The sequence below is a fragment of the Colletotrichum graminicola genome (genome assembly GCF_000149035.1).
Source record: "Colletotrichum graminicola M1.001 genomic scaffold supercont1.6, whole genome shotgun sequence".
NCBI classification, from domain to species: Eukaryota; Fungi; Ascomycota; class Sordariomycetes; order Glomerellales; family Glomerellaceae; genus Colletotrichum; species Colletotrichum graminicola.
This window is the reverse complement of record NW_007361010.1, coordinates 1-113,818: the sequence shown is the minus strand read 5'-3', so window position 1 is coordinate 113,818 and position 113,818 is coordinate 1. Positions and strand designations below refer to the sequence as shown.

Below are 113,818 nucleotides of genomic sequence, written 5' to 3'. Positions count from 1 at the left end.
TATTAGAAGGCTAAAAAGGCATATACTTGTATCACTAGAAGTAGCCTTATATATCAGATTTAATACTCTACTAATAAAGGAGGATTATCCCATTATAAATCCTCCTTTTAATATAAAGAATCTTCCTAGTAAGTAGGTATTTAATATTAAAACTAATAAAAAAATAAGATTATTAGATATAAGACCAAAATAAGTAGTCTATAGTAACTATAAGTAAGGTAAAATAGTCTTTATAAGAGGGGTATACTACTATAGCTACTACTACTACTATATACCTTTTTTTTACTATTATTACCTTATATAGACTAGTATATAAAATATATAACTTTAATACTACTTTTCTTACTACCCTTATACCTAATAGCACTTATATCTATATCTATTAACTTACTAGTTACGCTACTAATAATAATAAAGTGTAGTTACTCTATAAGGCTTTTTATAGCCTTTATAAGGCACTACTATAGTAGTTTATACTTATTAAAGGTAAAATAAAGAAAATTAGCTTCTACCTAGTTAAGGGAGAAATTTACCTCTTTGTTAATAAGGAGCTTAATACCTACGCCTTAATATATATTAATAATAACGTAGTAGCTACTACTAATAAGGAGACTACTAAAAAAGTATATAATATACTTACTAAGGTCTGCCTATTAAAGGACCTTAGTAAGGCTTCTTAGTTTCTTAGCTTCTAGATCTAGCGCTTTACTACTAGTAAGATCTTTATTAACTAATATAAGTATACTAATAGTATACTTTATTACTTTAGATATAGTAATCTTTAACCTATTAAGACTTTATTACTTACTAACTATAAGTTACTTACTATATAGGTAAAGGATAAGTGTTTTAAACCTAACTAATAAACCTATATTAAGTAGACTAGCTGCCTTAACTAGTTAGCTACTAGTATACGCCTAGATATTACTTTTATAGTTAGTAAGCTTTTTTAGGCTAATACTAGCCTATTATCTGCCTATCTAGCTGCTATTAAGTATCTTTTTTACTATCTTAAAGGCACTACCTATTATAGTATCTTATTTAGTAGACTTAACCCCTCTACTAACGTTAGCCTCTATGTAATAGCAGATACTTTTTTTACTAATAATTACCTATTATAGGTTTCTATAGGTAGATATATTATCTACTTTATAGGATTACTAATTACCTAGAAGTTAAAGAAGTAGACCTTTATTACTTTAAGCTTTATAAAGGTAGAGTTTATTAACCTTATACCTACTACTATTACTATAAAGTAGATTTACTACTATACTAAGTAGCTTTTTAGCTAACTAATAGATATACTAACTATCCTTTTTACTAATAGTACTAATATAATAGTTAACGTTATAAATCCCCTTAATAAGGTATATACCTAAAGCATTAACGTCTAATATAAATAGATAATATAAGAGGTCTACACCTAAAAGAATATTACCTTCTAACTTATTAAGGGCACTAAGATAGCTACTAACAGTCTTACTAAGCCACTAGTACTAACTAAATATAAAGACTTTATATAGTTACTAGGTATAGTAAATAGGTTAGATTAAAGAGCTATATAGGCTATTATAGAGGATATATATTATAGAGGATATATATTAGTAGATTAGTATTACGTAGACTTTAGCGTATGGATTAATTGTTGCCAGACTAATAGGATAATTGCTAGCGTATTACTAAAGTTGTTAAATACTTTAAAAACTCCTTAGATTTAGAGGCTTTTAGATTAGGCTGTTATTTTGCCCCTATGTACGATATTCATTAAGTTAGTAGAGCCTGAGGGGGAGTGTTGTGAGGGGGCCCGTGTGCTAGGAGGTCACGTGACCTCCTGGGCCCCTCACCTTCATCCAGCCTCTGCCCATAGCCTTGAGAGGAGGATTTTCCTCCTCACCACACACACCACTACAGATCACCACAATACCATTGCTATTGTGCCTCACTTCGTTGCTCTTATGCTCCTACATATCCTTATATAATTAATTTATAAGACGTTACTAAGCGTAAAAAGGTGTTTAATTCCTAAGTAACTATAGCTAGCCTATTAGGTAATCTCTAGCTAGTAGTAACCTTATTTAAAGGCGTTATAAAAGGGTATTATCTTACTACGTATATAGGTAGTTAGATTACGCTAAGGACTTTATTTAAGGCTGCTTTCCTTATAGGGCTTACTTTATAGTAAAAGATTATAGACTATATATAAGGCAGCTTATAGGTAGTAACGTAGTCTAGTATATTATAAAGTTAACTAATAAGTAAAGATTACTACCTTTAGCTAAAGCGCGCCTAAGGCTACTTAATTAACTATATAACGCCTAATAAGTATAATAATTATAAAGACGTTACTAGTAAATTACTAGTATATAATAAAGAAGTTACTAGACTTTATAGACTAATAGGTATATATTAGAAGTTACTATACCTTTTACTAATTTATAGATAGTTAAAAAGCTACCTATATAAAAAGTAATTTAAAGACGCTAAAAAAGTATATTTATATAGGTATAAAATATTAAAATCTTAGGTAATAGTGCTATAAGTAGTAGCTAAAGGGTATTAAATCCTTAGCTGCTATTAGGTATATACCTATAAGCTTAATAAATATAGTTAATTAACTAAATTTAAAGTTAGACTTATAGTCTATAGTAACTAATAAGTAAAAGATCTATAAGATACCTATATAGCTATATTAGTAGGTATATTATTTAAAATACTTATAGTAATAGCTGCTTACTTTAATCTAGAATTACTTTAATATAATATAGTAAATACGTTTATTTACGCTACTATTAATAAGGTAGTATTTATAAAGATACCTCTAGGCTACTAAATTACTAGCTAGATCTTCTAGTTATTAAAAGCACTTTATAGGCTTTAGTAATTACTACTACTATAGTAAAAGCACCTTAAAGAAGGACTTACTATATAAGGCTTTTACTAAGTGCCTAGTAAGAACTACTATTAGAAGAAAGATTATATTATATTCTTTTTCTATATTAATAACTATATATTAGCCTATTACTATATAGATAAAGCGTAAGTAAGTAATAAGATAGCAGCTTTTTAGTAATAATACTACCTTAAAGGCAGAGGCCTATTATAGTAGTTCCTTAGCCTTAAGGTAACTTATAACTAAAGTAACTATTATCTCTAGCTTTTATAAGTAGTATACTATAATAAAATAATAAAACTACTACTAATAAATAATAAATATAAATATAATAAATTATTACTTATAGTAAAGGCTAAGCTACTACCTAGTAAATATATAGCCTTATTATAAGAGGTTAACTAATATTAAAAAAAGGTAAGGATAATCCTATATGTAGTAGTAATAACTTATCTAGATATTACTTTTATAGCTAGCTAGCTTACCTACTTTAACTATAATCTAAATCTAGATTACTAAAAGGTAGTAAATTATGTACTTAGATATCTTTACTAAACATAGCACTTTTACCTTAAATATAAAGTAACGCTAGGTAGTAAAGATAATATATTAGAGGTTACTTTAGACGCCTTATTTACTAATAACTTACTAGACTATTATAGCTTATAAGTGTATACGCTAAAGCTATTTAAAAGGCTTATTTTCTAGTAAGCTAATAAATAAGATATAGTAATAACGTTAACTACTAAGGCTAAATTACTAGCCTTATTATTTACTATAAAAGAGGCGCTTTTTACTAGTAGATTAATTACTACGCTATGTATTTAACTGTTAATATAAATAGGAACTAAATTATTACTTAATAAGTAGGTAGCTACTAAATAGCTACTAACTATTTACGTTAGCTATAATAATACCTAGACTATTAAGCTTATTACTAAGGAGCTTATCTAACTATAGATAAGGCTATAGTATATAGATATTTATAACTACTAGCTATAATAAGAAGTAGTAGTAGATTAGATTACTATTAAATATAAGAAGTCTACTAAATTAATAGCTAATAAATTAATAAAGGCGCTTAGCGTGCTATAATTTACTATATTTATAGCTTAATTAAATATAAGTAACTAATATATACGCCTTAAAGTAAATTAATAGTAAGAATTAGCTAATAATAAAGTAAAGCTTTACTACTAGATAAAGGAGGAAAACGTATAGGATATTAAAGGATAATTAATAAATAAATAGGCTATATATAGAGGATATTTAGTGTAGGCTCTATAGTAATTAACTACGTTACTAGCGCTAAGGGGGTGTGTTAAATGTAGTAGAATTATATATAAATTAGCTAGTAAATGTATAGTTACCTTATAGCGAATTGTTAGGGAATAGGCGGTGAATTAGCCCTACTTCTAGTAGTAAGTCTACTAATAATATTGCTAGGATTAGCTAGGGATTTCCTAACTAAGAAATAAGGGGTTTTCCCTATTTCTATAGTAATTTACTATAGATATATAACATATAACAGAATTAAGTAACTATTATAATCCCTACTATTTAATAACTACTACTACTAGACCTTTTTACCCTTATATATAACTAAAGGATAAAAAGTATTACTTTTAGTAAATATACACTTAATAATAGATACCTAGGCCTTTAATTTAGGCTGCTTTTTCCTTACTATATATATTATAGCCTTACCTAGCACTAGCCTATTATTACTTTTACCCTTAAGGATACTAGTCTTATCTATATTATATCTATTAGCTAGGTTAATAGCCTAGATATAAAGTATAGTAAGATATTTAAACTAGTCCCTAATAACCTTAGTAGATACCTTATTAACATGCCTTAAATTAATAAATTAACTTCTCTAGACCTTAATAGATAGGTTCCTCTTAATAAAGCTATTTACTTATCTCTTACCTATAAGTTAGGTATCCCCTATAGTATAAAGGATATAATAAGTAAAGTCCTTAAGTTATTAATAGGTTAGTAGCAGCCTAAGTGTAAGGGGGTTGGCCTGGTTACCCTTTATAAGGCTATGTGTGGTGTATTTCAGGCACTTAGTGCCTGAACTAATTAATCTTTTGGCAATGCTAGAATGGTCTATTGACAGGCGTGGCACACCACCTATACCTTTATAATTGTTTAGGCACTAAGTGGGTCTTCTGGCTGTTAACAGGGGCTGGGTTTGAATCCCGCCTGTTGAGACTCTCTTTAGTGTAGGCCTTAAGGGGCTGGAAGGTCATCAATTAGTGGATTGGTTGGCTAGGCATGAATGAGGGGCAGCTTACGTTAGGCTTAGAGGGACTGATGTGCGATAGGCAAGCCTAGCGCCAGCTGGGGGTCCCCCAGCTGTCGCCAGGTGCCAGGCGCCTAGGGCCTTTGGGGTTAACATGACCTTGTGCTCCAGCGCACGGTTACCGGCGCCAGTGCACGTGGGCCTGAAGCGACTTGGGACGCGTCGTATTAGAAGGGGGGCAATTGTAAGGGGGTTAGCCTGGTTACCCTTTATAAGGCCATGTGTGGTGCATTTCAGGCACTTAGTGCCTGAACTGATTGATCTTTTGGCAATGCCAGAATGGTCTATTGACAGGCGTGGCACACCACCCATACCTTTACACTAAGGTTAGCCTAGGTAGTTACCTAAGTAGCTAGGCTAGCCTCCTAGGTAGCTAATAGTTACTAAAGGTCTTTAAAGGTAACTAATTACTATTAGTAACTATTTATATAATACTAAAGTGTTAATTATAGTACACCCTATTACTTAGAGGTAACCTAATAAGATACACTACTTATAATGTTAGTAATTACCCCCTTAACCTTATCTTTAGTATATTAGACTATAAGGTATTAAAGAAGGTATTCTAAAAAAATAAAGTGATTTAATAAAAAATTAAAAATGTTGTAATAGTTTAAATTTAGAGGTTATCTAGAAAGTCAGTGGCTAGGAGGCATTTTTGGGGTAGGCCAAATGCAGGGGGGGGCCATAAGTGGGTGCTTTGACTTAATTGGCGGATGGCTCTGTGATCCTGAGAGCTGCACCAGAGTTTCAGCCCCGAATCTGGCTCGGACGCGAGGTTGATGAAAAAGGACAAGACTGCACTTGCGTTTTGCCATCGTTCTTTTTTGGAGTTCTCGAGCTCTTCATCCAGGCCATCCAGAAGAATGAAGCAGCTTTTGGATTCTGCGACCAAGACAGCGACCATTCTCTGCAGCGCTCGGAGGGACGTGGGGTCCAGTCGCAGAAGCTCAAGAACCTCCTCCGAAATTTCGTCCCCCTCGTTGTCGTAGACGGAAAAGAAAAGCCGGCGCGCTATGTTTCGGTATACATGCGTTGGCGACAGCTCCTCGTTGAAGCTGAAAAAATGAAAGGCTACCGTAGCTTCCGGGCGTAGGCTCTCGAGCCTGTCGACGATCTGGCTGCATATCGTGGACTTGCCCACCCCGGCACCCCCACGAAGCCAAAGGATGTTGGCCTCGGACCCAGCCTCCACCCAGCGGCGGAATTGAGCATCCTCTAACAACCAAGTCCCAGTCTTGGGTATTCGAGTCTGCACATGCTGGTCGTAAGGGCGATCGATGCCGTCGCTCACTTTGCATCCGTCTCTGCCCATAATCCACTCACAAACCCTGCTCCATCTTTCGACTACATCGCTTTGTCAGTATTTACTTTGGACAAGTTCAGGAATAAAACCCATCTTACCGTTATCTTTGGTCGATGCTCTCCGAAGCAGTTCGTCCAATTTGTCTTGCACATCTTGCCTCTCCACCACTGTTTCATTTCTCTCCTTTCTACGTCGTTGCTCCTGGATTACTGGAACGAGGCGTTCAATGATTTTGCTTGTGTCCGTGATATCCGCGATGATCTCATTGATTTTGGTGACACTGATTGAGGTCACCGTCTTGAGCGCTCGCACGAACCCGGGAGTCATGCAATGATCCTCGACCCTGATCCAGAAACGAATGATGCCTTTGTAGGACGCAACCAGGAGATCTCTCATGTGTTCGGACTCAGAGAACAATTGCTCGTACTGCTTTAGAAGCTTCAAGTGGTGCGTAAGAGACTTGAGTTGCCCTTCGAGCTGGTCAAAGACTTGGTAGTATCGTCGGAAGCACTCGACAACCGCCTTGAGGCCGCCCCAGATCAGCGCCGATGGGTAAGGGTCCGCGCTACACAGGATTCCGATGATGCCATCGTAGTCGTTGATTGCATGAAAGATGGGCTTCAGCTTCTGCGCCCGCTGGGAATCAAGCTTCTGCCACTCCTTCAATTTCACGTTAACATCGTCGGGATTGGTCACTTCTCCTTCAAGAATCTTTTGAATAAACTGGGGGGTCTTCTTCTTTGTGTGCTCGGGAATTAACTCATATAAAGCTTCCGAAAAAGCTGAGTCCGTTTGCCATAGCCGTGTCATCTTCTGCCAACGTCGCCCAACAAGGGCTTTTATCGGCGCATGTAGGCGTTACTCGGTGGGGGGCAGAATTGAGAACAAAAACACTCAAATCACGCGTAACTCAGGAGGAAGTGCCGTCAATAGTCATATAATGTTGGGTTACGAAACGAAGCATAGGAAGCCCTAAGGGGCTGCGGCATACCGCTGCTCATGTACTGGAATGTCCATTTACCATTGCTAGTGCGCAGTAACGAATCGTTCATACTGGAAGGATTCTTTTCCCTGTTTTGGAGCCGGTGCCTGCAGCCTGATCTAACCATCGGCCCTGGCTCGACCTCACAGCCTGCCTTGCGTTGCAACGGCTGACCGCCATCATAACACCAATGGTGTGGTTCATCCGCCTTGTGGTTGGACATCAACATTCTGGTTTGCTTGGCGCGCATAATCAATATTACACGTGTGGAATTGGCATGTCACCCCTTGTCCGGTGAGCCAGTTAGACTATGCCGATAGGCGCTTGCAGTTTCAGCTATCCAATGACACCGTATTTTGCGGCGCTATCCATCGCTTGTCGTGCTAGCAGATGCGGCAATATACGACATCCTCTATGGTCAATGAGCAATGCCTGACACTGCTCGACGAGGCAATTACCCGCTGAGCCCTGAGTTTCTGCCTAAAGATAGGGAGCAATTCATCTAGAAGCCCACTTGCATAATGAGATTCACGCCTCAGGCTCCGATGTTTGTAGCCTTTTCCTGGTGTCTCTAGCTTTGACCTCAGCGACCGATTGACTCCCCTTTCTCTTCAGCCATCTTTTCTTTGATTCCAGGCCATTTCCCTACGGACTCATCACGGTACAGACATGGGGGACAACGAGAAGACGGAGGAACTTCCTGGGGGCGATTCCAGTTCCCAGGGCAAAAAGCTTCTTCGCGTTGATCAATTCTTCAGTCGGTAAGAGGAGCTCAATCCGTGTGAACGGGGGCGTCAATGTTTACATCTGTTATTACCGCAGGAAAGACCGCCAATGGCGCTACGTCAAGACTGCCAAGGTTAGAACTGAAGAGTCAAAGTTCAGCAAATACTCAATTGTGGTAAGGCGCATTATCAGTTCCAGGGGGCTGGTTGCGGATGAACGCGTCGATATCAAGAGCCCCAGGCTAGCGGAGCTTCTAAGAGGGCTTCTTGAAGGTCTGGGGGATTTAGAGCTTGCCAAGAGCCCCCCTGAGGTAAGCAATCCCTTTTTCATGTTATGCATACTGGTCCCTGACTTCCTACAGCTTTCCCCTAGACAGCTCTACCACGCTTGGCCAGGTCTGCAGGAGCGTTTATCCGAAGAGATAGACAAGCCTGATCGCGCTGATGATTTCGTCAAGGATCTCACAGCTGCCTTAGAGTTCTTGGATGCCGACTTTGCAAAGACGAGATCGAACATGCAGTCGCTTTTGGAGTTCGGTGACATAACTTACGATCTACTCTGGGCGCTTTTCACACCTCGAGCAGTCGTTTATACCGAATCTAATACCATGAAAGAATCGCAGGCTTATATGTTTTTCAGCGGAGATTACGTAGAAGAACCTACGGGTGAGAAATGGTATCGGATTGAGGGCAAGATGCTTCACCACGATGGTGATTCATTTGGCTGGGGATTTCCGATTTTCAAGATTCCCCACTTCACGGGGACGAAGAAAATCACCGGCCTTGACTCCTTCCCACTGAATTATCATCCCGAAAAACAGAAACTTCAAGAGAAGCTCATAGAACGGGGACGAAAGTATGTCGACATTGTTAGTCAGCCTGTTTGCCTCGAGTACAGTGGCCTTGCTGTCAGACAAGAGACCAATCTTGACGGAAAGGCCATGGAAATCCAGTTTGCTTCAACCGGCCGAATCATGGCGGACCCAGCGACATTCTACAATCAAAGACCCAACGAAAGAATGATAAGCATGCCATGGATTTTTGCGGATTGGCAAATCAGTGGCAAGAGCCTCACAGACGAGGAAGTCATGCTTAGCAACCATCGAGTCCAGGGTTTTGGGTTTACACCCAAGAGTTGGGGTGGGTTCGCGGTGTCCAGAACGCAACAGGTTGTTTGGAATATGAAGGCGTTCGACAAGTTGATCATGAACGAGCAGAAGAAGACAATGATTCGACTGCTCGTTCAAAGCCATAGGACCAACGAGACGGCCTTTGACGACATCGTGATTGGCAAAGGTAAAGGGCTTGTAGGTCTTCTTTCAGGGCCGCCTGGCGTGGGGAAGACCTTGACGGCCGAGGTAGTTGCGGAACTGTCGCGGAGACCGCTATATGTCATCTCAGCAGGTGAGCTTGGGACGTCAGTCGATAAAGTAGATAAGCAGTTGGGAATGGTGCTTGACATCGCACGGCGGTGGGGTTGTGTGCTCTTGATTGATGAGGCCGACGTCTTTCTTTTCAAGAGAGGGGAGGCTCAACTTGAGAGAAATGCTCTCGTCAGTGTGTTCTTACGCAGACTTGAGTATGTTATCAAGAGCCGATGGCGCTACTCTCATTACTAACAGATATTTCAGGTACTTTCAAGGCATTGTCATCCTGACAACGAACCGAAGGAAAGATATTGATAAGGCTTTCAAGAGTCAGTTGACGTCTACCTTAGGAAGATGACTCCCAAAGCTCGTTGATTATCAAGGAACGATGGGTTATCTGTTCAATGCTGACATCTTTTGAACACAGGCCGCATTCATTTTAGGTTCCACTACCCTGCGTTGAGTGAAGAATACCGGCTTAGGATCTGGCAGGAAATGTTGGGCAACGTCACATCGCTCGTTGACAATCTACTGTTCAGCGATGCTGATCTGAGCAGCTTGGCTGAAAGACCGATGAATGGTCGCGAGGTGGGCACCCCCCTCCTGATAAGCCAGCTTTCCAAGTTAATCTCATGTGCTGTTAGATCAAAAATGCCGTGTCTTCGGCCGCATCGATCGTGAGGGCAAATAAGGAGACTTTAACCGCCGAGGTAATCAAGGAAATGTTGCAGTCACTTGTTGGCGACGTCGAGTCAGACGACGAGGATTGAGCGTTACGATGAGAGGGACTGCTTGGGTCGACATTTTGTGCTGCTTTGACATCCTAATACTTGGCCAATTCTTGAGATTTTCCGGGATATCAGTCTTCTGCATCTTTTCCATCTCTATGACTTTAATCATGTTCCCCACATTTATCACAGAAGCTTTGTCTCCTACGTAGCAGCTATGATATTCTCTGCGAGACTCAAACTGTGTCAACAAGATCTGCAGTCATCGGTATCGCTACTAACGCTCTGCGTATCCCGGCAGCTTGGTACAATCTGCTTTGCCAACGCCGACCTACCTAATATCTCCCTGCGCAATTTGTGTGACTTGTGGGAGAAGGGTTATCACGGTCTTGGCAAATGGCGCTCGCCTTGGCGTCTCTGCCGTTGACCATGATCAGAGCTTGGCGGCAATGCCATGGAGATGCCCTTTCTTGGCAATTGAAGGAATTTTCCATGAGCTTGAAGAGTTGCCTCAACCCCTCATGCTTCTTGTCTTTTGATATCGTACAGCATTAGCAGCCTGGCAGCGAGGCTTCACAAGATCAAACATTCAGACATCTTTTGAGCTAGATTCCGGACCCGGAGATATAGATAGTGAGAGGTTCCAGAGTTTCCTTGTAAAAGAATGCAGATTGGTGACCAGCAGGCCATATAATCTCTCGTTACGTCAGAGCAGTACACCTTAGCCGCACCGACATACTCACAAGCAACACTAGAAATCCACTTTAAGCTACACCATTGTCATGATTCCTTCATGGCGCCGCAAACTGCCAGCGAGGAATCAACTCACCCGCGCGTCCCAGCGCCCAGCCCGGTTCACGGCGTCTACACTAAGCCGAGAGCCAGGAAGCCAATTCTAAGACGAACTCTCCCAAAATAAGCAATTGCTCGTGTGCTTATTGTCGTCTTGTGAGGGGAAATTCCGCTGGTGAGCGGGGTACGCAGCAACGAAGCTGCAAGCCAAGAGAACTCCTGCCCACGCATGGCTGTCATCCCCCGCCCCAAAACAGACATTTCACTGGCTACTAGAACGACGCCGATCCCATCACCGTGATACGTTGGCTCTTGATCGCAGAAAGTTGGTCCTCGCTTGAGGGGCTCAACTCCAAGCCCCCGTAAATGTGGAAGATGCGTGCGCGGCATGTATTTCGTCCTTCCAAGTCGAGTTAGTTGAAATGTGAAATGACCGTATGATTGAATAATGAAGCCGACTGCCCCGTGACATCTTCCATTATATATACCGCCATGGTACAATGCCTCTCTGACATATGAGATCATCGGCCACAACGTTGACCCAGATTCATCCAATCTTGGTCCCCTTACTCACGTGGAATCACCCCCCTTTCGCATCCTATGATGTCTACTCTCGTGTTGATCCTCTTGGCATCCACGCCTATAGCCCTTGGCCAAACATTCCAGAGGCTCGGCGCCTGTCCAGACCTCGGCTGCGTCTTCCCACCGGACCAGGCTCACTTCCTGCCAGGCCAGAACTTTGACATCCGCGTCGAAATCCATGCGCCAGTCAACGGCACCGAGGCATTCAACGGCGGCGTTCCAGACCCGAACTTCTCCCTCGCCATCACGAGCAATAGCCGACCGGACAGCCAGCCCGTCACAGATTTCTTCGGGATCAAGGAGGAGCCGGAGCTGGAGACGTGGAAGTTCTCGTGGTACGAGGACCTATTCGCTCAGGACGCGGGAACCCAGTCGGTTGTCAATGTCGCGTCCAAGGCGTATCGCAACCTGGCGCTATACGAACCGGGCAACTATACTGTAGAGCTGAGTTACTACAACGGCACAAAGAAGACGCTGGCGGAGTGGTTCGTGCGACCACTCGCCGAAGAGAAGAAGGCGAAGAATGTGATCCTGTTCATCGGCGACGGGATGACAACCAACATGATCACAGCGGCACGTCTACTGGGTCACAAGAGCGTCAATGGAAAGTACCAGTCGCGGATGCAGATGGACCAGTTTCCCATCTTGGGACACCAAATGGTAGGCCAATTGGCCTGTGTTTCTTGTTGATGTGGTCAAGGAAGCTGACGTGACGAAAGACCCATTCTGTTGACACATTCATCACCGACAGTGCGAACTCGGCCTCGGCGCTGTATTCCGGACACAAGGGCACCTCGGACTCCATGGGGTATGTCAGGAATCTTTTGAGTGGGAAGTCCAATGCTAATTGACCACCAGTGTCTATTCCGATTCGTCGGCTGATGAATTCGACGATCCTAAAGTCGAGACGATCGTGGAAATGGTAGTCCGTGTCTGGGTGAGCTCACACCTCGAATGATCATGATTCTCTGTTACTGACATTTTTAAAGGGATCTGCTTGGGGAGCGGTCACTACAGCTGCTCTTGACGATGCCACGCCCGCTGCATTAACTGGCCACAGTAGATCCAGATCCAACGCTGGTTCACTTATCGACCAAGCTCTCAATGGAATGACAAACTACTCCTGGAGTAGCCATCCTGGACCTGACGTCTACTTTGGTGGAGGCGCTTCGACGTTTCTCCCGGGACCGTCCTCCTACCAGGGTAAGGATTACTACGAAGAGTTCCGTAAGCAGGGCTACTCCGTGAGCTGGAACGCCACGTCCCTTCGCGACGCTCCAACCGACACTCCGGCCCTCGGCGTTTTCTCCACTTCCCATCTGCCCGTTTGGCTCGACCGTAACATCCTCACGGAGAACATTGCCAGGCTCGAGACCCATCCCTCCGGCGACGGTTCCGCGCCCCTTGACTTACCGGGTCTGAAAGAGATGACTCTCAAGGCCGTCGACATCCTTCTCGAGCGCAGCAACGACACCGGCTTCTTCCTCATGTCCGAGGGGGCTTCGATAGACAAGCAGATGCATGCTCTGGACTACGACCGGGCCCTCGGGGACCTGCTTGAGTTTGACGACACGATCCGCGCGACCATTGACAAGCTTAAGAACGCCGGCGAACTCAAGGACACGCTCATCATCGTGACGGCGGACCACGGCCACGGCTTCGACGTCTTCGGCGTCGCCGACACCGAGTACCTCGCCGCACAAGATACGGATCGCAAGAAACGCGACGCCATCGGCATCTACGAGCGCTCCGGCCTCTCGCAGTACACTGTCTCGCGTCCCGACGGCATCGAGTATGGTACCGGCCCGAACTTCCCGCTCAACTGGAGCCCCCGCTACGCCATAGCGCCAGGTTTCGGCGCCAGCCCCGACCGCCGTGAGAACTACCGCCTGCATGAGTCCCCTCGTCGGGTGGTTGTGGACAACGACGAGGACGGCTACGTCGCGAACCCTGAGGACGGAAAGGACGGGTTCTACGTCCCCGGAACGATCCCGACCTCTTCCTCGTCCGGCGTGCATTCGCTGACGGACGTGCCGGTGTTCGCCATGGGTCCATGCCAGGAGACGTTTGCGGGTGTGTACGACAACACGGATGTCTTTTTCAAGATCGCTTCGTGTTTGGGACTAGGTCAATCCTCTGCGACTACTCGGAAAAAGTGATTGTTTTCGCAGGTGTAGATACAATGCGATGAGGAGCTGAGCAGAATGCTACTCTTGCTAGCGTCAAACTAGATCGGCTTCCCTGTGGCGTTTATCCAGAATCACTTTACAGCAATCTATGTTTTCAGTTCCAAATTGCAACCTTTGCGCATCCTTGGCCTTCCAGACTTCTTCCATATCTTCTTGAGCCCGTGTCAGTGACGGTAAGTGACGGTTTTCGTACATCGCCTTGAGTCTCTCGAGGACCAGTCCTCGCTGGCCGGGATCGATCGACTCGCAGCCAGCCGTCCATAAAGGCCACGCATGTGCTGATACGCAGGATGACGTGACGGGGACCTGTAACAGATAGTGGAGGCATCGCCCCGCGTGAAACGGCTTTGGCAGTGACGTGCCATCGCTCCATACTCGACAGAGATAGACCAGGGCCGCATGCCTGTAGGCTTGGATGGTATTCTCGATGGCGGGGTCCCCGTCGGCGACGATGGAGAATCTCTCCAAGCTCTCCCTGATCGCGAGCCCTCTTCTCTGGTGTGCATCACCGCTCTGTCCTTGCATCTTGCTGATGGTACTCACGATCGAGACGAGAGACGTGAGCTTTGCAAGGCTTTGCATCCCTTCGAGTGGTGCCACGTTCGTCATGCTCAGAAGAGGTCTCGACGTCCGCGAGACGGAAGACATGACATCATGAAAGAAGCAGAGGCTGAGAAGGAATTGCGCGCTGGAGCTGGTCCAACCCTTGAGTCCGCCAGAGTGAATGATTACGGCCTTTGCCCCCGCAAGGTGGTCAATTTGGCTATGAGTGTTGAACAGCCGGTCGGAGATCTGAAGCATCAAGATCGTCGCCAGCGACAGTTGCGGGTCCTCGGTCTCAATTGACTCTCGCAATGAAGACACGGCCATGAGCATGTGTCGCGAGGACAGTATATGCAGGCTTTCGTCGTCGCGGAGGACTGCCAAGTGCCCTGCCGCCATTGATGAGATTGAAAATAGGAGGGCGTTGGAGCGGATCATCATGGGCGTGAGGTGTGTGAGGAAGGGGTTCTGCGTCCCAGACGACATCGATATCACACTCGCTAACGAGTCGTTCCAATGATGAATTAGAAACCGGTTCATTGGCGAGAGATCCAATGATAGGTAGGATGGGTTTCTGATGAGATTGTTCTTCCCAAGGTCCAGGGCCGTCGTCGTCATTGTCGTCGTCGAGATCAGTGTCATGGTCACCGTTTCAAGTGATGGTGACGACGTATCCCGTGGATCTGGTTCCTTTCTAGATCTCGAACTTTTCTTCTTCATAATCCTTCCTCCATCTGTTGAAGAATTGGCCGTCTTCCACCTCACTCTCAACCCGTAGCCCTTGCACGTCTTACCTTGACGGACGCAGCGGCCGCAGTAAGGTTTGCCCTCGTCGCATTTATAACCTTCATCTCTACGATGACTATCAGTAACTGGTACAAGTTCATAACCAAGGTCGCCAGATGACTCACCGACATGTGAGACAACCGGTTCGGCTTCTCGTGTACGGCATCTTTGAGTGACGCAGAGATAATGAACTGAGGCAAACGGATGGTTGGTTTCTCAGCGATGTGGGGTAAAAATCCTGTCTGTTTGGGGTTCGGCGCTGTGCTAATTCCGATCTAGCGGTCTTCTTGGCATACAAAAACAGTTCAGTCCCGCCTCTGTTCCAACCAACTCCATCACGACTTGGAGGACATCAGCCCGGGGGCAAATGCAACGTAAGCACAGGATAATGAAGTAAGTTTTAGGTCATAAACCATGGTTCCGGTCTGTGTCGTATGTCTAGGGATGTTCTCTTGTTAGGCAAAATCATGTAACTTTAGGGATAGAATGCACGTCCTATTAGGATTTCACCATCTTAGATAGTTAGCTAAACCTGTTGTGAAAATCCAGTGTTTCCTTCTGGGCTTTTCCTATCATAGCTAAGTGCAGCGACGTTATGGCACACACTCTATCTATAATAAAGACAAATTTATAGGAAGCATTTAGCCACCTAATCCGGGGAAGTCTCATGGCACGTGGATCACCCTAACCCACCCAATGTTGGCTGCTAGGATCCCTGGCAGAGTCGATATCATCTATCATTTACCACTAGTTGCAGGCCTGGATCACGGCCATGATCTTGACCAAAATCTCATGGCGATCTTTACAACTGAATGCACCACGATACAAATCAGGGCCGTCATGATAGTTGGCATGCATGCTTGGTGGCAATCGAAGTACCCTAGACACCGTCTTTTCTCTAATTGGCTCAATGCGCCGTCCACGTCCTTGGTTTTGATGATGTCGATTGCGGTGACAATCCAAAGGGGAATGGAATGTTTGCTCGGAAGCAAAAGAGTGTCTTTGATTTTTTGTGTGGCGTTCTTGGGCATGCATTTTTCAGGCGAGCGTAGGGAGCAGCAAACCTTTTCGCGGCGCAGCGATGTCCCTCGCTGTGTTCAGCAAGGCAAAATGTTTTACTGTGTTTTCCAGCTGTACTTTTTAGGATCTTGGGCATCATGGACCTTGCCAGGGTCAGCCTTGACTACACATCTCGTTATCAGTGATGTAAGTCTTGGGGAAAGCTCCAGAACAGAGGTTTGTGAGCAAACACAAACATTGAAACGTGTAATCATCCAATCAAGAAATCGATCCTTTACACTCTGTCTCTTGGACTACATCAGAACGACATCATCCTACTGTTTTGAACCCTCTAGTCTCGTCAGATTTAACCATGAAAGTTACTGGATGTGGTGGTAGATCCGATGGACCATGGCAAGTTCCCTTGGCATGGGTGGGATATAGGTATGTGAACACTGCACGCAGCTGACGAACGAGTATTTACTTGAACTTCTTCACGACGTTCCAAGTTGACTTTTGATCCATATTGTAATGAGCAATTGCTACTGTTTGCCAATGCATCGGTAGACCAACAACGGCAGCACAACGACCACCCATGTCACGCCCCCCTGACTACCCACATGGCCCTGATCGATCTCACTAAAGCCCAATGACTAATGAGCTATATAGGGTATATTCAAGTCGATGGAAGGCAATATTTGTTACAGTAAGGGGCCGACAGGTGAGCCTGCCTCTGCTACTGCGAAATCTTCGAATGCAGAACGTTGCTAGTGACTCGGGATAAAACCAGAATATCCTGAGTTTAGCGGACAAATATATCCCTAAAAAGTTCCAGTGGTGTGTAAACGCACGATGCATGGTCTGGCCAAACCTGACGATCTTTTGGCTGCCCCTGGCTATATGCTTGCATGACAGGCATTGCGTACTAGTGTCCTGCATTCTGCTAGATCGGTCATGTTTGGAGCAGGTGATATTGAAGTTTACAAGCGGCACAGAGCACCCGAAAAGGGAAAGGATGAACAAGGGAGATGACACATGTAACCTGGGACGGGATTGGTTATCACCTGCCCCGACCCCTGAGCCACCGTTCAAGATTAAGAGCTGGGCACCATCCTGGAAATCAAGCTGATAAATAGAGGAGCCAGCATCGGCGTCTGATGCGCGCAATCCTGGAAGTTTTCAGGTCACCGGCGCACGCAAAACTTCCATGTTTGCTTTCTAGTGTACGATGGAGATGCGTGGCGTGCAGGGGCATCAACGATATCTGCCCTAGACCGTTATTTGCGCGGTGCGGTGGACAAAGGCGTTCGAACAATAAAGACAAAAAGACAACACGGCTCATCTTCGAATCCTCGGCAGCAGAATCTATGGTTCGCGCCGATTCTTCGATTTGTGTTGCACACGCATAGCCGAGGGTGCATCTACCCGCCAACTCAACATGCCCAACCCACCCAAAGGCTCCGAGGCCTGGAAGGCCCAGGACAGAGGCCCTGCCATCATTTCAGTCTGCTGGATCTTCACTGCTCTCAGTAGCATGTTCGTTCTGTCTAGAGTATATGTGAGGTTGCGGTTCGTCGGCAGGCTCTACAGCGACGACTACTTCATCATACTCGGATTGGTGAGTTGCGTGGCTAGTCTCTGATTTCCCGGCGCCTCAGACTAATCACATCCCTCCAGATTTGCGGCTATGTATCAACATCGCTTTCGACTCTGGCTGTTCTCTCTGGTACCGGCAGGCACTTGGACGTGCTCACCCTGGAACAACAGCAGAACAACATGCTCTGGACAACAGCCGCGCAATGTCCGGGCATCATGTCATTCAGCCTGCCCAAGCTGGCAGTCATCAGCTTTCTGACGCGGTTGCTTAACCCGGGCGTCTTCCACAAGTGGTTTCTCTGGTGGATGGGAATATGGTGCCAGCTGACACTGGTGGCCACTGTTGGGCTTCTGATCGGACGTTGTACGCCAGCACGCTCGTTGTGGGACTTTTCAGTAGCAGGCACCTGCTTCAATCCCAGTGTTCTCATCAACTATTCCATCTACGCCGGTAGTAAGTCGCGCAGTGGTGCCAGATATAATCTAGAGACTGACTTGATACGCAGCCTTCTCAGCGTTTGTAGACGTCTACCTTGCTGTATACCCGGCCATTGTACTATTCAAACTCCAAATGCGCCTCAAAAAGAAACTCGCCTTGTCTTGCGCGCTGGGAATTGGGACAGTGTACTATCCTTCTCTCCTATTTCTTACGAAGGCCATGCCTCATTGGCTAATTCTTTTGCAGTTCGGGCGTTGTGGCCATATATAAGACAACTCGGTTGCCATTACTGGCAAGTGCGGACTATTCCTGCAAGTGTTTCTCGAACCTATCCCTTCTGCTTAGCATGGGTACTAATACCGGCGATGCAACAGACGAAACCCCTGATTTGGTAGTTTGGACTGTGTAAGTAACAAGCCCTCGAGAAAGCTAGCCCCACCCCCCGAAAGGCTCAATATCCTGCGTCGATCGAACATGTCTGACCTGGAGGGATATACAGAGTAGAGGGCAGCACCATTATCATTGCAAGTTCGATTCCTGTGCTACATCCGCTCCTCGAAATCATTCTGCGGCGCAACCCTTTCGCTTCAACCAAAGGGGGGACCGGGCGCACAGCCAGGTCCGGGGAAGATTCGCCGTCGTCTTTGAACAAGCCTTGCCCGTCTCCAGGCTGCCATACCTATGAGCTTGGACAACGTAAACCGAAACCGAAACTCAGGGATTATCTTGGCTTCACCATCGCTGAGAACGAGAGCCAGGAGGATATACTCTCTCCGAGCCAGAATTCATACACGCAGACGATCACTTCCAGCAACCGCGAACTCAGTCAAGTGCAGTCGGGGAAAATAATTCGAACAGACTCTGTAATGGTAGTGTACGGTAGCCAATGTTAGGTTTAGTAAAACTTGGCTACCTTGCCATATATTTTCGCCATATAATATCATATAATATCTCCATATAATATAGCCATATATAATTTCGTCGTATAATCAAGCCATACAATTTCACCACATCGTTCCCTTTTCGCAAAGGATGGGGTCGAAGATAGTAATGAGAAACGTATTATCACTCAGCCGTTCGGATTTAACCGCCTCGCATTATTTGCACACAAACCGTGTTTACTTGATCGAATTATAGGGGTGTCGGGAGTAACCGACAATCTTTCCGAATACAATCTTTCTCATTGCAGCAGAATGAATTTGGGAGATATGAAAGCCAGGTGGCAGCACATTGCTCGAGGACATATTGATGATATTGAGGCAAAAGATCCATCTCGCGGATAGCTTACAGGGTATCTGAATGCCACGTTAGTCCCTTGCATGACTGTGCTTTAAAGTATGAAACATTGTTTCGAGATGTGTTATCACGTCACCCACGGTAGAAATAGTCACTGAAAAATCAAGTTCGCCAAGCTTTGGCTTTGGCGAGCTGTGGGAGCGCAATCGATTTGGTATTTTTCATATCACAAGGTGCTTCCAGCTGAACAGTATAAACTAAGCAACAGTCTAACGACTGCGCTTTCGAGCAATCTGTGTATGCCCTCTGTCCCGACCGAGATCCGGCCTCGGATCAACTTCGTCCAAAGAAACTCTACCACTCAGCCCCGCACTTCGATGTCCAGGAAGAAATGGAACGCATAGCTGTTGAACGCCGTTGAACGCCGTTGCTTAACCCTTCATCTCGCGTGCCGTCGCTTCCATTAGCTTGAGAATTATGCATCTTGTATTCTTCATTTCATTTAGCAACCCTGGATAGCCTATCAAAGCATGTGTTAGTCTTGTCTTTCATCCGCCCCTCCGTGTCAGGAGATTAGTGAAAGTGAATTGTGCTTACATTTTGTTGGTTCTCTATATTCTTCTTGATGCCGCCGTTGAAGTCACTCATGAGAGACTGAGTGACGGCATTATCTGTTTGAGGGTTTCCGGTGAGCCCGGAAGCCTTCTCGAGCTCGCCGAGCTGAGCATTGGCGACCTATATCTTGGTTAGAGAGCTGTAGATGAAAACGATCAGAAAGGCTCGACGTACCACTGCGAGCCCTGCCGTCGCGGCATTTCCGGTAGGGGCAATGAGCTGGTTCGACTGGCGGATCTGGATTCCGTCGCTGACGAAGGACAAGAGGTTCGACTTGGCGGTCTGAAACTGCTGCTGGTTGACCGGGTTCCCCTGAAGCGCCTGAATGACAGCATTGAGACTGTTCACCTCCTGCTGCTGGACTAGGATGTTGAGGGCGATGCCACCAGCAAGGATCTTGGCCTCGGCGCAGGCGGGGGTATCATTGGCCGCCGGGATCGGGGGAGGGACGGGAGTGGCACCTCCTCCCGTCGTCTGGGCGACCGTCAAGGCCGCGAGGGAGAGAACAACAGCGTAGGTCTTCATATTGGCGTTCTGTAAGGGGGGGATGGGGGGGGCAAAGGCTATGATTACTAAAACAAAAACGAAAGGTTGTACGCAAGTTAATATAACGGTAAGTTGAGCCCGTCCTTGGCGAGTAAAGACTGTTGCTGCTGTTGTTGGCAAAGTCGCCCCTGTTGTCCGAATCCAGATTCAGTACGGAACCAAGAAGAAGGGGGAGAAAAGAACAAACGGGTAAGCGTCTGTTCTTATAAGTTCAAACGGCAAGGGGGCGCGCGCACGTATGCCATGATGCGACCCAAAAGGGGGCAAATCATGAGATGAGGCCTGACTTTGGAAGCAGAGGTTGCAAGCGTGATACGATCGTGGAGACGGAAAGGTCAGAATGATAGACTTTCCAGAGTGTTTTGTGGCGGTCGCCGGGTCGATTCGCTGCCTGTTTCGAACCTTGACAACGTTGGGACGAGGCCTGGATTTCCCTGATCGTCTAGCCGCACAGACAGATGCATTGAGGTGCAGGGTATCAAAGTGGTTACGCAGCCCACGAATCAGATGCTGGAGCCATCCGTCGGGACACATTCGTCCTTTCGATTTCAATCCTCCCAGCTTCTTATTTGACCGCAAGTCCGTGGGGCACGTGTCCGAACATGTTGATGAGCCGTGGTTTGCCTGAAAACGCTCACCCGCTCCTATTTGTGCCAGGACGGACATCACAACCTCGCGTCTCGGACTTGGAACTTAGTATTCAAAGAGGTATCCTCTCCCCAGTCACCCTCCCTTCTCTATCGGCCGTGCTCGGGATTTCCAACCACCATAAGGTCCACTCTTGCCGATGAGTGAGCCATATGGTTGCTACGAAGACCCATGCCTCGTCTGATTCGCCTGGAAGACGTTTCTCCCGCCTGATATGTTCTACCGGTGCTCCATATAGACATGCTCCCGAAAGTTCTTAACGGTTGGATCTGCCGCCGAATGGCCAAACTTCCTTGTTTAGTCATGCGCCCAGTCGGCACTGGGTATAAACGGCGCGACAGTCAATGTAGCGCCTACACGACACTATTTATAGGTCGGTTGCAATGTTTCCACGAGAAACCGGCTAAAACCGCGAAACAAATACCATCAAATACTGCGAATCATCTTCCGTCAACCTATTTACTTTTGTTACTTGGTGTGTAAGTGATGAACTGGTAGGAGTTACGCCGTCTTCCCTCTGGTCAGAATCGGCCCATGCATGCTTCTCAAATGGACAGTTTACATGGACCCGTCTCACCCGAAAGGAACGGATGGCAGTTTGAATACCTGTTCTCAAAAGCCAAAGGTTGGTTGGTTTTCATGCCATCAGCCTTTGATTCCGGTGCTATTGCCTGGGGATGATATTGCCTGAGCTGGCAATTTGGTAAGGTTTGCACAGTAGGGCTGTCGAATGATTCTTCAGTTATCGACAAACTTTCGTACTGGCCCGTTGTATTATCGCGTTACTCCGGCTAGCTGACCCTCCGAATAATGTCTCTGGGAAACCATTCTGCTGCTAGCCTCTTGACCGCGCATGCACATCGATGCGTGCAGTTGCTGTTTCTGAAATCCTTTTCCTTTTCCCACTGGAGAAACGTTGCACTAGGGTACTTGGTCACTGCAAAACAGCGCCATTCTGACAGTCCTGCCATCCAGGGAGATGCCGTCTTTTATTCCTTGTATCGATGCGGACATCTTGTGATAAGTGGTGTTTTGCTAAGGTGGACGGGCTTCACCCTGCACTTCACGGCATGACTGAAGCCCACTTGCCTTCGGTTGCATCCGCCTATCTGATATGATGGACAGGGGACACCTTCGCGCAGAAACAGATCAGCCATATTGACTCACAGGCAACAGAACAAGAGCCAGGTACAGGAGCAAGCTCCTGATTATAAGGCAAGGCCCTCCACATCAGTTCTGAGGCCCCTTGTCTGAAAGCCTTTGCGATTATCATGAGAGAAATCATGACGAATTCATGTTGTTAAATGCCGCGTCGTCAATCCCGCAAGTTCATGTCCGAATGCTAAAGCCTTGGAAGCTTCCGAGTTTCCACATGCCGCACATTACTCTTCCAAGCGTTAAATACCCTTTCCGTTGACGCAAGTTTTCGATCTTTCATGTTGGCCGTCAACGCATAGTTTGTGTGTGCATGGGAGGAGGACGGAAAGACGGGATGGAAAGAAAATACCACATGCTTAATAAAATGAAAAGAAAATAGAACGGGCAGAAAACGTTCTGAGGTTATGCCTACAAAGTTATCAACCTGCCACTCGGATGCGCCGCGGTCCCTCGCGAGGGTGTCGTCCTCCCCCTCGTGTCCTCGCCCAGCGAGAAGGTTTCGCTGATCCGGCTCGAGTGATGCGGTCAGATAAGGGTGTCAATGCCGAGACAAGTAGACGCTTTTGTCTGAAAGAAAAGGCAACCCTACGAATACAGCAAATACAGCGAGGCGATCCCGGTGGGATAAGCGGCTTCTCGCATGTGAGCATTTGCAAGCACGGCGGTCGGTTTTGAACGCTGGCATCACGAAACTGAGCACGTCGTCAATCATTGTTGCCAAGCCGTTCGGCCCTCTCTGACCAACATACGCGTTCCTTCGCTTCGACCAACAAGTCGCCAAGTTGACCAACGTACGGGAACGACAAGGGTTATCTATCCCAACGCGTCTACGGCTCCACTGACGTCCGTATACCGGCGTCTTCATTGCTGTCAGCGAAATGTCCTCTCGAATTGCAGAACGGCTTGGCGGACTAGGGGCAACGCGTCCGGCGTGGAATCGCGTACCAAGCGAGCTGACGAAATTGTCACGGTAATCCTCCCCCTTCCTCAGTCCCGGAGCTCCCGGGGGCGGGGGCTTGGAAATAAACATCTCGGTGTCTGCCCTCCATTCAAGCATTGCTCCCCTCCCCATCGTGGTTTCACAGCGCAGTGGCTTGATTTGCGCCATGAAGAAACTTTCGCCACTGGCGGCGTGGGCTGCGGCGGTCTCGGCAGTCTTCAACTCTGAGGACCGGCGAGGACTGCGTTGGGGCCATGGCTCCGAGCATGACAGCATCGTGGGAGCATCAGCCTCCTCCGCGGCTCGACGGCCACAAACGAAGCATGTTTTCCTGACTGACAAGACGTCAAGTGAGTCGCTGCTCCTCCCACCCACCATTTAATCTTGCAGGGCCGTTCGAAGCGAAACCTAAATTTTGCCAAAAAAAAAAAAGAGTTCGCGGTCAATGGCACGGGCATCCCGAACGTGGGCTTGACGCCGGCGAGTCCTACGCCGGGCTGCTCCCCATCGACGCCGCCGCCAGCGACGACGAGATGCAGGAGCTGTACTTCTGGTTCTTCCCCAAAGAGAAACCCTCCGACGACAAGGAGATCGTCATCTGGCTGACGGGCGGCGTGAGAACCCGGAACAAAAGCCTTTCTCCCTCCGTCTCTCTCTCTCTCTCTTTCTCTCCCTCGGCGTGGATATAAAAAAGAAAGTCTCACGAGCTAGAGCACACAGCAGGTAGGGGGATACGAGTGAGTGAAGAAAGGCTTGTATTGTGGGAAGATGAATCTCCCGGGTGGAGGGCCCATATAAAGGGGGCCCTCGAGCTCGTTCATGTGACATGGCACGTGGTGTGGCTGACGACAACCGCCACACATACACGAGCTTCCTGTGATAGAAAGGCTGACCAAAAGACGCACCCACGAGACAGCCAGGCTGCTCCTCCATCGGCGAGCTCCTGCAGGAGAACGGCCCCATCTCGTGGAAGCATGGCACGCGCGCGCCCGTCCGCAACCCCTGGAGCTGGCACCGCCCCGCCAACGTCGTCTGGGTCGACCAGCCCGTAGGCACGGGCTACTCCCGCGGCCCCGTCCCAGCGACCGACCAACACGACGTGGCGCGCCAGTTCCTCGGCTTCTGGCGGAACTTTGTCGACGCGTTCGACCTGCATGGCTACGAGGTGTACGTCGCCGGCTCGTCCTACAGCGGGCTGTTCACGCCCTACACCTCCAGCGCCATGCTGGACGCCGCCGCCGCCAGTGGGAGGAACTCAGACGGCGACTACTTCGACGTTGGGGGCATGATGGTCCTGGACCCCCTGCTGTCCCAGTACGGGCTCGGCCAGGACTTTGCCGTGTCCAGGGTGCTCGACTACTGGGGCCCGGCGTTCAGCCTGAACGAGACGGCCCGCGAGGCCGTCCGGGAGATCGAGAACCGGTGCGGGTACAGGGACTACGTCGGCAGGTACCTGGTCTTCCCCGCGTCCGGCGTCCAGCCCGTCAGGATCCCCGGGTCGTTCCGCTACGGCGACTACGTCCCGGAGTGCGACGCCCTGGCGGTCGTCATCGAGGCCGAGCGCGCCGCGAACCCGTGCTTCAGCGTCTTCAACGTCCTCCGCACCTGTCCGCTACCCTTCGACCCCCTCGGCTTCAGCGAGGTCACGGGCTACTACCCAGCCTCGGAGCCCGTGTACTTTGACCGGCCCGACGTCAAGGAGGCCATCCACGCCCCGCCCGGCAGGGCATGGCGGTTCTGCAGCAGGCAGCCCGTCTTCGTGGGCGACGTTGACGGCTCCCAGACCCCGGGACCCGGCAGCCTGCCCGTGATCCCCGGCGTCGTCGAGAGGACCGGCAACGTCATCGTCGGCCACGGCCTCCGCGACCTGATCGTGCAGTCCGCGGGCACGCTGATGGCCATCCAGAACATGACCTGGGGCGGCGCGCTCGGCTTTCGGCCCAGGCCCGAGGCGACCCTGCGTGTCCCGTACCACTGCGACGGCGACGCCGGCTGGGGCGCGCCCGCCGGCGGCGGCGAGCTCGGCCTCACGTACTTTGAGACGCCGACCGCCGGCCACTTCCTCGGACGGCTCGCGCCCTCCTTCTCTTTCCGGGCCCTGGAGGTTCTGCTCGGCAAGGTGGGCGACTTTGGGTCCGACCCGCCGTTGACGATGGATGCGAAGGAGAGGGTGGCGCTTAGCGAGGAACTGTAGCAACGCTGAGAACCGCATAGTTCCGTCGCCATGGTTGCACCGGGTCGAAACTGGGTATATAGAGGTTAATACAGAGCGGATTGTTTAGCAAATTTTGCAGTGTCTCATCATCCAATTGTTCTGACTACACTTGCTAAACTCTGAAGAGTAGAAAATCTAGGGCAGCCACCTTGTTCCCTTCTTAGCGACGGCTTCAATCGCACATCGCAATGGGCGCAAACGCTTCTCTTGCAAGTAGGCCCTCCATCCCTTTCTATATCCCTCCCTCTCAAGTTCTCCAGCGGAAAGCGGGGTGCTTCCAGTCCAGGTCCCGGATCTGCTCCTCCGGCATGCCTGCCAGTTCCTCTTCGATGCTCCGCTCGTCGCGGCGTTTGTTGTCCCACTTCATCCACAGCCAGGCGGCTGTGGCCATGATGAGGATCATGCTCGAGGCCGCGAGGTTGAGGCCGTTGCCGATGGGGTAGTCGGGCGCGTCCGTGCTGATGAAGCTCCACGTTGAGATGAGGCCGCCGATGTTGCCGAACATGACCTGAACAGGGGGACGTCAGCTGTCGCGCATCACTTTGGGGGATCCCGTCCAGGAGCGGGAGGAATCAAAGAAGGAACTTACGTTCATGCCGATGGCGCTGCTGCGCGCCGTGTCGCTGACGACGTTGGCGCTGATGTGGGCGTTGGACATGGGGCCCAAGACCATTGCGGAGCTGGCGATCAGGAAGGTCGCGCCGTAGCGGACCTGGGCCACCTTGGAGGCGAGGAACATGATGTAGCCGCACATGACCATGGGAGCGCTCAGGGCGATGAGCACCTGGCGCCGGTCGAGGTACCAGCTCAGGCCGGGGAATGCGAGGGTGAAGAAGGCGCCGACGGCGTAGGGGGGCACGCTGTGCAGCTGCTTCTGGACGGTCGAGTAGGTCGGGTAGATGCTGGAGACGATGGTGGGGAGGAAGAAGGCGAGGCCCTGGACGGTGATGTTGTTGAACAAAAAGATGACGGCGATCTGGAAGGTGACGGGGTTGAACATGCCGCGCTTCAGCTTGGCCGTGTCGATCTTGTCAATGACCTCGGTGGCGCCCACGCGCTCCGACTTGACACGGGCGATGCAGAGGTCCTTCTCCTCCTGGGTCAGCCACCGCGCTGTCTCGGGGCGGTCAGTGAGGGTGAAGAAGGAGATGAGGGAGAGGATAATGGTGACGATGCCCTCGATGGCGAAGATCATGCGCCATTGGTGGAGGCCGCCGAAGTGGTCAAGGGTGAGGATGGCGGAGGCCAGCAGGCCGCCAAAGGCGCCGGCCAGGGGCGCCATGACCATATACAGCGACAGGCGGAATGTCAACTCGGCACGCTGATACCACCGGGAGAGGTAGTAGGCAATGCCGGGAAGCATGCCGGCCTCGAATATGCCGAGCAGAAAGCGAATGCCGCAGATGGCAGCGCGGTTGTGGGCAAAGGCCGTGGCGATGGATACGATGCCGAAGAGGAGCGAGGTGATTGGCAGGAACCAACCCGGGCCCATCCACTTGCAGGCGACGGTGGCGGGGATCTCAAAGATAATGTAGGAGATGTAGAAGACGGAGAGGACAATGTTGTAGTCGTAGCCCTTGAGGCCGAGGTCCTTGTCGAGGCCGGCGATTCTGGCGTTTCCTGGGTGGGCGCGTGTGTTAGAGGAGGGTCTATGAATGACAGCGGCAAGGAGCTTGGCTTACCGATGTTGGCTCGGTCGATGAAGCAGAAGAGATACAGCAACGCGACGGTGGGGATGGTGTGCAGATCGAGCTTCCAGCGAAGCTTACGGACCGCTACCGGGTCGAACTCGACAAGGGGATGACCATACCTGGCGACGGCACGTTAGTATGGCAAGTCCAGCGAGAGTGAATCCATGCCACAAAGAGGACTTACTTGTCCGTCGCGACCTGGCCCTTTCCGGCTGCGTTTTGGATTCCATGACTGGGAGCAGCACTGATGGACTCGACCTGGGAGTCCAGGGGCACGCCTTTCTCGGTAGAAGACATGATCGGCCTCCAGGTTATGGATAGGCGAGTCTTGAATGCAAAGAGACAAGATGTCGTAGTGACCTCGACGGGAGTTGTCGAGAGGAGGCAAGGTTGGCGTCCGTCTTTGTATGCCACGAGCAAGTCGTCGAAGCCGGCCCAGAGACTCAGAGAAGGAGGTGACACAGAGGTTTCATTCATCCAACGGCGATATCATTCAGGTATTTAATGAAAATGCCCGCTTGCAGGGTTGCAATCATGATCCCTGTTATGCAGCGTTCAAATGGGCAATCTATTGGGGACCATGCTGAAGCTTTGGCGTAGCCGCACCCTGTCAGGGTATGCATCCTTACAGATTGGATTCCCCGTCCTACGGGGTAAGGATCGGCTACCGATGAGGTTGTAGTGAATGCATTGTAACCCGAGAAGATCGGGGCTTCTTCTCCTCAAAATGTGGACTGAGTTGTATCAAAGACGACACCGTGCAGAGAGGCCTTGGGCGTCGGTTGAGGGCGGGAGGTCGTCCTTGACGATAACACAACTCCTTTGGAATCACCGTGAGATGAGGTTCCAGCATGGAGGGATTCAGACGATGGCTCATGAAATCGACTCATGTCCTTGGTGAGAAGGCGTTCCATCTTAGGCCCCCTCCGTCTAGTCAAGGCTGGCCTCCCCCAGATTTCCCGCCCAGTGCCGCCCAGTGCCGCCCTCTGCCGCCCTCTGCCGCCCCCGCAATCCCGGGGAAAACACCCACTTGGTTTGTCGTATGCCCCACGTGCCCAGGCCATTTACCCCCAGCTCGGCTGGCCTAGAGGACCAATTGGGTCGTCTCAGTTGTAAGTAATTCTGGGGGGGTCCTCGTTGCCGCCAAGCAACCTAGAGCTGTTCAACTTCGGCAAGTGGAATCGGCAAGTGAGAACCATGTTGTTTGTGCGAACTGGCAACGTCGACAGCTACGCTGCACTAGCAATTGGTGCATCCTGAGATAGGAATGAGCCTTCCGAGAAGCCGAGATTGTTCTTAGTCGGAACAGATGGATGCTTGGTCATTAATGTCAAGAAGAGGCCCACTGGCCGGCCACCCGGCCAACCATGTGCAAGAGAGGTTCGGCCGCGGTTATCAAGAGTTGGATGCATGCATTCAGAGTTTGGAGCCGGAGGGTTTGACAGACAGGCCGCGCGCAGTTGGGACGGGTCATGGAGCCGCCGGCAAAATGCATTACCAAGGCTAGAATCTGACGACTCTTTCTGCAGTAGACAGCGGAATGAAACGGCCGGGCAAAAGTTCAGAGACGAGGTTGGCGGCAGTCGGATCCAATGTCTTCAAGGCTCGGCTCTCCGACAGCGTAACAGTAACGTCAATGTCAACATCGTCCAATGTTCGGCAGTCGGCAGGGCGCGAAGGCATCATGTCGGCATAGTTTTTGGATTCGTGTCGTGGTCCCTCACGTTGCCGGGGGTTGCTGAGGCATGGCACAGATAACTCTCGTAGAGTGACAGCAAGCTGTGTGGGCTTCGGTTGCTCATCCACGTGGGACCGATGCGTCGTTGAAACATGGCAGGCGCTGCCGCATGGTCGAGGAATGAGGCTTTGAGACATGCCAGTGAGCCAACCATGCGGGTGAGACTGAGCGTCAGGAACAGGCTTGGCGCTGCGCCGATTTCCAAAGCCCGACACGCTCAAGAACCGCATAGTCGGCGGCGAGCGCCGGCGAGAGATGACATTATTGCGAGGGCATCTAGACATGGAGGAGCGACGATGGGCAGTAAGGAGACGCCGAACCGAGCTGATTAGTCAACAGATCACCGCAGGGCCCTGGCCTGGCATAGGGCTGCGTCGCGGTGTGACTTTGGCAGCGACGAGGACCAGCGATGGCCTAGATTGGATAGGCTTACCAAATTTGCCGGACTTTGTTGGTCAGCAAATACGCGAAGCCGCTAACAATTACCGTCCAGAAGGACCGGAAGCTTATTGGCGCCTCTCAAAGTCGGGATTCCCATCCACACCGCAGACTATCCGCCATCACGATCCTCCATGTGACGGACAGTAGTGGAGAACAGGTGGTGCACAGCGGCATGCGCGCAACTCTTTGAAGCGCAGCATATATGTAAGGGGTGCTTGATGTCAAACGGCTGAGCAAGCGTCGACGACCATGACAGGTGGTATCGCCAGCACGTCTCGGGGGACGTCAATCATGTTGACAACAGACCCCATGGTGGTGGCCTTGGACTCGTGGCGCGGGGACAGGGGAGGCTGGCAGGCCAGGCGACGAAGAAGGATAAAGAAGGTTGGCAAGCTCGTCGAACAGAGCCAACATGTCAGACCCAAACGGCGAACCTATCGCACTGCAGCGGTGGTTAGACCTGGTGCTTGGTTAGCTGCTCAGCCCGAGGTGGCTGCTGCCACGTCGTGTCCGGACGGGGCCGTCGTCTCAGACCCCGAGCTGGGACGTGCAAGACTCCTGGAGGAGCAGAAGATCTTGGGCGATCAGGAGGCGGGCGTGATGGACATGCCGCAAGGAAATCCCCAGGGGCGGGGGGAGCTGAAGAATCGGGAACGAACAGCCGGGGGAGGCCAAGGGTGATAGCATGGCAACTCGGGGTGCGGTGCCACTGTCACCTCTTGGCCCCTCTTGGGTGTGTCTCGGAAACCCTGTTTCGACTTGTTGGGTGTGCTTGGAAGTGGTATCTACCCTTCAGCTCCAAGGAAGACAGGTGGTTGAGTAGACGGGGAAGAGAGGGATGGAAGGGAAGGGAAGGGAAGGGAAGGGGACGAGTTGGGGAAAGAGGTGTGGGCCGTGGTCCATGGAGAAGGCGCACGAATCAGTGTGGAGTTGGTTAAAATCTTGATTAGCTAAGGCATATTGAACAGGGGCGGGACCCACGCGGACCGGATGACAGCCGAGTGATATGATTGGCTGCCCCGCCTCGTTGGCGCAGCTTTAGTGACCAGGCGGCCTCGCTTAGCAGCCTCTAGCGGCCTGCGGTCACTGAGCGAGCCATGCAGTAATGTAAAAGGCCAATTCGAAGAATAAACCGGCTTGTATCCGTATTCCTGACAGAAGAATGACAGCGGCTTCGGCTTCGGCTTCGTCTTGCGCTCCGAAAAATGATACCAAGTATGGAGAGTTTAAATATCTAGGCAGAAGTGGAATCGAGATGGACCTTCGTCAACGTGTTAATCCCCCCATTCGTGCATGCGCTTCTCGGTGTGGCGTGTAACCGGTGGCGGATCATCTGTACCCGGTTCGTGCTCGCCGCCCAGATGACGTGAGACGCTCGCAACGCCCCGAGAATGATCCCCCCCCCCCACTCCCCCCCAATGCGCGCACCAAAGCTGTATCCTGACCTGTGCGCCTCTGCTCTGCTCCGCTCCGCTCCTTGGTTCGTTCGTGGGGTGTTGGCGTGTGTTTCCCAAGCTTTTTTCCTCTTTTTATCTTTTTTTATCCTTTCCCCCCGACCCTCGACCCTCGACTGTTCTCCCACTTGGACACTCCCGGGCTTGGCTGGGCTGGGCTGGGCTGGGTACTATGTAGTGCAGCGAGTCGGAAGGGTCCTAGCCCGGGATGGCTGTGACCCCGTCACCGCCATACCTTACTTAGCTTGGCCCATGACCCAAGGAGAACGGCTATCTCTTCGGGCATCCTTCATTTTCGGCACTCCCGGTCAGCAGGCCTCGTCATTGTCTTTTCTTTTTTGATTTGTTTTTCATCTCTTTCGTTCCTTCCCCTTCCTCATCCCCCTCTCGCATATGTCATGCGAATTTCTCAACCACCAAACACCGACCCATTGACGCTTCGCATACCTGGCCCACCATCACCTTCCACATCGCGACTTGGAGCCGACGTAATCCTACGCAGATAACAATCCGAATCTAAACGACACATACCACCCAGTGGCCCTTGGCCTTCCCCGACGAGATGCTCCGCAAGAAGGAGGTCTACACGACCGTCACGCCCATCCCGGGCTTCATCCCCCGCCAGCTCGCCGTCGATATTCTCCACTCCCACTCCGAGGTCATCACCCTCAACCCCCTCGTCCTCGACCACAAGCCCATCAAGGCGCCCCGCGATGCCGCTTCAGACGAGTACTACTCGACATGGTACGAGATCAGCCAGCGCATCCAGTACGTCCCCGGCATCGGCAAGATGGGCTCCGGCAAGATCAGCTTCAACGGCTGCTTCCACGACATGCCCTGGGGCCTGCAGACGCACACCTACGCCCCCATGAACATCGACATCCGCATCAAGTATCGCATCGACGGCAACCAACCCGGCGTCGAACCGCCCCAACCCCCCGAGATCGGCACCGGCGGTCTAGGCATCCCCGCCGACGGCCTCTACCTGCGCGAGGACATTGAGATCCGCTGCAACGTGACCATGGTCAGCTTCGTCAAGGCCCAGCTAAAGGCCGCCAGCAAGGAGATGGTCTCGCGCATCATCAAAAAGGCCGAGCTGCTCGACGCCGGCGTGCTGCAGGCCATGATCGAGAACGGCAAGCTGCGCACCATCAACCCCGCCGACCGCACCACCACGGGGCTGTCCGGCCTGCGCTCGCCCGCCTCCGCCAGCCTGAGCCCCGACGCCGCCAGTCCGAGACACGACTCTCACTCGCCCCCCGCGCCCTACCACATTCCGAGACCCGTATCGTCCTACAACGCGAACCCGCCACCCCCGGGCCGCTTCGGCCACCACTACAGCCATTCGGCGGACCTGCAATCGCAGCAGGACGCCCCGCAGACGTCTTTCGTCGCCGAGCTGCCGGGCAACTTCTACCACCCGAAGCCCCCGCCGCAGCCTTCACCCGGTCTGGGCGCCGACCACGACTCCCTGTCGCGGCCGTCCTCCCAGCAGTCGCCGGACCCCAACTCGTGGCGCTGGTCCCAGGACCAGCGGAGCCCCTCCTCGCAGCAGAGCTCGCGCCCGACGAGCATGGCGTCGTCCGAGGCGAGCAGCGGCTTCGCGAGCCCCGCCCTCGACCACAAAGGCTTCTCGTCCGAGCTGCCCACCCACCCCGAGACGCAGGAGGAGCACCGCGGCGGCGGCGGCGGCGACGTCATCAGCAAGATGGACGAAGCCACTTCGGCGCACAAGGTCCTGAGGCCGAAATCCTACCAAGCCTACCAGCCCTACACCTACAACCCCCGAGATTACGCACCCATGGGACGGTGAGGGGACTGTTGGCGATCTGTTCGCTACGGCAGGGTCCACGGGTAAAACGGGTCTTTTTGGGTTCGGGTAAGCAGCGGGGCGGGGCAGGGGCTATGGCTTTTTTTTGTCCTTTTTTTTTCTACCTGGCATGGTTGGCTCAAATGATACCGCTTTTTTTTTTTTTTTTATCGGGGGACCATGGATGATGATATCTCGCTGGGCCACACGATGCCACTTTGGAAGGGGGGGGAAAAAGGCGTTTGTCACTTGGTTAATTCATCTCCGTCCCAAATGGACCACACGTTTCACCCCATGGGTGTTAATATAGAGGAATATCTGGCCACACCTAGTGCATCAAACCCAAGGGGTTCCGGGCATCGAGATTGCGAGTCGTAGGCGAACGGCAAAGGGAATACAAGCGTTTCAAGAGACGGGAAGAGGGTAACCCATGAAGGGGGATATCGGGAGGAGTCCCCTCCTCCAAGATAAAAAAGGATGCGCGAGAGTTTTGTGGGATCCGTCGACTTCCGATTGGTCTTGCCAGCGACGAGACGCGCGGTAAGCCGAGAAGTCTAGAGGATCCGATGTTGGCAGAGTCGTGGTGTTGGGAAGGAGGAGGAGGAGGAGGAGGAGGAGGTGGTGGTGGTGGTGGAGGAGGTTGTGAGGACGGGTTGTAACTTGTAGGGGATATGGATATCGACGAGCCCGCGCTCCTGAAACCAGCGGAGGGCATGTGGCGTATCCCCCCCTCTCTGCCGTGAACATGAGGCTTGTGCCCTTCATTATGATTTCCCAAGCATTATCTCCACGAGGGGGCAGAAGAAATAAATCAAAAACCCTGTATACCGAACCAAGCCACCGCCCTTTCACCGAACATCCGCGGCGGGGGACGGAGAGGGGACCGGAACCTCCCGGCCGCATGTCCCCCGGGGCCGGGCCTAGACACCAGAACCCGAACTGCGCCTAGCACCGCCTCAGTAATTGCCTGCCAAATACTAACCGACGAGTCGTCGTTCGGAAGGGGGGCTGGATAGGGTTCCCCGGCCAACTGTCCAAGGTTTGTTCTTTTCGTCAAATCCAACAACGGCCGGCAACGCGGCATCGCTCCTCTTTTCTGGCCATGGTAAGATGGAAGGGAAAAATAGAGTTTTGGAATATTTAAAATGAGAAAGGAGGGAAGGGCGGTAAGTAGCTGAAATTCACGGGGGCGCCCGAGGGGCCGTGCGAAGGGACGGACGTCATGCATCTTCCTTGTCGGATGCTACGCCGTCCATATCCCCTTCTGGGATGAAACAGACCGGCAAACCACTGGCCAATGCGGGAGGAAACGGCCACAACGAAAAGACAAGAGAAAGAAGAAAAGAAGAGAAATAGAAATTGAAAAAAAAAAAAAAGAAAGAAAAAAAAAAGTGGGTGAGAGAGAGAGGGGGGAGAGGGAGAAAAGAGGTTTAGAAGCGACACATCCCACGGGGCTAAAGGCTGAGGCGAGGTGAGGCTCGGGAAACCCAAATTGTCGAGATGGCCAATTTGGGGGGAGCCGTATACGATGGGCACAGTTTACTCGTTAATACGGATACCTACTTTTGACTTCGAATCCTTCAAGCAAAGCTTCTTCCGCATGTTGGCTGACGGGGGCGGGACCCAGGCCCCCACCCACCTCGTTAGGGACTCGTAAGGGGGCAGCAAGCCAAGAGGTCACTTTCACGGCCCAGCAAACAGGGCAGACGAGGACCGACCAGGAAACCATCCCTAATATTTAAAGAAACCGGCGGGAGGAGAAGACGCCAAAAACCTGCAGACAAAAATGCGACAAGAACGTATGATACAGCATAACACCCCCCCCCCCCCCCCCCCCCCCCCCCCTTGGGTCCGTTCACACATCCCACATGCCGGCTCTGCAGTCCGCCCAGAGCATCGTTGTTTCGAGAACCCCGTGAAATCGTAGCATATGCCCCTCCCCCAAAGTCTCCTGGCATCCGAGCCCTAATCCGTCCAAACTATGGACGTCGTACGAACGGCTCCTCTTCCCCCCCTGGTAGCTACCCCCCTGTATCACATCGCAACAAGCTCACGAGACGGGGTTCTTGCGGGGACGGCCGCGGGCGCGCTTCTTGGGGGGCTCCCCGTCAACCTCGGCGGTGACGGCGTCTTCCGTCTTCTCGGCCTCGTCCTCTGTCCCGTCGCGCTTTTGCTTCCGCGCCGGCCTGCTCCTGGGCTTGGCCACCTTGACGGTTTCCTCGGGCGCTTCGTCTTCCGTCGCCGGCTCCGACACGGTGGCTTTGCTAGGGCGGCCACGGCCTCTCTTGACGGGCATGGCGACGCTCTTAACGTTCTTCTCGCGTCCGCCCTTGGACCTCCAGTAGTTCTCGACGTGCTGCCGGGCGTACACCTCCACCTGGCTCTCGGGCTCCCAGGAGCGGTCCGGCGACCCGATCCAGTACACGAGGAAGTGGATGGCGCCCGAGGGCTTCTGCTTGTGCTTCTCGATCCTCAGCACGTGCCACAGGTTCTTGTCCGCCATGGCGCCTAGCCGCCCGCCCTTGACGCTGACCCAGTAGGCAAAGAGCGCTTCCTCGGCGTCCTCCTGGATCGTCTGCTCCGGCTCCCACGTCGGCTCGCCGTGCTTCCAGCTGACTTGCATCTGGAAGAGCGTCTTGTCCCTGGGATCGGGGCGATGCCCAATGATCTTGTCGAGCACAAAAACGCCCGCCTTGTGGTCGTCCATTTCCACGTCATCGTCGTCGACCGCCTCGGGGGCGGCATCTTGGGGAGCCGCAGCAGCCTCGACTGTGTCTGTATCTGCCTTGTCCGCAGCAGTGGCAACGTTGATTTCGGCGCCTTCCGCGGCCGGAGAGGGAACTGTGCCGGGAGTGAGCGTCAAAACTTTGGGGCACCAGATCGAGTCACAACTTACCTTGGACAGCCTCCTTCACGGGGCTCTGGGCGCGCATCTCCTCTGTCTCGAGCTGGTCACCAAGCTGGATCGTGATATCGTCGCCGTTGGCAGCGTCAATGTTATTATCCTCTGCGGCAGGCGCGGGCGTCTCTTCAGCTTCGGGCTCCCTGCTGCGTTTGCGGCTCACGACAGTGTGCTCGAATGTGGAAGTAACGGTGGTGGTTGTGCCGGTGCGTTGTGTGCTGAAGCTGTTGACGGCAGAATGTAACGTCTTGCGCACGGACGCGAGCACATTGGACCCAGCGCGCTGCGCGGTGGGTTCCGGGGTAGACGAGGCTGCTTCGGCATCGGGAGTTGCTTCCTTGGCGTTGGCTGGCGCTGGGGTCGTGTCGGCGGCATCTGCGGGCTCGGCGGGAGGAGCAGCAGCGATTACGATATCGGCGGCAGTGGCGCCATCAGCACCAGCCGTGTCGCCGCCGGCGGTGTCGCTCAAGGCGTGACGGGGTGAGGGGCTCACGGGAAGGTGAGGGAAGGGTCGTTGAGAGGACGGAGAGTGTGGTGGCGACGCGTCCGATCGGGGGGTTCCAGTGGCGCCGATGTTTATGGAGCGCTTGCCCGGGTGCGGCGACTGCGAGCCGGAGGGTTTGGCGGAGGAAGACAGAAAGTTGTGGGCGCTGTGCATCAAGGTGGTCTGCACCTTTTTCACAGGCTGTGTACCGTTCGGCGGCGCGGGCGATTCCGTCGTACGGGCCATGATGAATGGGTTGGCTTGGTTGCAGGAAAAGTGCTGAGGGTTTTTGCGCGCGCGTTCTCGGATGTCGTCGTGACAGGATGGCGTTGCGCCGGCCGACTTTACACGACGTTGATAACGGAAAGTTGGAGGGGAAAATATCCCACTTTGCCTTTGATGATGACAGCGGCGGGAAACCAGCGATAGACGCGATCAATTGGGCAGGCTGAGTATCTGCAACGCGGTGCGACGAGGTGATGGGCTTGCTGAAGCCTTGTGGTGACGGACGTGGGAAAAATGGGGGGACAAGAGGCAGCTCTTGAGTCGCGCTGGAGGAGCTTTGGCCGCGGGTTCTATGGAGAGCTGTCGGACACAACGGCAGTACGAATACCACCTCAGTCCCCTGGCCTGACTACCCACTTACCTAGGTACCTACCTAGGTAGGTAGTGAGGGTAGGTACATTGTACCGGTAGTGTACTCGGGTGGAGGATTTGCTGACGTAAGGAGACGTGACGCGACGCGATGTGACATCGCCTGTGGACCCGTCGGCAATTGGCTTGCTTATTACTCCGTACCAAGGTACCTAGCCTTTAGCCGTGGGAGTCTACCTGGTCGAGTACACGTACACGTGATATCCACCTGTCCTCGGTGATCGTGGAAAGTACGGAAATTAAACGCATAATTTGGGGGCTCTACCACTACTGCTGCAGTTTATCTCCTTATAATTACCCATGAAAGGAACCCAATAACACCATGGATTTATCTGAGAATAAACCGAGACGAGTGTCACGCGCGACCAAACATTGGATCTTGAGGTCTTCGGACCTGGTCATACTGCAAACAGGCAGTATTCCTCAAGGATCACTCCATCACGAGCAAAGCACTTGGAGATGCCGCATGCCTTGATTCGCGAACATGATGGCAAGAATCGAGGGGCCCTGGTCTGGCTTCTCCCATCCGACATTAGGAACGAGAGTCTGAAGAAGCGACTTCGCGTGACCGTCGCCAGCACACAAGTCCCGCCGATATAGCAAAAGTATTTGCCCGAGCACGCAGATTTCCTGAAGCGAACAACTATCGGATTCGATTGCTGAAAGAACCATCTGAAAAATATGCTGCAACCGGCGAGGACAGACTTATATTGTCTTGGATCATTCCGTCAAGCTCATCTCCTTGGCTAAGGACAGAATGATTGGGCAGTATGCATATCTACGCCCATGTGGTGCTTAACATAGCTGAACAAGGTATCAAAAAGGTTGTCTCCCTGGAGCCTCACCATCGAGACCAGGCTATTGAGGAGAAGAGCGCCATGTTGACAATTCTCAGATTGCCGAACCACCAAGGTCAGTGTCATGCTGCAGCAAGAACGCTTCCCTGGCCTTTCCCCGGCTTGCGTGCATATACGGCGTGCCTATCTGATGCGTCAGTCGCGGCCCAAGCAATACCGTCGGTCCTCGGTCGTGCATACATGTAATAGAACGGCATGTTCTTCGGGTTGCGAAGTGCAGACCTCATTTCCGCAAGCGTGACTTGCACTTCCTCGTATGAAAAGCCCAGCGCTTCTTTCAGCAGGAAGAGGCCGAACCCTTCCAGCGATTGCTCGATGTACTCCAGATTGCAGATGCCCAGCTTCTTCATGTCGGGCTTGGCCGGCCAGGCCCCGATCGGTATGGTCCACTTCAGCTCGACAACATCGACGAAGCCGGCCTCCCTCATGCCCTTGGCGAGCCTGCGGTTGGCGGCGTTCCCGTGCGGCTTCCCCATCTTGGTCGAGGCGGTCTCCAGGTACCTGTACCACCGCTTGAAGATGTGGTCCTCGCCCAGCTCGCCCAGGCTCTGGGACCGCGCTTCGGGGTCGAACTCGATCATCTCGAACCACCCGCCCGGCCTCGTGTTGTCGTATATCTGCTTGAAAAAATTGGGCAGGTCCGCGATGCAGCCCTCGAGGTTGCGGGCGTGGACGAAGTCGAAAGGGTCCGAAAACGTCCACGGTTTCTCAAAGTCGTCGATCTGGAACCTGCAGTTCGGGGGGACCCACGACGGCTGGATCGGCGAGATGTCGATGCCGATCACATCGGCGGACGGGAACTGGTCGGCGAAGTCCCTTGGGAGGGGGGAGAACTGCTTGTCAGATGCCGGAGCGCTGTGCAGAGTGGGGTTTCCAGCTCACATGGCCCAGATCCCGGTGCCAGTGCCGAGATCCAACACTTTCTACTGGCGGAGTCAGCTACTGCATCGCGCTCAACGAGGCCATGGTAAAGAGAGCGTTCTCACCTGGGGATTATCGCCAATCGGGGCCAGGAAGAGTCTATCGCCCAGGAAGTCGGTAACCCAGTAGTGGCTATATTGTTACGCCCCGAGTCAGCATGTGTCCCCGCATATCCCGGTTACTTTTCGTGTCGATTTGAGCTTGTCTGTACTTGAAATCCAGGGCATCGTTCTGCTGGTCATCATTCGGTGCGAAATAATTCGTCTTTTGGGTGTAGGTCCGGCCGTGGAGTTGGCGATACTCGCGGACACTATCGGTGAGGGAGGCCGTAGAAGAAGTCAACAGACTAATTTCAAGCTGGTCAGAAGGATGTCTTTCAGGCCCTTGTTCGGGATTGTCATCAACCTCTGGATCTCATCAGGATTATAGTCGTCTTCAACCGCAGGGTCCTGGTAGTTTGTGTGAGTCAGCATGTCGATCGGCGTATACACGCAAGTCCCCCCGAGCATTCTGCCATCAACAGCAATAACCAAGACCACTTACTGCGTGGATCGGGTCGGCGGCCGGCTCTGTCTCGGCTGGGGTGGATGCCATGGTTCGAGGTATACTGTCCGTGGTTCGTTCCTGACAGCTTCGGCGAAACCGTCGAGCGTTCAGACTGTTTTGAAACGAGACGGCGGGAACCACTCCAGACGGGGGCGGAATGAGGAGAAACGCCCTCTTTAGTACACTAGGTACTGCCTGTTCAAGGTTTGTAAGTTCTTTTTAAGATGCCGGCAACCTGCTGAAGAGTGTCGGATCACACCATCAAGGGTGCCCCGGGTCGCATCCCCGAGCCAATAGGCAGGGTATTTCGATACCCCAGTGGATCGTGGACGCTGACCCTTTCTGGGCAGGGGGTGATTGGCGATCGAGTGCCCACCAAAGCGAGACGATTCGGACGATGCAACCGCTACACTGCCTTGCTACGTGGATGTACCTGTTTGAAGAAACACATGCCTTATGCTGCTGATAGAGACGCATCAGAGAAACCCTGTCATAAGCCTTGTCGTAAACATTCTTGATGCGGATCTGGCAGGATATGCAGCTAGGGCCTTGTCGCTGTGGCTGTGAGGCGAGCGTCGATGATATAAAAAGCGTCTTGTTTGCCAGAATCCGAAGGGAGATATAGATCACAGCCCACGCGATGCGGCTTGGCTGATTGTCAGCACCTTTACAAGCACTTGAGTCGACCGTGTGAGTTGGTTAATCTTTCTCAAGCCTGTATAACATACATACTCCACGGCTTGAAAGAGCTTTCTCTTGTGTTATCGACACTGTGATGATGCCGTGAGAAGGCGCGGGAAAGCTGTACGGTAATAGTCTGTGATGTACCTATAATTGATGCGATGCCCGGCAGTGGATGGCGGGGCTTATCTCCGATACGACCCACCACCCACGTGATCCACCCGGGCGGTGGATAATGTCTCTCTCCTGCCTTTTGCACAAGGCAACCCGCAATAGCTTCATTTCTCCCCTGCGCACAATTGAGGGGGGCCACGATACCCCAAACATTCGTCACCCCCTTCACCGGCCGAGTTCCCCAGGCTTGAATCACACACACAGACCAGATCACGGAGTGCCATTGAATTTTTCTGCATCTTCACGTACGAGGAGGTCGGGGAAGACACTGGGCATCACGGATGGAAATAATGCAAGTGAAGCCAAGCAGAGTTGTAGTTCCAGCCCAGATCAACGTCTCGGTCTATAGAAGGACCCCGCAAGAGGTGGTCGAGAAGCAGCGGGGTCGAATATCCGCCGGCATCGTGTAAATCATTACGGCTGCTGCTTTGTATCGACACAGAACACCCTACCGTGGCAATGGAAGGGACGGGAAACTCTGCCGATAGCTTATCATGGCCTAGGTATCCCGGCGGGCTATTTTTACCCTTTTGTCTTTGCCATGTATCCGTAATTGGACCGAGTCTTCCAACCCAACGTCCACTTCCCGTGGCACCCCGGACGCAGCTCACGGCAATCAATCCAGGGCAACTCCTAGTCTGGTAGCTCCCAGAGACTCCATCCCACTCGTTCTGCACGTAGCATTTGTTCATTACTTCCCTGAAAGCAAGACGTCGGCGCCAGTTTTTCCTCCTGCTTCGAATACCGTAGGTAAGTGCATTGCGACCATCGTAACCGGAGGTTGGGAGGGGAACCTCTTCACGTCGAGTTGGGGAGGGGAATTTTAGTGGGGAAGGGGGGAGAATCCACCCACCGTCACCGTTCCCAGCCACTGCAATTGTCGCCGACACGTATGTATTATCATACTCATCAAAACTGCACGTAACAAAATGTGGTGCGATTTGAGTGGACAAGGAAATTGTTAGTGTTTCCCAGCCACTCGGAATCTTTGCCAGAGATTAAAAAAAAAAAAAAAAGAAGCAAACTGGCCATGAAAGACCGGGATCCGTCAAGAGAGAAAAACCTCCCGGGAATGCAAATGTGTCTGTGATTCTTTTCTCTAGCTTGTCCTCCAAACTTTCCAACGGCTCTCTCATTCTCGCGTGTTTGGTTTTCCGTCTCCGAGTGAAACTCCAAACGGGGTCTTTGTCTATTCTATCTCTTGTCAACCGTGTGGTGCATCTCACACAGACACTCACTCAAAAGACAGAGCTCTCACTTTCTCTCTCCTTCTGTCCAGTCCAATCTTGCAACCTCAGGGTCCCCTCCACCCCCCCTAAGCAGTCACCGAATTTCGCCCAAGATCGACTCCGCAAGGAACGTCGACCCCGTTTCGTTCGCCATCATGGCCATGGGACTCCAGCAGCAGCACCACCAGGGCTCGCCCCCAATGTTTCCCGTCGACTTTGTCGAGTACGGCCAGCAGTACGACGCCAACAGCGACCCTTCGCGCCAGCCCCGGGACGAAGCGAGGAACGGCCGGTATCGACGACCTCGCTCGTCCTCGCTCGACGACGATTCCCGCTTCACCACCGCCGTCGGGGGAGGAGGACACGGTGAGGGCCAGCGGACACCGGATTCCGACGCTGCCCTGCGCGATGCCGTGCTCGCCCAGGCGCCACACACACAGGTAAGTACGGACAGGCACTGCCAAGTAAATAAACCAACCCCCTGAGAGAAATAAGGGGGGAGGGGGAAGACATGAAAAAAGGAGAGAGCAGAAGGCGGAAAAGCAAAAACAGGGCGAAACATGCAACCAGCCTGCACTGAACATCTCACCCAAACGCACATACACTTTCACTCTCGTATTCTTACTCACCGACTCACCGACCCACCCAACAACTGTCTCACTCACTCACTCACTCATTCTCCCTCATTCGCTAATTCACTCATCTGATTGATTCCCTCCTGCCCCAACCCAACAAGCCCCCCCCCCCCCCCCTTACCCTCTTCCTATGCATATTTCAACCACAACCAAACCACTCTTATGAGAACATGCAGAGTCTGACCGCCATGCAGCAGCGAGTCGTCCCAACAGGCACCGGCGCCCGCGGCGGACAACCCCGCGCCGCGGGCCCCCGAGGCGGTCCGCCCTCCATGGCCAACGCATCGCAAAACCGCCGCTCCCAACCGCCGCCGCCGCCCGTGCCGTCGCAAATGTCGCCCTACATGGGCGAGACCCAGGACGAATGGAGCCCGGCCTCCAGAGAAGCCGCGAACGGGGGCGCCGGCGGCTACTCCCGCCGCCGCACAGAGCGCCACGCCCGCCGCCAGTCCTCCTCCTCCGGCGGCGCCCGCGCCCCGGGATCCTCGGACCTGCCCTCCTCCTCCGTCTCCCACATCAACGGCAGCGGCGGCGGGTCGCCCCGCGTCTCGTCGCAGCAGCCGCAGCAGCAGCAGGAGGTCCCGAACCCAGGCAGCGGCGGCGGCCTCCGCCCGCCCACCCCGCCCGGAGGCGGCCCCCTCGGCGACGAGATCAGCCGCATCCAGAGCCCCAGCATCTCCAAGAGCGTGCTCGAGCCGCTGCAGCGCAAGATGCTCCAGTACCACACCCTCATGGAGGACGCCCAGGGCCAGATGGCCCAGCTCGACGAGGAGCTGCGCGCGCTGCAGGACCGCCGCCTCCTCGCCGAGCAGCGCTTCATCGACGCCAAGGCCAAGCACGACGAGTACGAGCGCCAGCACCTCGACGTCGAGCGCGCCCTGCGCGGCGACTTCCCCCCTCCGCCGCCACCGCCTCAGATGCAACAACAGCAGCACCAGCAGCAGCACATGTACAACGGAAACAGCCCGCCGAGAACCGCACCCCGGCCGGCCTCGAGCATCATCAGCTACGACGAGCGGCCGATGAGCGGGCACAGCTCGGTCCCCAGAAAGGGAAAGCTGCGGTTCAGCCTCTTTGGGAGGTAAGGGACATGGACAACTTTTTTTGCTGTTTGAAGGGGATGGCTTTTTTTTTTTTTTAGTTTGCTTCCCCAAGCAAGCGGCCGCATAGAAGAATGGGTTGCTTATCGTTTTTTTTTCTTCCTTCATTTTTTTTCTTCTTGTTTTAATATCTTGATAGGTATTTGGGCTTTGGCACACGGGACAGGGCAAATATGCGCGAAAGACAAAAACACCACGACGGGACGGGGGGGTGGTGTATGTAATGACAAGGGACAAACGTAGAATACGGCATAAATGAGATCAGATGTTTAAAAACAGACAACCTTTTTGTGGCCGAGATCCGGGTCCATGCATGGGAGGATGCTTGTTGTTCGACCTGCCTGTCTGCCCGTACGTAGGCATCCATCCGGGGCAGCAGATGTTGCCGGAGCGTTTGCTGGCGGAACAACAAGCCAAGCCGGTATGTATGTATGCATCATCCCGCAAAGTAGAAAGTGCCGGAAGATGGCAAAAGAGCGGTGTCGGAAGAGCCTGCGGCGGCCATGAATCCCGAGATCTGGGGGGGTATATATGTCCTGTCCTGGGCCCGTGGTGAAGAAGTCATTTCAGTGCGACATCCTCACCCCCAAGTTTTATATACATCCTCACTCCTACCTACCTGCCGACATGGCACAACTCCTGGCAGATATATGCCTGGCAGCAGCATGAGCTTCTGCCATTACTGGCAGGCACCTATGGGCACTCGGAGAAGCTTGACCGGCGATTGAGGCGACAACCTTCGCCCAGGTCAATCCTTTGGCCCCAGCCCATCTCAAGGGTTTGGTCACCGAGGCCGGCCTGCTCATTGAGGCTCAGCACCCAAACGAGGTGCAAGCCATTCGCGCAAACCCTTACCGGGTTATGCCCAGCCAGCCTGGGGGCTCCATTCCTCCTCTTCATCTCCCTCTCAACCTCCCTCCTAATATCCCCCTTTTTACTCTTCTTCTCCATCACCAGCTCCACCAACGGAGCATAACAAGCTGAGAGGGCTCGATGACAGCCCGTCCGCACCAGATGCAGGCCCTCACGATATGTGGAGACAGTGGGACGCTGACAACGTCCGCGATGGACGGACTGGTCGCAGACATCCGGGCGGCCCCTACCCTTTCCCGACAATACCTATGGGGACAGGATCGTATCACGAAGCCCTTCCACAAGCTGGCTGGTTCCTACCAACAGGGGAATATCAACAAACCGCGCGCCGTAATGGCGATCCTACGGTGTTTTCGAGACGACTATATTGACTACCGCAAACACATCGACCGACATATACCGCTTCGCAACCGCCAGGGTATCTATACATGCCCGTTCCGTGACGCCGAAGCAGAAGGAGCTCCGCACTGGCAGCCTTCTCGCTTCCTGACCATCGTGATCGCTTCAGCTACGGTTGAGGCAAGATATGCGCAGTATTGCCTCCACATACTGCCGACCATGGACTGCGGTCTCGTGGCTACCAGGTAAGTTTTGTCGCCCTTCCTCCGCACAGCCTTCGCCGTTGCTAACTAAATGTAGGCGCAGAACGAGTCGGACACTAGCGAGGTTCCAAGCGCCTCAACACCGACCAACCTCTTCCGGAACGCGACGGTCGACAAGATCCTTCGTCGGAAGAGTCATTCGACGTCTCGTACATCCTTAACGTCGGTCGAAGAGTCGGGATCAGGGGGGGGGTTTAGACCCGGCCTGGGAACGAGGGACTTGTTGCCTTTCCACTCTGCAAAGACAGTTGGGAAGTGTACCAGGACCGACTTCCCCGCGATACCACCCGCATTGGCTGGCGTGCCACACGCGTCAAACCATCTCCCAACACAGATATCGCAAAGATGTACCTACTGGCGCATACCCTCCGCGAACAAGATTCGCCGCAACATTTTGCAACACCTAATATGCCGTTTGATATGCCGCAGCTGGACCGCCTGGGCGACTTGGCGATGCTGGAAACAACAGATTCCAATACCACAAAACACATCGCCTTCATCCCACTGTTTCCAAAGATCTCGGGGGTCTGCATCCACCGTAGGAGGGCTGTCATCAAGCCCTCCCAACGTGGTCTTCCGAATCCAATGGAATCGAAGCTCGATTCCGTACATGAGCTTCTCCTGGTTGACAAACTTGGTCTGTTTGCCTGCCGCTTCTTCATATCCTACGAAGCGGACTCGGCTGCTATCAAGATGGAAACGGACGCTGTACAAACCATGGCATCCGCAGCCCAGGGCACATTCCAGGACGCAGCTTTCCGATACCCCTAGTTGACGTCCTTATACCGCAAACCCATCCACTCCGCAGCAGATGAAACCACCCAGGAAGGTCACTTTCCATGAGCCCAAAGAAACAGACTTGACGAAGCCAAAGAAGAGGCTAGATCTAAATGAAGCACAGTCGCCACTACCGCAGATCAGCAAGGATCAATATCATCGGAAAAGGTTAAGATACTTCACCCCTACCAGAAATTCTGAACGCTACCCAGCTCGAAGCCCTGACTGACGCAATATACGCACCGCGGGCTCGTTGCTCGACGTATTGCTTGATTGCTTGCGGAGATTGCTCGTCGACGGGTTGAAGTTTCTTGCCTTGGCCCTTTTGTCGGAGAAGGAGCTTCCCATCGGTAGTCAACGATACCACGCCGCCGTTGAAGGTGAGCGGGTTGTCGGTGGTGAGGAAAGTACCCAGATGTCTCACGATATTTGGAGAAGAACCCTTCGAGCCCTGCGTCCGTTACGCAAAGATCATCATCTTCAACCAGCAACCAATAGTCAATTGATACTATTGCTGCTATTCTATCGCGATCCCTGTGATACCAACACTGATCAGTGGTTCGACAAAACCTTGTCTTTGAGAAAGCGGATGAGCCCCCTCAACCTGAAGGAAATAATCCGAAAGTCATGGGGCCGCATCAAAGGCCAGACCAGAAACCAGACCAGAAACCAGACCAAACTGTAGTGCCATCAATAAGCACCAATACAAACGAAAGCAGAGAGGCAGATACATTGATGTCGGAGGAGAGTATCACAGAAAAGACCTCTTCTACTCTAATAAACAAGCAGGAGCTGCTTGGTCGACCCCCCATCTCTGTCCACCATCAATAATGGATGGTCAGCATCGAACGCGCTCTTCAGGTGTCGGGTTGCCTGGGTCTCGAGTTGTTCAATAGCAGCCATGACTACCCAGCCAAAGCTCCGGAAACGACGCAAACCGCAACTACTGCTTCCACCCTAGTAGCAAGGGCCAACTGTATCTGTTGCATGAGCTTTGCGTACTCGACCAGAGCTTGTGGAAAGAAATAAGACGAACGCGTCCACCTTGCCTGAAATCAGGTACGTTGATCGTTTGGAAGAAAAGCTGGCTATACTTGAAGCGATCTGCGAGGAAGAGATGCCCAGCCAGCTCCGCAACATGCCCAAAAGACGCATTGAGCAGCAAAAAGTGACAGAGGACGTATGGGCTACTTTTCTGGTCGCAACTGTTGAAGAGCTCCAGGAGCCCCTTGACTCCACGGTCAGAACTGGCACAGTACCTGTCGAAATGGTTGAAGGTCCATTCGTTGCGGTCGGCGGCGAAGTTCCCCAAAGGTTATATCAACCGGTCAGTAGCCGATTTATCGTCACAAGGGTTATTGGCAGGCCTTGGTTGGTGGAAAGGCTCTGGAGAATCAGTTCCCACAGAGCGATGGCTCAACTATCTTGAGTATTCGATCAGAGCTTGCGAATAACACTTTGAGTCTTGGTGGCCAGGAAGGCTCTGGAGAATCAGTTCCCCCAGGGCGATGGCGCGACTATCATCGCGTATGTACGCGGGCAGACGAAAGATAGGGCAATCGAGAGTCGGTCATATCCACCCCGACATTTGATGGAGCTTGTTGGTGGCTGTCCTCCAACTCCTGATGGGTGCTCTAGCGGCAAGAAAGAAGAAGGCCGCAAAGCGGGCCAAACCGAATGACCTGAATCGGCCTCACTAAGGACTCGCAAGATTGTTCGGCAGCCGGACTAGAATCCGACCCGATCCCGACAACGAAGTGCTGAGACCTTGTAGCCTCGTGCTTCGACCGCAGTAGCGCATCTTCGGCCCTTCTAAGTCATCTCATCGACACCACAGCGGCCTGGATTCTGGGAATCTATGCCATCTGGGCGTCTCATATGCGGCAACCATGACCACGGCGCTGTCATCGGTATCAGAAAGCAGCTGGATACCCTTTCCGAGGAGGACGTTACCCAGTTCGAACCAGACTTTGGTACGTTCGAAAACATAGATTGCATGCCTCCATCCAGTGGTTCGGCTCTTCCCTGAAGACCGCCTGGCACGCCAGCGCTTCCATTGACGTCCGTGTCTCCCTTTCCTTCGTGCGTATGGATGCTGACTTGACATAGGACGAGGAACGAACTCTCATCAACACGCCCTTGACACGACTTTGGCATGTGGCATACTCGAAGCGGAGAGTGTCATGACGTTTCTGGCAGAAAGCTCGGGTTTTCTTTCGCTCTACAGGCCTAAAGCGAGGTTCGAAAGTGTCCCCCCTCGCCATTTGCGAAATGTATGCTGCATGCCTCCCCGGCGAAAAGAAGCCATGGGACAAGACCATGGACTTCCTGCACCAGCCACTGTGAGTAATTACTCATCATCAATTCCCCTAGAAACCAAGCATCACTGACATCCGTAATAGACAAGGCGACAGTTCAGATTCACTCTCTACCAGTCCTAGTGAAGTGGCAGATACTTCTCCAGCAGGCCGCCGCTCACCTGAACCTGATTCGATCGACTCGAATCTTCAAGGATTTCAAGCCCCCCATCCACCACTACCGCCACCCAAGACTGATGCTGGCCCGCTCACGCCGGCGCTCGCGAACCCAGCGCCGCTGGATCTGACGCCGGTTGTCCCGAGTGCCTCGGGACCGCAGCACGTCACCGATCAGACAGTCACAGACGTCGCGCCCACGAATTCACCTGCACCTCCCAAGCCGTCATACCCACGCGAGGTAACAGAACTCTTCAACACGCCACCTGGAATGACTCTGAATCAACACATGGCACAGCAGGCACGCCTGAGGGGCATTGAAATCCGCGATATGCGGAGGGATCCTGGCCAACGAATGTGGCATCGGGAAGACAAACACCTCGCTGTTCGCCTTAGCCGAGTTAATCACGCGTCAAGAGTCAGAGAATAAAGACAACCCCAACTTCGACTATTGCCCGTCCGCCATCCTCATGCCTGCGTCTGTGCTAGGCCAGACGTACCGAATCGTCAAAGACTATTGCGCGTCGCACTTCACGGTACACGTGTTCTACAAAAACAAAGCCAACTCGCCGGCTCACCGAGTTGATGACACGATCGCGGATACGAAGGCGCTGGTGGCGTTGTTTGACCTGTTCCGCGTCAACCCCAACACCGCCAGCCACGTCATTCTGATGTCGTATTCAACCAACATGAGACGCCTGACAATCAATCGGAAGAACTAACCCTTCTCCCTTGACGTCGAGACGCTCTGTAGCCTGCTTCGTGCCGTTGGCGTTGCACTGGACGCCGTAACGCATGAGGTAGGGGGCCGCCTTGATGCGGTCGAGCTCGGTGCTGGCGAGGGCATAGGTGGTGATGAGGCAGCAAACAAAAAAGCGCCTACCAGCCAGCCCAGCGAGTGTGGTTTTATGACTCTCGAGCCGGTCCCCCTCTAAATTCTTCCCGCCGCCAATCCAATACCCTAGACGCTTCTAGGGGCAGGGCAAAAGAAAAGGGAAGGAATTCCGGGGAGAGAAAGCCTTCAGATGATCGATGATATGGGATTCACCACCACTCTCCACGGCGCATCACTCGCAGACCGATAGACCGACGGCCAAACCCAGATACTTGTCGACTGTAGATGGTACACGAAGCTCTGGGGGGGGGCTGGCCCTGTCCGTCGACCCAGCCAGTCGCTTGCTCCTCCTGATTCACGTTCTCGGGAATGCCAAAGTGAACACACAGTAGTTGGCCACTTTCAGAGCGTCGAGGCCGGTGCCGCCGACAGCGTACGTGGTGATGAAGACTTTTGTGCGCCGTTTGGGCTCGTACTCGCCGCTTCCTCTGGCCCCCGCGCATGACTGGTTAAACTCCCGGAACCGGTCGATGATCTTCCGGTGTTTGTCTACCGGTACATCGCTGTGGGCGAGGGCGGTGCGAAACCTGCCGTTTCCTCATCCATACGAATCAACACAATTCTCCCGACAATGAGTTCCACCGACAATGAGTTCCCCCGACAATGAGCTCCCAAGACAAATCCAAGCGGGCTCTAGTCCGAGCAAACCTCACAGACTTCCCACAGCTGTCGACAGTAATCATGGCTGCCCAACTACACCTACACCAACGACCTTCGCGTCGCCGCCATTACAAGCGAGCATCGTGTGGCCCAGGTCTACTCGGCGATTGAGGAGGAGCTCAGGGCCTACCCGACTTTGAGTCGGAGCCGCTGACAGAAGAAGAAAAACACCAGACGTTTTGCAAGGTACTCCAGAAGACCGACCCTGAGGCGCTCGCCCGGTACGACCGTTACCCCCTAGCTCCGCCGAAGTACAGCAACGAAGTATTCGCCTTTACTTGGTGTTGGCATATGAGTAATACGGTCCGGGGAGGTGGGCCACGTGACATTCACGTGGCATACCGCCACCCCACAAGTATCCCTCACCCTTGACTGGGCGCCTAGATCCTAGCTGATGACAACAACCACAACGAATATCACGATCTCATTAATGCCATCGATTGCATTACGGGATATCCCCTCTAGTGAATACCGAAACTTGGAATCCATGTCCGAAGAGGATGTGCCTGCCAGGTACACGCGCTGAGGATCGCGTAATTACTGCAGTCTGCCGACTCATCTGATCTACGAAGAAATCCACATCGTTTACCCGGACAAGATCAGAGAATTAGATCAATGCTAGCCCATTGCACTCTCATTTCCTTTTCGTCTCATCGTCGGAGTAGGTGGCGAGATTTCACCCCCGCAAATCGAGACTAATTACTCGCACGCCGAGCTTTGGTTGGGCGATTCACATCAGATCCCCAACGCACCGTAGCACTATTCGTAAGCCACTCGTTTGAATATTGATACGATCTGCTACGAAGGTGTCTAACATCTTCAGATCAGGTGCATGATGAAATCAGCGGCTGGGGCTACCATGTGGAATCTGAACGCCCGTCTTTACAAGACACAGAGCGACCTAGATACAATCGCAAAGCCAAACGCACCCTGAGAATCTCCCCAACCCTGCCACAACGCATCGCCGACACAAACGAGGCAGTTGCCACAGTCGCAGACATGGACGTCAACCTTCAAAGCGTCTGACGACGCGGATCTGGAAGCGCGAGTTCGCGGCTTGGACGTCCGAGACACCAGAATGACGTCGCCATTGGATACAACTATCCCGCCTCGTCCTGCTTACCCAACTGCGTGGGCAAATCTAGATATACGAAGCTCATCTCGCGAATCGTTCATTGACCAGCGGGTTGATTGTTAGAAATGGATAGAGGCGAACACGCCTAGCTACGCCTACCACTACAGCTTCTTACATCCACCTTCATAGGAAGGGTGGTTTCGCCTGTATTAAGGCCTCAAATGGGATCAAGTAAACAGACAGCAATCGCAGGCTTCTCGTAAGGTAGGAGGATACAATCTACGTGACGAGATCGCTAGACATGGCGTTGACGAAGCCTTGGGCGCTTATGGCAAGCTTCGCGGCCGCAGACTCGGCGAATTTGCCGAGAATGCTAGGCGCATCAGGGGCGCGACCGATGAACGGAGTACCTAATACGGTCGATGGCGTCGCCTTGGGCGAATGCGCCGTCGTTCATCTGGACCAACTATTCCGCTTTTGATGACGATTCGCTTTAGGGTTCCGACTAGAATGGAAGCCAGGAACCTGATACCGTAGACCTGTCAGCGGAAAGCATGGGGCTTCAAGATCACTTGATGCAGATCTGAGGAAGCTCAGCCTCAAAGGTCCCCCAGGGACTCCCCATATCAATCTCGAGCCGATTTCGCAAAGAATCCCTTTCTTCCTCAGTCAGGCCTAGAACCTCGGTTTCGCCATTCAACCTTGGGTCCCCCAAAAAACGTCGACGTTCGCTTGTTGGGTCTAGCCCACTGGGCAGTCCCAGGCCCAGCCCGAAGGCGAGCTAATTCGTGCTGCAAGCGTCATTGATGTGAATATCTGGGTAATATGGTGGCGGAAATGCCGCTTGCTTTCACACGTTTGTGATGACAAAAGCGGAACCGCAATTGCCGATACGCAATTGCAGCTTATATCACGACAACTTTCGTCTGAAACAAAGGGTTACGTACGACAAGCTCCGGACCAAGTACAATGGGACATAACCCTCGTCTCCATTTGGGCCCCAACTCTCTCCGAAGCCCAGTACCGGGAGACATTTGACGACGTGCCACAAGGATGTTTCATCAGTCCTCTGTCTCTGATCTTCATCGACAACATCAAAAGACTACTTAACAACAGAAGAACGCGCGCACACCCGGGCAAGGGAAGAAGGTATTCTGGCATATCCTGCAAACCCAGGAGACCTTCGACCCAAGGGTCGAGACAAGGAACGTAAAAGCCTACGTGGCGCGGATCAAGGCAGAGGCCCCGGGAAGACATGTTCAGTTGTTGTCATCGTCTTCAATCGGTTGGCATCAACCACTTGACTGTGAGTTATCTGGCCCTTCCTAGGCAGGGAATCGTCGCTGATCGTTGCTTCCCTTTCTAGCACTTGAAGTATACCGTTTGGTGCGAGCTTCCCGGTCCGGCTGGAGCTCTCTACTCCGAGCTTCGAATCATCGCTCCCAGCAGCAAGATAATCGTTGGCCAAGCCACGATCGAGTTTTTTTGGGCGACATGCACGAAATAGTCGGTCTTAAAGAAAATTCTTGCCAATAGAGAGTTGACCAACGATAGCCATAAGTGGCCGCGCCGGGTGTTTGTGAACAAGGCTTACGCCGGGCACTTTGGAGTGTTATTCTGGAAGCTCTCCAGCCGGACTCCCGCCGTCAACTCTCTGCTGGTTCAGGCTTATGGCGTTCGCAAAGCTGTGCCGTGCGATTGCTGCGCTCGCGGATTCCATAAGCAGGTTAGCCACGATCTGAAGGAGGACGTCAGACTTCCGAGAGTTCCGCCGTGAAATTCTGGGCTTAGGTGTCTTCCACTGAACGCGAACGCGAAAGCGAACGAAGAGGAGTTGGACTGTCACGGACGGTTGGGACAGTCACCCACACATGGGCATGGGCATGGGTACCTGGACACCCTGTTACAGCCGATACAGTCGATATGATCGAAGGAGGCAAGCAAAAGGTTGCCCATTCAGATACTGCGAGCATACTCAAGTCCAAACGAGTGACGCGCAGCGTGCTAGCCTCTGGAATATACGGCATGGTGACCAGCGTGGACATGGCACACGCGCTCTCGACGATTATCGCAATGGTCACGCGAAAACTGGGACCCCGTCGATCCCGACCGTCGCGTGTACCGACTAATACTCCCTATACGAGTGCCTTGTGAAATTAGGTACTACACGCGAAAAACGCATTATGATTGACATCATGGGGTTGCGACAGTCATACGAACGACGCGAACTCTGTGGATTCACGTTGACGACATTCCCGCCGACGGACTCACGAAGGCCTCCCCCTACCGTGCGCCTGAGAACCTCATCTCGCGCAACAAGGCCAAGATCGAATGGAGGGATGGGTTACACGTACGTGAAGGGATACGGATACAGTATAATGGAGGAAACGGGTCTTGTGAACCAGACGGTCTGACAGTGGTCAAATCCATCTAACGCGGGTATACGCCTCCAACAACCAAGCACGCGATCCTCTTCATCCAAACGGATCAATATCCTTCACTTCACCTTGGGCCGGCGAAGCGTTTGTCTGGTAACCAAAAACCAACTATCGTCCTACTATTGCAACCACTTTGTGTATCGGTATATCCCTTGTATGAGACCAGCAACTCTACTTGGAACCACGAGACTGGCGCGGGGGCCTACAACCCATAATTCGAATGGGTCTGCGCGTTGAGATGGCCGGCTAGGACGGCGACCTTGTCCTCAAGGGCTTTGGATTGTCCCTTCTTGAACTTATCAAGTGCATTATGGTTGTCGGCCTTCTTGTCAAGCAGCGCGCGTTTCTTGATGAGCTCATTGCGTCTAGCCTTGATTGCAGCGACGCGAGTGTCCTGGCCACCCAACAGCCGAGGAACGCAAATGGTTCTACAACGGCCTTCCCAGCCGACCCAGACTCGTAGCGCGGTCTAGCTCGACACCATTCCGCTTTGATAGTTTTGACTCATGGTCGTCGGAACATAAAGCCCTGGCCACTGTCGGCGAGCATACCATTGTCAGCAAATAGAACCCATCAGTCTTTTGTCTCACTGCAGCTTTGAACCTCTATTTTCTATTCCTCCTCACCCCGCCCCAGGACGTTCCCAATCTGTCACAGGACAACAGGTGGCAACTGCCTACAGCAGTAGATAGACTAGTGGCAGGGGATATGCCTGGCGCACACGTGTGTACACTGAGTATATAACCCACTGTCAGAAGTCAGGAGACCCTTCACAAGGAGGAAGGGTCTGCCATGAATACGTCTATCTAGCTGATCACTTGTTTGTCTTGCGTCATTTGTTCTGCTCCTTGTTATTGCTTGCCTTGCTTCACTGCTACGCTTCACCTTCGCACTGCGTCACTTCACACCACTATTGCAGCCTAACTCCTCCTGTCAGATCCGCAACAGCTGCCAGATCAACTCTCAGATCAACAAAGGATTCGCGGGGGCAATCGCGAATGTTCAGTAGTCGCTGGACCGGAGGGCACTTTGGTCGAGGAGGAATAACCTCATCTTGAGAATCAGCGGCGCCGGTATTGTCTTTGTCAATCGTGACGCCAACCATCTTCTGAAGATTCTCATCTTCTAATAGTCCCTCTGGCGGAGGCGACGAAGGACATCCCTCCATCATCATCCTCAGCTCTTACGGCGCCAGCGGACCTACTAGACCAATGGTGTTGGAATATGGATCAGGTGACTGCCGGCTGGCCATAGATAATATCCAGCCAGCAAACAAGCTGTAACTTCACCTTTTCCCTTCTTCACTTGTTAATCCAACAAGAGCTCTCCAATCTAGCAAAGAACATCGCCAATGTACAGGGCATGGCGGAGCAGCTTGGCCAGTACGATGCCACATATTCGGCCACACTCGGCGCAGAGATGATAGAGGTCCTGCGCCGGTCCATCATGGCCGATAACCAACATCGCATTTTCTCGCTCTTCCAACCTTCAGGAAGATTAGCTCATGTATCGACGAAGGCAACCGGAATGTCCAAATGTCAAGGCTAACCCTCGCCGAAACAGACATACTGTCTAATCTGGCGAGGACAGTAGCGAACGTCCAACTGCACCCCCGGGCGCACTACGACTTGAAGAGCATTGGCACAGACGATGTGCGGCCACTGGCCGTCTCCGCCGGCGAGGGCGAGGAGACGGCCAGGCACGCGCTTGCTGAGGAACGGGGCGTCCCGCGTCACCTTGCGGGCGACGTCCATAATCCGGCGAGCGCGTTGGAAACCGACCCAGAGATCGCATCCCTGGCCCAATCTCGACGCCTCCTGGGAGGTAACCTCGCAGGCGCCAACGACTTGGAGAGGATCGTCAGCGAGTTCCGAATCGCCCCCAGAGACGCAACATGGGACATATGTCGCGTCTCTAAGGACGATGACGACCTTGTCCTAAAGCCGCATTAGATTGTTGGTAAGTTGACAGCACATAACTATTTGAGTTGTATAAAACCGAACATTTTGCCTTTATACAACTTAAATAGGGCCCTTTCTATTCATTATCTTCCCGTTTTTATAAAACTCAAATGGCTAACACCTCTAGATGCCAACTGGCTACTAGGGCAATCGCAGCACCCAATAAGCGCGGCGATCCTCGCGAATGAGTGCGGTATTGGAAAAACCATCACCGCGCTTTACGCCTTGGCAGAAAGCATTGCCCGGTTTTACCAGGCCAATAGGCAAACGACGGAGCAGTTTACTTACCATCTGGCATTGTTATGCCAGCTTCTGTCCTCGATCAGACTACTTTCACCCACGTCGTGACGATATTACCCACAGATCAACCCGGCCTGCGATACCAATAAAGAGATAAACAACGAGGAAACCTCGATGATTGACCATTAAAAGAATTATGCGCGTGGATGGGAGGGGCAAAGTCAACAACAGGTCTCAGAATCAAGCAAAGTAACTAATTGGGACACAACTTCAAACAAGGAATTGGGATAGCGGGATTGGCCACAGATCAAGGCAAGTTACTACAGTTGAAGACACATTACTTGGTTGATCTTGCGTCTCGGATGTTCCCACACGCTTTGCCCACTTGTAAGCTAGTAAAGAAGCAGCTAGCCCATAACACCATCACCTTTGAATAAGGCGATATGGAGGCACCCTTGATGGCCCGTAGTACCAACACGCTCCCTTACAACTCTTTCAAGGAGGAGGCGAACAAGTCGCTTGGCGGCCAGGTCCACCATACAAACCCGTTGTTCTTAACAAAGAGCGAACAGGAGAACCACGTAGCGGTATTCGCAACTCAAACATTATGTGAGATAATGATATTTGAACAGCATGTCTTGACCTGCAGGCGTGGTCGGCGCGTATATATCCATGTCCTCGGTCCGCCGCGTAGTAATTAGTACTGGCACTTGGACAATACAGTAACAACACGCCTCCCAATCTATAGACTAGCCAGCCAGCCTGATTCGAGCCGTCACTGACAACGACTTTCGCTCGGTATCTCCCAAGAGTTCATCTCGTGCGTCAACGTAGACCGTAGCGCTCCCAGTCTGACTCGCAGGATGGGCAAAAACAAGCAGCAGCAGAAGAAGGCCCGGCCTGAACCCGTGAAGCATTTGCTTGTAATGATCGACATCTCCCTTGATGTGAGACAGGTTTCACGGGACCTGACCTCGAGATGGCAAAGGTACGGCACAAGGTTTGAGTACATGTGGCGCTCGTTCAGCCCGGAAGATCGCACCGAGATACTAAACGTTGCCAATCCAACACTGGTAGGACAAGAACTAGATTTCGCCCCGCACTGGGACAACGAGAACATGGCCGAGGACCCCAGCGTCCTCGTCAATATACTCAGGCATAGAGCGACCGCGACGCTCCCCGAACAGGCCTTCGAGAGCTCCGTCAACGGCCCGAGCGACCTCGAAGTCATCAAGGAGTCCCAACAATACATCGACTGGGGGCTCCCACGCGGGAATGCGTATGTTGCCTTCTGCGAAGGGGAGAAGTACGGCGTCCCGCACAAGGCGGCGGACCAGAAGACGGTGGCAGCCGCCCTGCTGCCGCCCGGCAAGGAACACCTGTGCGTCCCCGTGATCTACGGGGATCTGGTCCTCCTGAGGCAGGCATTCATCATTGGGAGAATCGGCACCGCTTTCATGCTCGTCTGGGACTGCGACCCGGAGGAGCAACCGGGCCCTTGGATACCTGCCAACCCGGAAGAAAGCGCTGCGCGCTTGAGGGAGGCCCTGCAGCTGCAAGAGCCGGCGGGCGACGCAGTTGACGACTCCGCTCTTAACATGGCACGCAGGAACAAGGGGATCGTGGGCGCCCAGTGGGGTTCCCTCGGCGTGGCAACCAGGGTGCTGAAGGAGAGGGTCATCCACTATTTCAGCAGCCTGCCCGATCAGGTCCTCAACGAAGACCGCGTGACGAACAACACAGTCGTGGACAAAGACCTTATCACCTGCGTCTACGACGTCGTGAACGATGTGGCCAGACACCACGCGTTGTGGACGTACCTCGTCGCCGTCATGCCGGAGGCGGCGGAGGAGGAGGAGGGCGGCCCGGGCCGCGCCGTCATCCTCCAGGAGATGGCGCATGTGTGCCACATGGGCTTCCAGCGCGCCCAGAGCCTCCTCAAGAGATTCCTGCAGAAGAGGTTGGAGATTAAAGAGGGCGAAAAAGCCCTGTTCGTGAAGCGGTGCGGCGAATACGACGTCGACGGCAACACCCTGGTGACGCTGGCCGTCAGCATGGACAAGCTGGACAAAGTCAAGCCGCGCATCGATCCTTCGATACGGCACATCGTACGGCTCTGCCAGCCCGAGACCACGGCCGAAGCAGCTTTCGAGTGGCTCCAGAAGCTGAAAGACGAATGCGAGATTGACACGGAGGGATTGGGGCAACTGAAAGCTTGGGAGGCGGACGCGCTCGCGGACCTGGCCACGATGCTCACGTTCATCGAGAAGCTGACGGACGAGGCGGCCCTCCCGCCCGTGAACGGGAAGAAGCGGGTGAAGGGTCTCTTCGTCTCCAAGTGCCAGCAGATAGACAAAGACCTCTGGGCCCTGAGGGACAAGGTCGACCTCACCCTGTTCGCCGTGCCGCCGGCCAGGTTGGGGAAGCCCGAGGTCGCGGCCGGCGCTCTGGACACCATCAGCAATGTCTGCAGGCAGAAGACGGGGTCCAGCCTCGAGGGAAACTACGACAAGGCCGTCAGGGAGAGCGTTTCGGAGCTGAGGAGACGGTGCGCGCAGGCGCAGGCTAAGCAGCAGAAGGGAAAGGCCGCGGCCGCGGCCCCAGCCGGCCCAAGTCTGTTCATCGACAAGGCGCAGGGAAAACGTGACGAGGATGAGCAGCAGCAGGAGCGGAAAGAAAAGGTCAAGACCCGGCCTGCGGAGGGGGCGGAGGCGGAGCTAGTTCCGCCGGCTCCGCCCACCCCGCCACCACCGGCGCAGGCCCCCGAGCCGGAGAAGATCAAAGTCACGGCGGCCACGGCGGACGTGTTTGAGGCGCTGTTCGACCGGACGCTGAACCGGCGGCCGATCGCTTTCACGGCGCTCGAGTCGGCGATGGCCGAGCTGGGCTTCACGGTCGACTCGCACGGCGGCGTCGGCTCGTCGACCAAGTTCGTGCCCCCGAAGGGGTCGGGCTGGCGGCCTGTCACGCTCCACCGCCCTCACGGGAACGCGAACAAGCTCGAAGGGTATCGTCTGTTGACGGCAGCCTCGCGATTCAGAGAGCATTTTGGGTGGGATGCAGAGACGTTTGAGGTCGTCTAGCTGGGCTGGGGAGGGGGGGGGGGGGGAGGGGGGGGGCGATCATGGATGGGATGGATCATCTTGGAGCTTTTTGTTTAGACGCTGGCTGGCTGGCTGGCTGACTGACTGGCCGCCAACATGTTTCGTTTCTCGGCCACGAGTCGGGTGAGAAGGACATGACATGGTCGCCACGCGCGGGGCAAGAGAGAGAGAGAGGAGGTGTCAAGTCAGTGCTCGAGATGTTGAATAGTGACGGGCCGGTGCCCCTTTTGACTAAGACTTAGGTAAGTTGTACGAGTCGGTCGTAGAATAGACTCTTTTCATCTTCCACCGCCCTTTCATCCCGAACCCCCCCTTTCCGAAGGGGAGGGGGGGGGGTGCTCCGGCCCGTCACTCGGATGGGATCACATATGTGAGTAAGCCTTATTCACGCACCCACGCTTGGCGTCGGGGGAAAACCCAGTCAGGGTGTTGGTGCCGCGCCGTTGAAACCTGTAAACATGTTTGATTTCCCGGCGGTTTAGTCACTCAGATCCGTGTCATGCAATTTGGGAGGGCCACTTGGACCAGAGGGGTTCGTTTCACCCGACAAGCTTCGTCCGGTTATACCCAATTTCCAAAAGGTACGGTTCAGTCGGACTTGAAACCCCAAGTGAAGCAGAAAAAGAAGAGAGAGAGGAAGAAAAAAGAAAAGAAAAAGGAAACATCGTCGGCACCTGACCCATCTCGTTGGGCTCCCCATCCAGGCGTGCCACATTGAAACGTCTGATCAATGCCTTCGTCTGTTCTCCTCGTACAATAGCGCGGGGCTCGGGAAAGCCATGCGGTGCTGAATAAATGGGCAGCTGTGTCCGAACTGTTTCCCTCCGTTCCTTGAGACGAATGAGACTCTGTACCCTATTGTCTATTCCATCGCATCTCAGCGCCATCTCTAACCTTATGAGTCTCGGGTGTATTCTCACATAACAACTTTACTCGCGGACACGCACACATCCGCACACATTCACACGTAGTCACACACACACACACACACACACACACACAGTCACACACCCCCTAATAACATGGGCAAGTTGGCCAGCTGGATCGCCCTGGCGGCATGGGGCGCCGGCGTCGTCTCGGGGGAGGGCCTCCACGACCTGGCGGTTCAGAGCGGGCGGATGCTGTTCTTCGGCACGGCGACGGACGTGGGCCAGTTCAACGATCTCGAATACACGGCGATCCTCAACGCGACGGGCGAGTTCGGCATCGTGGTGCCCGAGAACAGCATGAAGTGGCAGGCGACGGAGCCCAAGCAGAACCAGTTCACGTTGGAGAACGCGGACGCGGTGATGGCCAGGGCGAAGGGCAACGGCCAGAAGCTGCGGTGCCACACGCTCACATGGCACTCTCAGCTGCCCGAGTTTGGTGAGCCTTTTCTTTTTTTTTTTTTAGCCCGATCCCGGCGGACCTTGTGCATCAAAGTCATGTGAGAAAAAGACATGAGAGAAAAAGAAGCTGACGTTTTTTGCAGTGTCGGCCGGCAAGTGGACGCGGGAGACGCTCACGGCGGTCATCGAGACGCACATTTCGCACGTGGTGGGCCACTTCAAGGGCGACTGCTACTCGTGGGACGTGGTCAACGAGGCGCTCGCGGACAACGGCACGCTCCGCGACAGCGTCTTCTCGCGCACGCTCGGGCGGGACTTCATCCCGATCTCGTTCCGGGCGGCGGCGGCGGCGGACCCGGGGGCCAAGCTGTACTACAACGACTTCAGCCTCGAGTTCAACTCGGCCAAGACGGACGGCGCCGTGGGCATCGTGCGCGACCTGCAGGCCGAGGGCGTGCGCATCGACGGGCTCGGGTTCCAGGGGCATCTCGAGGTCGGCAAGACGCCGTCGCAGAAGCTGCTGTCGACCGTGCTCGGCCGCTTCACCGACCTCGGGCTCGAGGTGGCGCTGACGGAGCTGGACATCCGGTGCGCCGAGGTGCCCGCGAGCGAGGAGGCGCTGCAGCAGCAGGCCAAGGACTACGCGGGCGTCGTGCAGACGTGCGTCGACCACGACAAGTGCGTCGGCGTCGTCGTGTGGCAGTTCACGGACAAGTACAGCTGGATCCCCGACACGTTCCCGGGCACGGGGGACGCGTGCCTGTGGGACAACGCGATGCAGCCCAAGCCGGCGTACGCGGCCGTGTCCAAGGTGTTGCAGAAGGCTGTGGCCAAGGCGGCGGCGGCGGGTGGGAGCGGCAATGGAACCTCAAAGGCTGCGTCGCCGCCGCCGCCGCCGCCTCCGGTCGGTGCCGAGGCCGGGACCGGTGCCGATAACGGAGTGTCGGCAGCGGCCGTCTCTCAGCCACCTTCCGCTTCGGGAGCAGTGCGGATCGGCCCCCTGTCAAGCAGCGGCGGCATCGCGGCGGCATTATTGGCCAGCTGGGCGCTCGCGGCGTGCTGGCAGGTGTTGTAAACGTCTGTGTGTCTCTAAGGGGGAACAAAAAAAAACACTTAATTTGTACAAATAACTCTGTAGATTGTGTAAAAGGGAAAACAAAAAGAGATTTCTAATCAAACAGCTTGTGCCTCGGGTTTGAGACGTTGGGCGTGTCAAAAGCCATCGGATGCCGTGTGGTGTAAGTGAGGGATTGGATGATGTCATGTCCCTGGCCAACCAACCTCCATTATTTAAGCAGAGACTGCGGGGAGGATTGGTCATGGTCCGATTTCAGACCGAGAGAGAGAGAAGAGGGGGAAACCCTTATCAGAAAAGCAACAACCCCCCCCGTCAGTTGTCGATATTGTTGTTGTTGGACTGTCTCTGCCTGCTCCAACCCCAATCGCCGTGGTCCGTTCCGACATTGTCATCAAGAGGGTGTCCCTGAATAGCTTCAAAGAAACAAGAAGAAGAAAAAGACAATGGGGCACCTCATCGCTCTACTCTCCGCCGCCGCCGTCTCCGTTGCGGGCCTGGCTCAAGCTTCCCTTCCCGGCCTGGACGAGATCCCGCCTCTTGGCCTGGGAACATGGCTCTCTGACAAGAGCAAGGTAGCCCACGCCGTGTCCTTTGCCGTCGGCGAGGCCGGCTACGACCACATCGACGCCGCCCTCATCTACAGTAAGTTCCAATCGTCACGGCTCATCTCCTAATATACCTCACACACATACACACACACACACACACACACAACCCTCATCTCGCTGTTCCAACACTCACCGACGCGCCCAGGAAACGAGGACCAGACCGGCAAGGGCATCGCCGACTCGGGCGTCGCGCGCGAGAAGCTCTGGGTCACCAGCAAGCTCTGGAACACGGACCACCGCGCCGACCGCGCCGAGGCCGCCATCCGCAAGTCCATCGCCGACCTCGGCGTCGACTACCTCGACCTCTACCTCATCCACTGGCCCGTCGCCTTCGTGCCCGGCGACCCGGGCAACGCCCTCGACCGCGAGACCTCGCTCGTCGACACCTGGCGCGTCCTCGAGGGCTTCGTCCGCGCCAACCTCACCCGCCACATCGGCGTCTCCAACTTCGCCCGTGCCGACGTCGAGGCCGTCCTCGCCGCCGCCGAGATCCCCCCCTTCGCCCACGAGCTCGAGGCCCACCCCTACCTGCAGCAGCAGGCCTTCGTCGACTGGCACCGCGAGCGCGGCATCCGCGTCGTCGCCTACTCGCCCCTCGCCAACACGAACCCCACCTACGGCGACGGCCTGCCCGCCATCCACGAGGACCCCTTCTGGATCGCCCTCGCCGACCGCAAGAACGTCTCCGTCTTCCAGGCCGTCCTCGCCTGGGGCGTCCAGCGCGGCACCGTCGTCATCCCCAAGAGCACAAAGGAGTCGCACATCGTCGCGAACCGCGCCGCCCTCGACGTCACCTTCGACGACGACGAGCTCCGCGAGATCGCCAAGCAGGACAAGAAGCACAGGCTGAGCAACCCGGGCAAGAAGTGGGGCGTCGACCTGTTTGCCGACCTGGACGATCCCACCAAGCTCGGGGACGTGAGCGAGGAGCTTTGAGCGCATCACGGATCACGACTCATGCGTGGGGGGGAGGGGGGTCATGATGGAGTCATTCATATGGGGCCGGCTGTTTGCACGAACTCTATAGGGCCTTCTGCCTAGTCTAATTCTGACACGATCATCACACACGTGTCTCATTTTTCACCACTTCTTGATTTTTGACTGCATCTTGAACATGCACCGTTAAAACATGGCTAAGCCAGTCTTGTACTTTTTGAAGGTCTCTTATACAATTCTTCATAAATCGGGCGTCAGACTTTCGGGGCAAGCAAGCTGCGCCTTCACTCGACTTGGGTGCGGCGCGCGTAGTACTTCCTCCTGGCCCAGTAGAAGCCGAGGCCGACGAGCCAGAGGATAATCAGGATGAGCGCCTGCACGGGCGCGAAGATGGCGCCCCGGACCACGACGAAGCCGCTCACCAGCGCGAACACGACGGGGATCAGCACCGACGGCTTGTACGGCCGGCGCAGCTTCGGCTCGCGCACGCGGAGGACGACGGCGCCGAGCACCGTCAGGAAGAAGAAGGTGTACTCGCCCAGCCCGTTGAACGTCAGGAGCGCGCGGAAGTTGCCAAACAGGATGTACAGCGCCGAGAGCACCGTCGACATCAGGAGGGCGTTGAGCGGGGCGTCCGACCTGCCCTTGCGGGGGGGAGACGAAGACGGCTCGTCGGTCGAGTCGCCGACGGGGCTGTTGTCCTCGGACTTGAAGCCGACGCGGCCGACGAAGCCGAGGAAATCGGGGAGCCAGTTGAAGTTGGCCGCGGCCACCGTCATGCGACCCGCGACGAACGAGTTGCCAAGCAAGGAGCCGGCGACGACGAGACAGATGAGGACGGCGGCGGCGATGCCGAAGCCGGAGCCGAGGAGGCGGTTGATGGCAGTCTGTGTGGGAAAGCAGGTCAGCATAAAGGGTCGGGATCAAAAACAAGCCAGTGCCGCCGCGGTCGACAGGCAGGCCAGGAAGAACGCCGGCAGAAGCGGGAAAAGGTTCAGCCGGGCGTGGCCACCACACTCACCACTGCCACGCTGTCGGTCTTGGACACGACGTCCCAGGGGAGGAGGATGTAGTAGGCCGCGTTGGCGGCAATGAAACACAGGATGATGGTCGGGACGGCCGTGTTGATGGCCAGAGGAAGCTGACGGGCGGGGTGCTGGAGCTCGGCCGTGACGTAGACGGCCTGTCATGTGTTAGCCAAAACAGAGAAAGAAAAAGAAGAAGAAAAAAGACGTCGCGATAAGGGGTCGGGGTTGAGCGCGCCTTGTCCCATCCGGAGTACGCCCACAGCGCGCCGTACAGCGCGGCCGAGTAGTGCCCGAGCATGTCCCAGGAGCCGACCTTGTCCCAGTCGACCTCGCCGCCGCCGGGCAGCTCCGTCTTGCGGTTTCCGAACCACGGCTTGTTGAACCAGTCGCGGCCGCCGACGTCGCGGTCGCGGTCCGATGCCTGCAGGACGACGACGACGACGCCGGCCACGACGACGGCCAAGATGGCGGTGAACTTTGTCACGACGAACAGGTTGTTGAGGCGCGTGCTGGCCTTGGTGCTGATGCCGTTGGCGCCGTTCATGACGATGAGGACGAGGACGGAGAGCGCCTTGTGAGATGCAGCGCCGGCCTGGTCGGTGATGCCGCCGGCCGAGTAGATGCTCTCGACGAAGACGATGCTGAGGATGGCCAGGGTGGCGGGCATGACGGCCACGATCCAGGTCCAGGCGGCGAGGAAGCCAAAGACGTCGCCGTAGATGTGCATCAGGAAGGGCTGGATGCCGCCTGTGAAAGGTGGTCAGCTAGCTGCAAGAACACGGGAGGACATGTTTATCGGAATCGGGTCAAAAGGACCAAGGGTGTGTGTGTGTGTGTGTGTGTGTGGACTCACCCTCACCCGGGATGGCGGTCCCCAACTCGGCCATGGTGCTCGCGCCAGTCCAGGCCAGGACGCCGCCGACGAGCCATACGACCAATGCGGTGCCGGGAGACGGTACATTGGTGTCGATGGAGCCGGGCGACGTGAAGACGCCGCTGCCGATGACGATGCTGATGACGATGGCGAAGGCCTCGAGTGCGCCGAGGTTGCGCGTGAAGGTGCCGGCCCCGCGCTCCTCGGGGATGAGCACGGGAGGCGAGGGTCCGTCGGTCCCACCGTACTCCTCATGGGTGTCGGCCAAGAGGGGCCGCTGTTGGGCGACGTCTTCGGATTCGGTGTTGGACGCCATCTTTCTTCCCTTTGGTGTTTGGGGTGTCTGTCGATCGAATGGGGTTGAGGTCCGGAAGGAAACGAGATGTTTGGACCGAGTGTGAGTCGTTGTGTTGTGCAGGGATGGAGTGAGTCCACGGGTGAGTGTCCAAGCGCCGAGAGTCCTGAAACCCCCTATCCGTACTACACTATCATCAGGTACGTCCTACGCTGTAGCCTGTAGGTACCTAGGTATCTAGGCAGCTAGGTAGGTACCTACCAGCAGAGTGCTTATCTAAGCAAGTATGTGTCTTATCTTATCGGAGCCATGCTAGGGTACGTAATGCCAAGAGCAAACACTAGCGCTGACCCGTCACAAATGCCATGGCAAATGCTGTCACACCAAACATGGACATCTCCCCCAATAGCCATGTGCTGATTACTATTCTGCCAATTTCACCCTAGTACATTCATGCTAAGCCGCCTTTACCGGAACGCTGCCTTTGCCTCCGTGCCTACAACCAAGTTCGTAACAGAAAAAGAAAGGAAAAAGAGGGGGGGGAAAGGAAAAAGAAAGAAAAAGATTTGGCCTCCATCTTATCTGAGGAGTCCAGCCACCGTCATCACGTTCCCTTCAGGAAGTGCCTCCGCTCGCGCTCGCCTCTGCTTTGCACTCACTGTCTCGTGAGCCCTCGGGGGAACTGGTCAGCCGCTTGACAAGGCCGTTCCTGCGCATCTGTCTGGCGTATATCAACCCGCAGACGTTGCAGAGAGTCCAGAGGCCGGCGGGTCCGTTCCGCCACTGCGGGGTGCTCGTCGTCTGGCAAGACTGGCACACGCGCCGGGATGCGCGGCTACGTTTCAGGGCCTAAGTCGGGTTTTTTCCTCAGTCGGCCAGCCGAAAAAGAGATTCCCACACGCTTGCATAGCATGTCGAACGCTCCCCCCCCAGTCGCAACCAAATCGGGGATTGTTTTGGGTGGGGAGTAACCGGCTTGTTTTTGTATTGATAAGGGGGGTTGGGGAGGGGGATCAGGGAGGGACCGGGCAAATACCTTTTGCGGATAGCAGTAAGACGCCGCAGAGTCCTTCCTGTGCCTCCGGCGCCTCTTTCGCCGCTCCCGTTCCCGGAAGGGGGCGACGCCTTGGAGCATATGCTCGGCGTCCGTGGCGCTGTCGTGGCACAGCGTCACGAGCTCGTCCACGTTGACGGCGACGAGTTGGGACAGCGTGTGCGCGGCGATCAGGCCCGGGTGGCTGGCAATCACGCCGGGTATCCTGCTGCGTCTACAACCGCCCAGCAAGAAGTTGGACTGGAGCAGGCTTTGAATGTGGTCAAGTAGGTCTCTCGTATCAGCGTGGATCTGTCATCGGCCCCCGTCAGTCTGTTCAGTAACAAAAAGGGGAAGTGGGAGAGAAAGCAGGGTCGGCCGTGATGGAATGGGCAGCAGTACCCTTTGCATGAGCTCTCCCGCCTTGAGCTGGTTCAAGGACAGCTGGGTCGGGGCGTCCGCACCGCAGTCGCCGGTCGGTGTCGCCGAGCCGTCGTCCGATGACCCGGCCAAGACGGCGTCGGCACCTCTGGGAGTTCTCTTGTCGGCTTCAGAGTCGGAGGTTTCCATGAAGGCCTGACTTTTTCCGTGGGGACAGAACCGTTGGAAAAAGAGGACGATAGAGTGACAGTCGAACTTTTAGATTCGGTCGGAGAGATGAACGGAATCCAGCTCACGACAGCAGCAGGTCGGTATGGCATCGGGTTCGCTATGACTGGGAGAATGCGGCAAGTGTATCAAGAGATGGGGAGATGGATGGATGCTTGCTGCGAATGGTGGCAAGCGTCGAGGTGTGGCGCTGGTGGATCGATCGTGTTATCAAAATCCCCCTCCCCCGCCCAAACGGGGGTCGCAACCCAGTGCATATTGGTTTCGGGACCCATGCGGAAAAAACAAGTTCCCACTGTAGGGCTGCCGCAAGGGTGGCAAAAATTACGCCGTTAGGACTCCTCCACGACCAGCCATGTTCTCGCGTGTGTAGTCCCAGGTAGGCAATTTCTGAATGTCTTTTGAGCACACTTTTGCCCCCGCATCTTGTGCGAGGAATTGATTCGGACGCTCAAACGTCACGGAGACGCGCCTAGATGCCGTTCAGCGTCATTCGTACGCTACGCGTATTGTTGTTACGCGTATACTATGTAACTGCAGGGACTTTTGTTACAAGATGTTGCTTTGCTACCGGGCAGTCTGCAAAACGCCCAAACCCAAACCAGCATTCGTCTGATTAGGCCCCAACCAACCCTTATCACTCCAATGTTTAGGTTGGACGGTATGCCTCATCGCTACCGCAGAAAAAAGGGCTCCGATTGGCAGGGACGAACGACCACCTCGGAGGGCCTACCGAAATTCATTTTGACCAATCACGAGACGTGTCAAGGGCAGTGAGTCTCATACATCGTATAACTACGGAGGGGGATGATGTCATGTGCATGGTTCGATAGTCACAGCCATCATTGTCCATTGCAAAGCCCATCATTGCAGTTATGAATGCAACTCTGCCGAGTTGATATAGTAATTACCTTACTATACAGTCTACATCGCCGGACCAGACCATCCTTCGGTTGTCCTTTATACATTGTGGTATCGGAGTCTCGCCTGCTGTGTTTTTTCTTCCCTCAACTCCTTGGACGCCGATGCTAACCTGCACACAAGTATTGGTATCATGTGGTATCGTGTTTATCCCAGAAAAAAAATCCCAAAAGAAGCCAACCCAAAATGGTCGGAGAAGTCAGACCCAGAATGATACCCGTGGTCCGAGGAAACAGACCGAGAGGGGAGGGGGGGTAAAAGAAGGGAATCAGATGACGAGAGGGGGGAAAAAAGGAAAAAAGAGCAAGAAATGAGAGAAAATAACCATCTCTCTCGTCAAGCACAGACAACATGTTCATGGCCTCACGAAGTGTAGGACGACGCCGAAGCCTTCTTGCTCCTGGTGCGTCCCAGCTTCCGCATCCTCATGGCGTGGACCAGCCCGCAGACGTTGCACAGGGTGCAGGGACCGGCCGGGCCGCTGCGCCACTGCGGCGTGCGGCGGGTGTTGCAGGCGTGGCATACGAGCTGGGAGACGTCATCAGTCTCGGGGCGCTGGTGATGGGCGCGGGCGGCGCGGTGGCGCTCCTCGATGACGCGGCGGTGGTGCCGCATCCTGCGGGCGTGGTCAAAATTGCGCGTGATGAGCGTGGTCTCGCGGCGGGAGAGGGAGATCAGCTCGCGCATATCGCCGGTAATGTCCCGCGACTGGCGCTGGACGGCGAGCAGGGCGGGGTTCCCGAGGATGGTCTTGGGAACGACGTGGCCGGCGCCGGTGGCGGGAAGGGCGCGGCACTGGAGCAGGCCCTCGATGCTACAGACGAGGTTCTTGGCATCGCCGTGCACCTGGGGAAAAGACAAGGCGTAAGCACTCTATTTGGAGGGATCGCCTAGTACGGCTGCCACGAGGGAATGCAGAAAACTTACTCGTTGAATGATCTCGCCGGCTTTCAGTTGGTTCAGGGAAAGGGGCACCAGACGTCGCGGAGGACTTTCCTCACCGCTCGACAGACACGGTCCAATGGGGACCATGTTACTGGGCGGCCGAATAGGGATAGTCAGGTCGGACGTGGTTCGGACGACGGTTTGTGTTTCGGAGCAAGTCATGGGAATGGTGTGACTCGGCCGAGAAACGGAGACGGAGGGGATTCCGATGAAAAGAGGAATAAGCTATCCGTACACTGCAGTTACTAGGTAGCCAAGTAAAGTGGGGCGGCGATGGAAGAGGGGACGATCAGTACTTGGGGAATGTGGTGTAGAGATCGAGGATTCTGTTCGGGATCGGACACCGGGGGTGATGGGGCATCGGGCTTTTTAAAGGGATTTTCAATGCAATAAAGAGGAGAAGTTGCATAAGACCCTGCATTCCATTGTACGGTACGTACCTGCGTGCTAGACAAACTAGGTAGGTGCCTGCCGTGCATGCCTACCTACAGGTCAGGTGGTTAACTACCTAGGTACCTGTATCTGCCTACCTGAGGTATGAATATCAGTCAGCAGAGTCAGCAGTAGACTTTCGACTGATGTTGTGATTGACCGCTTTCTTGCCCAATCAAGCCGGGACTCGGTTCTGTGCTCTTGATTTCATTGGCCGTTGGCGTGCCGGACGCCTTGTTTGTACCCCTCAACAGTTGACAAGACGTTAAACTGACATTGAATGAACGTCAGTGTTGCGCGCATTGACGCAGACTCGGCGCACCAACCGAAAAGTAAATCTCAGGGTTGTACAGGGTGGTAGGGGTAACTAAAAGCTCCCAGCCATGTTACCCCCCATAGCTGACATCATTATAAGAGGGGAATATTCACCAACAGAGAAGTTTTGTAGTAGGGGGGTGCGTATCAGTTACCTGACAGGGAGCTTTTACTTCGACCGGATACCATCGTACATACACATACGCAAACACATAAGTATAGTCACTAGGTGAAAAGTCTGGCTATAGCAATAAGGATAAACCCAACCAAGAGTCGAAGAGGGGAACCCGTGAGTGGCTCGAGGTCACTTCATGGTGCACCACGAAAGGCCCTGTCTCTCAACCATCTGCTGTAGCTTTTGTTTGGTGATCCTTATTGCTGTGGCCAGACTTTCTACCTAGTACTGTACACTTACACACGCATATATATAGTATGTAACTGTGTAGTGTCTTGCACCGCAAGTCCTTCGTAATGCGGAAGGGATGGGCATCTACCTAGGGAAAGCCAGCTTTGGGTGTGAGGGTCTCCGGACTCTTACTGGTGCCGACCTGAGGGAGTCTCGCTTGATTCACCCGCAACGTCCAATCGAACCCAGTAGTTGAAGACTCTGCCGGAACTCCTCATCATCCTTGCTCAACCAATCACCGGGGAGATCGGGGTGGCGATTGTTGGTGAGCCTGATTCCCATGTGCGAGAGGGGGCAGTCTATCCATCTGTCTGTCCATCGCTTTCATTCTCGCTTCGGTTCAACGACTCGGCCGGGTTCTGCAAAGACATATTCCGCTAGGCTCCGACACGTCAAGCCGCAGAACCACCAAGTTACAATCCAACTTGAACCGTGGCGTCGTCATCTGGACCCTGCCCGTTTGCCGAATGTCATCTCGCCTTCTTCATATGCATCGGCCTCATGATGATCCACTTTGCACTGATACACTTGCTCCTGCCCTGCCTCGTGGAAGCCGATTCCTTCGAGGCAGGCGCGACCGCGAGACCGCCTGCTCGAGAGCGCACTTGCCTCGCTCATGCCTACCCGTCTCTCGAGTTTCGCGATGGCTCTTTCCCTTCTTTATGGGCAGGCCAGGCTAGGCCTTACTTAATCAACTAGGTTAGAGAGAAAAAAAGGTCAAGATTTGATCGGTTTACTACGGCAACAAGCTCGTAGCATCGAGATTTCCACCTTCGTCCTCAAATATTGGCAAATGTGCAAGGCAAGTCACTCTTATCACAACGTTGACACGCTGGACGATCCATCTCTGACATCCCTTTCTGCTACAAAGATCTCCCAGTTAAGCATCATGTCCCAGCCAGCCGGTCCATCTCTTCGATCCAAGGGCAAAGCCATCGCCAAACCCGACACGCAGCCCCCAAAAGATCAGTCCACCCCAGGTCGGTCCGCCTACGGAGTCCCCACCATCAACGTCCTCTCCACGGCCATCTCTCGTGGAAAGCCGCCCACCGACCTGCAGACCAGGTCCGACTTCTGCTTCGACCGGCTCCTCAGCTTCTTGCCGCACGACGAACACAAGCTGCTCCGCGTATACAGAGCGCTCGACGTGCCGTCCGCGAGACTTCGCAAGTGGGCGTCCAAGGGCAGGAAGAGGCTGGGACAGAAGGTCCTTGCGCGACTGGAGCAACAGAAGGACGCCGCGCCGGGCGAGTACCAGTTCGCCGTCGACCACCCCTATGTCTGGGGTCTCGGGAACGGCGACGCTTGGGCTAGGGCGGGCCAGGCCTACGACCTCAAGCTCAAGGGTGAGCCTTTGCGTCTACCGGACAAGGAAGCAGTGATGCAGGAAGACATTCCTGGCGGTGCCGTGAACGGGGCTTCATCTCCTCGACCCAATAAGACTTCCAAGTATAGCAGAAAGCGGAACAGAAATGCGCTTGACGACACCAACAAGGTGCCCGGGGCACATGGTCGACACACCGAGTTCCAGAAGAAGAAGGCCGCAGGAATCGGTCCAAGTCCGCTGCGCAAGTCCTCATCTAGGTAAGCTTAATTCTTGAATCAGCAACACGCAAAGAACGTCATCCAAGCTTACCAAAATTTTCCAGCAAAGAGGCAGAAGCTTCTTGAATCAAGTGAGTGATGGCTCCTGCTGTCGCAGCACCTGCTCTATCAAAAGCTACAGCTTGTTGCGATTCCAGCTTCCTAGTTCGCGTGGACACAACAGTAATGAGCCAACCGTAGCTCCAGTTTTGGTGCTACCTATATCACGAATCGTCCAAAGGATTTTGGCAGGGCGATGCCTCGCTGGCCTTTGGGATTGGATCCCCGACAACTGGAAGGATATACTGGCAAGAGTGTGGCGGAAGAAAATGACCTAGCAAAAGGGAACTAAGGAAAAAGGCTGAATGGATATTTGCCGGCACATAGGATAGCGGCTCAATAGGGCCAGTAATATCTGCGAGACCCAAATCATGGCATTGGTACTCACATCAACAGAGACATCGGGAACGAGATTCTAACGCAGCACGATTTCCTGGCTCGTACTAGTATTGTACGTTTATGACAACCGAACCGGACTCTGACAACAAAGATACGCAGGATCTCAAAGGTAAGGGATATTGCTAGTATCCAGGGATCGCGCATATCTTTTCTTCCTTCCCGCTTGTCGACACACCACGCGACTGGGCCACGATACTGGAACCGCATATATCCAACTCGGTACGCATCTACATTGACATCCCAAATCCGGCCGCTCTCTATATGAGGTTGCCATTAGATAACTGGACAAGGGCGACTGGAATAGCCAACGAGGTATCGCGCATTCGTCCCCGCCAGCACAAAGGATGAAAGAAGTCGTCTTTGAGGCTCTCTCTCTCTCTCTCTCCCTCCTTTGGATACTTCCAAAAGGCACAATTGCTTCGTAAAGGGGTAACCTGCCCAAGCTAAAGCCGTACGACTCGGGCTGCCAACCCCCTGCAGTTTCTCCTCTCTTTTCAGCTCATGGTGGTTGTAGATGGCGACAAAGACCCGACAAGGACCACAGCTCACCCTTGATTGAAAAACCACAAGTGCTTAATGGTCGAATGGACTCGAACAAACAATATTGAATCAATAACTTGATACATTCTTTCCATGCTTCGCGCCGACTCTCTTGGCTTGCCGCTATCCGTGGAAGCTGGCGAGCCTTTCCATATTTTTTCAACCGTAAGGAGTAAATAGATCTTGGATAAATAGCGCCTAGTTTCCCTCGGGCCAAATCTAACCTCATCATCTCATCCACTATTAGATCACCGGCAAATTGCAACAACAGCTAAAGTTGTTTCGGAAAGGAAAAAAGAAGGAGAAAACAGCGGACAAAATGGACTACCACTCGGCCGTCCTGGCCCACCCCGAGTTCCTCGCCCTCATGCAGGACACGACCCGGCTGCCGAGCGACCTCGACACCCTCAAGACGTGGTACTTCACCCGCCTCGCTTCCGACGCCGACCGCCTCGCCCTCCTCGGTGTCTACAACACGCTCGTCTTCGACCTCGGCGTCCACTACCGCAAGGTCCACCTGTGGCTGACGAACCTCAAGCTGCACGCCGGCATCCAGCAGGCCCTCGAGGCCGAGCCCTCGCGCGTCCCTGAGGCGCGCCGGGCCTGGTTCGCTGAGCACGGGCAATCTGTCTTCCGCTGCGACCGCTTCGGCCACGACACGCCCGTCTTCCGCTTCGAGGCGCTCGAGAACCGGAAGAAGTGGCCGGCCGAGTGGAAGGGCATGCGCAAGGAGGACATCGAGCTGGCCATCGACGCCACAGAGGGCGGCATGACCACCGGGTTCCAGAGCGAGGCCGAGTGGGAGCTGTGGCTCGTCGAGATGGCGCGCCGGTGGAAGAACGGGGAGACCTACCTGCATTCCTAGCGTGGACCGCGGACGTCTCTCTCTCTCTCTCGCCGGCTTTTCCTTGTCTTGGGTTATCCGTAGACTCGCGAGACGAGGGTTCTTTTTTGTTCTGAAGAAAGAACCCCGGGGCTGTTGTATGTGCCGTCCACCTAGTCTTGCCGTCCACCTGAGTCTTGTTTGATTTCTAGTCCTTGGTGGAATATCTACCTATAGATTATGCTGCCTAACAAGAAGTTTCTGAAAAGCTGCAAACATCATTTGTTTAGGCTTGTTCAAGCCGTATTATCCATCATACCCTCGCCTTCCCAGGCCTCCTTTCACTTCCGGTAAGACCGCGGAAGAAAATCCGCAGTCTCCCTCTGAAAAACACGCTCCTAAATACTGTGCCGTTTCTCCCAAGCCGGGAAAAGAACAGCTCGCTTCCATATCACACCATCAGTCGCCTCTCACGTGGATACGATTTCTGCAGCAACTTGCAGAGTCTCCATTCGGCTCGGTCCTGGCTCAAAGCGAATTGGTAGATAGAGGTTAGGTTAGCCAGGAGGAGGCAACCAGAGTAGACTCCCTTCAGACGCTCCCCCCCCCTTCACCCCAAATATGAACAAATGAACACAAACACGCGTTATAGTCGCGATCCTTCTCGGGGCTTCCATACGCCAAAGACCTGTTCACCCTGAACTCAAAACGTGAAAAAAGGAAAAGGAAAAAACCTGGAGAGGCGGATGCTCGCGTACAGGACTGGACTTATGCTCCCCCGTTCCCAGTTCCCACGCCCCTATACCATAACATCCCGCGCAACCTCCTCAAGTCTTCATAACTCCAAGCCCGCTCGTATGAGTGAGTGCGGCCGGGAAACAAAGGTGCCGCCTCACCTCAGCTGCAGTTCAGCCCGTGACAACGGACAGGCAAACGTCAACTCATCGCGCCTGTCCATACCGTCTGTTTGGACCGGGCAGCACCTGAACGTTTTCAGAAGGGGAAAAAAACAAAACCCTCCTTCCTCTGGATCTCCTTTTTTCGAGAAGTCGAGAAACATCGCTTCCTCTTTCCCTCTCCTTCCTCTCATCCATCAACACACTCCAAACTTTTGCACTGCCAACCTCCCTTTTGCAAACACACACACACATACATACACTTCAACACCACATCTTGCAGTCATAACTTGCAAAGGCATACACAACTCCCATCATCCTCTACCGTCCGCCGGAAATCATGGCGGCCAGAAAGACGGTCCCCAAAGCCACGACGGCCAGAAAGACGGTCCCCCAGACCAAGACGGCCAGGAAGACGGTCCCCCAAACCACGACGGCCAGAAAGACGGTCCCCCAGACCACGACGGCCAGAAAGACGGTCCCCCAGACCAAGACGGCCAGGAAGACGGTCCCCAAAACCACCCCGGCCAGACACACCGCCGCACACGCCCTCTCCGCCGCCCTCCGCAACGACGAGGTCCCCACCGACCCTCGCGTCCTCGCCGACTTCGGCTTCGACCGCTGCTTCTCCGGCCCCGACCGCGCCCACCTCTCCATGGTCTACGCCGCCCTCATGATCGAGCTCGGCGTCCGCCCCAACGAGCTTAACAAGTGGCTCGCCGGCGACGGCAACAGCGATGATGGAGAAGGAAGAGGAGGAGGAGGGGGAGGAGGCCTCAAGCGCGTCGGCGAACGCATCCGCGCCCGCTTCGCCGCCGCTAAGGCCGGCCGCCTCCGCCCCGGCCCCCACCTCGCCTGGTTCCGGGACCACCAGTACGTCTGGGACGACGACGCCGACGCCCCCGGCCGCGCCAGGGCCGAGGCCGCCGCCCGCCGCATGATCAACAAGAATCTCGCCACCCTGCGCAAGAAGGTCAAGAAGGGCGAGCGGGACGAGGTCTTTGACTGGTGGTCCTGATGTCTCGTCGGGGGGTCGAGGGGGTTCTCGCCTGCTTCCCGCGATGGGGACATGGGGGTTTGAACTACCGCATCACCGCCAAAGTGGCTACGGGTCACGGACTTGGTGAGCTTTTGTACCCCCCTACCCGCGTAAACGCATCTGACTACTGGACTAACACACGCCCGCCCGCGTTACCCTAGTGATTCCGGAATTGTATTTGACCAAGCTTCGCTTCACCCGACGTGCCTTTTCTGCTTTCATCGCCCTTCTTAGTCAAATCCCATGTTTACGCGGCATCAGTGGCAGCTGCTGCCGAGATTCTGTTGCCAGATGTCGCGCCGCCAATGCTCGGTTGGGGCTGTATCGCTAGAGCTTGACGGTGGACTCGTTGGAAAACAACCGGATTGGATGGGAGGGAGGGAGGGGTCTATTTGCTCATAACATCGTCATCAAGCTCGGGAGTGTTCCGGGGTATTGTAGGCCAACACGGTCCAGGTTTCGTTTCGATAGATTAATAGCATCACGGCCTTACCGGTAGGAATAGACTGGTCTGGTACAGGAATACACAGCCCGTTTCTCACCCCCATGACATCCAGTTAAAGATGCACGATTACGAGACTCAGAGGAACCGGGAAAGAGGCTTCCCGGCCTCCAAGACAAGAAGAGAGCTGACTCTACGCGTGCGTGCCGCCGGCCTCGGTCTCGATATCTGAATGTGCGCAGACTCACAGATTGCAGCCAACAGCCTGTCCCCTTTTCCCTTTGTACAAAGTTACGAGACACCTGGCAACGAATACACCTTGCTTCACTGCTCCTATGTATTTTTGGATACAGCAAAATAGTAACGCTTACGGACCATCCGTCAAACCCATGCGCCGACCCACCCAAAAGAAGTCTAATAACTCTGGCCGGCTGTACTACACAGTCCAACAAAATGGGTATCGATTTTACCATGTCCGAAACATTCGCAATTCCCGTCGCATCGTCTATGCCTTTGCCCCTCACCACTTACCTCATTATGTCATCGTCGTACCCGGACGGTTCGCTCACGAAATTATGCGACCCCCTTCGCCTCCAGGATCTTGCTAAGCTCTTTCAACCGCACAGGTTTGGTAAGAAACAAGTCGATCCCACTGGCAAACGCCTCTTGCTGCGCGCTCGCTGACGCAAGGCTCGTGAGCGCAAAGATGTGGCAGCGCGTTAGGCACTGCTCCGCCTCGATAGCGCGGATACGGCGCGTTGCCTCGAATCCATCCATGACAGGCATCGAGATGTCCATGAGAACGAATTGAAACCCCCCACCAGCCTTGCGGAATATATCCAGGGCTTCTTGTCCATCCATGGCATTCTGAAACTCGTGCCCCAGTTTCTTCATGTAGGATGCCAGTATCTTCAGATTGAGCGCATTGTCGTCCACCAACAGGAACTTTAACCGACTTTTACGGTCTTTTCTTGATCGCTCGCCGCTTTTGGAGTCCGAGGCAGGTGTTTGTGCTCGCTTCGGTCGATCTGGAAGCGCGATATCCTCGCCAGCACCCGACACATGACTTTCCTTGGATCCCTCTAGTTGGCTGTCCTTGCCGAGCCCCGATGCCTTTGCCTGGTCGCTACCTTCGTGCTTGTCGGGCTTCGACTCGTCCTCGCTGGGAAGTTCCGGCAGAGCCTCCGTGCTTCCTACGTTGGCACTGCTTTCTATGCCCTGACCAGTAGGTGTATCATCATTCAAATCTGACCGATTGCCATTCGTCAGAGATAATTGTGTAGGCGTCGGAATGGCACCAGCCTGTGTTCGAGTCCACCGCCTGAAGCTCAGCAGCAAGACCTTGGCAAGCTTTCTCGGGCCAATGCTGGACGAAATGTCAGTTCGGCATAATGTTATGTGAGCATAGAAAACTTACGGCTGCGAGATGAACTCGAAAACAACGCGCTTGCCAGTGAACCGCGGCGACGTTGCTAGCTGCCGCGCAATCAGAGCGTTCCGACATATTATCACGACGGGTGTAAATATCGCGCCTTGGCGTCGTTCAGACAGGAGCCGATCCAGGTGTCGTTCATTGGATAAGACCAAGTCGGGGAGGAGCTGTTCCTCCGAAGATTGGCCAATGATGAGCATTTTGAGCCACTCTCTGCAGATATTCGCCACCAACTTGCCCTCGCTTGGCGTGTGGCTCGACAAGTCGCCAACCGATTGAACTCCGTAGTCGTCTGGAAAGCCGAGGAGCTTAACCCGGAGACCTCCGAGCTCGCTCACTGATGCCTGGAAGTCGTCAAAACCAACGGTGCCTGTATGGCTGATTGCTGGCGATGTCAGGACAGCAGCCCGCAGTGGGAGCTGCACCGTCACTTTGGTCCCGCGACCAACCTTGCTCCAAACCTGGATGGACCCACGCAGCTTAGCGACGATCCGGTTAACCAAGCTCAGGCCCAGGCCAGTCCCAGCAGACAGGCTATCTTCCTGCGCAAAAGGAGAGAAGAGATGATTTCGGAGGTAGTCCTCGCTGATGCCTCGCCCAGAATCAACCACGTCGATCTGGATCTTGCCCGTATCTGAGGGGCTATCCTCCTTCTTTTTTATCTGAGTCACGCAGACATTGACGAATCCCTTGCTGGTGTACTTGAGTGAGTTGCCCAGCAGATTCATTATGATCCGCCGGATTGCGCCAGGCTGAGTATGATAGCGCCATGATGCCGCAGGACTGACGTCGAACGTCACAGACACGTCGCCTAGGACGAGCTCCATGTCGCCGAGTCTGTCTGTTCCCGAAGCCATGTCTTCCATCGCCTGCATGCTGTCAAGCCTGCGTATCGCACTCGAATCCGCGTGCTGGCCCGGTCGGTTGCTGGCCAGCTGGGCAACAGACACCCGTTGGTAGCTGAACCCGGCGCAGATGCTCTCAACAACCTCTTCAGCTAGCACATCAACGTCCACGTTGGATGTAATGCTCATCATGCCGGACTCGATGCTAATTTTTTGATCACGGTTCCTGAGACCTCTGTCGCCGACGTCAGCAGTGCTGCTTCGACGCTTCGACGGGCTGATGAAGTTGTTAATCTTGCTCCAGTCGAGAAGGTGATCAATGGTCTCCAAGAGGGTGCGTCCGCAATTCTCGATGGATACGAGCGTTTCGCCCTGAAATGCATCCAGGGGCGTATCGTGAAGCAGTTCCGAGCCGAGGATGATGCCGTGCAGCGGCGATCGAAGTTCGTGAGAAAGGGAGCTCAGGAGGTCCGTCTTGGCTTTGTCCACCAGCATCGAGTCGAGGCGATGAACTTCGGACATTATAGCCGCCGCAAATGCCCGTAGATAGCTGAGCTCTCCCTCAATGGTGAGAACCCGCGTGGGGGTTTTGGTGGAGACAAAACCCCCGGCATGCCAACGTTGCTTCTGGGCGTTCCAAAGGGGGACCAGCGCAATGCTCCGCGCGCCCGAGAAGATATCACCGAGAAGCTTTCCTTCGTTGCGCCTCGAAAACGGGTTCTTGGGTCGCCTCCGACTTTTGCGTTTGTTGCCAGTCGGTGTTAGTGGAGGCTCGGGTACATCATCAACGGGCGTCTGCACGACCAAGCTGTGATCGTCGCCAGAAAGGTCGCTCGACTGTATGGTGCCGTTCTCGTCGAAATTGAAGATCTTGCCCTCAGGATAGCGTCGTAGTAGCTTGGCGAGAAACTCTTCGGATACGGAGGCCTGGCTTTGGGAAGGCAGGTCGCCGTCGATGCTTGATACGGCCGAGCTTGAGAAACCCAACACACGACAGGTGGCTTCTTCGCGGCTGACGAAACTATGGTCACTGCTCCCTGTGCCTGAACTGCTCTTCTCGTCGCTCGACGACGACGACGGCGATTTGGCACCCGTTGACGTGACATGGACAGATTTGGATTCGGCCAACCCACCAAACGAGCCAATAGTGGCATCCAAGAACAAGACGCTCTCGACCTCGATGGCTTCACGAACGACGTTGGATGCCTTTGAGAAGATGTGGCGCAGCTGGGCATCGTGAGAGCCCCGATCTTCGTGCACTGAGCCATCTGGCGCATTTCGAGCGTTTTTCGCGGACTCGCCGGAGACAGACGGCACAAACGCTTCATCGCTCGTCCGCCCATGGGTCCCTGTCGCCTTCAGGTATTCTGTTGATTCCTTCCAATCATTCAAAGATGCTTCTTGCTGTTGAGGGGAAGCATTGGCTGTGTCCAACCCGTCTTCCTGCTGGATGTGCTGCTGGTTCTTGTTGAGACCGCCTTCGAGGGAGGGGTGGTCGTAGAATGAACTCGGGTTATTCCCCAGCCTCCAACCAGACATGGTGCTCTTGCCTTCTATGAAACTACCGACGCCGCGGACCATTCTATCAGCACGGCGATGATCGTCTTCGTTACGTTTAGCGTTCAGATAGTCGACAATGACGAGGGAAATGTCCCGCATGAGGCGTGTCGATACGTCGTCAAGCCCCTCGCGAGAGGTATCCCCAAGCACGGCAAAGACGCCAATATTAATGCCATTTTTTGATCGGAGGGGCACACCAGCATAGAAGCGGTTCGCTGTTGAATTAAGACAGAGATGTCTCCCTGCCGTCCTGGGGTCTTTTGAAAGATCGGGGATCACAGTCACTGGTAGTTCGGCGTTCTGCAAAGACGCGTGATCGTAGGGTTCCGGGGCGACCAGTACAAGCTCGCACATGCCAGAGGAGCGCGGCAGGGCTGTACCGGAGAGCAGCAGATGCTCCCCAGGACCAAGGCCTGTGGGCTTGGTTTTGGGTGTCAGCGACAGAGACGGGGTGGCCTCGGCAATAATGTATTGATACTTGGTGTCAAACAGCGAGATGAGGGCACGGCTGGCATTGAGCCGTAGAACGCCGAGCTCTGCAAAGGCTGTCAGGGCTGGGTCCGAGGAGGAGCGCAGCCCTGCTGGCGGAATCAAGTTGGTGGCATCGTTATAGGTAGCCTGGGAAATAAGGGCGGAGTCGTATCTGGTGACTGGTCAGCATCGGCGATGCTGAGAGGCGCGCAGGTCCGAACATGGTGACGGGCATCATAATACAAGACGGTGGGAACGGGGCGGGGCAGGACGGAGGTGAACAGGTCGTTCGGACAGGCAAGAAAAAGAGGATTACCAACCTAAAGGTCTCCCGCTCACGGCGGCTTTCCGAGACGGCCCGGGCATGGGACTGGTCAGCCATGGGAGGAGATGGAGCTACTTTGCCGTGGAAGCCGGCGACAGGTAGGTTGGAGACGATATCTCGACCCAGTCAGGAATACTCAACCGAGGGTTAAGTAGTAGCGCAGCAGGCGAGGTACCGAGCTACGATGAGTAGCAGGTTAGCATCAGGCATGATAATGAGGACGAGGGCGGCGAAGACAACTGGCTGCTGGCAAGTCCGATTCCGTATCGGACGAGAGTAACAGTCTGGCGGCGACCGGAGAATGAACAAGGACGTCGACGAGGAGTCAAGGCAAATGGATGCGAGACTGACAGAAGATTTGCAGAAGCCACCATCAGAGATCCTCGCGGCGGTATATCTGGAGATGGCTGGGGCGGGTAGATACGCCACATCGGGTTGCCCTCGACAGCAAGGGCGATTCTGTCGCGGGCAGGGTAGAGTAGAAGCAAGGGAACGCGGGCGCGCACAGGGCAGATCCCAAGGTAATGCGAAGAACACAAGATCGGGTGTACTCACCCACTGATGCTGAAGGCGATCTCGGATGAGAATGTCGCGCTTAGACCATGGCGGCAGAGGAGAGGGAGGGAGGAGGAGACTGCGAAAGGAGAAGCCCGGTCGGAAGAGAAGGCGTATCGTATCGTAGTTGAACCCGAGGAGCACGAGGGCAAGATGGCGGCTGGGAATACTAGGCGGCGCAAAAAAGTGATGAGTAGTCGGTGATGCAGTTTGGAAGAAACATGCATGTGGCGATGTTCAGAGAGACTCGAGTTACAGCGGCAGCGGCAGCAGCAGTAGGAGTACTCCTTAGCAGCAGCAGAAGCAGGAGCAGGAGCAGGAGTAGGAGCAGTACCTAGTAAGAGCAAAAGCAAGCAACAACAGCCAGGAGAGCAGGAGCAAAGGGAGGGTGGCGAGAGGAGGGGCAGCAGCAGGGAAAAGCAGGTGCACCAACCTATTCTGGGCCTGAGCTCTTGCCTTTGCCATGGGGCCGGCCCAGGTTTGCCCCACCTGACAAGAGACACCTGCTTATCGATTGGTCCGTTATGAGTGGAGCTTCACAGTGCGATCGCGATACCAGAGATACCCTAGGAACCCTGTTTCGATTTGTTTTGCCATGTTGGACAGATGGAAATTTTCAAATACCGAAGGCGGGCTTCTGGCTGCGATTGCCGTCCTGCCAGCCTGGACATTATCTGCCAACCCAGAGAAGTGGGCCTCAGAATGGACAGTGCGCGGGACAGTGTTCCTTCCGTCTAGTGTATGCGATTCTTACATCAGCATCCTCAAATGCTAAAGAGATACTTTTGTGCATCTCGATCGTCCCCTTGTCTTGTCTCTTACTTACCTAGGCTTTCTTACCTTACCTACAGTAGATCCTTTGTCACATTACATATAAAACAAGCGCTCTACCCTAGCCACCTAGCTTGCTACACATGGTGATAGTCATAGTATAGAAAATGTAGAATCTATAGTCAGGGTGCCTACATAGTCGTAGGAGGAGGGAGGTATGTAAATTCCATCTGTCGATTTTATTCTACTAAAGGTAGATTGATTCTGTTAATTCTAATTCTCCTTTCTAGCTAAACCGCTACCTGCACCGGCCGGCTATTAAGCCCGCCGACTTAGTCTAGCCCCTAGAATGTAAGGGTTGCGCCTGACCATGACTTAGAGTAGACAAGCGGCGCAAGGTCGTTGTCCTGCGATGCCACGACTCCCCTTCTCCCCCTTTTGTATTAGGCATTGTCTGCGTCGTGGGCTATACGTAGTGCGTATGTGTGCGTGTGTGTGGCTTGCATGTCTGCCCTAAGTGCTCCGTACCGTCTGGGTCAAACATTATGCGATGTATGAAATCATATCTCATCGTTGCATCGGATATGGGGACCGACCTGGAAGCAGGCTTTTCCCAGAATCCAGAACACTTTCCGGGCAGCTAACTCAGGGCGGGCAGGGCGGAGCCGCACGCGGCAAATAGGAAAGTGGGGTTTGGCGGGCAATCATCCGCTCCAGACCATTAAGACGCTGTGCTTTTGGCTCTTCCCGCCACAAACACGAACACATACCTAATCTACTAGGCTATCCGGTGTGTGTAATTGAGGGCACATTTACCTCTTACCCTCTTGCGACCTCTTCGCCAGTTTCTTTGCTCAAATTGTGTTGTGCAATTGCCAAAGAATCGCATACCTTGGCCGCGGAGTTTTTTCCGTCCATCTGATCGGCACGGCACATACCTAGGGGTCGGACCTGATTATGGCCCAGTCCAGACCACACTGCCCCAGATAGGTACCTACCTAGGTATTACCTTAGGCACCTAGGTACCTCCTTGAGGTACCTTGATGCTGCCGCACATCACGTGCATCCATTTTGTGTGCTCTTGTCACCGGAGATTGGAAGGTACTGTACGGATATACTTACCTACCTAGGCAAGTAGGTACCTACCAAGCTGATACCTCCATAACGAGGAAGGTGCAGGCCCGGGCTGCCGTTTTCCTCTTTACCACCGTAGGTATTGCAAAATCCCCCACCATCCCATTTCGACTTGTCATCATTCCCCTCGCCGCTCTCTGGATACGTAAGCGGGGTAGATCAACCCGCCAAAGACGAACTATTTCAACCAGCCGACGACGAACACAGATATCGGCATTATCTCGGGATTATCATATACCATTGCTTATACCACGGACGGTGCGATGAGGCGGCGGCGATAATCTGAACGTCGTTGACGTCGGCTAAGCAACCATTCCACAGGAACAGTACGGAATATATCCACCATTCGATGCTTTTCTCTCCCGTTCCAAGACTTCCTTCTTCCACCTCCTTCCATATATGCCTAGTGTAGGTACCGCTCTTTCTGCTCAGCCTTGCTCGCCTGTTTCAGTCTCTCCTGTCTTGAAAAGGTTTTCAAAGTCGTCTCGTCCATATTGACGACCCTGCCGAGGCGGTGCAGTTTGACAGATGAATGGCGACACCCTCGAACTGACCGCCCGATCGCCGGCTGGGGCCGCTCTCGACCGGCTGCGCCCTGGACGTTTCCGGACAGAGAACAGACAAGAAAAATCTTATTTCTGCCCGCTGACTAAGAGAAGTCGTCTGCCCGCCGACTAAGCGGAGTCTTCACCCGCTGACTAAGAGGAGTCGTCTGCCCGCCGACATCTCAGCTCAACTCTGGGGGTGGCGCTTTTCCTCTGTGCTGGTCCCTTGGGTGGCTCAAACGTCGCGCCGGCTGCATCGCGGTCGGCAGAGGCTGGGACGGCCGTGGGGTGGGAGAAGAAGGGGGAGCAGTCGAGAGGCGTGATCGTGGCACGGCACGATGATGATCCTTCATCATGTGGTTAGTGGACCCGCAACCAGTGTGCGCCCGGGCCATCTCGTCCTCGGGACCGAACAACGCTGGTCTTGCCCGAGATAACGATGATGGATGCCAAGATGGGTGTCTGTCAAAATCGACGCCATGACCTCAAGCATGGTCAAACTGACCATGGAACCAAGCAACACTCAAACAACACGGCAGCACACATGAGCCAACAAGTGCAAGACGCGGTTCAGCGCAGCGCTGGGGATGGGGACACCATATCACTTGACATGCCGATGGAGCTAGTAAGGCTGGGCGGCTAGGGCCGTTGTTGTCGTCGATCCTGGTTGATCGGGTGGCACTGCGCCAGGCCCAAGGGATATGAGATCGTCGTTTTACTAGGTATGGCTTCAAGGTTTGGAGTTTAACGTCAATGCATCGTGTTGATGGTCGACAGCCGTAGGTGTCTCGACGCCAGGGAATCGAGTGCGCCATGGACCCCGGGTGGAGTCTGGACAGGGACCAAGACTTACGCTGCGGTTATCTCTCGGGTAGGAAACCTGTCTTTTGCATGCGCCATCGATATGCCAGTTCAGAGACCGCGTGGCCGAGCGAGATGCTGCGGGCGGCGGCGGCGGCGGCGGCGACGATGTCGTCGTCACAGTCACCCCTCAGTCGTCGCCATATCACCTGTTTCCTGGCGCCGGTGACCACGATGCCAGGCAGCACTTGATGCATTGGGGCTTTAGCTCCCCGAATCATCCCATCCAACCAGCAGCCAGGCAGCCGTTGAGTTAAAACATAGAACTTGCTTATCGAGCCTGCAGGCCACTGACCAAGAATAATCGTCTGAAAAGGGGCCATCGCGAACCCTCAATGGCCGTGTCCAGTCCATCACTGCAGAGCGATACGACAACCCCCCCCCCCCCCCCCCTATCCCTTCTCCCCAGCCACAACGGGTGATGTCACGAGGTCGTATCATATTTCTTTCACACTCACAGAGTTCTTCTTCGGGCCCGGCGGGTTCGAGAGACGAGACTCTCTTTGTTGCCTTCTTGGGAGGGCACCTCGCGACTCTACTGATCGCTATGCAGCAGACCGAATGCGTCTAGTTCGGACCGACTATCCGTTTCATTCAGATGATCTGCACCGGCTTCTTCCGCCTTAGCAAACCTTCGCATCCAGTCGCATTCAGGGTCCTCCCCGAGGGCGTCAACGGGGAAGAACTACCGGGGCCAGGGGTCACAGACGATAGCGGGCTCCCAACGGGGCCCCACTCCCGGCAGTTGCGAGCGGGTTCCCCTCTAACCTTCTCGGCGGTAGGGAGCCAAGGGATCCCGGCAGGTACCTAGCATGACCGGGTGTGCCCATCATCGCTTGGCGAGGAGCAGCGCTGGTCCCAACATGCGACATGCGCCGATCACGACGCAATAGTCAGAACCGGCGGTCACAGAAAACAAGAGACAAGCCCTTTCCGCAGCCCTCTCGTGGACTCAGTTCGTTTGCGGTCGCCCTTGCCACCATCTTGGTCTGCCGCCATGCGGCGCGATTGGCGAAGATTCTGACGCGCGTCCCGGAGGGCTTCCCTCACCAGCACGTCGACCAGGGGTGGAGGGGGGTCGAGCAAGGGTCCCTTCCAAACGGCCAGCTGGCCGCTCAATCAGCCACTTGATTGACTGTAACGGGAGGACGGGAAAAGAAACAAGGTGTGAGACATGAGGAACAAAGGGATGAAGAAAACAACAGTTGAGCAAATATGGGAATCTGAACCTTTCCGAGTGTCTTGTGTCGATGAATAATCGACTCATCCCCTCGAAACAGAATGTTTCTCGAGGGTCACGGACAAAGGGGGACAAAAAAAGAAGTAGGAAACAAAGACGAACAAAAAAGCAAGTGGGTGACACGAGGTGACACGAGGTGACACGAGGTGATTGGGTTGAGCTATCCAGAAGGGTATCACAAGAGGCCTCGGCGAGGGGGGGGGGAAGCAAACACAAGCCCAACAAGAGGGGAAAACTGAACAGGGTCGTGGATCCTCTATCCCAAGAGCCGAGTTGCGCTGGAATTGATGACACGTCTTTGCCCAACGGCCCCCTCTTCCAGGACGTTTTCTTCTCCTCCTCGAACCCTCACGCAGCATTCAACTTCATCCCTTTGAATTGCATTAGCTCATCTTATGCCGCTCAGACCGCGGCCACATGCATCTCGAATACCAACCCCAGGCATAGAAGACGGACGAGAGTCGGCGGGGTAGACGGCAGAACTGTCGGCCACCTAGCCATGCATCACCCTGCAGTCTGCAGTCGGATCTACAGGTACTCTGCAGTGGCACGATGAACGATCCAGGCAGAGTTCGTCATGGTTCTCGAAGTGTGCGTGTATTTGGACCGTGATGTTTTTCACGACTGGTCTGAGCGTCCCAAGAAGCAGGGGGGGGGGGGGCTTCATCTTGATACCCAGACAACGACAACAACAGTCCGAAGGCGACATACCTCATCCGTCGTGCTCGGGATCCCTTCAGTGCTCCTGAGTCACATCATTACCAAACGAGCCGAAGGAGCGACAGTCGTGCGTATCACTATTCCTGTGTCGCGACGGGTTTGTTATTGGTTGGTGCTCGTCGTAGGACCGGGAGAGGAATGAGGGGTCGACTCACTCTCATTCGTTTTCCGATGCATTCCTCCTCACGGTCCCGGAATCCTGTCCTTTCGTTTGTTTTCCCCCGCCTCACTGTCTGACCCCAATCCCTAATAGAACTCAAACAAGTTGAGACGGAGGCTTATGTAGGTGCACGGGTTGGACCACTCACGGCGGCCGGGGGCGCGAGAACAGCGTGGCCATGAGGCGGGGGCCCGTGCCGCGGCTATCCGTTCGTCCATCCATTCATTTTTTTCATTCCCCTCTCCTCTACCTATACGGATACTATGTGTTGACTCGAGGAGTCGGTGATGTCTTGTTGATGGCGGTATCGGCGGCTGAGGTGCTTCCCAAGCCCTGTCCTCTGACCCCTCCCATGCACTCTCACACACTCTCTCACTCTCACACTCACTCACACTCTCACATACTCTCACACACACCCACACACACCCACACTCCCCACACGCCCAGATTCACAAAAGCCCAAGGCGATCGCTCGCACGCGCGCACACACACGCACCATTGATGAGTTGACAAGCATGACACCTCTACGCATAGCTTTATCAGGGACCTGCTTTTGGTTTTTCTGCGAAAAGGCAGTGGGCTGATAATGCTCATGTTTCTATTTGGGATATGAGGCGTTCATGATGAGACGCAGTGGCGCGCTGCCGTCGTCTCGCCCACGGTGCGTTCTTTGTCTCAGACGGGGACGCGCCTTAGCAGGTCGAACTTCCATAACGGTCCAGGCCTGGCGGATTGTTGTTTTTCATTTGCCCGCCATATGTCGCGGCGTCTCTCTCTCTCTCTCTCTCTCTCTCTCACCCCCTGTCTTTGCTGTCCCTCTTTCCACGACGCTATGCGAGGTAAGAGAAAGGGGGTCGAGAGAGGGGAGGGGGAGCACAAGAAGGATGCGCCAAGGGGTGATGGACTGGCAGGGAAGGCTTCTTCTGACGGCCCAGCCAGTCGGTACCGAGGATTCGAGTGGCCCGGCAGCCTCCGCCGATCTCCCGGTGTCCAATGGCGCCCAAGGGAAAGAGAGCGAGAGGGGCGAATCATGATGTGGAGAGAGGTTGGTTGACTGGCAATGACGGTGCCAAAAGAAAAAGTGGCCGGTTTGAAGCAAACGCAATAGCGTCGACGCGCGCGCAGAGGCTATGCAACCCGACAGGTCACCATAGCCAAGCGTGCTCGGCTACAGAACACTATTGGCCGGGCCCGAAATTTTGGGTTATTGGAGAGTGGGAAGGGGAAAAGAAAAGGAAAAAAAAAGAAAAAAAAAAGAGGGAGAGAGAGGAGCATAGACGGGAAAGTTGCTCCGAACTCGCCTGATTCTCGTCGCTACTACACTTACTACCGTCTCAACCTCTCTGCATGCCATTGGTTCGAGACAGAAGTGGCAGAGCCCAGGGAAAAGCAATGGGCAAAACCAGCATACCTATCAGCTCTACACTATGCGGCGGCTGCCCCGTGAACCTGGCAGAGAGACAGACGGCCCTCGTCTAGTTGTTGCCAATCAAAACTCGTTGCGCCACCGCATGCCCTCCCCCCTTTTGATCAGTCTAGAACGGGGTCTGGCGGTGCGCCGTTCCACTGATATTGATACATCGCGTCGACAGCTGCTTCCTGGCCTAGGCTGGATGGATATGCTTGGATTTTTGCTTGGATGCCCGCCCTTGTTCTTTTTTCTTTCTTTCTTTCCACCCTCGTCTTCTTCCGTCACGCGGGGAGGAGGGGGGGGGGGGGGGGGGGGGGGGCGCTACTGGACAATGTTGATTTGTTCAGTTTGGGGTTCGGCTTGGCGTGATGGATGGGCGCTATGCTTGATCAAATCTGGCGCGCGAGGTGGGCTTGCGTGGCTAGTCCACCAGTCTGATACCGGCCTAGGCGGGATAGCCTCGAGCTTTGCGTCACTTGATTGTCGCGAATGAATAGTGCCAAGTTGGGTCGTGCCAGGCTGGTTGGGTAGATGGACAGCCACTCTCCGGTATCTTCCAGAAGAGGAGGTGAAGGGGGGGGGTTGACAGCAGAGCGAACCGTTGAATCCACCGACGATGCGCATGAACCCATTTCATGGCCGTGTTCTGCGAGTTACGAGTATCTCTCTCATGAGGTGGTCTACCAACCACCACATAACATAGCCTTCCTCTTCTTGGACGACGTGTAGGCAGGACTTGGCCCAGGCTATGCTGCTGCTGCAGGGTCTCGTTCACCTCTGCCGACTTTTTCGTCCCCTGTTTCCTCTCTTCATTACCCTCGACAGTTTCGTCGTCCATATGCCCATCCCTCACCCAATCAGAGTTTTCTCGGTAGCGTTCCCACCCCCGCAGGACCCAATGCTGGGGCCCAAGAGGGGAGGGGGGTGATGCTTGATGCGCATGTCAGTGCGGCTCGTTGAAGGGGGAAGAGGGCTGTGGAATGGGGCACACCACCATCACACACGCACCCCCTCAGCCAATCGGGTATCAACACCCGCCTAGCTGACCGGGGGGAGGGCATTAACGTGATAAGTGAAGACTGTACTATGTATGAGCAGCAGCAACTAGCCGAAAGAGCCACGCCAGCCCTACATGTGCATTTCACCATTGGGTAGTACCTACGGAGTACTATGTAGGTAGTAAGCATGCCAGCCGTCTCCACGTTACCTCACCATGCAGTTGAATAATGGACTAACATAACCCGAGAGCAACGATCCTTGGGGGGTCAGGCGTCTAGTGCATTGATGGCGAATGAGTGCTGGCTGACGCCAACACCGCGCAAGCACACAAGGGAGCAAGCCATCATCTTCGTCGGCTCTCGCCCCCCGAAATCAAGGTCGGATTGTTGTTGTTGTTGTTGTTACCCGATCCTGCCCGCCCAAGCCCGTGTTGTGTGAGTGGTTTCTCGAGGGGGGGGGGGGGGGGGGGGGGGGGGTGTGAAGAGTGAGGGGAGGGGGGTATCTGTGTGCGAGATGGGTTCAGGGAACCCCCTTTTTGTCCCACCCCCCTCCCCTCCCCTCTTGCACGTGGCGTTCATCTATCTGAGCCTCCTTGGTGGCCAACAAGAAGACTCGACAGGAGGTTCAAGCAGGCAAAAGCAGGGAGAGCCAGCTGCGAAGACGAGGGTTGGGAGGAATGTAGTGCGAACGCAACCTTGCCGAGAACAGATATATCAAGCCTCCCCCCCCCCCTTCGCACCAGCTTCCCGTCTAAGAAAGGTTCGCTCTCCATAACAGATCAACATCATACGGACAACCGATTACTTATTACATCGTCTTCCCTCTTCTGGACTTCACTTACAGGACGTCCGGTTTCATCCAATCATCAACCAAAAAGAACCCCTACACACATATAAACCAACCCTCCCATCACTTCTCAGCAGCCATGCTGTGTATACTACCAGACGAGCTCCTGCTCATCACAGGTGTCACCGGCCACGTCGGCTTCGCCGTCCTCGTCCACGCCCTGAGGGCCGGCCACACCGTTCGCTGCGCCGTCCGCTCAGAGGCCAAGGCCGACTTCATCCGCTCACGTCCTCAGATCCGCGCCCTCTGCCTCCCCCGCGCCAGGCTCAACTTCACCATCGTGCCGGATATCACCGCCGACGGCGCATATGACGACGCCATCCGCGGCGTCTCCTCCGTCATCCACGTCGCCTCTCCCATCGCGACCGCCGACTCGGTGCCCCGCGAGCTGCACCAGGAGTACTTTATCCAGCCCGCCGTCCGCGGCACCCTCGGCATGCTCGAGGCCGCCAAGCGCGCCGGCACCGTCCGCCGCGTCGTCATCACCAGCTCCATCGCCGCCCTCGCGTCGGTGGACCAGATGGAGGGCCGCGAGCGCCGCGCGATACCCGTCCGGCCCGAAGAGCGGACGGGCTTCAAGCCCGAGCCGTACGAGAGCGAGTTCGCCGCCTACGCCGCATCCAAGGTCGCCGCCCTCAAGGGCGCCGAGGCCTGGATCGCCCGCGAGCAGCCCCGCTTCGACGTCGTCCACCTGCACCCGGCCTTCGTCATCGGCCGCAACGACATCGCCACCACGACCAACGAGGCCATCAAGGGCACCAACGCCGTCATCCTCGCCACCCTGCTCGGCAAGAAATGGGGCTGCAGCTTCGCCGGCGCCACCGTCCACGTCGACGACGTCGCCCGCGCCCACGTCCAGGCCCTCCAGCCCTGCATCCCGGGCAACCGGAGCTACATCCTCAGCACCAAGGCGCGGTGGAACGACGCCAAGCTCATCGCCAAGAGGAGCTTCCCCGAGGCCGTCGAGCGCAAGCTCGTCTGCAGCAGCGGCTCCGTCGGCACCGTCAATATCGACTTCGACGCCTCCGCCACCGAGGCCGTCTTCGGCTTCCGCCTGCAGGGCTTCGAAGACCAGGTCAGGAGCGTCGTCGGCCACTTTGTCGAGCTGCGCCTGAAGCGCCCGTCTTTCGCCTCTGTCGACTCCTCTCCCATGAAGCACCTGAGGCCGGAGATCGTCGCGGCATAATACAGAGGCTTTCATACGCGCCACTTTTTCCTTTTCCTGTTTATTATGACGACGGCTATGAATATCGTTCATCGGTGCGTGGGAGACAAGGGACTGCTTTCACTTCTTCACGCACACATTTTGGACCGGATTCAGGGGAGAGAAAGCAGACGAAAACATCGTGACGGCACGAGACGTGGCACATGGTTACAATTCGGAGATACTGAGCTCATCTGAGGAGGGGGGGTTAGATGAGCGTTCGATTCTATCGGGATACCCAGCGGCTAGAAACCGCCATTTTCTTTTTTCAACTTTTCAAGTCTATATTTTAGCTAGCCAAATCAGAACATATCAAGAATCCATCATCTTCATCTCATCTACTTTGCATGTGAATGTCCTCCTTGGCTTCCACCCCAGCTCCCAGACGCTCCGCGGCGTCTCACCACGGCCCAAAACGGCCGAGGGAATCATCCCGCGCCATCCCGACAGCTGGAAGCGAGGAGGGGTCACGAACCAAAACGCAGCCCGCGCGTTCAGCCTCGGTTTCCAGCTCTCATTTCTTTTTTCCCTCCTCCGTCCAAGGGAATCTGGAACTTGGCACGCGGGAGGGGCTCGTCTGGCGCCCCCCTCCGTCTCACGTTACTCTGACACTAATACTCCGAGACACCAGACGGACTGTTTCCTCGCGCGTGGTTCCGAACCTCGCTAATTCTGTCTAGCTCCCCCTCTCGAGGCAACCGAGGGTGTGGATGGGTGGCCGGGGGCACTCCGTTCTTCCAGACTAAACTATACTAGAAGACGCCTTACTCAGATCCTGTGAAAACTCCCAGTGCGCGCGTAATCTCCCCATATTCCTCCCTTGATCCCTTCCACGCCCCCCCCACCCACCCGGTTACCATCTTCCTTCAGCCCTTTGGTCCGCGCTGTCCGCCACGCTCGTCTGGAGGAAACGCCCGCTTTGGAGCTGAACGGCTGTACCAGACTATTGGGTCGCTCGACCAGGGCGTTGGGATGGAAGTGTGGCTTTCCTCTTCCATGGTGCGGCTACTGGTTTCCCTTTCGCGATCCGGGAAGCGGTTAGGCTTGATGCCCCCCCCCCCCCCGCGCGCGCATGTCTGCGCAAGCCACAGCGCGGTCTAGAACTCTGGACGTTGTCTCAGACGACGAGCATTCTCAGTCTTACACGAGCATCGGAGAATTATTGGGTCTCGGCGCGTCCGTCTGCTGAAGGCGGCCAATGGGAATTTTAAAAAGTCCGTCTCCGCGGAGCGTTTTTGCGTTGTTGTCTTATCGATGCAGAAAGCCACCCATGTGTCGTCCCTCGACGCCGTCGTAGCAAATGCTCCCGGTTCATCATCAGCCTCACAATCGAGAGAGAGCGTGCAAATCGTCTGTGGCTCGCGCTGCCGTGCGCCGTTGATTGCTTTGGCAGGTCGGAAAAGCGCGACGCAGCGCAAGCCTTGTTTGTTTAGTGTCTGGACGAGACAAGCCATGTCTTTGGATGCAAAAAAACACGTTCTGCGGCTTGCTCCATGGCGCGCTAACGCTTATCGAGGGCCGCTCTTATCAACTTGGACCAGGGGGATTGGGGCCAGTTGAAGCCACCGTGGCGGTTGGGTAGTTTTGATTCAGCTGGGAAAACAGCGATGCGTCGAGGTGGCGGTGGTCCTTTCTTGGCATCGTGATGCTTGTGACTTTAGCCTCACGTCCAAAGGGGGGGGTGGGAGAAGAAAGAACTATTATGCGCCTACAACGGACCCCCCTCCTCCTTTGGGCACGATCCTTCAACCCACGTTGCTTCCACGATGAGCTGATTATGGCGGATCCCTGACGAGGAGCTGGATCTTTGCGGTCTTATTTCGAGAGTGACTCGTCCCGAATTGCTTGGGCAAAACGCCTATTGAAGCGTTGTAAAGCCACGTATTGGGAAATGTATTCACATTCACGCCACCTGCGAAGCTACCAACGCAGAAGCGGTCAGAAGGCCGCCGCCACAACAAGCCTCAATTCGTGGTGAAGTTGTTATATCGGCAATTTCCGTCTCATGGAAGAGTTAAAACGCCCGACAAGCAACAGAGCCCAAGGTCAGGGGTGACCTTGAAATCACCACCATGGCGAGGAATCGAGGATGGTTGACCGCAGCCTCCCCCCCCGGGCGAGGCGACACATGTGATGCCGCCTATACTGATGGAAGAGGCGTTCCACTCCATGGATGGCATGCCCTCCAGAAAATGCTCTCTGGAACACATGCCTCTCGTCCTCCTTGGATGGCGGTGATGGTTACACGGCTCCTCTCCCAAGCCCTGTTTCATGTTTTTAACGGACCACCATAATGCGTTCAGAGATGGGAATCCTGTTCACGGCCATCAACGCCGTGGTCACCTAGGGCTATAAACAGCTTCGGCATCATTTAACCAGGATTTGGGGCGCCATTCCTCCCCCCTCGAAGCGTCATCCGGGGAACCGGGGCGTCCGCAGCGTCCCTCTTCCGGCGTGCCGGACACCCGGGGTTTTCCGCGTAGTTCTCTATAGGATGCTGTCGCGCCCCTCTAGGATGGATCCATGCTACTTCCAGTGGCTGAAAGGGGGCTTGGGCTGTGAGGAACTTCTTCTCTAAGACCCAGGGTGTCGGGACTATGGATGAAGGATTGGGCGGCGAGAGGCTCAGGGAAAGTTATGGCCCGGTGACGGAGGCACTGCACAGATGGTCCTGATCGGTTAGACGAGATATGCAAAGAGGATCAGGTCCCGCTTCCGAGGCTGAATTCGAGGCTGAATCCGAGGCTGAAGACGTTCAGAGTCGGAAAGAAAATTACCATGCGGAAGAGGGTGGTGAGTTCTGTCTCGAAAAGTCAAGGAGGCTCATTTCTAGTTGTCAGGGACAACATATTGTCACGTAGACCTTGAGCATTCTGGAAAATGCTCTGCGTAGTATGATAGCATGTATCATCTATATATACCTTTCGACCAAATAACCCATATAGTATGGGGGTGAGCTATAGAATCTAGTATCCTCGCCCATGGGAAGAAAGAAAAGCAGACAGGTTTCTAATCACTATGATGGACCCAGGGCTTTACATCAAGTTGATTCTCTGTCTCAATCATTATCGTGCGCTCCCAAGCCTATGACTGCGGCTTGGTGGGCCTAAAGCCGGGTATTTCGCAGTTTATGATACATAGTGATTGACTGCTGCATGCCGTCTACAAACTTCCCGGCATGCTGTTGAGCCAGGAAAAGTCGCTCACGTCGAAGGATATTGCGTCCATGTCAAAGGCAGTATCTTGCTCCATGGACGGAAAAGGCATATCAAAGGTCTCTTGCTGATCATTGGACATGCTTGGCACGGCTGGGTTGACCTCCGAGTTCGGAAGACTAGTCGACTGCGGTTGCTGCTCCTGGAACATCTTTGTCGAGAGGATCTGCAGCGCCGCCGTGCATCTCCTCGCTGACGGACTGAGGCTTTCGTGGTCGTGGAGAAGGCCCATCGCTTGGTTCCACGAGCGGGAAATATCCAGAGATGAGAATACCGCCGGCTGAAGCCTCGCCGCAACGAGAACGGTCGCTGCTGTGTAGATGTAGAACACGCGGTATCACCAGGCGGGGAGTAGGCCGAGTGAGCCGTCGTGGCGTTGGAACTGGACGATGAACGAAATGAGGCTTTGCGCGGCCTCGACACATACCATCGCGCACTGTTGCACGACGCGCGAAGAGAGGTCATCATGGACCCGGGATGGTTCCGGGGACTGCGATAGACAGAAACAAGCAAGCATGGGTCTGAGGAGCGGCATGCGAGCGTGAAGAAGCCTGGAGAAGGGTCAGAACAACAGTGTGAATGGATGGAGCGAGACTTTGCCGCTCAACTTACCTGATGCGCAGAATTACCGCCTGTCTCCGGAACACCTCATCCAAAGTTGTTTCGGGTTCGCTGATTCTCAAAAAGCTGGGGAGACTCTTATCTCATCTAGTCAATTGCTGGTCCAGCTGTAAGGCTTTGCCGAGGTCTAGCTCGGGTCGCTCCGAGGAACGCTGGCTGTTGTGACCTGCACCATCGGGGTGTATGGGCCATCTCAACGGCGAGGTCGATGAGTAGAAGGCCAGGACTGCATGATGGATCACTTCGTAGAGCTCTGGAGACTTATGAAAGAAGCCATGGTACCGAAGCTTGTGCAAGGAGACAGCGTCCAGTTGGAGTCCGTTCTCGGTGGTGTCGCCCGCGTCTGGTATCGACGGCAGAACCACGCTCGAAGCGAGTTGATCTGAAATCATGGCCGGCCGCCCGTGCGTGATGGCGATCATCTTATACTGTCGAGTAAGAAACCTGTCTTGTGAGGCCCGAAACGCGAAAGTATCCTTACCGGTCCATCAGGAGGCATCCATGCCAGATGCGTTTAACGAGATTCCTTTCGGACTCGCTCGAAAGCCCCGACGACGTCTCGGGCAAATGCAACCCAAGGCCTTGGGCGATCCTCACGACCGATCCTACAACCATCCATGTCTGGTGTGGATTATTGGTGCTCTGTAGGTATTGGCTCATGATGAGCAGACACTGGATAAGCTCGATGGATTACCCCAGAGGCCGAATTGAAGCAGATCCTGCGCCCGTTCAAAGTATGCTTGGCTAGACGAATATCGTTGCTCGGGCGTCATGCACTCAATCAACTGCGTGGAGAGCGCGAAGATGAGGTTAAGAATGCTCACGAAGATGCGTTCGTCAGCATCGATCGTGGTCCCGGCGAAGAGTGCTCTGTAAGAATGCTCGAATCTCTGCTGGTCAAGAAATGGGTATAACGGGTCGACGTAATACCAATAGAGATCCATCAAGTGATCGGCCTGCTTCCGAGCCGGTAAGACGTAATCTGCCTGACTTCCTGGACCTCCCTCATTGAGGGGCAACGCAGGCCGAAAGAGAGAGTTCTTTACACCTTTGGCCTCCGTCCTCGAGCCCAGCCGCGCATCAATGGCATCCTTGATCTGGTTCGTGAACGAACCGGCGCTGCTGCTGCCGAACTACTCACCGGTGACCTTCCCGTCTTCACGGACTGTGGTCATCGAGTCAACAACCGAGGGGCTAGCGTCAGATGGAGTTACTGGATGCCTTTCAAAGCGGCTTCGCCTCGCGAGATACGGCCCTGGGGACGTCGTCGATTCTACTGTTGCAGGTGGACGAGTAGTGGGCGCCGTCAAAGGTTGCACAAAGCTGGCATCTGGCGGCGTGTGTATACTCTTTGGCAATCTCCCCCCGGAACTGCTTGGGCTGACCTCGCCAGTCCTCTCTCTCGGGAAAGATTTATCGACGGCTTCGGAGCTGTATTTACACCCGTCCCTCAGATCTGTCCTCTTCCAGCAGTTTCCGCATGCTGTGTCCTCATATCAGCTCTAAAACCGCCAAAGCATCTCATGGCATGTCGCAAGGCATCGTTCGAGGACGATCCAAATCGTTCCGGTGTAATAACTGACGGCTTAAGAATCTCGGATACAAAGAAAGGTCTTGACAGCGCAGGAGGAACTGCTCACTGATAACTCACCTGGTCGTGCCCCGTCGCATTTAGCCTTCCTCCTCCGGCATGCTTCGCATGCCACATCAATCTTGATTCGCTTCGGCTTTGGCTCCATTATTTCCCTGTGACTTCGGGAGAACCCCCAGACGCAGAGAAACCGGTGTGTAGGGGTGCTGCCCCGAGAGGGCAGAAGCTCCGGGAAGCCGGGGGCAGGACAGAGCTCGGAATGACGTTGGTAGTCTCGGAACTGCCAATGCAGGGCTCCAAGAACCTGTCAAGGATCTCGAAGAGCTTTCGGTCGCGCAGCCAAGACGTGAGACAGCGGAGAACAAGCTCATTTTGCGGATGAAATGTTTGCATCGTGAAGGTTAGGGGTCTGGGGATGGCACCGAGTTCCGAGGTCGCTTGAGGAACCTCCCCCAGACATGGAAGAGCCACAATGCGACCAGCGGGGGACTCGGAGAGCGGAACGAAACTTGATACGTCCAAACGGGTTCTCTCCAAATTATTCCTTGTCAAACCCCGGTTTCTCCAGTTTCCCCTATGCTTGGCTTTTGCCGACTTTTTCCAGCTCACGTCGCAGTCAAGTGTTGCGACTGACATTCGTCAATCCGGGGGAACAGTTGGTTGACCTATCGCCCCGTGAGAGATTGCATTCCTACTCACCTCAAGGAGGATCGTGCGCATGACATAAAACCCCGCGTCCAAAGTCAGAATCCCTGCTTATGCGTGGAGAGGGGATTCTCTGTTGGAGAACTGCTTTAGGTGTGAGAATAAGCGGAAGTTGGGGACAACAATAGCCTTCTTCAACAATATTCGATTGATTCGATCGTTCAATTGGCCATCCGGTCCGCAAAGACTTAACATCGTTTGATCTTGTCTTCCTATCTTTCGTCAGGAAAGTCGTAAAGTCTAATGCGATCAGTATGCGCCATTCCTGCAATGATAAGCAACACTTCCGCCAAATGTATTGAAGAGCCCGTGAAGTAATTCCCAGCAAGACTTGTTGGCGAGGAGCTCAAGCCTCTGTATCTGCATAATCTTCCACCTCTTGAACCTTGGCGTCATCGGCCTTTCCTTCGCCAATACCGCAAGCACCAAGTCTGTGGTTCTTGCCGTCGAAGATTTCGGCAATCTGCTGCAAGGTTCGGCCCTTTGTCTCGGGAAAAGGTAGCCATATCAAGAAGAGCAAAAGGGTCAAGAGGATGCAGAAGACAATGTAGTACTTCCAGCCCAGGGTGGCCAGTCCGATAGGGTTGCAAAAGCTGGCCAATAATAAGACTGATGAATGTAGAACTGAGGGCAATCGTTAAGACCCTTCCACACTGACTGTACGGGAAAATCTCAACCGGGTACGCCATTAGGAGCGGCGTCCAGGCAATGTCGTGGAAGAAGTAATAAATGAAGATGAATGCTGCTACGGCATAGCTAGCTCTCTCGTCTTTCGTTCTGCTGAAGACACTCGTGAGGATGGTCTACGCGACGTAACATACAAGCACAGCCCTAGTGTAAGCGAGAAAGAGCTTCCGTCGACTAATCCGGTCAACCATCATGACACCAGCAAACACCGCTGCAATCCAATTGAACAATTGGAGGAGACCGTTGATGAGGCCTTGATCCTTGGTCGCTGTGATCCCAACTATGTTCAGAACAAGATTGACGTAGTACGAAACAGGCTAGGAACCACTCCATTGTGAGCCAACACCGACAATGCAGACAATGAGCACCCGGCGGCGGTTCGAAGCCCGACATAAGAAGATTCCTTGGCAGCCTCGGTTTTGAGGCGAATGTTCTCTTTGATCTGCCTGATTTCATAGTCGACAAGGGCTGAGGACTCGTCGCCACCGGCGTGGTGGCAGATGAGAAGCCCTCAGGCCTGTTCGGTCTTCCCGTGGGCAACGAGCCATCTCGGAGGCTCTGGAATGAAGTAGAAGAATGCCACCTGAAATGCCGGGATTGCACCCTGCAAGACAGAAGGAATTCTCCAAGCTCACGTGGAAGACATACAGAGAGTTGCATATGTAGACAAGGCGGCGATATTAGCTCCGAGAAACTGGCAACCGTATTTCAGCACAGCTTTGGTGTGGCGAAGGATAGGACAGACTTGCGAGAAAGGTGTTATAGAGCGCACTTATTTTACCTCCCATCGTAGGGTAGGCAAGTAATGTAACGAGGATCGGCGCAGGATGCGCAATGAAGGCAGTGGCGGCGCCCAGAAGCCAACGAGAGATGATAAACATGAGCAGATTCCGGCTGGCGCCCTGGATGGCCGCTCCGACGAGGAGAAAGAAGAACCCAAGCTATATGGGGGCCTTTCTGGCGTACTTGTCTGCCAGTTATGTCGGCGGAACTAGGCCCATGATCTTTCCAATGGGATACACAGCGTTCATAGTTCCGAATATAGACAAAGTCAGGTTGTCAAAGTATCCGTGCCATTGCCCGAGTGTTTGAACCGTTCGTCATTGCACCTATTATCACATACATTCAGAAACCTTACTTGGTAGACTTGTTTTGGGTGGAAACATACCGTCAAAGCCAACTGCTGCCGACGACAACACTGGGATCAAGAGGATCAGGTTGAGCAGAAGCAAGTGCTTGGTACGGTACCATGGTGTAGGGATTTCGGGTAGCACCTAGCTTGATTGTTTGAGCCCATGGGGATGATACTAGTAGGAGACAACACAACGTACCGCGAGCAAGTCAGATCCGACGGCCTGGGCATCCGGCTTCGACTTTTCAGTCGTGCTCGGCTTGAGGAATCCCATCCTACGTCTTTGCCGAACCGAACTGGGACTGGACCAGAAACTGCCAATCGTTCACAGACTACCGTCACAATCAGTTAAAAGCAGCAAGGTTCTTGAGCCAGGATCAACCCAAGTCCATCAAGGTTTGGGGAAGAGCGGAGAGACATATAATATACGCAAGGATAATGGAATTATCACGATGGCTGGACCGGCCAAGAAGCCTGCCTATCCAGATGATTCAAGGGCGCTGGTTCGTCCCCGGGTCGACCCCCGAAAAGGATGACCTTTCTCCACGGGGTGTGTGGATTCTTCCCCAAACCAAAGCCTGTATTGGAGCCTGCCTGATTCGCTGTCCGCGGTAGAGGACGCCTTCGCCGAACTCGGGAATCGGATGGCAGGTTGGACAGGATGAACGCCATCCATGTTGTAAACTTAATGCCTATTAAGCCCATGACCGCTTTCGGGATTTCGTTATGCCGACAGAATGAATGGGGGGCTCACCACGCTCACACCGATGGCAAAGGCTCCCCGAAGAGAGCGACCAATGGACGGTTCGGTCGGGGGTGGTCCCCGAGCGTAAAGAGTTTGAAGCAAGCTCTATGACGCGCAACACAAGTAAGTGAGGGGGAGAATGAAGCTCATGGAGGCCATTGCGTTGGATCTGAAACGATTCTGCGGAGAGCTGCGAGACGAACGCTGCGATGATTAAACTTGCGATTGCCGATGGCTCACCATCCTCCTCTCATCCTCGGTCGCTGTTGTCCCCGACACATGATACTAGGTAGCGACGGATCTCCCGAAAGTCATCCATCTTCGTAATGGACCCACCGCCGAAGAGGATGAGAATGGACGCCGATCGGGGTTTCCCCGACATGGGCATGCCCAGCGGATCGCCTCCCGGCCGTCTTGGTGTCCCTGTAGATCATGCGCACGCCCAGCAAGCCGACCCCAGGATACCGAAGCAAAGGACTTGGTCTCGCGCATCATCCGCATGTCAGACTTGTCGCGGACGCAAGACCAAATGCGATAACGAGAGGCCCATTTGCGGCTACTGCAGGAGAGTTGGCGCAACTTGTACCTACATCGAAGACTCGGTTCCCGCCACGTCGTTGTAAGTTGCCTTCCTGGGGTCCCCACGTTGCAATCAGTTCGTGTCCGGTTACACTTTGAGTATCGACCCGTGGGATATGACGGACGGACACTGATAGGTGTGGATGACGACGCTAGATGCCAAGGGGTTGGGCCGCGCCTGTTGGGAGCAATAGAGAACCTGGCCAACCTCATCCAACGCAACGAGGACAACTTTCGCGCCATCCCACAACTCAGCCGCGATCTTTCCCGTGACTCTGCCGACTACCCAGACAGCCCGACATTTCAAGGCGGACGCCCTGAACCTAATATTCTTGGCCAAGACAGCGCCGCCGGTGGCTCGACAAGTCTCTCGCTATCAGACTCCGCCGGCCTGGATTCCGTGCTCGAGTGGCCCATATTTCCCAAGCCTGTACCATTCGCGATAGACCCTTTCAGCCATGCCTCTCCCCGGGCTGAGGTGTTCTCCCCGAGGTCACCTCCAGCCATGGAGTTCTACGAACTGTCCCGGCTTGTTGACCTGTTTCTTGCAAACGTCAATCCCATGAATCCTGTAATTGATGGTCAAGTGCTGCGTCAGATGCTGAAGCAAGTTGCGGAGAACGGCCCTGACTGGTCGGCTGCAACTTGTATCGTTGCGCTTACATGTGCTCTTGGCGCCATATCACAAAGACCTGGACAGAGGACACCTAGTGGGACCCCTCGCGGGTACTCTGTGGAACCTAATCGTCATCTGGCCTCGCGATACTGGTCCGTCGCGGAGAAGCGGCTGGGGTTTTCCATGGGATCGCCAGGGTGGGAATCTGTCCAATGCTTGTGCCTGGCAGGGTAAGACGGCCCCTCCCGCATGTCTGTTTGACTCGTTGTCCTTGTCAACAGGGCTGACAAGGGTAGAATCTGGCACATGTATAACATGGATCCCCTACAGGCCTGGAAATGTTTCAGTATGGCGAGCAACACGTGGTACACCACCTCGCTGATGAACAAGTATTAGGCTCATTCTCATGACAATGTCTGGGTATCCCTTGGCTGACAAAAACCGCAGGCTGGCAAAGTCATCCGGCAAAGCCGAAACGCCGTCTGACTTCCCCCAGTCACTATCACTAGAGCAGATACTCTACTTCACCTGCTTCAAGTCTGAGTGGTACGTATTATTTGAGCCTGTAGCCTGTATGATAGGTCGGCCGTTGGCTCACCGTATCTTAGTGAGCTCGCGTTTGAGCTTTCTCTGCCCGGCTCCATCTTGGCCGGGGTGGACTATCCATATAGCCTGCCCAACCCCTCCAGTCCTGGGGTTGTGAATATTGACAACAAGCCCCTCCTCATGGAACACAGATCTTGGCATTACTACCTAGCCGAGATCTCCGCGAGGCATCTCATCAACCTCATCAAGCAGGCTCAGAAGAGGTCGCCTTTAAATCTGACCGATGCCGGCATTGACCGCATGCTCGAGGTCTTTGACGTGTATGAAGCCCAGCTGACGGACTGGTACGAGCAATTGCCTCCGCCAATCTCGTTTCAAGTCCCAGCCGGAGAAATATCCCCACTTGCCGATGACTTGTGCCAAATGCTGCGTTCGCGGTACCTGGCAATCCGAGAGTTACTCTGCAGGCCGTTTGTGCGGCTAGCCACAACCATTTCCATTCCCGTAACAGTGTCGGAACACGCCCTTACGAGGGTAGCGGAGATCACCTCCAGAGGGTTGCAGTACTGCCTATACAGGATACAGGCCACCTCATCGACGCCACATCATGGCCTTTGGCTCCAGCTGCGAGGCTTCGTAACATGCTCTCTGATGCTAACGGCCGCCGAACGCGCTCAAACGATACCCTCGCTCAACATACCAAGTAGAATGGCGTACCCGAAGAACTGGAAGAGAACGATTTTGGTTCAAAAAGACATACTGTCAAACTGTTGGGAGTTCGACGAAGGTGGCATCAGTGACTGCGCCAGGGTACTAGACTGGGCGCTCGCAAAGTTCACTGTTTAATTCAATGTACTGTGGCTGTTGTAAAATTTGTTTAAAGCTATATATTGTACGTCATACAAGCACCATTTCTACTGTTGTTGGATCTTCCCCTCCTGCCACCTGTCTGTAGATTGGACACAGGAACACATATTCGCATCATTATGTTATTCCAAACCCGTCTCACAGGTAGATTTCCTCCGGCACTCTAATCTTGATCAAAACTGAATCCTACCCTAGCCTTGAGTCAGGCTCAGTCTGCGGTGGCATGTGGGAAAGAGTTTGGTGGAGTGCGTAACCAAAAAAAAGGGGGAAAAAAGAAAGAAAAGAAAAAGGCCTCAGGGCCGGGATGGGCTGATATGAGACATGGGCCGTCGGCGCGTAGTAAGTAACTTTTGCTCAAAGGTTGGGCCATGATCACACCCACATGGAACGCCCTAAATATTTATCGAGAGGCGTAGAACATTGAAAGAGGCTCCTCCAAGAGCAAAGACGCAAATCAACGCGTAAGGAGCCTTAGCAAGGTTTCTTCTGGCGTGGCCAGATCATTCGACGACGGATTTGCGACATATCACTAGATTCATGTCCGAGAATTTGACATCGGGAGTACTCCCCGACTGCACCGCCGGCCGCATTTCCCGAATGCGCAGCTCCCCGGGCATCTTGAACTACCGGCACACCTAATGAAACGGGCGATTCTAATGGCTCATTTGCTTTCGGTTCGGGCTTTGCAACGCGTCTGCAGACCGCAGATGAAATGATTTTGCGTTTTCTGGCGAGGTTAAACTATCAGACCAAACCTTCTTTTTTGCTACAGTGAGTGAGTGAGCCGCCTCATGGTTTTAACGGCAGTTGCATGTGCTGCGAGGCAACAACAAGCTGAGCCCTTGCTCGACTACAGCGCACTAATAAAATGCTGACCGGCGTCTCCGGCATGTTTTCGGTTCCAGTCGAAGGCTCTCATTATGTGTGTTCCAGATGTCGACAGGCGGGGCGATAAATTCGTTTTATCATTCCTCGTAGAGCCGTTGTCAAAGTCATCAGGGCGGCCGTTGAAGACATCAGCAGCTGTGAAATCAACACTTTCCGCATCATTGGTGTTAGTTGCGCAACCAGACACTGCGGAGTCAGTACGGTCACATGAGAGGACCATCTCTAGTGATGAGAACCGAGTTATGGCATGTGAGATTTCGTACTCCAGCGCTACCCCTCAAAGTGTTCCACCACCGACTCAGTGATGAATCCTACCTCAGTTGCGATCCCTGTTTGGTTGATGTCCTTGTAGGACTTCACTAATCAGAAGATCACAAGTATTAAATACAAAATCCGTAGCCATATCAGTTTTAGTAGATATACCTATGAATGATGGCCGTTTGATCTGTGAAGCAACGTTGCAGAGCATTCTGGCAAGGCGGTGATGATTCCGCGGATGGTCAACCGGCTAGTAGATGTCATCAGGAAAAGGTCGACTGATCAAATCTCTCTTTTGGTATGGGTAATCTGATGGTGAGCAGCCGTTCAGCTGTGCTAATGCCTCAATTGTCACAGATTAAAAAATCATTTCCGCTTCCTCAGGCGATGTAGATCATAGCTTCTTAGATGCTTGGGTCTCAGCAAGAAAGTTGCATTGTCTTTGTCGATTCACCACATGATTTGTATGGTACTATGGTGCTTTTGTCGCCTCTGAAGGCAGCCTGAAAGCTATAAATGGCATTGTAAGCGTCTCTGGCATGGTAAGTCGGCTTCAATCGACTTTCGTACACAAGCGGGGTCAAACTGGACACATGCAATCAGCAGTAACCTCTTCCAGTGTGGCCTTCACACGTGCTACCAGATGTCAAAACCCTCCGTAGATATGACCGTGACTTGGCCCAATCGCAAATACTACCCAACTTTGTATTACATCTTATTCCTGTGATGATGCCATAAGACCATCTACGTGTCTTGAAGACCATATTAATGCTTGAAATGAATCAGATATAATGCATAATGGAACCTAGATAGAATCAGTTACCCAGTATTGCTCTATGCCTACCGCGTTTGATCGAATTGCTACAAATTATTGCCTCTCCCATCTACATGTTTGGAAGGAAGCCCTCGGGGCTAGAGAGACGAATCTTGGGGCCCACCTGTTCGAATGGGCTAAGATGTTACCACAAAGTGAAAACAATATCGGGGATCGATCTGCATCATCTGCATTGGATAAGATCTTGTGTTCATTTATATCTATTTGGTACTTCCTTCTCTCAAACTTCATCTAGACTGGCACAACGCGTGTCCATCACTTGACCAGGAGAAGTAGGACGGAAGTGGGCCTTGGGGCAAGTAAGCCAGGGCCTTGAGTGACTCCTCGGCAAACTCAACAAGAATTTCAAACACGCTCTCAAAGTTGATTGTGTCATAGTAGATTCCATAAAACATGCATTCAGTATACCATGTAAGCACTCGCTTTTCCGGTGCTCTCGTCTTTCGGAGCCAGGTTACTTGAGGATTGAACGCAACACCTGAGATCATGGCCTCAGCTCTTCCTTAGCCTGTCATAGACTTCCCCTGGGACCTACTCCGACGGCCTTTTGATCTGGCAATCAGCACAGCACTTCACGCATACCCTGCCGTGCATCTCATTCCATCCCATGCTGGAAGGAGTTTGCCGTAAACGGCAAGTAAGGTGGAGTTGAAGTGCGCCTTCAGGTTCTCATTTGCGGTTTGTTGACTTTAACCGTCGTGAAAGCCCAACGCGCTCGGTTTTACTAAGACACTGCGCCTAGACAACCAGGGCCCAGCTCAGCACACTTCTTGGCCTTGTATGCTCATTTCACACTTTCCTGGGATCAGATTCCTATAACTTTCAGAACCGGGACTTGAAGTGGGGTTGAGCCCGGAAGAGCAGTTGATGCATTTGAGATCTTCTCGGAATGACTTTGTGTTTATCTTTGACTCATTTCCCCAAAGAAACGTTGCGGCATCCCATGGTTGGAGTCTCATGTTGAGCTCTATAATATTCAGTCCGCTCGTCAGGCATACATCGTTGATCATATCTCTATCGAGTTCTATAGCTTCTTCATATCTGCGGAAGTCGCTCAATCATTCGGAATCAATCCATTCAAAGGGCGGTAGTTGGTTCTCTCTTCGGTCGAACCTACGGCGTTCCTCCGGGCTCATGTCAGCCCTCAGGGCAGCAGCCTCGGCGCTCAGATCATCCACCTCCATGTCCGCCACAGCCTCGGCGAGAAGCTCGCCTGCTTCCCCTTGGTCCATATCGTTGTCGTTGTCGTTGTCGTCGTCGTCGTCGTCGCTATCCTCCATCTCGAAGTCTTCATCATCGGCGTCGTCCACGTCCTGCGCCATCTTTTGGCGCTCTCGTTCCTGCACTTGGCGACGCCAAGCCTGCAGGGCGGTTATGCACTCGTCATGCCGAAAGTCCGCGTTCGACCATCCGTGCGCCATGTAAATATGGGCTACTTCGCGGCCAAGGCTGCCCGAAGAGGGACCAAGCACCTCGGCGTCGAGGTCCTCGGTGGGCGGCACTGGCAAAAGGTTCAGACCCAAGTCCGGCACGAGTCGGGCGAAGAAGTCCGAGACGGGATATGATTGAACAGTCCTCCAGGGCTTGTTGCGCGGGACCTTTGCGATGCCATAAGTGCCCTCCTGGAACGGCGTCAAGATGCCTCTGCTGCAGTCGACAATCCACCAGTACGGTCTGGCGCCGTTGCGCGTCTGGCGCTCGCCAAACGTAAGGCAGACAACGTCAGGTGGCAGATCCATCGGCGCAGCAGGTGTATCGCCCATGGGAAGAGCTGCCAGTTCGTGAAGGCCAGCGTCTCCGCGATCGGACCACTGGCTAAAACTGCCCATATGGCGAAGATAGCGCACAGCTTTCGACCGTGGTGCGACGTTCCAGGGTCCCGGACGCGGTCCGTCGTGCATGGGCCTAGGATAAGGGAGATGGCGCAGCAAATTGATGACCGTCTCGGAGCGCCGCAGCGCACGTAGAGCTCCCACGTCAAGCTCGACATCAGTCCAGCCCCCAGGAGGGGGGAAGTCGACATATGATGCCGGAATATAAGCCATGCGCGTAAGGGTCAAGTAATACTGAGTGAGGCCTGCGACGACATCGTCAGGGTTGAAGGTGCAGTTGAGCGGGCTTTGTTCAAGAAGCGGCATGGTTGCTATTTTAAGGGATGGCGTTTGGACGGGTTCCGACAAATATGAGAGCAAAGACTGATGGAAGCTCACGAGACAAACCGACTGAGGGAGGAAATACCGTCAGGATCTTATTGCAACTGGACATGTTTTGAGCCGTGCTGCTTGGAGTTTTTCTGTCCGACAGACGCGACGCGTTTGCTTGCTTTCACCCCGCTCTAGGCAACTGACCCAATGACCAGGTCTCGATTGGTTGGACCCTTGGTATGACTCGACGACCCTTTCAAGAAGGTGGTGCGGGATGATGCAGTACCTAGTATTGTTTTCTGATTGAACGAACTGTTCTTATGTGACCAGGATACTGACCAGGGGTTGCAACGCCCCTAAGCAAGGGTTGCTGAAGAGGGCACTATCATGCTGTCAGCAGTTTAACTTCACATCAATACGGAGCGTCCATGGGCATGTCATTATGGAGATCATAGCTCATTTTGGCGGTCTTGATTCCGATCACCGTTGTTTGCCCGTCCATGCTGCTTCTCCCACAAATATCACTCACCCACCGCGGGATTCTGCTGCGGCAAAACGAAAGTCACAAGATGATGCCGACGTCGCCGACGACGATGATGACGCATGGACCTCACTCAAGTTGGCTCCAGGAGGAATGGAAGAATGAAGCAAATATCATTCATACGGTGACCCCATGATCACTCTCGAATCAGAATGCATGTCACACCGGACTACGGCCCGTCCCGAGCTGCGCCGCTGCCCAATTTCTCATCCTAACCGTTGCGTCTCCGACCCGACGAGTCTGGCCCTCGAGCAAAATGAAATCGTGAGCCTCGTGTTCTGACAGCTCAAGCAGTAGATCCAGATCGTTATTCCCACAGCTCAGGTGCTCCGAAAACGACCTGATGTCGTCCCTGAAAGCCTCTTGCTGACCCGCGGTGATGTACAGGCTCGCCGTCGCCGTCGATATGTCATCCACCCAGGCCATATCGCCGTCCATCGGCATTGCCATGGCAAGATCACTCTCGTCGGATTTGTTTCTGACGGGAAACCGTGGGTGGAGGAGCTCGGCCGTTCCATTACACACGGCTGTGGCCTTGATCATGTCGACGTAGTTGTTCTCCTTGAAAGAAGACGCCTTCGTCTTGCTGGTCAGCCACGGAGACACGAGGAAGACGCCCGCAAGACGGCTTTCGAGTCTCAAGGCCGGAATTTCGAGATGGCACGGGTGGCAGATGTGGCGAATGACGGAGCAAGCCAGGTTGCCTCCAGCGGAATCGCCGCCGATGATCAGGTCGCGGGGCTCAATGCCCGACAGGATCAGTTGATTGAGGGACGCGATGGCTTGCTGGAGCTGCGTAGGGTATCGCGCTTCGGGGACGAGGGTGTATTGCAGCACGGCAACTGCCACCTCTGCGTGCTCTCCAGGGCCGCCATTAACGTAGGATTCCCAACACCATTCAAGATGACCAGGGAGTAGTGGTACGACGTAGCCGCCCCCGTGGAAGAAGAGGACGAACTTTGTCGCCTTCTGTCTGTCACCGATCCACATGATCGAGCCGTCGTTCGCCGGGAGCATCTCAATGTGCTTTTTCAGTTTGCCAGCGTGTTCCGGATGCCTCTTTCTCTTCTTGGCGATCCATTTCTCGTACGTTCTTAGTGATGGAGGAAGCAGAAACTGGATTTCACGCGCTCGCATGCATCCCAGCGCGAAGCGGTAGTATGCGCAAATGGCAAAGAACCAGACCGAAACGCCTCTTGCGGCGGCAAAGGGCATTCCATAAGCGAAATTCCAGATGAGCTGCAAAGGAGCTTGAGTTTCAGGCGTCATCAGCAAAGCAGCACCTACAGAATACAGGAAAGTCAACGTACCGCGAAAGAGCAAGCGAAACACTAGATCTCGCTTCTCCCACAGCGAAAGCTGCGGTCTCGGTGCCTTCATGTTGCCAATCGTTCCCTCAGTCGCACGCGATAGTCGCCCAAAAGAAGACCGCCGAAGTTCGTCTGGTGTCCGACGAGTCTACGATTCCGTCGTGTGGCCGACCTAAATGTGAAAGACTGCTGCGGGTGGCCCAACCATTACGAAATCCCGCACGGCTTTGGTTGCTGCCGAACGTTCGGACAGACGGTTTGACGCGGACAGGAAACGCAAAGGCGTCTGGTGGCTCGGAAGTATCAGTGGCATGTCTGTCCGCGAAAGCACGGCCTGAAGGGCTCAGCAACGCGCCAAACATGGACCGAGGCATCTTGCGGGGTGCAAAGCGAGGGGGCATCCGCACTCGTTTAGATTTAAATAGATTGGCCGGCAGTAGCTCCGACGAAGCACCCCGCCGACAGTCCAGGCCACTTCCTGGTTCTGCTGTTCTGGATGCCCCTCATTTGACGGGCTGCAAACCTCATCTGGGTTTGGGAGCTTCATGGTTGTGCAGATCTGTGCTATCAGATTGGTCAATTTTGTTTCTGTGGTGGTGTCCCCACGGACCTCGGCTCCTCACATCAGAGGCACATTCTAGAGGTCTGGAGTGTGTTGCCCTCGGCATATGTTGAAACATGCCCATTTCGATAACTTGATTTATTGAGCTGCTGGCCTCGATTATATATCACGGCTGAATACGGAACCTTGATAGACTATCCAATTTTCAATTCGTAACCCTCGCCCTACTCTGTAGGACTGTATCGAATTTTCAACATGATTACATCGCATGAAGGCTTCACGATAGATGTGGTCGCAAGATGGCTTCGAAAATCTTTTCTAAACCCGTACCTATCGGTACCATTCGCCGCTGGTGTGACGATGGTGTCGGCAAGAAAGAACGGAGCATCCGGGTTGCTGGATCTTCGACCTGACACCGCTCAGCGTGTAGCATTTCTGGCCGCACTGGCGAGTGTTGTCATTTCAACCACACAATACCTCAACAAATGGTCAGCAAACAATTGGACGACAGATGACACCTGGGACTTCGACAAAGAGATCATTGTTGTCACTGGAGGAAGCAGTGGCATCGGCCACAGCATCATCAAGCACATTCTGGCCAGAACCCCTCGAGCCACCATTGTCGTCGTTGACCTTGCCCCGTTATCCTGGGAGCCTCCGAAAGGTTCGAATATCCACTACTTGAAGTGCGACCTCACCGATGCCACGGCGCTCAAGTCGCTCTGTACACTCATCCGAACTAAAGTTGGGGATCCCACCGTTCTCGTCAACAATGCGGGAATCGCACGGGGCCGCACCATCATGGAAGGCTCCTACGCAGATGTTGAGCTTACTATCAAGACTAATCTCATAGCACCATTCCTCCTCACTAAGGAATTCCTGCCTTACATGGTCCGCAAGAACCATGGCCACATCGTCAATATCGGGTCTATGAGCTCAGTGGTCCCTCCAGCGAGGATCGCCGACTATTCGGCCACCAAGGCCGGGCTTACCGCGATGCACGAAGTGGGTGCCATGCCAGAAGTTTCTCAGCTCTGACTCTTTGCTAAACCCCTCACTAGGCGCTCCAACTTGAGTTGAAGTACGTTCACAAAGCACCCAAAGTTCGGCAAACGCTTGGAATATTCGGCTTCATCCGCACGCCGCTTGTCACCTTTGACCCCGGTCAGCCGCACTTTGTTATACCTCTGCTCCACGTTGACTCAGTTGGTGAAGCCATCGTAGACTCTCTATACAGCGGCTTCGGAAGAACAATCTACCTGCCTGGCATTATGTCATCGGTGGTTGCTTTGGTATGGGCTCTGATGTTCCCTGCGCTAGGGACGACGCTAACAGTCTCATAGAGAGCTGGCCCAGAATGGCTGTGGCGGCTTGCGCGGGAGACCACTGCAAAAACAAAAGATATCATGTTTACCCCTCGGCAGAAAATCAATGATACTACTGGTGGGTTGGAAGCGATGGAGCCTGTGAAGGTAGAGGTGAATAGATATTAGGTACAATAGTATTTTAGGAGATTTATGTAAGATTAACTATATAAGGTGGTACTTAGAAATTAACAGCTTGCTTGTTAGACAAAGATTCTTAACTTGGCTCTTGGCAGAGCCTAAGAGCCTTTAAGAATACTATTACAGGAGGCTTATATATATATAGCAGTTATTATTAGTATTAAATAGTAGGGATTATAATAGTTACTTAATTAATTCTGTTATGTGTTCTATAACTATATTAAATTACTATAGAAACAGGGAAAACCCCTTATTTCTTAGTTAGGAAATCCCTAGCTAATCCTAGTAATATTATTAGTAAAGTTACCCCTAAAGGTAGGGCTAATTTACTACCTATTCCCTAATAATTTACTATAAGGTAATGTTACAGCCAGTTTCTAAGCAGTAGGGTTTCTACTAATAGTAAGCAGAGGGAGATACTTAGTAACAGTAATTATTATCTTATTAGTCTGTTAATTACCTAGTAATTAGTAAAGGTAGCTTATATAGCTCTTGTTAATTAAATTACTAAGGTTAAATACTAAAAGGTATTTAAAGAATATATTATAAGTTAATTACTAAAGAGCTATAGAAGTCTGTCCTTAAGTGTATCTAAGTCTATCCTATATATAAGTCCTAGCTATTCCCTAAATAGTCCTATTAACTAATAGTTATAAGTAATTACTATTCTTATATAAGGTAAGCGCTTAGTAAATACTAGTAAGCGCTTACTTTTATAATTACTAGTAATTACCTTATTATATAATTACTTTTTTATCTTTATATAACTTATACTATAGTTCTTCTGTTCTTAAGGAGTTATTTATTTATTTTTTATCTCTTATTTATATAAATACTACTGCTACTTACTATCTGCCTGTTAGGTAAGGTAATATAGCCTATAACTTATTAGGTTATAATATTAGGTCTCCCCTCTAAAGGTCTTACCTTTAAGACCTATATAAGTAGGTTATATCTCTTAGGTTAAGGAGTTATTAATCTTAATCCTTAATCTTTTATACTAATACTATATCTAGTAAAAAGGATTATTAAAAAGCTTTTTTTATATAGTGTTATCTAAAGCTTATATTAGAAATAAAAGAATTTAGTTTTAACGTTATACCTTATTTATTTTATTAGTTAGTAGGTTATTATTATAAGATACTTATAAGGAAATTAAAGTATTATAAGTATACTTATTATAGTTATTTATATAATATAACTATAAGTACTATTAATAAGTATAAGGCTTTTTTTTTATTAGTTTTTCTTATTTTAATAAGTAATAGTAAATTATCTCTTAACTAAGTCTAATTATTTAGATTATAAAAAAGAAGAGGCTAAATAGCTTCTTTAAAAATATACTAAGGCGCTATAAAGGGCGTAAGCTAAAATAAATAAATCTCTAGTAAAGTTAGATTATCTTTAGTAAGTAAAAAGAATAGTGTTTAAGAAAAGTTAAAGTATTCTAAATACTCTTCCTAAGGAGTCTAAAGGGGTTTTAGTAGAATTTACTATTATTTATAAAGTATAGTCTAATAGTGCTTTTAGTGTTATTAACTAAAGCGCTATATAAAATAATTTAGACTTAGTAAGTTTTAACTTTAGTATGTCTATAAAAGCTACTAAAAGTACTAAAGGTTCTTAACTAGTTCTTATAAGTTATTTTTATATTTATAATCTTTTTACTTAACTAAGTATTATTCTTCTTTATTTTTATATTAATAGTTAATAATTTATTTAACTTTATACTTTAGTTTATAAAGTTTAATAATAATATAGTTATTAGTACTTAATCCTTATAGTACTAGTTTTAGTAGTATAATATAAAAAACTAAGTAAACTTTTATTATATTTAGTAAGTTAAGTTTATAGTTAATATTTAAGATTCTCTTAAGGATTTTAAATAGTCTAAGTTTCTTATAGTTAAGCTTATTACTTAGTTACTTTATTTTAATATTTCTTTATAAGAGGTATACGTTATTCCCCTCTTTAAAGGTTAGTCCCTTAATCCTTAAAGTATTAGTATATCTTTTTATTTATATCCTAATAAATTCTAAGTCTAGGGCTACTTTATTTTAAAGTTCTCTTATTTTATTAATATTAGCTATAGCCTTTAGTGCCTATAGGCTTTCTCTAGGTTCTTTATAAGCAGTTAGCTAAAATCTATAGTTTAAGTAGAATAGTAAGTTCTAAGTGCTTTCTTTAGTAGCACTATTATAAGTAAATTAGGCTATAAGTAGTAGTAGTACCTAATTATCTTAGTTATAGTTAATATAGTATTATAAATACTATTTAAGTATCTAATTAATTCTTTTTATTTATTTATTAGTTTATAAGTAAAATATAAGAAATAGTTTATAGTTTATACTAAGTTATAAAATTAGGGATTTCTAAAACTTTAGGGTAAATAACTTATCTTTATTAAAGATAATTTCTTTTAGTAAACTATAGTTACTAATAATATATTTTAAGAAGGTATATACTAGGTCTTTTATTATACTTAACTTTAGGTATAGTATAAAGTAGGTATACTTTATAAGTTAGTTAATAATTACTAGAACGCTATTATAGTATATCTTTATAAAAAGTTCTCTTAACTTTAGTAGTTTAATAATAAAGTCTAAAGAGATTAAGTACTATACTTCTAGTATGTTATAGGACAATAACCACTTAACTAAAAGGCGCCGCCTAAGACCAGGTGGTAATAGCTACCTAACTATCTTAAGGTTAGCATAGTGTTTTAGAGAGTAAGGCGTATTTAGCTAGCAATAGCCTTATAAATTACAAAAGAATAGTCCTCTAAGATTTACCTTCTATATAATATAAGAACTATAATTACTAATACATCTTTATAATTTTAATAGTCTATTATAATTCTAAATCTTCTCTTTTATAGGTTAAGAAGCACTACTATAGCTAAATAAGAAGGAGAATAAATACTAATTCTTAAAGGACAGGCAGTAAATATATTACTATAATTAGACTAAGCCTAATATAAGGCCTTAGAGCAGAGGATTATAAAACTAGAACGTATAAACTAGGAATAAGCTAGTAGGGAAAAGAAATAGCGTTATTAATAAAGCTTTAGTAAGTCCTAGTTAAGTTCTAACTAAGGCTTTAACTATAAGGAAATCTAAAAGCTTTACTTATATTTAAGCCTATACGCCTAAGAGGTATAAGTTAATAACTTAAAGGACTTAGATATAAAAGCTTATATAATTATAACCTTAAATTTAACCTTAAATTTAACCTTATTTATAACCTTAAAGTAACACTACTATATATATATATATATACAAGATATCTAATATAACCTTTACTTCTAGATATAGACCTATAGAGATTTACTCTCTAGTACTCTATCTCCAAGAAGTATAAAAAGTAGATATATTAATAGTAACTAGATTTACTCTAGGGTACTAAAAATAGAAATATCCACTTAAATAAAACTAGATATCAAACAGACCGTATTGTGCTGTAACAAGCTGTAACAAGTAGTGTAACAGGCTGTAACTAGCTTAAAACAGGCTGTAACAATATAAGGTTTCAAATCTATATAATAGTATAATAAGTATAATATAATATAAAGGTTAATATATATATTACTAGAAATATAGAAGTTAGTTAATTATATATAGAGATAAGATCCCCTTAAGGGATTCTAGCTCTCTATGCCTTCTAAGCATAATAAAACTACACCTATCTTTCTACCTATCTATTTACCTATCTATCTAGTTAACCTACTAATCTACCTGTTATTTCTTATTAAAGGTAGCTATTTAGGTTACACCTAAGAAGTTCTAGAAGCTATATAAATATATCTTATTAGCCTAGGCTTATATAGATAATAAGTATAAGGTTTATTAAGATTACTATCTTAACTTACTTATAAATAAGGAATAACCTTTAGTAAAAGACTATAATTATTTCCTAAAGTAAACTAAAACGCTATTATAGGATATAGTCTATTAAGAACTAAATATTATAAAATTAATTATATTAGCCTAATAAAAAGAGGATTAAGACCTAAAGTAATTCTATACTTATTTTAATTCCTTAGAAAAAGAATTTATAATAAAGCTAGAAAAAAAGTATAGTTTTGAATATTTTTATTAACTTACTAGTAGTCTTTAAGAGGTAATTAAATAAAATATACCTAAGTTACTAAAGAACTAAGTAAAAATAGTAAATATAGCTTAATAAGATTAGGGAACACTCTATAAGGATAAATTTAGTACTTTTAGTAAAAGAAATAGGGAGAAAGTAGTACTAAAATACTAATATAATATAGATTTAATAGATACTAGTTTAACTCTAAAGTAATTTAAGTTTAATTAAGATAAGTAAGATATTACTTATTATAATTATAACTAAAAGGGGTATATCTCTTTAAACTGCTTAGAACTAAGGAAACTAAAGAACCTCTTTACTAATAGTAAGACTAAAGCCTAGGTAGCTATAGTTTTACCTATAGTAAGGGGGAAAAAAAGAAAAAGTAGAGGGGTAAAGTAAACCTTACGTCTTTACTTCTCTCTAAAGTAGGAATAACACTTTATTTCTATACTAAAATATAAGTAAAAAGCAAAAGATATATAGTAAAAATATTTACTAACCTTAACTTTAGCGTAAAGTATAACTTAATATCTTATAAATTTATTAAGAAACACCTACTAAAGTAAGCTAAGTAGATAGCTTTACTTCTAGAATTTATAAGTAAGATAGAAATACTAACTTATAAGGTGTATAAAGTGCTAATAATTATAACTAATTCCTGTAGCACTAGTTAAATATTTATAAAGACCTATATAGT

At 52.7% G+C, this 113,818-nt stretch overlaps 37 protein-coding genes across 37 annotated transcripts; 19 read left to right on the top strand and 18 right to left on the bottom strand.

Annotated features, from left to right (window-relative positions):
* Nucleotides 1–5,820: 5,820 nt before the first annotated feature.
* Nucleotides 5,821–7,317, bottom strand: GLRG_02075 (uncharacterized protein; the record flags this gene model as incomplete). The annotated part of the gene is made up of 2 exons (XM_008092733.1): nt 5,821–6,548; nt 6,606–7,317. The coding sequence occupies 2 exons, from the start codon at nt 7,315–7,317 to the stop codon at nt 5,821–5,823; spliced, it is 1,440 nt and encodes a 479-aa protein (XP_008090924.1).
* An 841-nt stretch (nt 7,318–8,158) lies between these two features.
* Nucleotides 8,159–9,833, top strand: GLRG_02074 (AAA family ATPase; the record flags this gene model as incomplete). Its single annotated transcript, XM_008092732.1, has 3 exons — nt 8,159–8,250; nt 8,312–8,525; nt 8,577–9,833. 3 exons carry the CDS (start codon nt 8,159–8,161, stop codon nt 9,831–9,833), a joined length of 1,563 nt encoding a protein of 520 aa, XP_008090923.1.
* A 1,868-nt stretch (nt 9,834–11,701) lies between these two features.
* GLRG_02073 (alkaline phosphatase) lies at nt 11,702–13,842 on the top strand (the record flags this gene model as incomplete). Its single annotated transcript, XM_008092731.1, has 4 exons — nt 11,702–12,343; nt 12,403–12,491; nt 12,542–12,620; nt 12,673–13,842. 4 exons carry the CDS (start codon nt 11,702–11,704, stop codon nt 13,840–13,842), a joined length of 1,980 nt encoding a protein of 659 aa, XP_008090922.1.
* Nucleotides 13,843–13,905: 63 nt separating this feature from the next.
* GLRG_02072 (uncharacterized protein) lies at nt 13,906–14,901 on the bottom strand (the record flags this gene model as incomplete). The annotated part of the gene is made up of 1 exon (XM_008092730.1): nt 13,906–14,901. The coding sequence occupies one exon, from the start codon at nt 14,899–14,901 to the stop codon at nt 13,906–13,908; it is 996 nt and encodes a 331-aa protein (XP_008090921.1).
* A 2,737-nt stretch (nt 14,902–17,638) lies between these two features.
* On the top strand, nt 17,639–18,644 carry GLRG_02071 (uncharacterized protein; the record flags this gene model as incomplete). The annotated part of the gene is made up of 4 exons (XM_008092729.1): nt 17,639–17,818; nt 17,878–18,250; nt 18,303–18,420; nt 18,482–18,644. 4 exons carry the CDS (start codon nt 17,639–17,641, stop codon nt 18,642–18,644), a joined length of 834 nt encoding a protein of 277 aa, XP_008090920.1.
* Nucleotides 18,645–19,973: 1,329 nt separating this feature from the next.
* On the bottom strand, nt 19,974–20,611 carry GLRG_02070 (uncharacterized protein; the record flags this gene model as incomplete). Its single annotated transcript, XM_008092728.1, has 3 exons — nt 19,974–19,991; nt 20,069–20,206; nt 20,261–20,611. The coding sequence occupies 3 exons, from the start codon at nt 20,609–20,611 to the stop codon at nt 19,974–19,976; spliced, it is 507 nt and encodes a 168-aa protein (XP_008090919.1).
* Nucleotides 20,612–23,544: 2,933 nt separating this feature from the next.
* On the top strand, nt 23,545–25,572 carry GLRG_02069 (serine carboxypeptidase; the record flags this gene model as incomplete). The annotated part of the gene is made up of 3 exons (XM_008092727.1): nt 23,545–23,728; nt 23,814–23,992; nt 24,295–25,572. The coding sequence occupies 3 exons, from the start codon at nt 23,545–23,547 to the stop codon at nt 25,570–25,572; spliced, it is 1,641 nt and encodes a 546-aa protein (XP_008090918.1).
* Nucleotides 25,573–25,840: 268 nt separating this feature from the next.
* Nucleotides 25,841–27,581, bottom strand: GLRG_02068 (major facilitator superfamily transporter; the record flags this gene model as incomplete). The annotated part of the gene is made up of 4 exons (XM_008092726.1): nt 25,841–26,101; nt 26,183–27,213; nt 27,276–27,403; nt 27,469–27,581. The coding sequence occupies 4 exons, from the start codon at nt 27,579–27,581 to the stop codon at nt 25,841–25,843; spliced, it is 1,533 nt and encodes a 510-aa protein (XP_008090917.1).
* A 1,206-nt stretch (nt 27,582–28,787) lies between these two features.
* On the bottom strand, nt 28,788–29,252 carry GLRG_02067 (uncharacterized protein; the record flags this gene model as incomplete). The annotated part of the gene is made up of 1 exon (XM_008092725.1): nt 28,788–29,252. The coding sequence occupies one exon, from the start codon at nt 29,250–29,252 to the stop codon at nt 28,788–28,790; it is 465 nt and encodes a 154-aa protein (XP_008090916.1).
* A 520-nt stretch (nt 29,253–29,772) lies between these two features.
* GLRG_02066 (uncharacterized protein) lies at nt 29,773–30,144 on the top strand (the record flags this gene model as incomplete). The annotated part of the gene is made up of 1 exon (XM_008092724.1): nt 29,773–30,144. The coding sequence occupies one exon, from the start codon at nt 29,773–29,775 to the stop codon at nt 30,142–30,144; it is 372 nt and encodes a 123-aa protein (XP_008090915.1).
* A 1,335-nt stretch (nt 30,145–31,479) lies between these two features.
* Nucleotides 31,480–32,730, top strand: GLRG_02065 (uncharacterized protein; the record flags this gene model as incomplete). The annotated part of the gene is made up of 1 exon (XM_008092723.1): nt 31,480–32,730. The coding sequence occupies one exon, from the start codon at nt 31,480–31,482 to the stop codon at nt 32,728–32,730; it is 1,251 nt and encodes a 416-aa protein (XP_008090914.1).
* Nucleotides 32,731–34,777: 2,047 nt separating this feature from the next.
* On the bottom strand, nt 34,778–36,359 carry GLRG_02064 (chromo domain-containing protein; the record flags this gene model as incomplete). Its single annotated transcript, XM_008092722.1, has 2 exons — nt 34,778–35,568; nt 35,624–36,359. 2 exons carry the CDS (start codon nt 36,357–36,359, stop codon nt 34,778–34,780), a joined length of 1,527 nt encoding a protein of 508 aa, XP_008090913.1.
* Nucleotides 36,360–37,686: 1,327 nt separating this feature from the next.
* On the bottom strand, nt 37,687–39,139 carry GLRG_02063 (methyltransferase domain-containing protein; the record flags this gene model as incomplete). The annotated part of the gene is made up of 7 exons (XM_008092721.1): nt 37,687–37,747; nt 37,805–38,440; nt 38,507–38,547; nt 38,611–38,677; nt 38,757–38,891; nt 38,951–38,994; nt 39,089–39,139. The coding sequence occupies 7 exons, from the start codon at nt 39,137–39,139 to the stop codon at nt 37,687–37,689; spliced, it is 1,035 nt and encodes a 344-aa protein (XP_008090912.1).
* A 2,943-nt stretch (nt 39,140–42,082) lies between these two features.
* Nucleotides 42,083–43,134, top strand: GLRG_02062 (uncharacterized protein; the record flags this gene model as incomplete). Its single annotated transcript, XM_008092720.1, has 2 exons — nt 42,083–42,891; nt 43,050–43,134. 2 exons carry the CDS (start codon nt 42,083–42,085, stop codon nt 43,132–43,134), a joined length of 894 nt encoding a protein of 297 aa, XP_008090911.1.
* A 982-nt stretch (nt 43,135–44,116) lies between these two features.
* On the top strand, nt 44,117–44,412 carry GLRG_02061 (uncharacterized protein; the record flags this gene model as incomplete). Its single annotated transcript, XM_008092719.1, has 2 exons — nt 44,117–44,367; nt 44,397–44,412. 2 exons carry the CDS (start codon nt 44,117–44,119, stop codon nt 44,410–44,412), a joined length of 267 nt encoding a protein of 88 aa, XP_008090910.1.
* Nucleotides 44,413–44,730: 318 nt separating this feature from the next.
* Nucleotides 44,731–45,156, top strand: GLRG_02060 (uncharacterized protein; the record flags this gene model as incomplete). The annotated part of the gene is made up of 1 exon (XM_008092718.1): nt 44,731–45,156. One exon carries the CDS (start codon nt 44,731–44,733, stop codon nt 45,154–45,156), a length of 426 nt encoding a protein of 141 aa, XP_008090909.1.
* A 1,864-nt stretch (nt 45,157–47,020) lies between these two features.
* GLRG_02059 (uncharacterized protein) lies at nt 47,021–47,767 on the top strand (the record flags this gene model as incomplete). The annotated part of the gene is made up of 2 exons (XM_008092717.1): nt 47,021–47,135; nt 47,565–47,767. The coding sequence occupies 2 exons, from the start codon at nt 47,021–47,023 to the stop codon at nt 47,765–47,767; spliced, it is 318 nt and encodes a 105-aa protein (XP_008090908.1).
* A 549-nt stretch (nt 47,768–48,316) lies between these two features.
* Nucleotides 48,317–49,032, bottom strand: GLRG_02058 (uncharacterized protein; the record flags this gene model as incomplete). Its single annotated transcript, XM_008092716.1, has 3 exons — nt 48,317–48,470; nt 48,831–48,959; nt 49,025–49,032. 3 exons carry the CDS (start codon nt 49,030–49,032, stop codon nt 48,317–48,319), a joined length of 291 nt encoding a protein of 96 aa, XP_008090907.1.
* A 3,874-nt stretch (nt 49,033–52,906) lies between these two features.
* GLRG_02057 (uncharacterized protein) lies at nt 52,907–53,809 on the bottom strand (the record flags this gene model as incomplete). The annotated part of the gene is made up of 2 exons (XM_008092715.1): nt 52,907–53,173; nt 53,753–53,809. The coding sequence occupies 2 exons, from the start codon at nt 53,807–53,809 to the stop codon at nt 52,907–52,909; spliced, it is 324 nt and encodes a 107-aa protein (XP_008090906.1).
* A 439-nt stretch (nt 53,810–54,248) lies between these two features.
* On the bottom strand, nt 54,249–54,458 carry GLRG_02056 (uncharacterized protein; the record flags this gene model as incomplete). The annotated part of the gene is made up of 1 exon (XM_008092714.1): nt 54,249–54,458. The coding sequence occupies one exon, from the start codon at nt 54,456–54,458 to the stop codon at nt 54,249–54,251; it is 210 nt and encodes a 69-aa protein (XP_008090905.1).
* A 1,373-nt stretch (nt 54,459–55,831) lies between these two features.
* Nucleotides 55,832–57,988, top strand: GLRG_02055 (uncharacterized protein; the record flags this gene model as incomplete). The annotated part of the gene is made up of 1 exon (XM_008092713.1): nt 55,832–57,988. One exon carries the CDS (start codon nt 55,832–55,834, stop codon nt 57,986–57,988), a length of 2,157 nt encoding a protein of 718 aa, XP_008090904.1.
* Nucleotides 57,989–59,031: 1,043 nt separating this feature from the next.
* GLRG_02054 (glycosyl hydrolase family 10) lies at nt 59,032–60,412 on the top strand (the record flags this gene model as incomplete). Its single annotated transcript, XM_008092712.1, has 2 exons — nt 59,032–59,374; nt 59,481–60,412. The coding sequence occupies 2 exons, from the start codon at nt 59,032–59,034 to the stop codon at nt 60,410–60,412; spliced, it is 1,275 nt and encodes a 424-aa protein (XP_008090903.1).
* A 446-nt stretch (nt 60,413–60,858) lies between these two features.
* On the top strand, nt 60,859–61,959 carry GLRG_02053 (aldo/keto reductase; the record flags this gene model as incomplete). Its single annotated transcript, XM_008092711.1, has 2 exons — nt 60,859–61,057; nt 61,169–61,959. 2 exons carry the CDS (start codon nt 60,859–60,861, stop codon nt 61,957–61,959), a joined length of 990 nt encoding a protein of 329 aa, XP_008090902.1.
* Nucleotides 61,960–62,243: 284 nt separating this feature from the next.
* On the bottom strand, nt 62,244–64,177 carry GLRG_02052 (uncharacterized protein; the record flags this gene model as incomplete). Its single annotated transcript, XM_008092710.1, has 4 exons — nt 62,244–62,846; nt 62,981–63,142; nt 63,193–63,734; nt 63,841–64,177. The coding sequence occupies 4 exons, from the start codon at nt 64,175–64,177 to the stop codon at nt 62,244–62,246; spliced, it is 1,644 nt and encodes a 547-aa protein (XP_008090901.1).
* Nucleotides 64,178–64,771: 594 nt separating this feature from the next.
* Nucleotides 64,772–65,759, bottom strand: GLRG_02051 (GATA zinc finger; the record flags this gene model as incomplete). Its single annotated transcript, XM_008092709.1, has 3 exons — nt 64,772–64,957; nt 65,193–65,501; nt 65,592–65,759. 3 exons carry the CDS (start codon nt 65,757–65,759, stop codon nt 64,772–64,774), a joined length of 663 nt encoding a protein of 220 aa, XP_008090900.1.
* Nucleotides 65,760–67,082: 1,323 nt separating this feature from the next.
* GLRG_02050 (GATA zinc finger) lies at nt 67,083–67,751 on the bottom strand (the record flags this gene model as incomplete). Its single annotated transcript, XM_008092708.1, has 2 exons — nt 67,083–67,592; nt 67,647–67,751. The coding sequence occupies 2 exons, from the start codon at nt 67,749–67,751 to the stop codon at nt 67,083–67,085; spliced, it is 615 nt and encodes a 204-aa protein (XP_008090899.1).
* A 1,955-nt stretch (nt 67,752–69,706) lies between these two features.
* GLRG_02049 (uncharacterized protein) lies at nt 69,707–70,405 on the top strand (the record flags this gene model as incomplete). The annotated part of the gene is made up of 1 exon (XM_008092707.1): nt 69,707–70,405. The coding sequence occupies one exon, from the start codon at nt 69,707–69,709 to the stop codon at nt 70,403–70,405; it is 699 nt and encodes a 232-aa protein (XP_008090898.1).
* A 1,314-nt stretch (nt 70,406–71,719) lies between these two features.
* On the top strand, nt 71,720–72,265 carry GLRG_02048 (uncharacterized protein; the record flags this gene model as incomplete). Its single annotated transcript, XM_008092706.1, has 1 exon — nt 71,720–72,265. The coding sequence occupies one exon, from the start codon at nt 71,720–71,722 to the stop codon at nt 72,263–72,265; it is 546 nt and encodes a 181-aa protein (XP_008090897.1).
* A 1,194-nt stretch (nt 72,266–73,459) lies between these two features.
* GLRG_02047 (uncharacterized protein) lies at nt 73,460–74,137 on the top strand (the record flags this gene model as incomplete). Its single annotated transcript, XM_008092705.1, has 1 exon — nt 73,460–74,137. One exon carries the CDS (start codon nt 73,460–73,462, stop codon nt 74,135–74,137), a length of 678 nt encoding a protein of 225 aa, XP_008090896.1.
* Nucleotides 74,138–75,173: 1,036 nt separating this feature from the next.
* GLRG_02046 (hsp90-like protein) lies at nt 75,174–79,290 on the bottom strand (the record flags this gene model as incomplete). Its single annotated transcript, XM_008092704.1, has 3 exons — nt 75,174–75,966; nt 76,018–79,080; nt 79,229–79,290. 3 exons carry the CDS (start codon nt 79,288–79,290, stop codon nt 75,174–75,176), a joined length of 3,918 nt encoding a protein of 1,305 aa, XP_008090895.1.
* Nucleotides 79,291–88,554: 9,264 nt separating this feature from the next.
* On the top strand, nt 88,555–89,661 carry GLRG_02045 (NAD dependent epimerase/dehydratase; the record flags this gene model as incomplete). Its single annotated transcript, XM_008092703.1, has 1 exon — nt 88,555–89,661. One exon carries the CDS (start codon nt 88,555–88,557, stop codon nt 89,659–89,661), a length of 1,107 nt encoding a protein of 368 aa, XP_008090894.1.
* A 3,180-nt stretch (nt 89,662–92,841) lies between these two features.
* Nucleotides 92,842–95,254, bottom strand: GLRG_02044 (uncharacterized protein; the record flags this gene model as incomplete). Its single annotated transcript, XM_008092702.1, has 7 exons — nt 92,842–93,174; nt 93,322–93,445; nt 93,507–93,581; nt 93,997–94,120; nt 94,210–94,509; nt 94,657–94,971; nt 95,167–95,254. 7 exons carry the CDS (start codon nt 95,252–95,254, stop codon nt 92,842–92,844), a joined length of 1,359 nt encoding a protein of 452 aa, XP_008090893.1.
* Nucleotides 95,255–96,157: 903 nt separating this feature from the next.
* GLRG_02043 (lactose permease) lies at nt 96,158–97,904 on the bottom strand (the record flags this gene model as incomplete). The annotated part of the gene is made up of 6 exons (XM_008092701.1): nt 96,158–96,404; nt 96,475–96,614; nt 96,687–96,815; nt 96,890–97,008; nt 97,667–97,772; nt 97,830–97,904. The coding sequence occupies 6 exons, from the start codon at nt 97,902–97,904 to the stop codon at nt 96,158–96,160; spliced, it is 816 nt and encodes a 271-aa protein (XP_008090892.1).
* Nucleotides 97,905–98,728: 824 nt separating this feature from the next.
* GLRG_02042 (uncharacterized protein) lies at nt 98,729–100,962 on the top strand (the record flags this gene model as incomplete). The annotated part of the gene is made up of 5 exons (XM_008092700.1): nt 98,729–98,994; nt 99,111–99,800; nt 99,867–99,959; nt 100,018–100,116; nt 100,179–100,962. 5 exons carry the CDS (start codon nt 98,729–98,731, stop codon nt 100,960–100,962), a joined length of 1,932 nt encoding a protein of 643 aa, XP_008090891.1.
* Nucleotides 100,963–104,022: 3,060 nt separating this feature from the next.
* GLRG_02041 (uncharacterized protein) lies at nt 104,023–105,102 on the bottom strand (the record flags this gene model as incomplete). Its single annotated transcript, XM_008092699.1, has 1 exon — nt 104,023–105,102. One exon carries the CDS (start codon nt 105,100–105,102, stop codon nt 104,023–104,025), a length of 1,080 nt encoding a protein of 359 aa, XP_008090890.1.
* A 706-nt stretch (nt 105,103–105,808) lies between these two features.
* Nucleotides 105,809–107,029, bottom strand: GLRG_02040 (uncharacterized protein; the record flags this gene model as incomplete). Its single annotated transcript, XM_008092698.1, has 2 exons — nt 105,809–106,899; nt 106,960–107,029. 2 exons carry the CDS (start codon nt 107,027–107,029, stop codon nt 105,809–105,811), a joined length of 1,161 nt encoding a protein of 386 aa, XP_008090889.1.
* A 747-nt stretch (nt 107,030–107,776) lies between these two features.
* Nucleotides 107,777–108,993, top strand: GLRG_02039 (short chain dehydrogenase; the record flags this gene model as incomplete). The annotated part of the gene is made up of 3 exons (XM_008092697.1): nt 107,777–108,526; nt 108,583–108,813; nt 108,865–108,993. Coding segments are annotated over 3 exons (1,110 nt in total), but the record flags the coding sequence as incomplete, so codon positions are not given.
* Between the last annotated feature and the right edge of the window lie 4,825 nt (nt 108,994–113,818).